General features: G+C 46.4%; 2 protein-coding genes across 4 annotated transcripts; one reads left to right on the forward strand and one right to left on the reverse strand.

Moving 5' to 3' along the window:
- Positions 1–6,617: 6,617 nt before the first annotated feature.
- Positions 6,618–90,644, reverse strand: IGHMBP2 (immunoglobulin mu DNA binding protein 2). 2 transcript variants are annotated; one of them, XR_012159304.1, is made up of 16 exons: positions 90,457–90,644; positions 85,785–85,954; positions 80,968–81,160; positions 79,887–79,984; positions 66,192–66,355; positions 64,507–64,707; positions 57,226–57,373; positions 51,629–51,803; positions 29,300–29,482; positions 22,177–22,295; positions 17,767–17,861; positions 17,127–17,250; positions 13,658–14,497; positions 12,100–12,284; positions 9,912–10,117; positions 7,115–7,203 (listed from the first exon to the last, which is right to left on the reverse strand). XR_012159304.1 is itself a non-coding variant. In XM_073347032.1 (15 exons), the coding sequence occupies exons 1-15, from the start codon at positions 90,534–90,536 to the stop codon at positions 7,012–7,014; spliced, it is 2,967 nt and encodes a 988-aa protein (XP_073203133.1). In that variant the 5' UTR covers positions 90,537–90,640; the 3' UTR covers positions 6,618–7,011. The 2 variants fall into 2 exon arrangements, 1 of the variants encoding a protein (XP_073203133.1); XM_073347032.1 differs by lacking the exon at positions 9,912–10,117 and having other exon boundaries at positions 6,618–7,203; positions 90,457–90,640.
- MRPL21 (mitochondrial ribosomal protein L21) lies at positions 90,465–117,104 on the forward strand. Of its 2 annotated transcripts, XM_073347034.1 has the most exons (7): positions 90,596–90,708; positions 95,510–95,570; positions 102,845–102,930; positions 106,510–106,673; positions 108,885–108,937; positions 115,277–115,380; positions 116,683–116,827. In XM_073347034.1, the coding sequence occupies exons 1-7, from the start codon at positions 90,639–90,641 to the stop codon at positions 116,745–116,747; spliced, it is 603 nt and encodes a 200-aa protein (XP_073203135.1). In that variant the 5' UTR covers positions 90,596–90,638; the 3' UTR covers positions 116,748–116,827. The 2 variants fall into 2 exon arrangements, with proteins under 2 accessions (XP_073203134.1, XP_073203135.1); XM_073347033.1 differs by lacking the exon at positions 115,277–115,380 and having other exon boundaries at positions 90,465–90,708; positions 116,683–117,104.
- The last annotated feature ends 6,469 nt before the right edge of the window (positions 117,105–123,573 follow it).

Genomic DNA, 123,573 nt, shown 5'->3' on the forward strand with positions numbered 1-123,573 from the left:
GCGGGCACTGGAGATGGGGGTGGGGAGTAAAGGGCCATTGACCCTCCCCCCAACTTTTTAAATAGGGGATTGTGCTCCTTCACTTCTTAAACAGAGGGGCCATGAACTCATCAGGGGCACAATGAAGGAAGCCCAGCCACCTCCCCCATTGGCTTAGGACTGGAGTTGGCTGGTGTAATAGCAGAGCCCCTACCTTGCTGGCTTGACAGAGGGGTGATGAGCCCACGCTCCAGGTCGCAACCTCACTCACTCAAATTTGACCCAGTCGCCCCTCTGTCATGATCGGGCCAAGCTTGGAGTTCCCTGTTTTGCAGGCCACTGACAGAACGCACAGCTCATCTATTATCCACAATTCATGCAGCACTCCCAACTGGGAAACAAGGAATCAGACCATCAGTCTCCCAGGGCAGAACAAAGCCCTAACCGTGAGGCCACTGGGCCAAAACATGCACCCTCTCTAGCCCTAGGAGGGAGAGCTGTGGAGCAGGAAATGAATGTGGGTCGCTTGCATGGCAGTACAGGGAAACTGCTCACTTAAATGACGTTAATATCTGGGACATGCAGGGCCAAGCAACAGCCAGTGATGGTACTTGGTGGGCTTCCTTTTAGCCCCCAAAAAGCTTGTTTTTCTTTATTAAATATGACCACTTACACAACCTGCAACTGAGGTCTGGGGTCAGTGGCCTCCCCTTGCTTTAACAACCACACGTGTGTAATGCGGTGGTCCCTTTGCTTAACAATTTATCCACCACATCAAAACTTTTTGCCAGCCAAAGAAACAAAGCCCTCCAATCTAGGAAATGGGAATGCCCCATCTCTGTTCTAGCAGAGCGCCGATGAATTTACATTGAGCACATGGTCTGAAAGGCTATTCTCCATGTATACAGCATGGATTTGAGACTGTAAGCCCTTCAAGGCAGGATTTGTCTCCTGCTGTGTGTTTGTATGATGCCTAGCTCAATATGGCCCTGATCAGTTGGGCTTCTAGGTGCTGCCATAATACAAATAATAATAACAACGAATTATCATTGTATGAGTGACTCTCAGCAGTGCAATGAGGCTGAGCCGTTCTCTTTAGCGTGGCTATTGTGAGAAACCTATTGCACGCAATTGCGCTGTGTTCTGAAAGGATCATTCTAAGATGAGACGTCAACTCGCACGACAAATCAAAGAACCCTGGAGAGAGCAAGAGCGGAGTAGCATTCTCCTCCCGACATGCACCCGCAGCATGTGCCTCTCCCCTCTCTGCAAGATGGAATGGGCCAACCCAGCGGCTGCGCACATCAGATCCCAACCGGTGGAGCCACTCATTGAATTAACTCACTGGGAGGAGGCCTCTGTTCCTGCAGCCAAAGGCTTTGAGTTCTCCCCCCCACTTCTGGACGCACTGGCTTAATAGGCAGCTGGGTGGCCGCGCACCACTGCACCCTTCCTGCAGCTCGCTCTCCAGTAATTTTCTGAGGTTAGCGCAAGCCACAAACCTGAGGCAGCCTCCGGCTCCAATGAGCACCCCTTGCATACGAACGACAGCGCCAACACACACCTTGGATATTTTTTATGGGAGTCTGTATAAACGGGCCCCACAGGCAGTGCAGGCAACACGTAGCAAGCCTGGCTGCTCGCTCAGCCCTGCGTAACTGTGAGAAGACATTTCCCTCCCTGGGACACAGGAACAAGCACGATTTTATTACTGTAGCACCTGCTTTCTGGATTATTATCCAGATTGAGGCCCAGCTCCACGGTTACTCCAGATTTACAGAGGCTGGCCCCAAATGATTTGAAACAGCCGAGACTAAAACAGGATCAATTCAAACCATTTGGAAAACCCATGCGCCAGCCCGAAGGCTGTCAGGAACAAACTGGTCTAGAGAGGACTAATTCGAGGGCTGTTAGGGCCCGTGCTGCTGCTCCAAATCCCAGCGCTCAGCTGCGCTGTTCCCCTCGCCTCCTGAAAGTGGGACGGCACTGAAGGGAGCAGGGTGCTGAGTGCAATCGGCACGGTCACATTTTAAACTCCGTCCTTGCCAACAAGGGCAGCAGCCTGTGACCTGAACACAGTAGAGTGGGTTGAGGATCCCATCTGCTGCCCACTCCAGAGCTGCCACGCTCCAGGTAAAACATTTCACCAAATCTCACCCCAGGCAAATAGAATTTGCATCATCCGCTATTTTTCCGAGTCTCTATATATCTGCAAAAAGAAAAGGAGGACTTGTGGCACCTTAGAGACTAACCAATTTATTTGAGCGTAAGCTTTATTTATTTATTAAAAAATATTTGTTATTAAATTTATTAAAATAAATTGGTTAGTTTCTAAGGTGCCACAAGTCCTCCTTTTCTTTTTGCGGATACAGATTAACAGGGCGGCTACTCTGAAACCTGTCAGTACATATTTGCAGAGATTCATACATTTCAAGGCCCAAATAGACCATTAGCACCACGCAGTCTGGCCCACTGCCTCGCACCGGCCATAGATTTTCACCCAGCAGTTGCTGCCTTGAGCCTAGTAGTTTGTGACTGAGTTAGAGCTTATCTTTCAGGCAGATGTTTTTTGAAAGGGGAAATTCCTTTCCAAGGGTTCCTGTCCACCTGCCAGGGCTCCTTCCCTAGGCTCAGTGGAAGTGTCGGGAGCAATTCTGCTGTCCATCACATGCACCAAGTGCATGTGACACCATTGCCACATGGGAAATCATTTGTGTTTCAATGCCTTTCTCTCCGAGTAATATCCAGTTCCGGATGTTTTATTTCCCCTCTGATTCCTTGTTGTCAGCTTTTAAGCTCTATTTTGGCATCTTTCAATACAAATGTTTCTCCCGGGCGGGACGAGGAAGGGGGGCTTCAGTGCAGAAGGATCACTAGTCAGGTTGCAGAAAACTCACCTGAAAGATCTGGTGGTGCAGCAAATTTTGCTCAAAGTTTGGCTCACTGGAAAGTGGGCTCACCTGCTGGTGGGCCTGGTGCACGTTCTGGTGAACTCTAGCACTTAATAGAGCAGTGCTTTATCAACACTACCTAATTAGCAATCACAATGGCCTCGTGAGGCAGGTGGGTGTTATTGTCCCCATTTCACAGATGAGGACACTGAGGCAGAAAGGTTGATTAAAGCCACAGAGAGCGTCAATGTCAGAGCCGAGATCAGAACGCAGGAGTCCCTTGTTCTCAGCTCCATGCCTCATCCGCTAGACCACACTGCCTCTTGCACTGTTGACTTATCTTGCCTTATAGCCAGAAGCCACACTAGCAGCTGTTGATGACTGGGAGTGGCCCTAATGCCCATTACAGTAGCCAAGCCAGCACACAGCAGCAAATTGGTCATGGCAGCTGGTCTCAGGGCTTCCAAAGGCCAGTCACAAGGATACTGGCTAGAAACTTCAAAAGAAAAGTGAAATTAGCCTTGCTGTTTCCAGATGCCTGAAATGGAGCGGGCCTTCCCAGGCCCCAAAGGCGGCAATGGCTAGGCTTGTTTGGACACTTTATGGAATCTAGACACCCAGGTCATTTCTAGAGATACAGACTTGGCCCAGGTCTCCAATCCTTAGCCCACCTCCAAGTTCTCACTGAACTTCTAGCAGATTCATGAGTGCTCTCTGATGCGAGACTCTGTTCGTGCTGCCCTCCCCCGTGACTCAGAGAGAGCCACCCTTCGGCTGGGTTTGCTTCTGAATGTTGTTCCTGATAACGGGCTACGATTTCATGCTGCTTCACCCAGAGCTTATGCAGGCACATCACGGGGGCAGCAAGAAGTTCAATATTTCTGGGGGAGAAGGGATGACTCCGTATTAGGACAAAGAGGATATTAGTTTCTACTCTCTGGTTGCATCTGGGTAGTTGCTTACTATTATAATGTTTATATTATTGCACGGTTTACTAGTGTTTTGGAGAGGAATGGTCAACATGGATGGCCTCCTAATTCACCTTTGGGCCCCCTAGCCACCATTGTCAGCATTCATGAGCACTAGGAATGCTCTGAAGTGGCTGCATACAGGAGAAGTGCTGGGTCTCTCTGTACATAGATGGTATTTAAATCCCAGGCACTATGCAGAAATTGGTGCTTAAGGAAACGGTCTCCGTTAACCTGAAATATTCCTCCTCACGTTCAAAGTGACCTGTGCCCAAATTGGTTTTCTTCTTCCTCTGAAGTAGCATCATCCTGTCTGCATACATGAGGTGCACTTTCATAGAAAAATGGCTTCTCCACTGGAGTCCCATTCTCCCATGTCCCGAGTAACCTCAGCTTCTATTGCAGTGGTTCTCAAATTTTTTTTTTCGCGGACCAATTGAAAATTGCCGAGGATCTCGGTGGACCACTTAATGATCTTTCCAAAAGTTGTTTGTACCATTAGCTAAGTATTGTAAAGCGCTTTGGATAAAAGCACTATATAAAAAAAATCTTAATAATAATTAACATTTTTTGTTTACAAATAAAAGCACACAACTCATTTTAATATCAAGAGTCTTGCCTTTCTAACGTGAGGGATGTGCCCTCTCTTCCCCGCCATGGCAGCCCCTGAGCTGGGGCTGGGAAGGGGGAGGGGGGGTCTCTCCCTCTCTCCCCCGCCGCAGCAGCCCCTGAGCTGAGGCTGGAAAGGAGGGGGGTCTCTCTCTGGCAGCCACAGCCCTGGAGCTGGGAATAGTTGCCTCTTTCTCTGGCCGCTGCAGCCCTGCATGTCCCAAGTTCCCCACACCCCCTCTGCTCACCCCACTGCCCCCTCCCACCGACCCCCATTCCCTCCAAGGCCACCACCTCACCTTACATGTGCGTCTTCTCCAGGGTCCAGGCACCTAATTCGTGGAGCCACACCTGCGCAGCTCCACAAATTAGGTGGGTGGCCCTTCATTCTCTCGTGTGCGGCTGCTCAGGTGCGCACCTTTGAGGGAACTATCCGCAGACCATCTGAATGAAGCTCCGCGGACCACAGTTTGAGAACCTCTGTTCTATTGACTCCACTGGGGATGGCAGGTGTTCACCACTTCGTTGAATAAAGCCCTGGGTGAAGATTCCCCTGCTGCCTCCCTGAAGCAAACAGGAGGCAGCTTAGGTAAGATGGTAACATTGCTTTACTTGATGGAGTATAAACAAACCCAATAGCCTTCCTGTCCACTGGGAGAGAGCCTGGAAACCTAGGAATTGTTTTCAGGTGGGAAGACGATTTCTCATAGCCCTTAGGAACACGGAGATTTTATCAACCAAAAACCCTTCCAAAAAATTCTTCAGCCCCAAAAGACCACATTGTAGAGAGCTGGTTTGAAGGGAAGGAAGATAGGAGCCTGGTGGTGGAATAGGACCAGAGTGAAGCTTGGTTGGATGACCTTAGCTAAGCATTTCCAGTGGTGGCTGCTGTTTGCATTTTAATGCTGAACCTTACATTTTGAAAATTAAGGTTTTTCCATCTTTTTTTCAAATTCACTGTTTTTGGGGTTAACTGCAACATTCTTTTAAGGCACTTTCTGAAGAGATATGGGGTATGTCTGATCAACCCTCGCTCTGGCAGCACACACACTTTGCCTGGGGGAGGTTTGAGAGTTTGGCACCGGCCTGGCTTCACATTACACCTCCTTCTTGGCATGGCCTATGGCTTCCTGCCTCCTCTCCTTCTGGACTGTGTGTCTCAGATTTGGTGCATTCAGAAGGTGAAGAAATGTTTGTTTCTGATTCTCCTTGCTCCAAGTTTTTGGAGATTCTCCATTTCCTACAGCCTTTAAAACAAGGTGGCCACAGAACCCTATGTGTTCCCTGCTGAAGTTTAATTAAGAAACCCTGGCTTCTCAGATGTAACTGACCCCAATCTTTACTCTTTGGGGGCAAAATCCCCCCAACCCAGAAGGCCTGCACAAAGCTTTTTGCATCATTAAGCCATGTTGACAGGGCTTGAGAAGTGTTCAGGCCTTGTGCTGATTTTCTGCCCAAAGGTGAATTTCACCCTTAGTGCCCAAAGCGGTCCCTCCCCACTTCTGAAGTACAAAGAGATATGGGGAAAGAAAGTGCAGATATTTAATGAGGTTTCCTTCAAGGCAGATATTTCTCTAACCGTCATTCTGTCCTCCAAATACACCAGATATAACCCAAATCTTAAACAGGGTCAATATCTACTGCACACTAGTACAGAAGTGAGCCAAGGGGTAGGAGCTGCTGTGCTTCCTAGATACAGCCCACACCAAGCATTTTGGGGGCACCGTGTCCGCTCAGTCATAGAAGTGGTCTGTCAAGTTGCCATTGGCTCACTCAACCTCCACCTTGTGGTCAAGGTTTTAGAATATGCCTGATCATATTCCAATTCATTTAAAATGTTTAGTAGACGGGCACATGTGGCAGCTAAAATGTTTACCATTCAGAGATGGAAGACTCTTGTCCTGTCTGCCTTTTCACACTGGTTAGCACAAAAGACCCGGTTGAGTGACCTGGAAAATTTCATTTCATTCTGACTCAAAAATCTTGTTTGTTCTTCAGTACACAAGTGAGATTTCTGGGCTGGAGAAACTGAATTGGTTATACGATTTTTATTCTGTTGTTTCCTTAATGCATAGTCACCTGAGGCTAAGTTGTTCCCACCCCACTGGTTATGAGGTTCTCATATCATAACCCATGGACATTTAACTTCTTATTAGAGTACCACAATGAAATGTCACATTGACAGCTTACTGCTTACGGGGTTTTATACCATTCTTTATTGTAATTCCGTGCATCCTCTCCGTATACATTACCATGAGCCAAACAAAGCAAATCACCTTCCCTCCTCCCCTACCCCACCCTTACCAGCAGTGCATTTTAGATTGGTCTTGACTGATATTTATTTTGCAGCACATCATACAGTCACAGAGCAGCTCTAAGCTTTACACACTTCCAAACGAAAAGGTCCTTTTTCTGTCTTCAGCACAGTAAGAACTCAAGTTACAAAGGCCATAGACTTAAGATCTCCATTGGCTTTTCACATCCCTGTGTGTTCAACTGGAATATCAGTCCCAAAAGGGAAACATGATGGAATTCAGACTCTACTGAAAGCAAATCCCTCATTTTTATTTGTCTTTCTTTTTGCTCTTTCTCTGGCTGGTCAATTCATTAAGTTTTTTATCCAGGCGCCTCTGGAGATGAGCTCTTTTTGCTGGGTCCAGTGACTTGTCTTTTGATCCACTCCCAGCATAGAGAATTCCTTCTCTGCTAATTCTCTGCCGAGCTTGTGCTTTGGCTTTCTCCCCACACCCATGAACCTGTAGGAGACAAAACAATAATTTTGGTGGCAGACCTGGAACTGCCCTAAGATGTTACCCAGAAGATGCCTTATGAATGAGTGGCATTGTTAGAATCTGAAGTTCCTCATGCAGACTTCTAAGCTTGAGCATACTTCACAGTCCATAAAAATGTCCACTGGTTATTTATAGCTCTTTTAATTCAGAAACAAAATACACAAGTCATTTGCCCGATAGAATACACACAGTAATTAAATCATCCCTTTAGACAGCTTAAGTATTTCCTTCACAAAGTCTAAACATTTTGGGAGATCATTGCTCCATCATCTGAGTCACCGGATTTTTTAAACTTCTCTTATACCATCTGGTGAAATATTAACTCTGTTTTCTAACCTGCGGTGTTAATGTCCGCTATTTCTTTTCGCTCTCATTGAGGGAACGCATCTAAAATAGGTCTTATCAAGCAGGTATTGCACTTAAAGTCAGAAAAGTGACTTTGGGGGGAAAAAAAGGCACCTTTTATTCAAATATCTGCCCCTTCTGTGTGCTTGGGCCTATTTACACTGGGGAAATTTTCTAACTGGTTTTAAAATCAGGTCAGCTAAACCAGTTTCAAAACTGGACAGAACTGTAGTGAAGACTCTGCTTAAGGTGGCCTGATTCACTCAACTCTTTTTAAGATCATTACTGGTTCTGTAAGACAGGGTCAGGCCACCTTAAATCACTTAAAACCAGGCTGAAACTAATCTAATCGGGTTAGTTCAACCTATTTTAAAACCAATTTGACATTTTCCCAGTGTAGACAGACCCTTAGAGTCATATTACCTGATTCTTTTACTGACATGACAAACATTTTTGCTATTTAGCACTACAGGGCCAGGTGGTAAACTCTTTAGGGCAAGGACTATCTTTTTATTCAGTGTTTGTAGACCGCCTGGCACAGTGGAGTCACGGTCCATGACTGAGGCACTCCTAGGAACTCCAATAATATAAATAATAAATGTTAAGGAATAAAGAACTGGATTCTGATCTGCCATATGCAACTGCCACTTAAATTACTGCCATCTAAATTCTTACTCTGGAGTCTTTGTAACCACGGCTTACATGGCCAGAGAGAGAGAACACAGCTGGGTTTTCAGATGCCAGCAACAGCTTGCAGTGCTGACAGTTACAAAAATCTTCACTTAGATGATGTATATCATCTAAAGATCACCGAGGGAGATTAAATATGGAATTGCACAAAGTCATTTTAATCGGCATTTTGGGACCTTTGGGGCCCTATCTGGTACCGTTTGAAATCAGTGGGAGTTTTGTCACTGACTTTGGCCCCAGTTCAGCCAGGTACTTAAGCATGTACCTAAACTATTGAATAATATCAAGCCTATTCAGCAAAATTCTTAAACAGCACATATTAAATCCCATTAAATGGGATTTAACAAGGGCTTTGCTGAATAGGAATGGACTTACACGTGTTTAAGATAGGCATACTCTTAAGTGCTTTGTTGAATTGGGGTCTTTATTAGGAAAAAAATTGGACCCTTTATAAACACTGTTCAGTCCCCACATGCACATCAATCCCAACAGGAGCTAAGAGGTTTGGTTTGATGTTAATGGCAAGCCTGGCCCCTTATTAGATCAGACTAAAGTCTGACCTGCTGAACCCAAATAAACAAGCAACAAAAAGGTAGTGAAGCAGATTTTATCCTTACAATTAATTCCCATTTAATTCTTCATTACAATTCATCAAAGAAAGGATCTCAATTAGATTCTGCATGAAATGAAATTCTGTCCAAACTAGATTCTGAATTAACATAAATACAAATATTCTTTGCCATAGAAATATATCTTGTTTTTTCAGTGGAATAATCTACACTGACAGTTTACAGAACCAGCTAGGTTCTTAGAAGTACAGAGGATACTCTGCTGGGTGATGTAACGGCCTGTGTTATGCAGGTCAGACTAGATGGTCATAACAGTCCCTTATCCATTCTGGCCTTAAAGTCTATGAATATCTGACAGGGTGGCACAGGCAGTTCATATGTACTCGCTTTTCATCTCTGCAGAGCTGAGTGCAGATTCTGGGCGTGGCATGTATGACAAATCAATTTGGTGGTATCCTCATATTTCCTGGTGGAAACTGGATCAAACTGCCATCCAATCTGGCCCAGCAGGAAACCTGCTCAGGAGAAGTCCAGTCTAGGAATACGGAGACTCGGGTGCATTGGAAGAGTAGCATGGAGGAAGTTTACAGAGAGACTGGCTTGGTAACTTGTTCAGCCAAACATGTGGACACAACTTTTTGAATCAGAAATCAAAATCTCCAAACAAGGAGAAGCTTCCTCAGATCTACTTACTGAAAGGGAGGAACTGATTAGGTGTATGAGAACAGGGAAGTTTAGAACCAGTGACCATGAGCTACTTGAGTTTACTCAATTCTGAACCCTAACTACCTGTGTGACTTACATGTATGGCCCTGGCCTCCAGTTCCAAAGGTTCTGGGTTCATATCCCAGCTATGCCCTGGCAGCAATGGGTAAATCTCTAGTTCCTTTAATTTCAAGACTATCCTGAGTTGTTATAATTAACAACAACAAAAATTCTGAAGGGATATTAAACCTCATGCTTCAGTGCTTAAGCATTGATATTAATATAGGTAGAGGGTTTTAAGGAGCATCTTCTACATCAAGATGCCATGGACAGCAAGAACACTGAGGGCTTGTCTACACTTACCGGGGTATCAATGCGCAGCAATCGATGCATCGGCAGTTGATTTAGCGGGTCTAGTGAAGACGCCTGTCAGCATCGTGTAGTGTGGACCCCGCGGTAAGTAGATCTAAGTACGTTGACTTCAGCTACGTTATTCACGTAGCTGAAGTTGTGTAACTTAGATTGATCTCCCCCCAGAGCGTAGACAAGGCCTGAGTGTTAATTGTGAGCTGAAGAGGAAAGAAAGGTTTTGAGGTGAGATCTGCAGAAAGGAAGTGACTCAGACTCAGTGGGAGGGAAAGGACTCCAAAGAGCTGCATTATTTCAGCGCTAACCCATTGTTACACTGCCTACCCTCAGATCTGGGTTTAAGTGCTCTCTAACGGCATAGTCTAGTAACTGAATCCAAGGACATGCACAATTGTACACCCTGTTCACTTCTTACATATAAAAATAGTAAAACCAGAGATCGGGGAAAAAGTGTTTTCCCATGCTTGGAAACAAAACACATGCTGGACCTGAACCTTGACAGCAAGTAAAACCTCTCTCAAGTATCTGCTGGAGAAAAAGGTGAAAGGAGATTTTTTTTTACCATCAACAGAAAACAATTCAAACCAGTCCAAACAGCTAAGGCACAAAACAAAGCCCTGGGTAAAAAACCAACAGGAGCAAATGCTCCATTTTCTCATCTCTCTGGGGGCTAACCATAACCTCGCTTCTCTTTCTCACTCACATTCCAGCAGGGTGAGCGTTGGTTGCATTAGGGTTATTACCAGTATTGCAGTAGTGGTTAGGTTCCCCAGCGGAGACCGGGGCTCCAGGGTGTTAGATACTGTCCTACCTACACCAGAGGTGGGCAAACTGCAGCCCGTGGGCCACATGTGGCCCATGGGACCGTCCTGCCTGGCCCCTAAGCTCCCCACTGGGGAGGCAAGCCCGCAGCCCCTCCCCCGCAGCCTCAGCTCGCCGCCCCGCCAGCACTCTGGGCGGTGGGGCTGCGCGCTCACGCAGGGTAGCGCGTCTGGCTCTGGCCAAGCAGTGCGGCTCCAGACATGCTACTCTGAGCGGCATGGTAAGGGGGCAGGGAGCGGGGGGGTTGGATATGGGGCAGGAGGTCCCAGGGGGGCAGTCAGGGGACAGGGAGCGCTTGGATAGGGCAGAGTTTCGGGTGGGACAGGGGAGGGGGAACAGAGGGGATTGGATAGGGGGTGGGGTCCTGGAGGGCCTGTCCGGGGGAGGGGCGTGGATAGGGGTTGGGGCAGTCAGGGGGCAGGGAGCTGGGAGGGTTGGATGGGGGGGGGGTCCCGGGGGGCGGTAAGGGGCAGGGTTCCTGGGAGGGGGCAGTCAGGGGACAAGGAGAAGGGGGGTTGGATGGGTTGGGGGTTCTGAGGGGGGCAGACATTGGGCGGGAAATGGGAGGGGTCGGATGGGGGTGGGGGCCAGGCTGTTTGGGGAGGAACAGCTTTCCCTACCTGGCCCTCCATACAATTTTGCACCCTGATGTGGCCCTTGGGCCAAAACGTATGCCCACCCCGACCTACACAGTCCCAAGGATGGGAGACAGAAGTGCTATTATCTCCATTTTACAGATGGGGATCTGAAGCCAAGAGAATTTAAGGGTTGATCCTGCTGAGCACTCTGGTCTCAGTCCAGCAAAGCCCGTAAGCACATGCCTAAATGCTTTGCTTTATTGGGGCCAGAGTGCTCAGCAGCTCTGCAGGATCAAGCCCGAATTGACTTGGGAATGAAATCCACCTTTTCAGATCCCCAATCCAGTGCCAAGATCATCCTTTCTTTTTTTTCTATTTCTATTTTCTAGAAATGTGAATGTCAGAGATCAGTAAGAGAGAAGCAGCTACCACCAGGAGGACTTTGTAGCCTGTGTACGGCTAACAAAACCTGTACGCTCTTTGCATTCACTTTTTACAAATGCTCCTGATGTAGAGGGTTTCCTCCGGAACGAAAAGGTGCTCAGATCCAGGAGCAGAGCCCTCATTTTAAACTTCTCTGAGAAGCCAAGAGCAAGGCTAAGGAAATCGGCCTCAGAATGTTCAGTTGGGAAAGTCACTTCCACGATCCCAGCTAGTAAAAATTCATCTTGGGTCAAGCTTGGCCAAGAGACCAAGCAGACGGCCAGCTCCTGGCACGGCTCAGCCCCCTGCATTCACCCAGCCCCTCGGGGCTGTTGGAGGCGGACACACACAGCTCATACCTCCGGGACGTGATGGCGGAGGCAGTAGTGCTGGTGGCAATGCAGGCAGAGCTGTCCCAAGGTGGTAATGCTGGCCTGACACCTGGGGAAACCACATATACTGTCAGCTTTCACTGCAGCAGAAATCAGGGCATCGATATCTTCCTCAGCTGGGCTGTCCGCTCCGGTTTTAACCACAGTCTTTCCTAGAAGTCCAGGGAAAAACCCAACTGGTTACCTGAACATAAGCAAATGAACTCAACAGACAATGGGCTACGTTCCTTGCTGGTGTTATGCAGCTCTATAGATTCCAGAGAGGTTCGCCCATTTGCGCCAGCAGAGGATTTGGCCCCAAAACGCCGCCAACCAGACTTGATCAGCGAGAACAGTTGCGGAGAGCCAGATACGACAGTGAGATGTACCAAATGGCATAGGCCACTGACACACATGCATAGTAGTGGAGATCTAACAGTAGGTAGCAGACATCTCAGATTGTAACCCGTTCCGATTGTTCCCATACTCTGTTTTTCTTCACCACCCTGGTGTTTATCTGCCTTCCGCTGACTGGGCATTGTTAGGACACTCACTGGTAATGCTGAAACAGATTGTTGCGGGCTCCTTGTGCTAGAGGAGCTTGGCCATTGGTTTAAAGACTCATGTGACCTTAAGCCTCAAACACTTCTAGCTCCTTCTCGTCATCCCCGACACGCCAGCGTTTGCCCCATGTGTCTCTCGTCATCCCCGACACGCCAGCGTTTGCCCCATGTGTCAATAAGCCTATTTCTAAGCAGGTGAGTGCCGCTCCCAAACCATTCTACACAACAAACAGATCCAGGCCCCAGCCTGTGATCGTCTAGGAGCTATTTCTTTGGAGATGAGCATCAGTGACCTTTCTGAAAGTCAAGTCAGATACTCTATGGATGCATACAAAGCTCACCCCCTGAGGGGAAACGCAGGGAATTAATGAGAGCCCTGCACGCCCTCCATTTAAGGATGGTCAATAATTCTACTGAATCCCCCATCTCATGGCAACTGTCCAAGACTACGTCTCTCTGGGGATAGAATACCCCTGGCTAGCGGGTCAGCTGACTCGGGGCTCGCTGGGTTCAGGCTCCGGGGCTGAAAAATTGCCGTGTAGACATTCGATGTCTACACAGCCCAAGCCCCCTGAGCCAGCTGACCCAGGCCAACCCTGGCCGTGCCACGGTGCTTTTCTCCCCATGTAGGCCAAAGTGGGCACTATTCAGAAAGGGCCTGTTCTATCCCTGAGCAGAGGCAGAGAAACAGGCTGTAGCTGGGAGTACTTTACTAAAGCAGTGCAATGTTCAGAGGTCTGACATAGCTACAGTCTTAGGCTGGGATTTTCAAAGCAGCCTAAGGGAGTTAGGCACCCACTGAATTTCAGCGAGAGCTGGGCAGCTTAATTTTCTTCGGCTCTTCTGAGAAGAGCCCAGGGAGCAGTGACAATGGGAAGCCTCCAGTGTGATTGGCTTTTGCTATGGAAATAGTGAATCTTCCTAAAGGCGGGGAAAGCGTTAAAGCGGAAAAGCCCTGGAAATCCCCGGAAGGAGGGGCCTACCTTTGGCTTCATTTTTGTGTTTCCTTCCAGCTATTTCCTTCAAATTGGTGCTCAGCGCCTGATTCTTTCTGACCCTCTCTTCCTGTTTGGCTTTTTCCCGTTGCATTCTCTCCAGGTGCAGCGTTTTCAGATCCACTTTCCCAGAGCTTATGCTGTTTCCTCCCTTCTTGACAAGGGCTAGCGCCTCTTTTGCAGGGCTTTGAGATTCGGCAGGCAAGGTTTGCTCACTGCCACCCGCATTCACTGGAGAGGAGCTGATGGTGGTGGTTCTCTTGCTGATGCTGATGTACCTCTCTCCCCCCTCCCCGGTGCTTACATGCTGCAACCCATATTCTTCGGCCATTTGGTGCACCAGCATCCTGTCGTGCGAGTTTAAGGATGAAGGGAAATCCAACTGCATCTCGCTGCTCTCCAGAAACTCCACCATCATGGCTCTGAACTTGCCTGAATTGTCTTTCATCTCTGGTCTTTCCACCCTAGCCTCCTTCACACTCTGCAAGGGACCTGCTGCTGGCTTGCGTGTGGATGGTTTCACTGGATTTGATTTGAATTTCCGGCCTTCAGATGGAGGTTTCAGAGCAGAGGTTGTGCTGGTTTTAGGCCCTGCCCCTTGCTCGCCATGACCCTGAGAGTTCTCGTGAGAGTAATTTTCTGGCACGATGTCGTCGAGGTACTCAAAGGCTGTCCGCACTTCCCCATGCTCACTCAGATAATCCACCAGCCGTTTCAGAAAGGCCTGGCTGCTGACGGTTCGTGAGTCACAGATGACTGCCACATGGCGGCGTGCCCGAGTCACGGCCACGTTTATCCTCCGGTCTTCAGCGAGAAAACCCACCTCGCCTACAAAACACAAAACCCCTTGGGCCATCAGAAACAACAGCATGGGTGGTTGGCCACGCAAACAGCAATGTTTCCATACTAAAGGCCAGATCCCTCAGCTGGTGTAAATCAGCACAGATCATTGGAACTCCAGGGGTTTACTCCAGCTGTGGATTTGGCCCAAGATATTGTACTGGCTGCAGAGTGAGATAGTAGGGAGCACAGGATCTAGTGGCCTGACCATGGGGCTGGGAGGCAACAACTCCGGAGTTCCAGTCCTGGAAACTGAGTCCCTCTATGGCCTCGGACCTGTCATTCAACCTCTGCCTCAGTTTCACCATCTGCTAAATGGAACTAACAATCCTTATATAGCGAACAGGTGACAGAGAACAGATAAATGCATACAAGAGCTACTGTCTGAATGGATTATAATCAGGGCTCAGGAAAGCAACAGCAGGAAATGCCTGAAATAGAAGGGGAAGCTGCATATTAGGATTATGACACACGGGCAGAAATCAGCCTTCACGGCACCTGCCCACCCACCGTCTGTCTCCAGCTATCGATACTAGTCTCACTTTCTCAAGCAGAGAAATATACCAATCCCAAGCTACACCCTCTCCCCCATACCCACACACACGAAGGGTTAAAAATAACAAACACGTAGGAGATTATCCCCAGTCTATTTCTGCTCTCTGGCTATTTTCTCAAGGAGCAGTAATAATAGATAGCAAATGCCAGAATGACTCAGCTCAGCTAGTGAGAAGGCCAGTGTGGGCGGCTCCCAAGTCTCCTGCTTCGATGGATAAATCGGAGACAACTGGAAAAATAAACGTTACGCAGATCAAGGTGACAAGCTTCATTCTGAGCACCTGAGGATCACGATACAGAACGAATCAAGCCACATTGGATTTTAATAGCTAATTGCGTGTGACCACGTCTCTGTGCTCCATGACCTGGCGTTTTGGTTGCTGGTCTTCCCTGGGCAGAGGCTGCCAGCAGTGTCAAAATGTGGGGTTTCTGTGATGTACACACCTTGGGAAATAGGACTTGGGCTCCTGTCCTTAGTGAAGTGCTGTCACCCACTGTGACGCCTCTGCTCAGATGCCAACTAGATGACAAAAGGGGCAGACTGTGATGGGGAGTCTGGGGATGTAGCCACCTATACTGAATTCATTCTGGGTAAGTCACCGAGAGCCATCACATGGCAGTGAGTCCCTGATTACTAATGGCTTTCAGTCATCAGCCTGTTCTAATCCACTGACGCCCCCTCTTCTCCGTCAATCTCTTCTCAATTCACACTTCTTCCATGAATCCTTCCCAACTCCTTCTCTCACTCTTCAAACCCTGCACCCCTCCCTTTCCCTAACCACTGTTCAATGTCTTGTCTGTAACTGTCTTAGACCGTAAGCCCTTTGGGTCTCGCTCTGTGTCTGAAAGGTGTGATGCACACAGGGGTGTAAGTAATTTAAGGGAGGGGCTGGGGTCCTGAGCTGGGGGGAGCCTCATGCGGAAGGGGTGGGGCGGGGCATCAGGCAGAAGGGGCGGGGCCTTTAAATCCCCAGGCCATTTAAATCACCACTGCTACCCCAGGGCTCTGGCAGCGATTTAAAGGGCTAGGGGCTCTGGCGCTGCTGGGAGCCCAAGGCCCTTTTAAATTGCCGGCCTAGGGAAGCTGCCCCCTGCGGTACGGTCAGCTGTGTACCGGCTCCTGACGGTACACTGTACTGTACCGTACCGGCTTACTTTCACCTCTGGATGCACATTTATGGTGCTATAGAAATTATTCTGAATGATAATCCTTATGGTTCAGGTAGCGCAAGATGTGTTGCAATGGGCCCCAATTACATGGGGCAGATTGAGTCTAAGAAGAACTACAGGGTTAGAAGGAACCGCAAGGGTCGTCTAGTCTAACCCCTGCCACGCTGCAGGATTTGTTGTGTCTAAACCATCCAAGACAGATGGCTACCCAGTCTCTTTGTGAAAACCTCCAGTGAAGAAGACTTCCAGCTTCAGGTGATTAGCCTCATTTCAGCTATTATCTTCCGCTGTATTCACTGATAGGAAAGACTCCAATTTTCTGCCCTAGATTTTCTCTGAAAACAAACAGTGTTATGCATTATTTACAATAGCAGATTCGGGTTGCTCTTTCTCTAAGGGAGGAAGCCTGCAAAAAACAGGGTTCCCCAGGAACTCAGTGTTCTGTGGGGAATGCCTGGGGCTTGCATCCAAGTAGGAAGCCAGTGATGTGAGTGCAGGACTGCCAACCCAAAGGATTCAAAAATGGTGAGTCAAGCCATTCTCCTCACTTTTTGAGGATGTATGGATCATGAGATTTTAAAAATAATACATGTTGAGTTCTTATTTACTTTCTGCTGTGTGAGCCCTTGGGGTTCATAGTTTCAAGCTTTTCTCTGCAATAATGAGGGCTACAAAGTTACTTGTTTTAAAAAAAGAGAGCTGTGATTCTCAGGTAATCACATGGCTCTAAAAGCCAGGACTTCAGAAAAAAAACACCAGCTCTCAAGAGGCTTGCAATAAAAAACTCACGAGAATTGGTAACACAGAATTTTGCATTGTTAAATGATTCCCATTTCCTTATGTGATCAAGCTTCCTCTTCCCCCAAAATATTGTCCAGCACGGAACACGTACCCTTCCGATTGGATCTCACAAAGGAGAGCACGACAGCCTCCTTCTCCCGTCCCTGGAAGCCATCTACAGATTTAATTTCCAGCTCTGGATATCGGTGACAAAGATGCTCTCTTAGCATGTCCACCTGAAAAACAAGGACATGCACATATTAAGGACAAGGTAAATGCAAGATAAGAAGGATGAAAACAATATCTCCCCCGCCTGGAAGGTGCCCACCTTCCTCCATATTCATGCATGCCTGAACTTGCATATCCTAAGGGGGAGGACTATTACCCAAGGGACTGGTCATGGGACTGTTAGTGAAGAACCACCTTAGTTCCAGTCCCATCTCTGACACTGATTCCCTCTGTGGCCTTGGAATAGTCACTTAATCCTGCTGGGCCAGATCCCTAGTTGGTAAAAATTGGTTCAGCTCCCCTGAAGTGAGACCCATTTACACAAGCAGAGGGCTGGCCCTCTGTTTCAGCATCCTCATCTGCAACATGAGGATACTAGGGAGAGTTAGGTAGGATTGGTTATTGAGCTCTGAACCTTTAACATACTAAGTACTATTCTAAAATACCAACGAATCTGGATTTGTTCTGGTGTATTCATTCTACACTCAGCTTGAAAAGCTGTGTAGGGGGTACTGTGCGCTCACCTGGAGGTTGTAAGGAGCAATGACAGCAATGTCTCTTGCTTTAACACCAGCTTCCACCAAAGCCTGGACGTGCAAGCCAACAAGATGCACTTCCCCTAGAGAAAAAACAAACCCAGCAGTAAATCAAGAACAGGCGATTTCACTCCAGGGAACGTTGACAGGTAAAGCCAAAAGGTGATGGCTACTCAACTGCTCACTTCTGCTGCAGTGATTAAGAAAAGCTACATTTTCCAAACTAACTCAACTGCATCCTTAAAGGCACCCTCTGGACTTTGGACATTTTCCATAAAGTCAGATTTATATATCATGGCACCAGCGTGGACAGAAAGCTCCAGGGTTCAGTGAAAATGTCAGAGACAGGACAGGGCTTGTTAATAGTAACCCCTGCACCAGTGCTTAAAAAAGCACTGTCAGACAGAGGATCAGTGACAGTCTTAATGGATTCCATCCCACGATCTCCTTGGATGGAGCTTATTGCTATATACTGCTGGAAAGCTAGGACTCCCCAGTTTCGTGTCCATTTATTTCTAGCTCTCCCAGATCATAAGATATCTAGCCATTTAAATATATGATCACAGCATTCTGATTATCAGGCTTCTTCCCATCCTCCCATTTCAATTCAGATATGATTTCAGTTGTCAGTACTTTATCTTGTCTAGAAGCAGGGCCCTGTGTATTACACAGCAATGGAATTTGCTGCAGAATCTACCCTCTCTCACACTGTGATCTAGAATCTAAACTTTTAATTAGAAAGTTTCTATCTCCCATGGTTGTGAAGACAACCTTGAAAATGCCATCCAAGTGTAAGAGATGCAATGTTATTTTCCTGAGGCTGCAGAGAGCCTGACTCAGTAGCTCTGAGAAGAAAAAATCACCTCATTCAGCTCAATGAGTGTTAACTCTGAATCCTGAAGAAGGTGATGTAGATGTGAACATTGTTAACTATTTCCCCATTAATCATTTTAGCAATAGCCAGCTAATGTGCCTATCCCACAATACCTCCCACCCCTTCCTCAGTGCTAAAACTTACAAACCTAACAAACCGAGGGTCATGCTCAACTGCCAAAACTTCCAGCTTTCCCCCAACACACACACACACCAAACCCTTGGCAACTTCTATAGTTCAATTACTCTTTGTCAATACCAACATCAGTTGCCTATTGAAAACTATAAATATGGGGACAGCAAAAAATAAATTGAATTTAACATGAAAAGAAATACCCTGGGGGCTGCTGGACTGGCGGTTACCTATGGTTGTATTTAATATTTTTTAAAAATCAAATTTTTTGTTTAAAGGTAATGGCCATTGAATTTCCAGTCTGCCACACCAGAATGTGGCAGAGTCCAGGGATCTTATTGCAGAATTTAGGTCCAGTTTGTCACAGAGTACACAGGGTTCTGTCTAGAAGCTTGGAATCTTGGCTTTCAATGGTCCAAAGCACTGGTCTAGCTCTAGAAGTTCATGGGAGACGGTATTAATACCTGATCCTTCAAACACTTATTATGCCAATGCTTAACTTTTTGCAAGTGAGTAGCCAAGCACGTAAGTTTGCAGAATCAGAGCTTTAATTGCTAAAACTAGGTTCTTTGAGGTGATGCGTGGCCCAGTGGTTAGGGCAACAAGCCTGGGACCTAGGAGGATGAGGTTCCATTCCTTCTTCTGCCACAGACTTCCTGCATGACTTTGAGCAAGCCACTCAGTCTCTTGGTTCCCCATCTATGAAGTAGGGAGAATAGCACTGCCTACCTCACAGGGGAGTTGTGAGGAGAAATAAAGATTGTGAGGCACTCAGATACTGTGGTAACGGGGGTCATAAAAGTACCTCATCGAGAAAGATAGGTTTCAATTGAAAGAAGGTTAAAAAGGCCGAGCTGGAAAAGACTGCGATGTTCTCTTAAGGTCTGACTTGCCAGAGCAGTATTCAGACCCAGGAAACTAAAGCGTGACACTTGGAACTTTCAATGTCATGCACATTCCAAGCACAGGATTTGGGCTAGTGAGCAGAGAAAAAAAAATTAATCCCTGAAATGGGCAGCCTAGTTGTCAAGCAAGCTGCATTGCCATGTGGCAGATAGATACTTGGTGAACAAGGAAAAAATCCAGGCTATTGTAGAGGTGACGGCGTGTGGGGCAGGGAGTCCACAGCATCGCTGGCCCAGAGAAGCCAAAAGTTTTGGGTACGCTTGGTTATTATTTGGGAACCTCAGTCAAGGATCAGGGATCTGTTGCGCCAGGCACGATATACCACTGCACAGACAACTAACAAAGAAGACAGTCCCTGCCCCAGAGAGCTTGAAATCTAGGCAAGGATGTGCTATCATACTAGCAGCCATCATATAGGGGTTGGGGGAGAGGGCTTTTACTTCTGGTCTCAGACGATTACAGTGTTCAAGCATCACCATGATACACTGTGTAAATGGCTGGTATGAGGAAGTCAGAGCTGCTCGCTTTTCTGCTCTCCTTCCTAACATTTATGTACGATGTACACTAATCAAAATAAGCCAATCTTTCAAAAACACAGGACTAAGTGAGCCCCATCAGATACAGGAAAGACATGAAATTCACTGCTTTATGTAATGCCAAGGGATAACATTTCATCATTATTGCCCAACTGATTTGTCAACATAAAACGCTGTCCCCAGTGCTCTGGTCTTTCTCCCTGTTTGGAATCTCATTATATTAATATAGTGGAACCGCTACTGTCCCATTTAACTGTAGAGGTTTATGTACCTAATGTGTTACAATAAAGATCTGACAACGTGATACTCCAAGGCAATTAAAGCAACAACCCCGTAGACTACTGTACAGCACAAACCAAATGGGAGTTCAGCGTGGAGGGTGATACTCCGTGCTGAAAACTCACAGCTCTGCCCACCATTTCCTGGCTGGTGTGACAATCTGTGTGGTATTTAAACCCCCATTATCTGATCCAAGGCGATTCAGTCTGTTTTCTTCCAGCCTTCTCCACCTCTAACGAGCAGCAGCTGGTGTGGCTATGGTCCTAGTCCATTGTGTCGTCACCCAGAAACCCCAATGCATGCAGCACATGCCAAGTGTCATGCTCTAGGCCAGCAGAGCAGGGGGCTAGGCCCATTCTTCCTGTTTCCAGACTCCTGGCCGACTGATCCATGGAGTTACAAGAGACATTGATTTGTCCCTTCTGAGAGGAGGGCAGGAGCTGCACTTACAGAAGCGGCTCCAGCAGGAGAGGAGAAGTGGTTCCAAATCATAATAAGCTCTCTGGGGCAGGGACTGGCTATTCATTGTGGGTATGTACAGTGCCTAGCAGGATGGGGCCCTCAGGACTCCTGAGTCCTGGTTGGATCTGGACTAAAGCAGAGGAGAGAAGAAATGGATTCAGAGGACTCAGCTCTCACTCTGGGTGTGCGGTTGGGTCTGGGGTAAAGAGATGAAGAGGAAGGGGAGAGATGGTCACAGATGGGAAAGGAGGTATCAGACAGCACTGGAAAGGAATTGATGCAGGCCTTAACTCCAGAGGACAAGGGCTGTACACAACCGATTCGCCTAGGAAACAGTCACTGCCATGCACTTAAGGAAATGAATCTCATAATGATGGGAAGAGTGGGTAATAAACGGTGTGACCCATTTGATTAGGCTCCACTCCCTGAATTGGTAACCAAGTAATAAAGAGGTTTGTCACTGTCTATGAAAGCTCATGCTGATATCACTGTTCCTGCTGCCCTCTCTCCATGGCAGGGTGCCACCCCCCTGGCATTTTACGTCCAAAAGGGAGAGGGAGCTGACAGGAGGCATTTATCCTTTTAAAGTAAGGCTGTTAATGGCATGAAGGTGGCTGCTGCTCTCAGTCCCAGCACACGGGGCAGCCCAAGAACGTCAAGTTCCACTGCGCTCTGCGGCCCAAAACCTGACCCCTGCACAGCAAAACTCTTGGGTGGGGAGGATGCAGGAGCTCATGGGGAGGGGCAATTATCCCTGTGCCCCACTGAGCCCAGCTCTGTAGGGGTCCGTAGGTAGCTCTTTGGGATGTGGCAGGGCTGGTTGATCAGCCACTATAAATATCCTTCAGCAGCCCCTGGCATTCCTTCCATCTGACGTACTACATCTTATTGCTTTGCTCTTTCCAGCATTTTAAAGAAACAGGACTAACCCCATCCACAGGAGACACCACCACATAGTTCCTGGCAGTCCTTGCCAGCTGACCCGTCTCTGTATCCCTGTAAAAGCCAGTATCTTGTTTTTCAATATCATCCACTCAGTAACCCTCCAACTTCCGCTGATAGAAAGTTATCCGGTGTTATCTGAACTCTCCTCCGAACTGTGCTATGACTTAGCGGGTGAATGGACAGCATGGCTGCAAGCTAAAGGGCTGGGAATCTGGGACAATCTACTCCTGTCAGCAAATCTTTCATCCTGTGAAGCAACAGTACCTTGATTCCCTTTAGACTGTTCATCTTCCACTTCAAGCTCAAATAAGCCACAGCCAGCTGTATCTATAAGCAGCAATGGAATCCTAGTCTCTTCTGTAGAAGCAACTCCCGGCAGGTCCCTAACGGGTTATGTGGAAAAGAGTGAATTAACAACACTGAAGTAACACTGCAGCATCAGACAGCCGATCAAACATTCTGCCTCCCGCCTCCGCCCCTGACACGGCGAATAAAGAGACTCTTGTCTCAAGGGTAAGACAGAGAAACCATTATATAGCACCCGCTACAGGCAAGGTTATAGACCAACAGAGGCATCCACTCTGGAGGGGAAGTTCAAACAGGTCTGTATGTCACACGGTGCACAAGAACGCTCACAGGACTGGAAGTCAGGAGCTCCTGCATTCTCATCTCAGCTCGGCTGTATGGCCTTGCACAAGTCCCTTCACCTCTCTACTTCATTTTCCCCACCTATGTTATATAATGCCTCCCTGATCCCCTTCTCCACTCCTCAACGTTCTGGGCATGCTGCACTTGTAATGACATGGCTCTAATTGCCGTGTATTGCATCACTTTAAGAGTGCGACGAATGCTGCAGCTCCGGGATCACCCTATGTAACCCATTGGGTGTGTTACATGTCCTGGACAGCGCCTGTTTCACAGAGGACATGGGTCTGCTCTAGCTTTCAGCTTGAGAGCCTGGCTCTTCAGCTAGTGCAAAGGCTCGTACCTTTAGCTCTTGTGTCCCCACGTTCAGCCCCTGGTATTGACCAAGATGATGGTCATTGCAATGCACTGCAAGACAGACTTGTGACCACGCCATATATCAATTTCCAAGATGGTGGCAGTTCAACAGTGGCAGAACTGTGTGTCTGAAAAACTGATCTGAACACTGGTCAGAGGGACTACGTCGTAACAGCCCCTTAAACGCCTCTCCCCAGCCACCCAATGGGAGGGGTGATGGGCACCACTGGGCAGTTGCTTCTTCCCAAAGCCCGGACTAGCCAGCCAGCCCTAAAAACTTTGTGATTATGTAAAAACCACACACTACTTTTTTATGAACTGCAATCATTTCTAATACAAACCAAAGTAGAGAGCATGGGAGTTAGTATTTCACTCTACTAGCATCAGACAGTAAAGCTACAGAAATAGGTTTTTTCCGCAGCAGCTTTTAGCACCGTAAGGAGGAAGAGACTTTAAAAGTGTTCTAAGACGTAGCAATTTGACTGCTGTGATGTCAGTCGAGTCAGAACGCACCAGCCAGGTAACTAGCCAGGGATTCTGGTTTCATGTCATTTCTGCATCCGAAGAAGCTACATCAACAAGTTACATTTTATCCCCCAAGAGAGTTGTTCCTTGAATTCACAGTCTGCGAATGGACCAAGAGATGGAAGGGCTGGAGTAGAAAACCAGCAGAATGCTGGACAGCTCCAAGGCAAGTACACTTGCAAGTCCAAAGGCTCTGATCCTACAGTACAATCCTATCATCACTGAGATGTCACAGGAACAAAGCCAAGGTCGCTATTATTACAGCAGCACCGAGAGGCCCCAGCCCCGTTTGGCAGTTCAGCGCGCTAAGAGGGGTACACGCACATAGCAGGAGACAGTCCCTGCCCCAAACAGCTTACAAGCCAAATAGACAAGAGACACAAAAGGTGGGAGAAAGGAAGGGTTATCTCCATTTTACAGATAGGGAACTAGGACAGAGGATGAAATCCTGGCCCCACTGCAGTCTGTGGGCCAGGATTTCACCTAGAGAAATGAAGTGGCTTTCTAAAGTAACCAGGGAAACCCATAGCAGAACCAGGAACTGATCCCAAGTTTCCTGAGTTGCAAGACAGGGCCTTAACCACAGTCCCAAACACTTGAACGATTTTCCAGCTCGGTAAGTTTGCCCGTCTGCATTTGCATTCCACTGGTTTGCTTTGCTTTCAATGGGCTCTCTTTGGATATTACTCACTTCATCAACAACAAAAGAACTCTCCTCTCTGGACTGACACTCATTCATCTTCTAGCTAGAGACGTCCCCAGGGTAGCACGTGCGCATACATAAATGAACACCGATACAACAGACTCCTGTACACCCCTATGAAAATTCTAGCCAATGTTTCCACTTGCCTTGCAAGAAGCAGCACAAAGACAAACAGCAGCCTCACGGACAATCATTTAAAGCTCAGGGCTGCCCCTCACAGGACTGGTCTAGTGCCCACTTGAAGGGATCACGTAGGGTGTTTAGGGGCCCTGGGAGAGTGCCGAGCTGGATTTACCAGTCACAGCATGCTGGACCCTGCCAAGACACTCCATTGCTGCTTTTAGACCTAGAGGAAGATTTCTTCCCCCCCAGCCATGGAGGTTCCCTTCCCAATGCACAGCTGCTCGGGCTTCATGCTGCAGTCCAGCATTTGGATTTTAATAAAAATGTGACTCATCCCCCATATTTACAGTTAATTCCTGTAATTACCATCCATGTTTTCCACAGATCCAGTTCTGAGCAGCAGCAAACCAGTTTCTCACTGAAGTATTTCTTCCCCTTTGGTCTGCAGGACAGATTTATCCCCCTTTTCTTGATGCAAACCCTAAGCAGCTTCCCATCCCTTTAACATCTGTCCTGCTATTCTTCACGCTGGTAGCCTGCTTACCTACACACTGAAGGATTTGTCTAGAACCCAGACATGGTGAGTCTCCTCCATACAGACAATCCTGTTGACACGGATTCTTTGACAACTCCTAGAGGCCAAAGAATGTACTTGCAGCACGTCTCATTATAAGGAACAATCTTAATCTGGAAACTTCATTTCAGAGGAATAATTAGCTGCATACGTCTTTTGGGGGAGAGAAACAACGTGCTCCTTTGGGAGAGGAAAGCATTCAGCAGAACAGGGTGTTACCCTGGAAAAATTTCTGGTGCTTATTTAAACGCTAACCCCTTAGACACAAGGGGAAAGGTTAACCCACTGGCTATTGCAAAGCAACCTGAAATGCAGCCATGTGTTATTGTTTTAGGGAGAGAATCCTGCAGTCAGTATCACAGCCGGGATAGTCACTGCAGTCAAATGCTGGATGGAATCTCAGTTCTGGTGCAATACATATAATGCTTTACTGCCTCCTGCACTTCCTTTGAAAGAAACATTTCCCAACTTCTTGTTTGTTTACTGACTAGTTAGCTGGACACAATAACCACAGGTGTCAGGTGCCTCTCAGGCACAGCCAGTGTGGCCAACTCTTGTGATTTTGTCATGGGGGACTCACAATGTTTGGTGTTTCACTTAAAATGCCCACCCTTGGATTCTTGTAATTAGGGGAGAATCGGATCTTTCATTTAAAAAAAAAAGTTTCTAAGCCCTTGTGGTTGCAGAGAAAATCTTGAAAACATGACCAAAGGGCACCCTAAAGACTCAGAAACCAGGCAGCTAATAAAAGGAACCCAAGATGTACGTCTTGTTTAAATCTCAGGATTTTAAGCCACTCTCAGGATTTCTTAGAGACTGGCTCATGATTATTGAATGCTGAGGGTTGGCGATACTGCACTATGGCCTCACAGATTTAACAGTGAGATAGGGGGGTTTCTTATAGCCCAGTGCTCCAGCTTCATAAGTGTGCTGTCACCTGCTGGTAGTGTCTGAAAGGAAGTTTGGAAAGAAGAGTTTGGTCCTTAAGAAATACTAGGACCATGAAGGGATGTTGAAGGCAAAGTGTATCCTTTTGATATAGCACAACCCCATTTTACTGAAAACCCCCATTAACTGAAATCTGGCTAGGTGTCTCATGGGGCTTTACTGTCATTATTCATGTTCATTATTTCTATTGCAGTAGCATCTAAGAACCCCAAGCAGGGTTCAGGCCCCCAGCCGCATGATAGACACTATACAGAAAAGCAACACGAAGAGCTGCCCCAGACAGCTCACAAACTAGGATTCTGACAGTATGCAACAGGTGAATAAACAGACAAACATGGAAGGGGAGAACAAGGCGTGTTTGCGTAAGTTAGTATTCCTGCATAAGATGCCAATCAGCATCAGAATCAAAGTCAACTTTACAGGGGCTGCACTCCAACTGGCAGGGTCCCTTTAAATAATCTGGCATTGTTTTCACCGGAGCTTATGGTCCAGATCTCAGAGGCTGGACCTACCAAGCTCCCCCTTTGATAAGAGACCCTACATATCCAAAGGTTTTAGCTGCCTCCACCAAGACCTTCCCACAGAGAGGGCTGCATTGGGCACTGCTTCTCCCAGGACAGCATCCTTTCCACTTCTTCAATGACCCAAGTGGCTGAAGTGTCAATCTTGCCCAGAAGGCTACTTCCATTTACTATCCTCTGAGTAAGAACGGCTTCCCGCAATCTGCTTGGAATGTTCTTTTCTGGAGCGTTCACACATGGCTGCTGGCCCTACCATTTATGCTGTGCTTGAAGAAGTAGGTGATAGTTAATTATTGCAGCATAAATGTTGCAGGATTCCTTCTGCTTTCCTGTTTTGCTGCAATGCCTGACTCATAGCAGCAGGCTCTTCTCAGATTCATGCATGCTGGCCAAGAAACAGTCACAGCTGGAGTCTGTTAGCCTTATCTGTTATCTGCTGCCTAATGTACATATTTGATATGCTCACAAATCGCTTTATCAATGCAAAATTGGACTCGGACAGATCAGTGCCAGCATGCAAAACTGAGGAGCTTGTGGGATCTGAGAATCACCTTTGCAAGCAGTCTCCAAAATGCATGTCAAATCCCCAGCCAGAAGAACCAGGTGAAGAGTGAGGGTTGTAAAGATATCAAGCATTTAAGGGGAGGAGGAAACATTTTTAATTTTCTTGGTTTCTGACTTTTGTAAATTACCATTTTAAAAAATTCAGTCAAATTTACACTTTGAAAAAAGCATTAGATACGGAAATACAGAGTAAGGCTCCCTAACAACCTAAACTCTACCCTGAGGGCACAGCTAAGGTTATTAAGGAAATACAGACTTCTCTCTGGGCAAAGCTAAGTTTTTTATGGAACCGTAGCTCGTTATCTCCATACTTTCAAATGCTTAGCGCTTCTATGGAAGGGCACCCCCTACAGCAGTGGTTTTCAAACTGCGGGTCACGACCCACTACTGGGTCGCGGAATGTAAGGCACTGGGTCGCGGCACCTCTGGTCAGCACTGCTGACTGCGCCGTTAAAAGTCCCGTCGGCGGTGCTGCCTGGCTAGGCAGGCTAGTCTCTACCTGTTCCGACACCGCGCTGCGCCCTGGAAGCGTCCAGCAGCAGGTCCGGCTCCCAGGTGGTGGTGGGGGAGGGAGGGGGGAGGGAACAGACGGACGGACAATGGGGCTCTGTGTGCTGCCCCCGACCGGAGCACCGGCTCCACACTCCCATTGGCCAGTTCCCGGCCAATGGGAGCTAGGGTGGTGGTGCCTGCAGGTGAGAGCCACGCGGAGCTGCTTGCTCACCTCTGCCTAGGAGCCAGACTTGCTGCTGGCCACTTCCGGGACGAAGCACGGTCCGTGGTGCCAGGACAGGCAGGAAGCCTGCCTCTGCACCCTGGCTGTGCTGCTGACCAGGAGCCGCTGGAGGTAAGCCCATGCCCCAACCCTGTGCCTCAATCCCCTGCCCCAGCCCTGAGCACCCCCTCAGACCCAGAGCCCCTTCCTGCACCCCAAACCCCTCAGCCCTGGCCCCACCGCAGAGCCTGCACCGTCAGCCCTGAGTCCTGACCCCCTACCCTACCACAAACCCTTCACAATTTTCTTCAACTGGGTCACCAGAAAAAAAGTTTGAAAACCACTGCCCTACAGAACGTCAGTACAGGGCAGATTTTCAAAAGCATTCAGCCTTGGCCTAACTCCGCTCCCATTGAAGCCAAATCTCACCCTACACATCTATCACAAGTATCATTTTATCATAGGAGTTGGCATTTAAACACCAGATACCTTGGTGGTAGGGTCAGGAACCCTGACAGCCAGGAACATCTTCGATCCTGTACACTTTGGTGTTTCATATATGGCTGCAGACGTTTTAAACCCCTTTCAGCAGCTCCTTTTGAAGTCAGTGGGTGCTGCTATGGGTGTAACAGTTTTTAAAATCAGGATACTTATTTAGGTGCCTAAATACTGATTTCAGAGCCTAATTTTGGTTACCCATTTTTAAAATCTTGGCCAGTGTTTCTCGCTCAAAGGCGTTTTTGACAATATGTTGAGCAACCCCCTCCCTCCAAGTCAACTCAAGATGTTTCAAGAGGGGGACACACTTCCCCTTGAGCCTCCATATCTCGCAAACCTCTTGTCTTATTTGGTTCCAAGAGCCCAGAAATTTCTACCCTCGCACAGAATCCGATATATGAAACAGCAGGTAGGGTGGTGCGAATTTGACAAAGCTCGGTGAGTGGATAATGAGGGCAAGATCAGAGTTTTGAGGGTTAGGTTCCCCTCCAGCCGCACATATATGGGTTCTAGCATCTCACCAGGATAAACCCAACCAGTCTGTAAAAAGGGTTCCAGTATCCCTCTCACCCCAAACCTGCCAGGACTTCATTAATCTGATCCTCATTTACTAGCACCTGGGCACAGTAAAATGAAAAGGCAGCAAACCAGAGTCAGAATACATGAGAATGCTGCAGACATGATTAAAGTGTCCTACAGTGTTACTTTCAAATATCAGTAGGCAGAAACTTCCAAAAGTCACTTCCCAGGGATGCTGTCATCAGTATCAGGACTAAAATATACCTACTTGTAGACAAGTCATTTGGCATAGGCCACCAATAGCCATCAGATAATCACAGATTCATAAACAGAGCTGGATTTGAAAACCCACTTACAGAGTGCTACAGATGTTATAGCTAAGTCAATATTTAGCTCTCTGTTCTGGGGAGTTCTTCTTGGAGAGGCAGCAGATCAGGCCTTCCTGTATAACAAGTCACAGGAGGATTTTTTAAAAACCAAAACAGAGCATAACCCTGTGGGTTTCTATTCTGTAAGCTGCACAAGGGAAAACAAAATCAATGTTTGCTAAATGAAATCAGAACAAAATGGGTAAGAAATAGCAAAAGGATATCGCAGACAGACAGAAAATTGTTAATGGCTGATAAATATTAACTGACAACGTCCATTCCTCACTGAAACCTGGTTAAGAAAAAAAAAAGAGCCAAGTCACTTACTTCAGTAAATGATGCGCCACGGAAGGGTGAGCCGAGAGTCGGCCACAGTACATTTCGGTGGAGGCCCACTGCATTATGGCCTGATGCATTCGGTATTGCACAGTCAGCATCTTCACTATGCTCTCGCCAAATTTCTGAATCAGACGCTCCATTAAGGTGAGAGAAAGACCCTTTGCTGCAGCCCTGCACCAGGAGAACAATTAACAAGACAAACTCAACAGGCAAGGAGAATAAGTCCATTAAGGAGGTTGTTTAAAGATTGTTAAAGGGGTGCCATCAACTTAGTCATCACATTTCTGTCTGACTTTCAAAAATTATTATTAGATTAGGAGCCATGATCTCCATTAGAGCCTCTGAAACCCAGAGCCCCAGTCCCGAACACCAACCATAGATCATACTATCTCTGTATATACTTGTTTTATAACCAGCCATGGCTTCCACTATGCGGATTGTTTTTTCTAACTGTTCATTTTAAATTCTCTTACACAAAGCGTAACTCTACAGGGTTCTACAACTACTATCTATGTCTGCCTCTCTGCTGCAATGCATTCTGACCTTGCAGCACGCTGTCAGAAAAGATCTAGAGCCACCATACTTAGACTGCAAACTCTTGGATGCAGGGACTAGCTTTTTGCCCTGTGCTTGTACAGCGCCTAGCACAATGGGGTTCTGGCCCATGACAGGGTCTTCCAGATGCTACAATAACACTACTAAATAAACAAACAAACAAACAACGATAGTGGATAACTCAGTAAAGCCACTGCCCCGGCTGTTTAAACACACAAGGAGTGTGCAATTAACAAAGGGACAGAAGATCATTCAGAAAATATTTCATTAAATGAAACAATAATACATTTGTTTATTATTTTTGTATTCTTTTGTATTACTGTCTGGTCACCTCATGTTAGAAACATGGCAAGATTTACATAAAATGAGAGACTGCAGATTAATTACAACTGCAGAGGAGAAGACTCAGGAAGCACTTCCTTGATGAGGAAAGGGTCTACAGTGAAATATGACCAGACTCTCCTTCTTGCCCTGTCACATATTACAATATCAGGAGAAGCCCCTTGAAATTAGACGGGCCATATATCTAGAGCAAGACGAAGAAACTACTTCTTTACATCATCAATGGTTAACATGTGGAACTCCCTGCCACGGGAGGGCGAAGATAAATACAGTGGCTGGATTTTAAAAAGGACTCACTCATTTTATTACCATGATCAACATTTGCAGCCACAGACGGAAAGGGAAAGTTTGGCAGGGGAAGGAAGGAAGAAATGTTCTGTTATATGGATGTGACGCAGCAGGGAGGGGGGAGTGTTGACCTCGGAATGTGCCCTGGGGATGGGAGGCCTGAGAGCCTGTAACCTGAGCCAGGAGGGGGAGGGGCAGGTAACACCTCTGCCCAGGAATGTGAACAGAGGCTGCAGGAGAGAGCCTGCTGGGGGGGGTTAGTTTTCAGTTTGGGGCTGGGTGGAGGAATGCAGGGAACCCCAGGGCTGGGGTCTAAGCTCCCTGCTCCCCCAGAAGGACTTGACTGAGGGGTCCTGGTTGTACCCACAACCTCTGTTTTGGACTGTGTTCCTGTTGTCCAATAAACCTGTTTTACTGGCTGGCTGAGAGTCTCAGTGAATCCCAGGAAGAGGGGTGCAGGGCCTGGACTCCCCCACACTCCGTGACAACTGGTGGCAGTGGTGGGATGTACTGCACCCCGTGAACAGTGCTTCCTGCAGTAAGTGACTGGGGAACAGTAAAAAGAAGAGGGATTGACGGGGACCAGGCGTGCTGAAGATTCAGAGAGAGACAGTTTCAGGGGGTGGTTAACCCCTGGGAGTGTGTGACCACAGAGAAGGACTTTTGCAGTAACAGGGTCCCCCGGGGGATTGCAGCAAGCGGTCCCAGGGGTGGAGGAGTCTGCAGCTCGACCCTGGCAAAGAGGTGGTGACCTCAAGAAGGACTGGCACATGAGGGTTTTTTTCCTGGAAACCGTAGAAAGCTGCCCGGCCTGCAAGTGGCCAGCAGGGAGATGTACGCTAAATGCCTTAAGAGTGACCTGGTGGAGCTGTGCAGGCAGAGGGGGCTGCGCATTGGGAGGTCCACCAAGGAACAGCTGATTACCCAGTTGGAGGAGAGGGATCGCTTGGATGACCCGATCCCTGTCCCTGAGGGAAGCCGCCCGGTGGATGCAGCGTGGGCCCTGGGGCCTGACCGGGCTGGGAGGGGTCAGACTGCTGCCGAGGACATTCCGAGACCCTTCCTACCTATGTCTGGGGGAGGGGTTGGGGGAAGCCCAGCGAATACCGAGGGCACCCTGACCCCGGCAGCCAGCAGGGGATCCTCCCGGCGGAGCTCCCCATCCCTGGAGCAGATGTGGCTGGAATGGGAGAGGGAGATGAAAATGAGGGAGCTGGAGGATCATGAAAAACAACGTCAATATGAACGTCAGGAGAAGGAGAAACAAAGACAGCATGAACTGGAGCTGGCCAGGCTGAGGAGCAGTGGGGCCCCGGCTGCGGTGAGTGAGGGGGGACCCAAGACTGCAAGGAGCTTTGATAAGTGCTTCCTGGCCCAGCGTAAGGAGAGGGAGGACATAGATAGCTTCCTGACGGCCTTTGAGAATGCCTCCGAGATGCACAGGGTAGACCCTGCAGACAGGCTCCAGTTCCTCACCCCCTTACTGGACCCCAAAGCCATGGAGGTGTATAGCCGAATGACAGGGGCAGAGGCAGGGGACTATGAACTGTTCAAACAGGCCCTGCTCCGTGAGTTTGGGCTGACCCCCGAGATGTACCGGAGAAGGTTCCGGAGTCAGCGTAAAAAGCCTGAGGTCACATACCTACAACCGGTCAACCGGATGCAGGGATATGCCCGCAAGTGGACAGCTGGTGCCCAAGCTAAAGAGGACCTGCTTGACCTAATCGTACTGGAGCAACTGAATGAACAGTGCCCTTCCAACCTGAGGCTGTGGTTGGTGGACAAAAAGCTAAAGAACCCCCAGCACGCAGGACAGCTGGCCGACGAGTTTGTGAACAGTCGGTCAGGGGGCAGCAGGGAGGAGTCCCAAAAGAACAGGCCCCCCCGATGCAGAGAGAGAGAGTCACCATGGGACCTCCCAGCGGGGAAATACGGAGAACCCCCTCCAAAGGGGAACGCCTGGCGTCGGGCCCCTCCGACCCGCTCGAGGGGACCAACGTGACCTGAGCTGCTATCCCTGTGGCCAGAGAGGCCACGTACAGACCCAGTGCCCCAGGCTCAGGGACAGACTAAGCAGACCCAACCTACCTAGGGTTAACTGGGTAGGGACCGAGCGGGACGATGGGAAGACGGCCCAGGCAAGGAGGGCTGCCAGCTTACCAGCTGCTTGGGAGGGAAGAGTACCCCAGGCCAACTCTGCCAGAGGGCTGGATGCTCTGGACTCAGGGTACTCGGTTTACAGGGTGGGTGCGGGGCTGTCCCTCCGGAGAGAGTGCCTTGTTCCCCTGGAGGTGGATGGGAGGAAGGTCAATGGATACTGGGATACGGGCGCAGAGGTGACACTGGCCCAGCCTGAGATGGTGGCCTCAGATCGGGTTGTGCCCAACACCTACCTGACCCTGAGGGGGGTGGGCGGGACCCCATTTAAGGTGCCCGTGGCAAGGGTACACCTGAAATGGGGGGCCAAGGAGGGCCCCAAGGATGTGGGGGTGCAACACCATTTGCCCACTGAGGTTTTAAAGTGGGGGGAGACCTAGAGGACTGGCCAAGCAAGCCCCAGACCGCCCTGGTTGTGACCCGTAGCCAGAGCCGGCAAGGGGCACTGCGCCCTGACCTTGGGGAGAGTACCACACCGGAGGTGCAGGACCCTACCCGGGTGGGGAGGGAGCGCCGAGGGGCACGGCTCAGAGAGGCTGTGGTCTCAGACCCGGCCAATGAGAGGGAACCGGGCCCCATCCCTTCCCCAGCCGCTGAGTCCCAGGCCGAGTTGAGAAAGATCCCTCCTTGTGGAAGCTCAGGGACTTGGCCGACCTCAGTGTGGTACGGACCATGACGAGAGGTTGCCAGGAGAGGTTCCTGTGGGAGAGGGCGTTCCTGTACCGAGAATGGGCTCCCACAAGGGAAGCAGAGTCCTGTGGGATCAGGAGGCAGTTGGTGGTCCCCCAGAAGTATCGCCGCAAGCTACTGTACCTGGCCCATGACATCCCCCTCTCAGGGCACCAGGGAATCTGGCGCACCCGGCAGAGGTTGCTACAGAACTTTTACTGGCCCGGGGTCTTTACCACGGTCCGCAGCATTGCCGATCCTGTGACTCCTGTCAGAGGGTGGGGAAGGCCCGGGACAAGGGGAAAGCACCTTTGAGACCTTTGCCCATCATAGAGGAGCCTTTCCAGAAGGTGGCCATGGACATCGTGGGGCCTCTGAGCAAGACGACCCGGTCGGGGAAGAAATACATTCTGGTGGTGGTAGATTTCACCACCTGCTACCCTGAGGCAGTGCCCTTAGCTTCCACTGAAGCAGACATCGTGGAGGATGCGCTCCTGACCATTTTCAGCCGAGTGGGGTTCCCCAAGGAAGTCTTGACAGACCAAGGGTCCAACTTCATGTCGGCCCTGCTCTGGTGCTTGTGGGAGAAATGTGGGGTCCGGCACAACTGGGCCTCAGCTTATCACCCCCAGTCCAATGGGCTGGTGGAGAGGTTCAATGGGACGCTAAAGATGATGCTGAAAACCTTTATGAACCAGCACCCGCAGGACTGGGACAAGTACTTACCTCACCTGCTGTTCGCGTACAGGAAGGTGCCCCAGGAGTCTACCGGATTTTCGCCTTTCGAACTGTTATATGGCAAGAGGGTGAGGGGCCCCCTGGACCTGATGAGAGACGAGTGGGAGGGGAAGGCCACTCCCGATGGAGAGTCAGTGGTGGAGTATGTCCTGATCTTCTGAGGGAGACTGGCTGAACTCATGGGCCTGGCCAGGGAGAATCTGGCCAAAGCCCAGAAAAAGCAGAAGGTCTGGTATGACTGCACGGCGCAGGCCCATGCCTACGCCACCGGGGATCAGGTGATGGTTCTCATCCCCGTGAGAAAGAAAAAACTACAGGCCGCCTGGGAGGGCCCTTTCAAGGTTGTCAAGCAGCTCAATGAGGTAAACTGTGTGGTGGAACTGTCTAACCGGGCGCACCAGCGCTGGGTGTACCATGTGAATATGGTGAAGCCATATTATGCCAGGGGGAATGTGGTGTTGGCCGTGTGTGGACATTGGGAGGAGCAGGGAGATGACCCTTTAGTGGATCTATTCCCTGGGACCAGAGCTGGTTTCCCCCTGGAAACAATTCCCCTCTCGGATCAGCTAACCCCTGCCCAGCAAGCTGAGGTCAGGGGGGTGCTGCATCCGTACCGACAGCTGTTTTCCAACCAGCCTGGACGCACTAATCTGACTGTCCACCGGGTGCAGACAGGGTCGCACCCGCCGATAAGATGCTCCCCCTTCCGAGTCACAGGGAAAACTGCTCAGGACCTGGAAAGAGAGGTCCGGGACATACTGGCTTTGGGGGTGATCCAGCCGTCTGCCAGCCCTTGGGCCTCACCGGTGGCGCTGGTCCCCAAAAAGGACGGGTCGGTCTGGTTCTGTGTGGACTATCGGAAGCTCAATGCCATCACTGTATCTGATGCCTACCCCATGCCCAGGCCTGATGAGCTCCTAGACAAGCTGGGAGGAGCTCGGTACCTTACCACCATGGACCTTACAAAGGGCTACTGGCAAGTGTCGCTGGATGCAGATGCCCGGCTGAAATCGGCCTTTATCACCCCTCTGGGGCTCTATGAGTTCCTGACCCTGCCTTTCGGCCTCAAGGGAGCGCCGGCCACCTTCCAGCGCCTGGTGGACCAGCTACTGAGGGGGAGGGAGAGTTTTGCCGTGGCATATATTGATGACATCTGTGTCTTTAGCCAGACTTGGGAGGACCATGTGTCCCAGGTTAGACAAGTGCTGGACCGACTCCAGGGGGCTGGGCTGACTGTAAAAGCGGAGAAGTGCTAGGTGGGGATGGCTGAAGTATCTTACCTGGGCCATCGGGTGGGGAGCGGCCACCTAAAGCCGGAACCAGCCGATGTGGAGATGATCAGAGACTGGCCCGCTCCCTACACCAAAAAGCAGGTCCAAGCCTTTATTGGGATGGCAGGATACTACTGAAGATTTGTGCCCCACTTTAGCGCCATAGCCACCCCCATCACTGAGCTATGCAAGAAGGGGAAGCCAGACAAGGTGGTCTGGACCGAGCAGTGCCAGGAGGCTTTCCGGGCGCTGAAGGAGGCTCTGGTCAGTGGCCCAGTTCTGGCAAACCCAGACTTTGACAAGCCCTTTGTGGTGTTCACCGACACCTCAGACACAGGACTGGGGGTGGTGTTAATGCAAGAGGATGAAAAGGGGGAGAGACACCCCATCGTGTACCTGAGCAAGAAGTTGCTACCCCGGGAGCAACACTACGCGGCCATCGAGAAGGAGTGCCTGGTCATGGTGTGGGCCCTCAAGAAACTAGAGCCCTATCTCTTCGGGCGACACTTTACTGTGTACACCGACCACTGTCCCCTGACCTGGCTGCACCAGATGAAAGAAGCCAACGCCAAGCTCCTGGGTGGAGCCTGCTCCTGCAGGATTATGACATGGACGTGGTCCACGTGAAGGGAAGTGCCAACATGATAGCGGATGCGCTGTCCCGGAGAGGGGGCCCTGAACTTCCCCAGGTCACTGGTCACAGTGACCCCACTCAGTTCGGTCTCGAAGGGGGGAGAGATGTGACAATGTGACACAGCACAGATCGGGGAGTGTTGACCTGGGAATCTGCCCTGGGGATGGGAGACCTGAGAGCCTGTAACCTGAGCCGGGAGGGGGAGGTAACACCTCTGCCCAGGAATGTGAACAGAGGCTGTAGGAGAGAGCCCACTGAGGGGGTTTAGTTTTCAGTTTGGTGCTGGGTGGTGGAACGCAGGGAACCCCAGGGCTGGGGTGTAAGCTCCCTGCTCCCCCAGAAGAACTTGACTGAGGGGTCCTGGTTGTACCCACAACTTCTGTTTTGGACTGTGCTCCTGTTGTCCAATAAACCTTCTGTTTTACTGGCTGGCTGAGAGTCTCAGTGAATCCCAGGAAGAGGGGTGCAGGGCCTGGACTCCCCCACACTCTGTGACAATGACACACACTGACTGCTGGCAGGACCCAGGAGAATATTCCACCTCACACTACAGTATCATACAATTGACACTTCTTTGCTACAGCTGACAGAGAGCTCAGACAAAAGGGATGATATGCATTGCCCTGCAATTCCACCACTGGGTCTTTCAGAGTTTGTAGGACCAAACCCACAACACAGCTCAGCTCCCTCCAACAGTAGAGACAACCTCCTCAGTCTCCTTCAATGGGATGGCTTCAGGGCTTGCCCACTCCTTCTGACACATGTATCACCTACAGAAGTTTTTTTCATTGCTCTGAATTCCATAAACCAGAACGCTGTGATGGAGAGTAAATGTGGGTATGGAAAAAGAAAAGGAGTACTTGTGGCACCTTAGAGACTAACCAATTTATTTGAGCATGAGCTTTCGTGAGCTACAGCTCACTTCATCATATGGAAGTCACGCATTTCACCCATCTAAGGTAAATGGTGAGTGAACACACACCTAGACAGACCCTTCTGGCCAGGTAGTAATTTTATTACCAAACCTGTGTAAATAACCAGCAAAGAAAAAGCAAAAGTTTTGGTACTCAGGATAAGTAAAGTCAAAACTGTGGCATGAACAATGCAATCAATGGACTGGGGCTCTGTGGTCAGGTGTTGATTTAGGAACAAACGGAACAACTAAACCAGAATGATCTTCCCTTCCAGGAGCAGAAATGAATGGGGAAGTAACTCACAGCTTGATCCCTCATCTTCCTCTCTGCCCTGCTGCAGTCCTGAAAATTGTTAGCTCAGCCCTGAGGCAAGCAGGAGGAGAATCAGTGATGACTGAACAATAAACAACAAAGAAAACCTAGGGCGAGTGAGGTATGGAAAGTAGAATCAAGTTGGATAGACTCTGATCTGGGTAGACTCCACTATTGATTGTTTTGGGCCTAGCAACAGTAGGGCCAATTAACTCTTAGTGAGAAGTAAAAGGCATAATTATCACCTGGGAGAACAGAGATAATCCCCTCCGGCCACATGCAGGGGTCATTTGAATCAAGTCGTTTGTTTACAGAGTGTTGGGTTTAATTTTGATCTATGTTCGAGCTTGGCTACACTGGGACATTTACTGAAATAGCTATTGCAGGATAATTATTTCAGCATAAGCCCCCATGTGGATACTCTTATTTTGGAATGAGAGCGTCCAGAATAACTGTTCTGTAATAATTATTCCAGAACAGCTAATCTGGTCAACTTCCTACTGGAGACAATCCCTTACACACAATCATTTTAGTGCTGATGAAAGGGGCTGGTTTTAGAGCCCAGGAGTCTGAAGGGCCTGATTCTGATTGATAAGAAGGCCTTTTTGCCTTGCTCTGGCAGGATTAAGGAGTTGTAGTATCAATCAGAAAAAGGCCCTGGAGTCTGCTATTTATTCACATAACAAGTCTGGCATTAGGAAACTAAGCTTTTCTACTCTGCTGAGCCAATCTACCCCAATCTTACCATGGCAGGGCCACCTCCAGGGGTGAGAGGATGCTGTGTTCCATTCACATTCAGTCCTTGTGGTTTCTAATCACACTATCAACAAAGGCAGTCATCAGTGCTAACTGTGATGTGGATACCAGACCACTAGAAACTGGACTGAGACCAACTTGCTTCACACAGGCCGCCAGAGAGCAATCCCCTTTTGCTTACTGTACTTACTATCTTGATTCTCATTACCAACACCCTGGGCCTGCCAGCCCTCTGAATATCTGCCACTGTTAATGAAAAACAAGCCACTTATTGAGACGTGGACTCTAGTTCTATGTTAGGGAAGCAGCTGGCTGCATTAGCCACGTCAGGCAAATCAAGTCGCACTGGTTCAGGAGATTTGGCACTCGGCTCCAGACGAATAATGTAAAACTATCTCTTGGTACATCACTGACAGGTTCAACTGCATGTAACAAGTTAACAGATTAAAGTCTTTCCAAACAAAGAGGCTCTTTTACCGTCACTCAGTTGAAAAATTCTTTACAAATCTAATAAGTGAACCAAGGATCATGTTTAAAGATGACCCCATGGAGTATTTGCAATAAAACCTCTCTTTTTAATACCAGGCAAGAAATGTTCTAAGGGATTTCTTTTAATGGCATCTCATAAAACATAGGCGAAGTAACAGAACATGCCCTCTCCTCTGAAATACAACCCCTATACAGGTTTCAGAGTAACAGCCGTGTTAGTCTGTATTCGCAAAAAGAAAAGGAGTACTTGTGGCACTTAGAGACTTAGAGACTAACTTAGAGACTAACCAATTTATTTGAGCAGATATTCACAACACTGTTTCCAGGGTCCTGTGTATCCACTAGGGGGCCAGAACCGGGCTGCAGGGGCAGAACTGCAGGGTGGGCTGAAGAAATTCAAGTTTGTGAAAATGAGTCTGTAGCCCTGGGGTGTAGCTGTAGCCAATACAGCTGGTCTGTGTGCATCTGGGGTGTGTATGCTGTGTATGTCTGTGTCGAGGGAAGGGGGTGTATTAATGAGGAGGATAAATTTAGAAATCTTTCAGCTGTTAATAACGTTTGCTATTATTTCACCATCCAATTAGTCTCTCCAGTTGTTGAGTCCCACTCCAAAAAAGTCATGAAACAAGGGGTGCCAAGGCAGGTAGCCCCACAATGGCCATCAGAAGGTTACACAGAGCCCACAGCAAATGCTAGGGATGGAGTGGGGAGTCAAAAGGAGGCGACCTAGCCAAGCTCAGGGCTGACCAGGAAGGAGAGCAGAGCTCTGCTTCGGATGTGAGAGAAGCCTAGTTGCCACTCAGAGACTGAGCTAGCTTACTGGCTGGACAAGCCTCCTGCTAGACGGGACAACCCGCCTCTGGGGAATCGGCGGAAACAAGGACTGTTTGAAGACAAGCCTTGAATAGAAGGGCAGGGTCCCACCAAAGGTTCATCAGACCACCCTGTTCTGAGCTGTGGTATTTTGTCCTTGGTTTTCTTTGAACCTTAATACGCTGAAAGGGGCTGTACTGAAGTGTGATTTGGCCACGGGGCTAAAGCATCGCTACCTTGGATGCCTGCGGCTGCATGAGTCATGCCCTGATGGGCCATGCAGGGATGCTGCTGAAGTAAATCCAGGCATACATGGAGTTAAAGTTATAAGTATCAGTTACTTAAGACAAAAAGTCTTTAGGGGAAAAAGGTAGTTCTCTCAAAACACACATAGAAAGTCAAAGTTAAGGTCACACTTAAAAACTAGGAAGTCAGAAAACGCACAGCTAAAGTCACCCAACCCAACGGAACTCATCGTGTGCCCTGTCAAATTGCACTCATCATACTTTGCATATAAAGAGAGACATTACGATGCAAGACTTGCAGAATTTGCAGAATTCACTTGCAGAATTTCCCTGCCAAATCAAGGTTGGGATTAAAACACGCTGAGCACCTGTTCTATGAAAATTGGGCCCCATTAAGATGTCTCAAGCTCAGCATTGAAATACTGAGGGACACAAAACCACTTTATTATCTTGGTCTCGGTCTTTTGACTTCTCAGTGGATCATATTTAATGTGGAAGTCCCTGAGAACATGGATGTCCTATGAGGAATAGTGCCGTACACTGTCCATAACAGAGTCACTTTACTGAAAGCAATCTCATTTTAAATTGCATCTTGAATCAGATCACCACTAATTCATCAATACCCGTCTATTAGCCACATATCATGTCCCTGTGAAGGGATTTAATCAAGGAACTAAACGCAACAGGGGACAGTTCAAAATGTTTTAGACGAGATGGGTTTTAGATTGATGTGTTTGGCTAATGCAGGCTGTGTTGGGCCTCCAATGCACTTTTCTGGGAGCCTTACTTCCGATGCCTTTCAAAAGATATTTGCTGCAGCTCAGTTGGTCACTGATCCTTCTCTGGATGGCTGGTACTAGATTTAGAGGGCTACAGACTGGAGTCTTTCCAGAATGTGGCACTCTTCTTGACTGAAGATGAAATGATTTCTTACTAGGAACAGTCCCTTAGTAAAAAACTGGGATTTGCAACCATATGCTCCCCTGCTTGCAGTTTTCAAAGCACACATAACGGAGGATCAGGAGGTGAATACAGCACTTGAGAAGTGCCAGAACACAAGCACTGGAAGTACCTAAAGAATCACAAGACACCTGTTTGACTCCTAAAAAAAGTTCCAGCATGTTTCCAGCACTGCTGAGTGAGGAAGCTTCCTCCAACCCAGTTTCCCCACGGCGAAGCTGGTGTAAAACACAGCAAAGCTACAGTCTGGATAGTGACACAAATAATCCAGTCACTATCCAGAACAGATTGGTTGGAAGGTTGTTTAGAAAAGTAATGCCGTCCTGCTGTTAGAACACTATTTGGGGAGGAAAGCGATACAACATGCAAGCCAAGTGGCCTAGAGGATGACAGGCACACACTCTGTTAGGTCCAGTTTTTGAGAGGTACATAAAAACTGTGTCCGCCCCGCCCACCCCCGGGCATTTTTACTTACTTTTATTTTCCTCACTCTGTTAAATGTCTCTTTGTATCATCCCTTCATTTTTAAATTGATTTTTCAGACTATCCATGCCTTGAATTGCACTTAGAAGCCAATCAGGAGCCAGGGAAGTCTTTGGAGCACACGTGCATGGCAAGCACTGTCAGGGCAACTTTTGATTTGCCTCCAAAGGTGCCCCACGGAGAGGGCATCACAGCAATTGAATGGGGAGGGCACAAAAGCAGGGATAACTAACAAGATCAGAGAGTAATATTGGTGATATTGCTCCGTTGCAAGGAACACTGATGAGGGGGAAAAGGAGCTTCTGCGGATCCAGTCCTTAGCTGTTGGAGGTGCCATCGTGAGGTTAAGACACAGAAGTAAGGCCCCAACTGCTTATACTATTCCTGTAACTGAAGAGCCAATTATACTGTTTGGAGGAGGAAGACTATTGAGCCAAATTTCAGCTGTGAAGCCCTGATGCTTACAGTCTGGGCCTATTCAACTGTCCCCTGCCAGTTCAGTTGTTTAAATTATCCTTCATTTCCTGACCTGACTTGGCGGGTGATTTTTCAGGCACTGCCCAATGTGTACTCTAGCCCATCCCAGAAGAGGGTGATGGGATATAACCTGTACAATCCTCAGGTGTCCTGTTCTGCTGGACGACGGCATTTTGTGAATGGCAGAGGCCAATGAGAATGGTCCATTCTCCACTCCAAAGAGGCCACCGCTGCCTGCTGCTGCTCTTTTGCAGGCAAGCCCTCGTCAGCTAGCACAAAGAAAGAAGTTCTTTAAATGAACGATTAGTATCTTTCATAGCCAAGGAGGGCTGCCGTGGCCTACCCAAGAGTGTGACTCCACCCCCAGCTGCCCAGCCATATTCTGGGCTGGCCATAAAAGGGATCGTTAGTACTTCCAGGATTTAATAAGGTTATTGAATTAAATTTATATTTTAAAAAATGACACTACTTTGGGACTCATGAAAGGATGGAGCTATGACTTCCTCTCTTCAATCTTGTACTATTATCTGTAAAACCAAGTACCATTAAAAGCTTTTAGCCAATAAATTTTCATTCTCTGGCTATTTTTGTACAGATGGTCTTGTCACTAAGACACAGCACAGGGAGTCAAGAGATCTGGGTTTGATTCCTCGTTCAGCACTTGACTCTCACTGTGCAAGCCTGAGCTTGTCACTTAACCTCTCTGGGCCTTAGCTTCCCCATCTCGTAACAGCACTTGCATACACAAAGATGGCTTAACTCACATTTGTCTGTAAAATGCTTTGGCATTCTTTGCACATCGACAGCAATATCCATGCAACAGGATTAGATCTCTCACGGTATCATCGGTTTCATGCATTTGGCATTTTGTTTTATGTTGTGCGGTATCATTAAGAGATTTCTGAAACGGCTATGAAGATAGGCATGCTATTTACTGTACTGTAATGATTCCCTCCCCCACAGTCATTTTCCTTTTAAATCACTGCAGGAATAAGCTGTACAACTGCAATAAAACATGTGGTGCAGCTTATTGTTGGGATCTGTAGTGGCTAGCCACAGAAAGTTAAGGCCCAATATTTGGTATTCAGTGATTAAATGGAAGTAAATTTGTTTGGATGCCACATGCAAATACATCATATACCTGAGCAGGAAGACTGCTGCTGCAACACTATGATGATTTCAAGGCAGCTCTGTGGCAGAAAGATGCAGATTGATTTATGACAAATGATTAGAAGAGCTAAATATGCTAAGTTTATCTGAGCAACACCAGCAGGAAGGGATATGATAATTATCTGCAAATATTTGAAGAGCATAATGAGGAGTAATGGACTGGTATGAAACGAAAAAGCAAATGTTTAGGATGAATACCAGGAAGCGTCTTGACAATGAGATGCATTATGGCACGCATCCAAAGTCCAAAAAGGTCAATGGGATGCTTTTTACATTGACTTCAGTGGGCTTTGGAGCAGGCCCGAAATTGGGAAATAGTCTCATAGGAAGTTGTAGGAATCACAGTGTTTCGGACGCATAGGACTAGATTGTTTCTCAAGGACATAACCCTTCAGGGACAGTGCACTGTTGTGTAAACCCAGAAGCAGCAGAGGGAAGGAACAGTGACTCTGAGAGTCATATTCCCCCTCCATACTCCCCCAGGATAGTAATTTGCTGGGCTATCCCTGCTGCAGCAAATTACTACCTATCTCTAAACCAACTAAGCTCTACTCTCTGGCATGTTGTGGGGGGTAGAGGAAACCCTCTACCCATTTCCCACCCACTTGCTCCTTTGCACCCAGAGCCAAGGTCCAGGTAGCCCATGCCACGGTATAAGAAAGGGGTCTCACCTCCCACACTTTTGTGCAGCCAGAGTCAAAAACCTAGCCCTTAAATTTCAACTGGAGAAAGCACTAGAATATGTACTGTATAGTCTGCCCGGGCAATTGCCCCTGTGTGCTATATAGTGTTCCAGGGAGGAAATGGTCCCTGATAAGCAATGGAGACACAGCTGGAACACAAGCTGTGTAGAAGCCCGTTTGTTTGTGTCTGCAGCTGTAGAGGGTTTCATTTAATAAAGGCTGCCTGCTTAAGTAGGGCTGATTCCATACATCATGACAACAGTCTTTGATATAATCTGATGTCCTTCTGTGGAGCTCTTAGGTATGAACACCATACAATCAACACTCCCAGTACTGAGGTTTATTTGTACTGCTAAAGGGGGCAGTGTCGCAAGGCATACCGTGGGTCATGATGCTTACATATTTTATTAAGCCTACATTTCTGCTCACATATGACAATTAAAACCTGTGCTTTGTAAATCTGATCCTACTGGTAACCCCACTGTGCAAGGTTCTGTACTGCTGTAATGTTCTTCCCGTGGCTACAACTAATGGGCCACTCCGGTCAAGGCAAAGTCCACCATTCCACCATCTTGAGAATCAGCATTCCGCTCAAGTCTTGGCATTGTTTGCAAAGCAGTTGAATCCACAGGCTGCTAGACACCATTTCAATTTGCTAAAATGAGATGTGGAAGTGATGCAAAGAAATCTTGTGGTAACAAAAATACTAAATTAGTGTTGTCTGTTTTTACTGGAGATATACTTGTGTAATGCTGAATATTTCTTTTAAATGCCTTCTAAATCTTTTCCGTTACAGATTAAAAAAAAACCCCAAAACCCTTTGTCAGCATTTGTTTGTAAAGGATAAAGACGTGAGTAGAGTCCAGTAGCTATATTGGATTAGCTGACAGAGACTGGATTGATAACCCTCCTAGTTAAATGCAACAGCTAATACATTTGGAGCACAATTATATCATTTTGAAGCCTGATGAAAAGAAGCTATTTAAAACATCTGATTTATTTTTCGAAGCACCCACTAGACAAAATAATTAGTTCTTTCCCTTTGTAAATCTGATCCTCCAAGTGGGCTGAAGTCAATGGGACTCCTTGCCTCAGTAGCTGTACTCCTGGGTGCCAGCTCAAGCTCACAGTTGGTATCCTGTCTGAAAAGCTCGGGGGTTACTGATCTACAGAGTACTGAAGATGCCTTGAACAATGGTTTTAATACAGTAAACTCCTTGGAGCATAATTTACTGGTAATTTGAGAGATGTAAATCTGTTAACAATATTGATTTAGAGACACATTCTCTCTGTTCTGTTTTATTTTAAATCTATTAAACCTAAAGAGGGACACTGGGTACCACAGCATCCAAATAGTGCTAAAGCTTCTAATTCAGAAGACTTGGATATCGGTCCACAAGAAGCTGTTATAACAACAGATTTTACTGCAGAGCTGTTTACGAGGATGCCATTAAGGTTGAAAACTAGATATTTGGCTTCCACCCATCCCTTCCCTTTCTTATTCTTGCAGAGTCCAATTATTTGTACTGTAAGAGCTTTAAAAAAATGCATGAAGATGCTACAAAACTCCCTTAAAATAAAAGTCAACAGCTTGGCACTTGGAGACTTTGCAACAACTAATTAGCAAAATAGCGCAACTGAGGGAGTGGGGGAAAATTAAACATCGTAACATGTAAACACAGGGCCAGGAAGGGGAAAATGGTGAAAATTATGAGGGATTCATTGCAAAGTTAAACAAAAACTCAAAGCAGAGGGAGAGACACATTAAAGACATCCAGGCAAGGGAGCAAATTTCCAAGAGCATTTGCAAATAGCTGGAGTCTTGATGAAGTAGAAAGACATCTCCTGTCAGATAACCAGAGCTAGAGAAGGCTCTTGGCACCGGCAGTCATGAGACAGAGGAAGTCAGTATTACTGGAGCTCAGGGATCAGAGAGGGGCAGCTGAGAGACTCAAGGTCTAAGGGACAGGTGGGAGCAAAGTGAACAGCACAGATACAAAATTTGGGGAATACGCCCAAACTAATGCACTCATCACACAAAAGGCAGTTCAGCTTTATCTTGTCACTGTCAAATAGCCTTATTACTTTTTCGTGTAACCCAGCCCTAGGGAAGGTGTGAGACAGGGAGTAGGAGGGTGGGTCTATGAGAGGATCCTCACCTTTGGTGAGCTGCAATATGAAAACTTTGGAGGACCACTCATCCATTGGGTGAGGCAGTGTTGCCGAGTGGCTAGGGCACTGGGCTGACCGCCTGGAGACTTGAGTTCTAATCTTGGTTCTGCCTGCTGTGTTGGAACTGAAATGAGTGCATGAGAAATAGTGCAGTTATATACAGCACGGTACCCGCATGCCATGGGTGCAGGGTGAAATGTGAAGCTGAAGCACCTGTAAACACCCCAAGCTGGCTAAGTATCTTGTTACAGTTGCACGCCTTGAAAGATGTCAGTAGTTTTCAAGATTTTCAGCTGGTGTAAATCAGCATAGTTCCACTGAAGTCAAAGGCGCTATAGCAACTTACACCAGCTGAGGATCTGACCAATTCATTCAGAGCGCAATGTGCTTGGTAATGTCTTCTCTGTATGTTGATAATTTGGCCCAAATTATTTAAACAAGTGACGGTGTTTGAAAATTTCCTAAAGATGCAGCTCTGTCCAGTAAAACAACCTCCACTATTCAGGATGCTTCGTAGTCTGATCTGAATTCTGATGTCCATAAAAAGTGCTTCATACAACTAAAACCAAGATATTTAAACGCGTTGAAGTTTTTTCAGACAGGTTTTAACACTAATGCATAGCACTTATGCAGCACTCAATATTTGACAGAAAACTGGAAGGCCCAGATTGCAAACCCGTCCTCTCACTCGTAAGCAGTTGCTCACACAAGCAGTACCACTGAAGTCAGTGGGACTATGAAGTCATGTAACTGCTCGTGGCTGGGAGTGAGGAGCTCATTATCTGGCCCTAAACAATTAATCCTTCTAATACTTCTCTAATGTACTTAAGCATCCTTATCCTCATTTTACATAGGGGGAAACTGAGGCACAGAGGCATGCAACTGCTTGGCCAACAAGCTCACAAAAGCAAGACAACAGCAAAAGCTGAGACTAGAATTCCAAGGTTCCAGCCAGGCTTCCCAGTTACTCACTAACTTCTTTTGCCAATAGCTGACTACAAGGCTAGTGCTGGGAGATCTGCTAGTTTGTCTGAGATTTGGATGTGCTGCATAACAGCCTCTCAAGATTTATGTTCAAATCAGAACCTATTGCTCCAAGATGATGTGTTGTTTTAACCTTATTTATAATGATCTCTTAGCAGCCTGCTTTGAGTTGTTCTATCCTCTGGACGTCTATAATAGGAGGTTTTTGCTATTCTGAAATTTAAGTCAGGTTATAGATATGTATTTTGCTTCTTTTGGCTGCCATGTTATGGAATTAGCTCCCTTACTCAGGTTGTGATGCAACAAGTGCCTAGACCTTTCATGTTTTTAAAAAGGTGCAGTGACTCAAGACACTTTTTGAAATTACAGGGACAGATCCTCAGCAGGTGTAAACTGTCATAACTCGCTTGGAGCCATGGCGATTTACACCAGCTGCGGATCTCCTCTGCAATGTAATTGTTCTTAAAGCACATGCTGTACGTATTGTCATTTTATAATTGCAGCTGTGTGCATGATAACTCGCATTGCTTCCTCTTAGTAGGCATACGATTGCATTAATATTTTAAATAAATAAGCGTGGAACCACAATGACAGAATTTAATAAGGAAAAAGAACGCATGAACTAATAAGAGAGTGCCTAAATCCATCACACAAAGCCAGATACTTTAATCAGCAGTATGGAGAGATAGGCCAAGCAAACCCTTTGACAGGGTCAATAAAAATCATGATTTATAAAAAATAAATTAAATCAAATCTTTTATATACATTATGATTATTTTCAAAAATTAAATGAATTGTTCATTTAAATCAGACTTTTTATTTATATGTTGTTTGTTCTCTATTTTCTTACCATTTTATAGGCTTAAATTTCTGAAGTGTTTTGGGGTTTTTTTGTACTTGTTTCTTTAATTTGTTTCCCAACTGTTAGCAGAATTTCAGATTTTACATAGGGATTTTTTTTTTCCTGCTAAGACGTCTCACACTGAAAATGCTCATGTAAATCCAGGTCCTCATTAACGGTGAGAATACCACAACACAAAACCGAGAAGCAAAGAGCCTGTACTATATTTGTAACCAACTCCTCTTTCCAATACACTAAAAGTTCCACAAGTCACAATAGCTGAAATGCTTCAACCAAGCTATGCCCCTTCTTCAGGGTGTGAAATCTGTGGGACTTGTACTCCTAGCTGCTTTTGAAAATCCAACCTTCAGTGCCGAAATGTGAACTGAGAAACCCAATGCTAGGTTCCTATTTTTGAAAACGTTGGCGCCTGTTTGTATCAAGACAGTCACAATAGCTTTGTTAAAATGTATCAAAAATCTAAATAACTTTCTTTGTTAACACTGTTGTTTGGAAGTGACAAAGATTTATGCCACTAATAAGATTTTAATAAAAATACAATGGTAGGCAAACATTTATGCACTTGTTTAACTTAATTTAAGCACGATTCCCTAGAAGCCTTCATTTTCGATCTTTTGCTCTTTACCTATAGTAGTTTTGTAAAATTCAAACATACCTACCAGTTAGCAGCATTGAAAGTAACCACCATGAACATTTAATTAATTATAAATTGAAACACAAATTTGCTATCGCATAAATTAATGGCAGAGGGAGTTAGGCGCCTAACCGACTTTGGTGCTTTTGTAAACCCCACTAAGCACCTGTCTCCATCCTTAGGTACTTAAATACTTTTGAAAATCTGGTACTTAACCTCTCAGTTCCCATCTGTAAAATAGGGATACTAATTCCTCTCTCCCATCCTCTAGTCTTCTTTGTCTATTTAGAGTGTAAGCTCTATGAGTCAGACACTGTCTATTACTAGGTATATGTACAGAACCTAGTACCGGGGCCCTGATTTTAGATGGGTTCTCTAGGTGCTACTCTAATACAAATAATTAACATTAAAAGTGTAGATATTTCTAGATACAAAATTAGCTCCCTCGCAAATGTTTCGGTATATGGTAGGCCATTCATCCATCTAGCTGGCAATATATAGTGAAAAGACTCATAGCTATCGCTTGCATAAAACCAAATTAAGGTTCACTTGTTAAGATCAGCAAACATAACAATGCACAATGTAGGAAGCAATATGCAGGAAATCAATATTGGGAAAGGATATTAAAAGGACAATTTATGCTAGTGATTTATGGCTCTCAGGGAAGAGATCCACAAATTAGACCTAATTTTCAATAAACCAGCAGTAATTCATAACAAATATTCAACCCAACTAAAAAAGCCAAGCAATAAATTAAATCCTTCAGAACCTAAACTTTGATTGATGGAAAGATGCAGGCAAGTATCCATTACAGACAGTGGAAAGGAAAAGTTTGATCCTCTGATGGAGCCCGATGGGGGTCTGGACAGCATCAACTCATTTCACAGTGTATTCCCATGATTTCTCTTATTAGTACCTGTCCCTAATCCAACACCCACAGAAGTCAACTGAAAGACTCCAATTGACTATATAGGTCTTTAGATCAATCCCATTCAACTGCTGATTAAGGCCCCATTCCCTCAATCACTTAAGCAGATGCTTAATTTTAAGCACAATGGGACTATTCATATGCTAACAGTGAGGCATGTGCTTGAGTGCTTTGCTGAATAGAAACAGACTTAAGTTAAAGGTGCATAACTTTAAACATGTTTCAGAGGAACAGCCGTGTTAGTCTGTATTCGCAAAAAGAAAAGGAGTACTTGTGGCACCTTAGAGACTAACCAATTTATTTGAGCATGAGCTTTCGTGAGCTACAGCTCACTTCATCAGATGTTTACCGTGGAAACTGCAGCAGACTTTATATACACACAGAAATCATGAAACAATACCTCCTCCCACCCCACTGTCCTGCTGGTAATAGCTTATCTAAAGTGATCAACAGGTGGGCCATTTCCAGCACAAATCCAGGTTTTCTCACCCTCCACCCCCCCACACAAATTCACTCTCCTGCTGGTGCTAGCCCATCCAAAGTGACAACTCTTTACATAATCAAGTCGGGCTATTTCCTGCATAGATCAAGGTTTTCTCACATCCCCCCCACCCCCATACACACACAAACTCACTCTCCTGCTGGTAATAGCTCATCTAAACTGACCATTCTCCAGGTTTAAATCCAAGTTAAACCAGAACATCTGGGGGGGGGGGGGGTAGGAAAAAACAAGAGGAAACAGGCTACCTTGCATAATGACTTAGCCACTCCCAGTCTCTATTTAAGCCTAAATTAATAGTATCCAATTTGCAAATGAATTCCAATTCAGCAGTTTCTCGCTGGAGTCTGGATTTGAAGTTTTTTTGTTTTAAGATAGCGACCTTCATGTCTGTGATTGCGTGACCAGAGAGATTGAAGTGTTCTCCGACTGGTTTATGAATGTTATAATTCTTGACATCTGATTTGTGTCCATTTATTCTTTTACGTAGAGACTGTCCAGTTTGACCAATGTACATGGCAGAGGGGCATTGCCGGCACATGATGGCATAGATCACATTGGTGGATGTGCAGGTGAACGAGCCTCTGATAGTGTGGCTGATGTTATTAGGCCCTGTGATGGTGTCCCCTGAATAGATATGTGGGCACAATTGGCAACGGGCTTTGTTGCAAGGATAAGTTCCTGGGTTAGTGGTTCTGTTGTGTGGTATGTGGTTGTTGGTGAGTATTTGCTTCAGGTTGCGGGGCTGTCTGTAGGCAAGGACTGGCCTGTCTCCCAAGACTTGTGAGAGTGTTGGGTCATCCTTTAGGATAGGTTGTAGATCCTTAATAATGCGTTGGAGGGGTTTTAGTTGGGGGCTGAAGGTGACGGCTAGTGGCGTTCTGTTATTTTCTTTGTTAGGCCTGTCCTGTAGTAGGTAACTTCTGGGAACTCTTCTGGCTCTATCAATCTGTTTCTTTACTTCTGCAGGTGGGTATTGTAGTTGTAAGAAAGCTTGACAGAGATCTTGTAGGTGTTTGTCTCTGTCTGAGGGGTTGGAGCAAATGCGGTTGTATCGCAGAGCTTGGCTTTAAACATGAGTGTTTTGCTTACCTGGGGACTTGATGCACATGAAATATGGGGCATGCCATCATTATAAACCCAAGAAAGCCACATCCATTTTCCGTTCCTTTCATTCTCCTAACCACACCTTCCACTAAAATGTATCTAGCTGCTGTCGGTGGTTCTCTTTCCCCTAAAAGGCCTCTAGTTCTTCCTCTATTGCTCGCTATGCCAGCTCCACATTTCAGTTAGCTAATTTGTAACGACACTCTACAGAGATCCTCCTCTTTCGTCCATGATCTCTTTCTCGTTCCTATATCAGACTGATTTGCTCTTCATTCTTTCTTTTGCTTTCAAGATCTCAAACGCTTGTATGTATTATATTAAACCCCAGGTATATGCAATGAACGGACACATTATCGTCACATAAATGTCTGGAAATTCAACGTAAAAGCTGCCAAAGCAACTATCTTCCCCTTTGCATATACCACATGCATTAAAATGGGGTCCTCTGAACATATGTTCACCCAGCTCCAAATGAAGTCTATACATATCACATGAAGTCAAATTTATCTGATTCCTAGGATTTGCATTTACTGGTAACTCAAACAATAATCCTCACATAAACTTTTCCTTACAAGCCTGGCTGTTTCTAGTTTCCTGCAGGATCTCCATGTCATGGCCCCTAGTTCTGACCAGAGATCCAGGACTACATCTTGGTGGAATTACCAAACTGCACCTGCCACAATGAATCAACAGAATGTACTCAGCAGCTTAATGCACCGTTCAAACGCCTTCCAAGAGGTTAATTCAACAGAAGAGCACTGCATCCCTAAGCAAGGTCACAGATCCTGCCGCCATCTTACAAGTCCTTTATTACTTGGCTCTATAGTATTCACACATCACCACAAGAAGCTCCATATACGTGCATCTAGGATAATACAAAAGGCGTAATGCCCTTGTATTACATTATTTGGTCACCAGCATGTAAAATTACATGGTGTTGTCTCATCATGTAATGAAAGAGCGTGCTGCAATGTATACACATTAATCTTTAACAAGGGACCATAGTTAAAGTTGCTGTAAGGGAACTATGAATGTGTATTAAATTCAGCCAGTGTAACATACACACCTAACAGCTCGTTCTAATGAAGTGCTGTCCACCATGAATCTTTGGGACGTTTATCAATGTCTGCCAGAATAATTAATGGGAGATCCTAAAGCTGTGAAATGCTGCTTACTTGTCAGATATGATTGTGGGAGGCAGCTGTTTGTGATCCCCAGCCAGGATACACTTTCTGGCCTTCAGCAGAGGTATCCAGCAGCTTGCTTCTAGTGCCTGAGCACATTCATCTATCACCACCAGATCAAAGTGATTTTCAGGAAGTAACTTCAGTGGACCATCAGAGGAAGCACCTAATCAACGGAGAAATCAAAAGAGAATTAACACATCTTGGAAGGAGAGAATAAGAGCACAAACAAACCTCTTAAAAAAATCCCTTACAAATTAATTGCTGTTAAAGGCAGGTAACAAAGATGCTGGTTCTCTGCAGAAATTCACAATTTCAAATCTGCAGGCCATGGGGGGGGGGGGGGGGGAAGGGACTTGCTATTTGCCAGTTTCTGGCTGCAACTACAGTTTTTGCTTTGGCATTCACACCCATGCCCTCTTGAGCATCTTAAAAACAACAATAAAACCAGATAATTAAAACCACAGAACGATATGCTCCACTATCTCACCAAAGCAGAGCAAAAGCACTCACTTTTCTTCTGCCCTCTTCATCAAACAACCAAAGCTAGAAGGGAAATAGATTTGAGAGTTGCCTTTAATGATGTACTATGGGAAAGAATTTCTGACCTTAAACTGAACAGGCTTTGTCTAACCTACCTGTCTTCTCAAGAATATATTGTAGCATAGATAGGAAAACCAATTCTATCAACAATGCTGCACAAACACACCACGAATGTTCTAAGGTGTAACAGAGCAGATAAAATTATTTGGGGCAGGGACTGTCTTTTCATTAAGTGTCTAGCACAACAGGGCTCCAACCCTTAAAATCAGGGTCTCTAGACATAACCGCAATTGAAATATTAAATTAAATTTACATTTCTATTGCGCAGAGCTCTAGATTTGAGAGGCACTGAAAATGTTGGTGAAATAATTCATGAAAGTGGGTGAAAAGGGGGTGAGGAAGAGAGATAAAATGTAGGAACCTGTTGTATGTTTATTATTCAGAGCAATTTCATCAAGGGAAAGATTGGTTTCTAAAACATCTTGTACTAGGGCTGAGGAATGCAGCTCAGGTTAGAGATGATTTAGTTCTTCTTTTATAAACCACAGTCCGTGTACAGTTTTGGATTAGATTGGACACACCTGACACAAGCTACAGTTTGTCAGCCTAAGTGCAATCTCTTTTTATTAGGCAAAACTTTTTCAGAATATACTTACCCACTATAGTTACATGGGATGTATAATTTGCACCTGGCATGTGATATATTGCCACGCTCCAAGCCCCCTCCAAAAAAGATATATGTAACGAAAGACTACAATTGTGTGGGTAGAGAGGGGCTATACCATTCTAGCTATACAGCGTGACTCTAATGTATTGATCTCCACTTAACTAAAGGTCAGGTATGTCTCCCAGGGTTGCAGTAATTAAGCTCTCCTCCTGCTGAGCTTAGCAGCAGAGAGATGCAGAGAGGTCTGGCTTGTGTGAATAAATCCTGCTAACTGGATGGTTCTGAGTAAGCCAGCAGGCTTTCTATAACTGGGGAAACCAGAATTATCTGAACTTCCAGTTTTACCCATGCTGTGACTATCCCAGCTTTGTAAAATCAAGACTGCATTGGGTCGTTGGTTTTTTTTTTTTTTTTTTTGATGTAATTTATTGACTTGTTTTGTAAAGGACTTTTGACAAAGCCGAGTTATTTAGACTTCAAAACTAGCTAGCAAGCCAGCAGGGGTCCATGAGTTTGCAGGGAGAACCCCAGCTGAGATGGCAGAGTGAGAGTACCACTATCATTGAAAGACAGAGGTCAAGCCCCACTTCTTTCACACAGTTACAACTAGAACTGAGGGACTACTTCCCTACAAATAATTTATTTCAAGGATTTCATAGGGCATTTTCCTATTCGTGAATTGTCCATGGCCATCCTGTGAAACTCTTCAATATATTTGTTATTTGAAATTATTCATACTTTTCTTCAAATAGGTTTCAGAGGAACAGCCGTGTTAGTCTGTATTCGCAAAAAGAAAAGGAGGACTTGTGGCACCTTAGAGACTAACCAATTTATTTGAGCATGAGCTTTCGTGAAAGCTCATGCTCAAATAAATTGGTTAGTCTCTAAGGTGCCACAAGTCCTCCTTTTCTTTCTTCAAATAGTTATCGATCAAATAATTGCAGGTTGCATTTCTTGATGCCTTGGGCCCTGATCCAGCAAAGCACTTAAGTATGTGCTTAACTTTTATGTGAGTAGTCCCGTTGATGTCAATGGAACTGCTTATGTGCTTAAAAATAAGCATATACATAAGTGGTTGGCAGGATCAGTACCTATGTTACTTCCCTGAGTCACATGGTATTGTTTCTGTTCCCTAATTGGGTGACTAAACAAACGCTGCATACATTGTGTCAAGTACAAATGAATATTCCATTCCGATTTCTCACTCTGTTGGTCAGTTACATAAAACATCCCATCAGAAATCAGAAACATGTGACCTATGGACCTGACTAGGACAGTGAAAAAATTTCAAACAACAAGTGTCACTCATTGAAAATAGAATTCATAGTTCATACTGCGTTGGCTGTTTAACCACCATGTGAAGTGCACATTTTACAAGCAAAAGCAGTCTGAAAGTCACTTTTGGTGACTATTCAAGTTGAAAATTCACTTCTCAGGAGTATTCATATTACTGAAGTTGGAATGTTTGTGGAAAGTGAACACAAAAGGGTCACACATAGAAGTGAAAACAGATTTGTATTTAACAAAATAATTACGTGAGAATTTTCCCAGCCCTGCACCGCTATTTGCTCACCTCAGCTTTCAATACTGTCTCTCTCTGTTTCTGCCTCTGACCTATCACTGTTACCGAGCTCATTCCAGTCCATGCTAAGCCTCGCAGAGCAGGGCACCTTTGTCTTTTATAGCTCTGTCAAGTGCCCTGTGCGCTTACAATGCTATATAAACAATACATTTTACAAGCAGTTGGTCCGTAAAACGAGTTAGGCCACTTCACAAGGTTTTGGTTGTTTATAAACATTTTTTTTAAAACGATGGAGGTATTCATGTTTGCAACTAGGTCTTGAAACATCCGCAAATGTTATTTTTCACAGAATAGTTTATTATCTTTACATGGCAGCGTTAACTGCTTTGTTATATAAAGCTGTGATCACAGTGGCCATACATTATTATTTATTCTATGTATTACTGTAGCACCGAGACCCCAAATGAGATCATGCCTCCACTGTGCTAGGCCCTGTACAAACAGGTAGTAAGGGACAGTCCCTGCCCCAAAGAGCTTATGTGCTAAATAATAAATATAGTCGAAGTGTGTGTGTGTAGGAAGGTTCAGTGCTAGTTTGTTTTATCAACATTAAATAGAACACAAAGGAAGATAACACAAAGAAATTACATCGGGATTCTCCACCTCTGGGTCACAATCCCAACAGATGTTAGGGAATTGCAACCACCCTGTCATTCTTATATTGCTCAGTGGTAAGCAGGTAATGGACAGAAGGGAGGAGGGTCTCCATAGGGGAAAAGGCTGAGAACCAATGAAATAGATTAAAATTGAAAAGGCAGAGAAAAGGAGTTCTAAGACTCCTATCCATCCCGGGTACACATGGACATTACAGACCATATAGTCCCACCACATGGAGTGATATTAAATTACATATAGTTTGGCTATTTAAGTCAGGGGTGGGCAAATTTTTTGGCCCGAGGGCCACATCAGGGAACACAAATCGTATGGCGGGCCATGAATGCTCACAAAATTGGGATTGGGGTGTGGGAGGGGATGAGGGCTTTGGTTGGGGGTGTGGGCTCTGGGGTGGGGCTGGGGATGAGAGGTTTGGGGTGCAGGATGGTGCTCCAGGCTGGGATCAAGGAGTTTGGAGAGTGGGAGGGGGATCAGGGCTAGGCAGGGGGTTGGGGCATGGAAAGAGGCTGGGGGGGTGCAGGCTCCGAGTGGCGCTTACCTCAAGCAGCTCCCGGAAGCAGTGGCATGTCCCTTCTCCGGCTCCTACATGGAGGTGCCGCCAAGCGGCTCTGTATGCTGCCCCATCTGCAGGCACCACCCCTGCAGCTCCCATTGGAGTGCCAGAGGAGGCCACTAGAGTGCGTAGGAGCCGGAGCACGGTCATGCTGTGGCTTCCGGGAGCTGCATGGTGCGGCCCCTGATCCTGCTCCCCAGCGGGAGCTTGCAGGCTGGCTTAGGGCTGTAGTTTGCCCCCCCCGATCTAAGCGTATGGTGACTCTGCAATCAAAGGTATGGTTGCACTACATGTAGACATACAAGCGAGCTTTACTCTAGCTCAGTAATACTCAGAACTCAGTGGTTCCGGAGCCAAATTAGCAATCAACCTAACTTCCCTCTAAGCTGCGCAGCCATGCAGCAGGCTAGCAAAGGCCGTGCAGGCAGGGAGAGGTGCCCCTCTCCCAGCCTGGCCCAGCCTAGCCCAGCTGGAGCTGCCGTGGCTGGGGAGAGGCTCCTCTCACCCCGGCCCCAAGCTGCTGCAGCAAGAGAGGGCTGGGAGAAGTCCTCTCTCCCGGCCGCAGCCTGTACCCCAAACCCCTCATCCATCGCCCCACCCCAGAGCCCACACCCCCAGCCAGAGCCTTCAACCCCCACACTCCAACCCTTTGCCCTAGCCCTGAGCCCCCTCCTGCACCCTGAACCCCTCATCCCCAGCCCCACCCCAGAACCTTCATCCACAGCTGTAGTCCTCACCCCCTGCACCCCAACCCTCTGCCCCAGCCCTGAGCCCATTCCCACACCCCTCATCCGCAGCCCCACCCCAGAACCCGCATCCCCAGCCAGAACCCTCACTGCCCCGCACCCCAATCCTCAGCCCCAGCCCTGAGCTCCCTTCCACACTCCCAACCCCTCGGCCCCACCCCTGCCACACATCACCTCCATATTGGTCCACAAAGGAAAATTCATTCTGCACATGGACGTAAAAAATTAGAGGGAACGCTGGAATCAACATTACCCACAAGAGCCAGAGTAGTGTGAATTCATTGTTTCATATGCTATTTTTACATACATATATATATATTATTTTCACAACAAACGACTGATCAAATATTCTACAATTGGTTAATAACATAGTAAAAGCATACTGATTGGTTAATAATTAAATCACATAGTGTTTTACTATCCTGCAGCTCTTTTTAGTGCCTGAGCCTTGTGGCTTCTGGAGCCTCAGTCTGAGTATCACTGCTCTAGCTAGTGCAAATAACAATAGCAGTGAAGTCAGAGAGGCATGGGCTTCAGCATGGGTTGGTACAAGCCCACACGAGACCTTGGATACTTCCTCGGGTGGCTAGCCCATGCTTTACTGCTATTGGTACTTGCACCAGTTGGATTAAAGCTAGTGTGGGCATGTCTACACACAATCATACCTTTGACTGCAGTATAGATATACCCTAAGTAATTTTAACAGCAAAGTAGATGACCAGACAGAAGTATTTTGCGTATTGCTTTTACTATTACAGAATCACTCTTAGCTACTTGAGCCTCTGATGAAGCTCTGAAGCTCTGTTGAAACAACCTTATTTGTAATCATAACTAATTTGACCTAACATTTCTAAAGGCAAAAGAGGAAACAGTATGTCTAACCTGTATTTGTTGCAAGAACAACATTAGCCCGGGTAAGGATTTCAGTCACAGCAGTTTCTTCTCGCTCCTTCAGCTCCTTTCTCAGTGCCTTAATCTCATTTCGGAAATGGCTTCTCTCTCTCTTGTCCTGGGTCTTTTTGGTTTTTGTCTGCACAATGGAAATCAAAACCAGATGAAAAAGACAGCCTATAGTCCAATGGACTACTAGAGGAAATTTGTAGTAGCCCATTTAACAATGAAAGCAGCAGAATCTCTGGTATAAGCGCAATTTACCGAATTTCATTCAACCGAACTTCATTAAAAAAACAAACAAGATTGCTCTATAGGCTTATGACTCCAACCCTAAAACCCTTATTCCCATGGTTATCATGTGACTAAGGTTTGCAGGATACACTCTAGAATTTTAAAACATGATCCACAGCCTAATCTTGATCTGTCCTAAATAATCTCGATTACTCATTTCTGTAGCCATTACTCCTTTCCCAGCACAAGGAGGAGGCAGGGGAGGAACTGAGTAACACTCTGAGTAACATCAGAGTAACACTCTGTTCTCTGCTTTGCTCATGGGAAGCTGTAACTAGGAGTTTGCCCCTTACTCAGGACAGACTGGAAAGTTCCAATGTATCCTCCACACAGTAAGGCTAAATGAGTTGTTTGCACTCATCTAGTCTAATCAGCAGCTTTACACTTTTTAACAACTGCCTTTACACTTTTATAAATGATTTAGAATATATATATTTTTAATAGAGAGGGGTTTTTTTAGTTGCACCTATTTAAAAATTAAACCAGAGGTTTCTAAAACATCCATGGTTGATCTCTGGTGGTTGTGGTGCATTGGCAAAGCCACCTCCCATTGCAATTCATCTTGGAAGGGCACCAACCTCTCACAGCAATGATGCGCTCCCAAACGGAAAACAACTTTGGAAGGTTTTATCTCCTTGCTGGTCAAAACTTATTAGAAAGCTGGAAAGGCTACAAAAACTCCACTCACTCAAACTGCAGCAGTAAGCTGTTTGCTGTGGAAGGGAGTGGGTGAAACGCAAACTTGGCTTTGATTATAGATACTATGCTGACTGGTGCCATAGATGGCTAAGACAGACAGATACCAATTACATCTCTTGCAAAACAGCAGGAAGCAGAGGGGAAATGGGAAAATATATGGCCTCAGTAGATCGATGTTTACATTTTGCTCTGCAGAAGGATCCTATGTGACTAAAACAGTTAGTAAAAGGAATAAGTGGATTAACTGTATCCTGAAATCTGCTGCTGCCATTAGCACGTGTAGAGCAAATTGGATCTGAGCACAGAAAGCAGCCAGGGGAGCCAGCTGCAGTGTGACGGGGCCAAGGCAATGGAGTAAGTGTGGTGGAAGGGCCCGGAGGAACCCTTTGGAGTACACAGCATACAGTAATAGAGTTCTGTTTGCTGCTCTTTGCTATTATCTTTGTCTTCATCTCCTGCACATAAAATCAGTGCAGCTATGCGTTACCATCAAAGTTATTTATTGCCGAGTGACCAATCAAGATCAGGGCCCCATTGTGCCAGGCATGGTACAAATGGAGGTACAGACAGTCCCCATCCTGACGAGCTTGCAGTCTAAAGAGACAAGGCAGACAAAGGGACAGAACACACCAACAGAGTGATGATTTGCAAATGGCATGTTAATTCCATGATTTTTTTTGGAGGGAATGGGGGTTTTATTGGAAGGGGATTAGCTAAATGGAGAGACAAAGGTTGAAGGGGACAAGACAAGGGAGAGAAAAGTTAGGGGTGAAAGTAAAAGGATAAGAAGGGCAGATGGAGTGAGGCTGAGGTGAAAAGACTGGGGGTGGGGGAGCAAGAAAGCATCTGGAATATCACCTACACAGCCTCAATACGGTATCCTGTATTTTCAACAAACATCCCTGTTGGGCCACTCTCAGTATTTTCCCTTCAGATTTCCTCCCAAGAGGCCAAGACTAGCCAGCTGTGACACATGGGGAGGGGCAAGACATCTACCTCAGCTTCCATATCAGCTCCAAAGTAGAGCAATTTGAACACTGTCCAATATCATGCTGCTCTTAACATGATGACTCAGTCTGGGGTAGGGGGGAAAGGAGAACATAAATCTGGAGCATCGTTCTTCAGAGAGAGAAACTCTGGGGAAATTAAAGTACAGATGGTTTCATTGCCATGGGATCCAATCAGTGGGCCTTAAAATATCTTCTTGCTAATTCTGCATTTTGAGAATTAAGCATACACCCAGGGCTGAGCCCCGGCACCTCTAGCAGTTCATAGCCCCAGCACTCTGGGCTTGCCACATCAGTTATGAAAGTAAAAAAACTGCTTGAGCCCTGGAACCTCTTTCATTACAAATAAAGCATCACATAAACCCCTTTAAAGTCCTCCCTTCAGCATTCATTTTGGAACACAGTTCATCAACCACATCCATGCCCACAAGAGGAAGCAGAAAGGGAAACCCTAGTAGCCATTTCCCCCCTAGTTTCCATTCTGCTATAGGGAAACAGGAGAGTCAAGGGGCTTGTCCGTCAAAATTTCCCATTTCCTCAACGTACCCCAAGGAAGCAAAGTTGAGGGGAAAAATTACCTGAAAATTGGAAAGGTGTGAAATGACTTAAAACATAATCAAAATCTACGGCTTACAGATGTGAAAACAACCTAAGACTCTGTTAAAGCAGATGCTAAGTAACTGCTGGAAACCCCATTCATTTTACAGGGCAGACCCCTGGCTGTGCATACCTATCCATCTATCCATGGAACAAAGTCCTTTCCTGCCCCAATGTCAACCTGCAGGAACCTGAATGAAAGAGCTGCCAGGAGACCTGTCTACCAAGTGAGGTTCCTTCCTAGCTCTCAGCTGCTTCTACTGCAAATATGCTCAAAAGCGGCAACAGAAATGCAAGATGATGAATAGCCTCAATTGAAAAACTTAAGTAAAGCTGCTGCCGTAGAAATAGCTGCAGATGAAGGATTATGGATCCAGAAGCCACAGTCAATCTGCACCATCTATATAGTAGAAATGTGTTGCCTTGTCTCCAGCCTTGCAAAGAAAGTCTGAAGTCTTCTGCTTTAGAGCAAAACCTTCCAGCTTTGCTGGCAAAAGTCAGCATTTTATTGGGGAGGGGGAGGAAGGAGAGCAGTGGTACAAAAAATGGCCTTGGAGGCTTTCACTGCACGGTTGTGCATTTTAGCTTCTACTGGAGATGTTAAAAGGAGTCATGATCTTAGGGAATGCAGAGAACACAGAGGAAGGGAAGGACTGATTAGTCATGTGGGAGCTAGATAACAGATTTTGGCAGATACGACACAATTTTTGTTGTGCTGGGATATGAGGATACCTCAAGTGTTTCACTGTGTGAGAAGGGAACATCTTCCAGCACAGTGTGTTGAGATTGTAAAGCCATCCTGTGCCATGTCATCATTGGGGGGAAAACAGTAATCTGCACTGAAATGTTTTATGCCAATTAAAATAGTGCCACATTCTAAATTAAGCTAAAAATAATTACATTAAAATCATAATGGGAGGATGTATCAGGGCAACCCGAACTATCATTCTGAAGCTATTTACTGATGTGACTGTCTCTGCCTTTTCAGTGTAAAAGGCAGCACTGGAGAAAGGTGCCAGACTGACTGTCTGGGAGGCTGCAGTGGCTAGCCACAGAGCAGAGGCAATACAGCACATTCTTCTCTGCCGCAATGGCTCAATCACCACCCGGATGGACCAGCTCTAGCCATAAAGGCCCACTCCAGTCAATGGAGCAGCTCCCACTGACTCTGAATCAGGCTTTAAGGCGGGTATTCAGCCTTCTCCACCTGCACTCAATCCATGGCCTTTCTGCTGAGTCTGTCAACAAGGCTGATGACTGTGCCGATGTGGACACCTGTCCAATGGGAACTGTGCTGAAACCACCTAACCCTTCCACCGAGACCACACTAACCAGCACTGCTGGCACTTCACAAAGATAAACGGAACGGCAGCCACTGGCCACCAGTTCTAGTCTTGGATTGTATTTGAACCACCAACCTAGACGTGAACAATTAAGTATTCCACTACCAACCCTCTGGACTATTCATACCGCTAATTATGTCTTCTCTCTTTTCGGAAGTATTCAAATGATAAAATGACATGGAATAACTCAGTTCTGAGAGCGGGCTGTAGCTTTTAAAAGTGCATAACGTGCAACTAAATAGACCACAGTTGTGACGTGCCAGGAGACAACCACAACCACTGACAATTGGCAGAAGGGAGGGTTTGCTAGCCATTTTATGAGGACCTTGCTTTGATGTGTTTCACTTATTAGCAGGACAAAGATCTCATCAACACAAGGACACTCAATACCCACATGGACTTGGTCCATGATCCAATACCATTACAACATGCTGCCACACGAGAATCCCATTCACTCACTCCTTGGACCAACAGGGCTTAGCAGTGGCATGCTGAGACTAGGAAAGTATGCTGCGCAGGTCCTCTGTGGTCAGTATGGTGATTTGTGTCGATGAGCCGTAGCTGGAGCCTCAACCAGCCCTACACGGCCAGGAAGAAAGAGGACATTGTGCCACTGAGTGGGAATCGGGCAAAAGTGGGGAAATCCTGAAAGGCCCCCCTGCCCACCAAAAAGTAATAAGAATATTTCTCTCTTATACAGAGCTTAGATCTCACACCTCTTTGCCCGGGATGAGGAATGGGTGTCCTTAGCCCACTTTCCAAACGTGGAAACACACTCAGGAAAGGGGAAATGACATTCCCAATGTCGCACAGCACAGTCAACGATAGAACCCAGGGCTCTCAGACCACTGCCCTGTCCCCTGGACCCCACTGTCTCCTTATTCCCACAGGAGAGAAGAAATCAGGCTCTAATTATGAATTTATTCTCGCATGAGAAATCTAAGGAACACTGTGAAAACAGCTCGTATCAGGGTCTCAGTGTTTGAAAGACTGAAATGGATTCATTAATACTAAGTGTTCTTTTGGCATACAAAGCACAGCAGTCATGAAGAACAGCCTTATGGAAAGGGCAGCTAAAGATTTTTTCTTTTAAACCTGTAGTAAACAGATTACACAGACAGTTTTCCACAGTGCGTTACTTTTAACTCTTCACTGCTTCAGAATGATCTACAACTGCTGAGCAAAGGGAAACCTCCAGCCTCTCTGAATCCTGTACACTCCTTCACTTGAATGACCCTCATCATAGATCCAAAGTCATCACCAGGTCTCACTTTTATGGATGTAGGATACTTACATCTGAAATGCAGGATTAGAAGCAAGACAAAAACCAAGGATAGGGTGAGCCCATTACTCAGTGGGGGGGGGCGGGGGGAACAATAATGGAAAATGTGGAAATGACAGAAGTGTTAAATGACTTTTTTTGTTTTGGTCTTCACCAAAAAGGTTAGTAGCGACTGGACATCAAACATAGTGAAAGCCAGTGAAAATGAGGTAAGATCAGAGGCTAAAATAGGGAAAGAACAAGTTCAAAACTACTTAGACAAGTTAGATGTCTTCAAGTCACCAGGGCCTGATGAAATATATCCCAGAATACTCAAGGAGCTGACTGAGGAGATATCTGAGTCATTAGCAATTATCTTCAAAAAGTCATGGAAGATAGGAGAGATTCCAAAGGACTGGAAAAGGGCAAATATAGTGCCCATCTATAAAAAGGGAAATAAGGACAACCCAGGGAATTACAGACCAGTCAACCGGGAAAGATAATGGAGCAAATAATTAAGCAATCAATTTGCAAACACTAGAAGATAATAAGGTGATAAGTAACAGTCAGAATGGATTTGTCAAGAACAAATCATGTCAAAACAACCTAACAGCTTTCTTTGACAGGGTAACAAGCCTTGTAGATGAGGGGACGCAGTAGATGTGGTATACCTTGACTTTAGTAAGGCTTTTGATACTGTCTCACATGATGTGAAACTATCTAGGGAAATACAATCTAGATGGAGCTACTAAAAAGTGAGTGCATAACTGGTTGCAAAAATGTTCCCAGAGAGTAGTTATCAGTGGTTCACAGTCAAGCTGGAAAGGCATATCGAGTGGGGTCAGTTCTGGGTCCAGTTCTCATCAATATCTTCATGAATAATTTAGAAAATAGCATAGAGACTACACTTACAAATTTGCAGACGATATCAATCTGGGAGAGGTTGCAAGTGCTTTGGAGGATAGGATTAAAATTCACAATGATTTGGACAAACTGGAGAAATGGTCTGAAGTACAGAAGATGAAATTCAATAAGGACAAATGCAAAGTACTCCACTTCGGAAGCAACAATCAGCTGCACACATACAAAATGGGAAATGACTGCTAGGAAGGAGTACTACAGAAAGGGATCTGAGAATAATAGCTGATCATACGCTAAATATGAGTCAACAGAGTAACACTGTTGCAAAAAAAGCAAACATCATTCTGGGATGTATTAGCAGGAGTATTGGAAGCAAGACACAAGAAGTAATTCTTCCGCTATACTCTGCACTGATTAGATCCCAATTGGAGTATTGTGTCCAGTTCTGGGTGCCACATTTCAGGAAAGATGTGGACAAATTGGAGAAAGGCCAGAGAAGAGCAACAAAAATGATTAAAGGTCTAGAAAACATGACCTATGAGGGAAGATTGAAAAAAATGGGTTTGCTTAGTCTGGAGAAGAGAAGACTGAGAGGGGACATGGTAACAGTTTTCAAGTACATAAAAGGTTGTTACAAGGGGGAGGGGGGAAAATCATTCTCCTTAACATCTAAGGATAACACAAGAAGCAATGGGCTTAAATTGCAGCAAGGGAGGTTTAGGCTGGACATTAGGAAAAACTTCTGAACTGTCAGGGTAGTTAAGCAGTGAAATAAATTGCCTAGGGAGGTTGTGGAATCTCTATCTTTGAAGATTTTTAAGAGCAGGTTAGACAAACACCTGTCAGGGATGGTCTAGATAATATTTAGTCCTTTCAGGAGTGCAGGGACTGGACTAGATGACCTCTCAAGGTCCCTTCCAGTCCTACGCTTCTATGATTATTCAAAGTAACATTTTAAGATTCCTGCACTACAATGCATTTGTAATAAATTTTGGATTTGTTTCCTACATTTAATCTCAACAAAATGAGGGGTCTGATGCTGTATTATAGGTAATAGCTGCCCGTAGTGAGTGCATTGAAAATAGGAAGAAATCATAATCGAGCTGTAAGAGTGACATTTTGGTGCATATTAACATCAACCCAGAGCACTGTCTGCAATATAAATATTATCTAGAGAGTAAGTCTGTTGACAGTGGAATGAGACACATACGAATGCCTGGTCAATATCCTTCCTGATATCTGCCACTATCTGGGCATTATCGCCGCGTGCCAAGACCGCATCCAAGGAATGATGCTGGATGGTCTCCAGCAGACGAGCAGGGTGACCAAGACGCAGTATCTTCTCCTTATAGCCAGCCAGTCTTTCCACCAGATTATCCACTGCAATATTTGAGGGAGCGCAACACAGGACCTTGGAGGCAAAAGAAAGTGCTAATTAACTACAAACGCTGAGCTGCTGAGGATTGCAAAGCCTCTGATTAACTAACGATAGTCTCACCAGTGCAGGCAAGAGGGAAGAGGAGATTGGTGAATGTAGCTAAGAGGAAAGGCAACAGTTTAAATCTCTGTAGCTTCAAAATACAGCTGGAAATACACGTGTACACAACACAAAACAGTGCAAGATTTTAAATAATTACCTACAGTCTATGTCTCAAGACTTCACTTAGGCCTTGTGTACACCTGGGATTTGCCCCAGTTCCAGCCATCCACATAGCTGTATGTTTGCAACCGATAGCATAGTTCAGGCGAAGCTGCTACTTGCACCAGAAGAACTTATCCTGGTTTCAGCCAAGGGCTAGAATTGGGGGAAATCTCTGATGTTGACAAGGCCCTCGATTCCAAAGTAGAGACACCCTGTATGCTCAAACAATGCAAATGACAACATGTAAATGCACAATCTATAGCTACAGCACTAGCATTAGAATTATGGACTGGTTGGCTCAAGCAGATAGGGCCCTTTTCTCTCAGGTGTCAAAGCCTGGGCTCTCTGAAGACAATTAATGGCTGCTCAATATGCTTCCCCGCCTCCCCCCGCCCACAGGTGCCATGCAAGTGACTTAACATTCTCAAGAGAACCCCACAGTAGGACAAGAGCTGGCTTCCTGGCCCCTAACAGATATGTATTGTTGCAAAAAAAAAAAAAAAATGAAATGACATTTCATAAGGATTCAGAACTAGCATGTTTTATAAAATTTACAGCAGTGTATATTTAGTGAGACAATATGGAAAGCCACCCCCATTTCACACAGCCCACAAATGTGACATTTCACCAGCTGGAGGGGAAGGGTGGTCCTGTGGTTGGACACTGAACTGGAAATCAAAAAAGATGTGGGATCAATTCCCACCTCTGCCACTGATTTCCTGTGTGGCGTTGGGAACGCCTCAATCTCCCTATGCCTCACGTCTCCATGTGCAGCATGAGGAAAACAACACTTCCCTACTTCCTATGGGTGGGCGAGAATAAACTATTCACGTTTGTGGGGTAGTCATACTACGCTGACTGCAGTCATTGGGGCAGAGACTTTCTTAGGCTATTTGCACATTCAGCACCTAGCACAATGGGGCCCCAGTCTTAGTTGGGAACTCTGGGTACGACTGTAAGATAAAGAATACAAATCCAGGCAATCCTGGTGCATTAGATCCAAGGTTTACAGTTTGGTTCCATGGCTCTCAGCACCCCCACTATACAAATTGTTCCAGCACTGGTGCATACGCACACACATTTTTCTTTTTACTATCAACTCCCCCGACTAATGGGGCTTGTACGTGAGTCAACACGGAAGCTGCAGTGAAATGTAGCAGGGATGGGCCGCAATAAAGAATTCCACAGCTCAACGTGCCTGATTAGTTAGCAAAATAAGCATATCCCTAGCGATTCTGGCAGCTCTCACTCACTTTCAGGCCTTGCTGCACAGCTTGAAGTATTAGCTCGACCACGGTAGTGGTTTTGCCAGTTCCGGGTGGTCCATGGATGATGGCAAGTTCTTTCTGTGCCAGCGAGAAGGAAACAGCCTCCCTCTGGGAGACATCCAGCGATTCGTTATAGAATTTTAAAGGCTCTGTGGAAACAGCAAGAGGATCATTCAGATGTCAGCTACACATTGGGCACTTGCAAAAGAGTGAATACACAAGTACAAATAAAGTATGCTCTTGGTAGCTGGCGTGAATCAGTCTGACAATGAGAATAACATTTCTAGCGAGCGAGGCAAGCTGTTTAACACCCTGGGGACTAACACTCGAAACTTGGATTTCTTTCAAAAATGACAGGTTACATGCGTTTTCCTGATCTTCCTTGCTTTGTTATCTTGGGCATGCTTCAGAGGGAGTGTGTATTATTTTTCCAGATAGAGTCTTATCAAAACACTGCTGCACTGGATAGCATTTAAAGGAGCAGTCTCCTTAAGGGAAAACCAAAGGGTTTTTGTTGTTGTTGTTGTTATTAAAGGGACCAGAAATGTTTTGGTAACGTTAAAAATTCAGTTGGAGAAAATTCAGAGATGTTTTTTAATTTAATCATTCCTCTGCTGGTTATGAATCCACACACAAGAGCATTGTATTAGCAACCAGGAGAAGCAGAAAAATTACACTGGCTGTAAACAAAAGTAAAACAGACCAGCCTAGTTTCACTGCATAACCCCAAGCAAACAGCATAATGGTGAAAAAGAAAATTAGATTTTCAAATCTCTTTCAGTTCTCATTATCTAAGATGTTGCTAGCAACACAGGAAAAGGAAAACTCATATGTGACTTTCATCTTGACTGTGCTCTTAATTTCAAAATATGGGATTCTTCTCTTATTTCTACAAGCAGTTTATTGCTCTTTATACCTCTTAGATTTCTCTGAGTTAGAGCCAAATTTATTCTCATCCCACATAATCCTGCTGTTAATCTCCCTTATTACTGCAAATTAATTACCACAGAAAAGCTAACTCATGAGACTGAAGTTTACACACACAAAAATGATGGGTGAAAACCCACATAAGGCAGGCTCCTGGCACCATCTTTTGCCTGGTGTCATTCATTAATTTCACTTAGGGCCTGATGCAAAGCCCAGTGAAATCAGTGGGAGACTTTCTATTGAAAGTGACTTTCCATCTTCAATGGACTTTCGATCAGGCCCTGGCACACTGGCAGGTTGAATGATGTTCTTCCCTTTGGTACACACTTTGCCACCTCGGGCGCCCACCTTTAAAACTCCTGGGCACAGGTTAACAACACCGGGGGCCCAAAAGGCTTCAAGGGTGAGGGGAAGAAAATGGTGTCTTGTTCTTGGGTCTTATTCTGCCTTTTTTTTTTTTTTTTTTGAGGGTAGAGCCTGTTACAGTAACTCGCAGAACAACATTAGGTCTCTGTGGGATAGGGAAAAAGCAGCTCCCAAATGAGAGGCATGTTCCCACAAAGAGGAACAGTTGGTAAGTAGGAGTCACTTTTTTTTTTTTTTTTTAGTTTGGCAAACAGGAACAGGTGTTTTCAATTGCATGTTGGCAAAAGGTGCTCTATGGAGCAGGTGCATCAGGAGGAGTGACAGTGTCAGATTCTTCCCCCCCACCAGTGTGCTTATTTAGAGGGGCCGTCGCTCACAAGGGCAAGGTGGTCCAGTCCCCAAGCCCATTCAGTCCTCAGCCTCACTCTACGACCACTAAAAAGAGGTAAACGTTGAGAATATTTTGTGTGCACCAAGACCACCAGTTGATTTCACTATGGTCACCAAACAGCCCATCAGTCACTGGCATGGGGTGGAGGAACGGCGCATTAAGCCAGGACAGAAAGGGGTTTCATGGTCTCGCCTGCAGACAGGGCTTGAGGTCTGGGCCACTCCACAACACCTGCCGGAAGTGCCAAGCCTAGAGGGGAGCATTCTCCAGCTGGACAGAAGATCCAGGAGGGCCAAGAAGAGAGACTGGAGGAGGCAGAGGGAGGAGCCCTTTTGTAGATCTGGAAGGAACTTGATCCCAAAGGCCAGAAAACTACAGGCTGCCCAGAAGACAAAAGGGAGGAACAGTGGTGGACCTACCCTGAGTGGCAGGGAGTTCGGGCTACAGATGCTCAGCCATCTGGCAAGTGGAAGAAGAGCCTGTGGAGCAGGTTTCCCCTGAGAGTCAAATTTGAAAACCTCTCCAGGTCTCTCTGAGGTTATAACCAGTCTGCGAAATGGAATGGGCAGGTGGTGGGTTTTGTCTCTGTAGAACAGACCCCAGCTCATTCCCAGCTTAGCCTGGACTTTTTGTTGATTCTTCAGACTGTTAGTTTGATTAAAGAGTTTTTCATCTCTAGCCCCACTCAGAGGGAAAATCCTCCTTTCTAGCTCCTGCCATGGCCAGCTGGCCTTCTCCTAACACAACACTTGCCTCTGCTGACCAAGTTGCTGCTTTCCGGCTGCTGCTGTGGCCTCTTTGTTGCTCTTATTCCTCTTCTCCATACAAAATTTAGGCTCAGAATATCTGCTGTGAAATGCACAGAGCTCAGCGGATCTGCTTCAATCTACGAGCAGACTGTTGTTCTTAAGAGCTACTCAGAATTATTTTTTTAATTAAGAATTTCCAGGTATAGCCTGAAATCAGGCCTGGTAGCATACTTAGGCCCTCACGTACATAGGAGAAATGAATACATGTATGTCAGGCCTCTCTTCCAATCAGTGCTCTGCTTGCAAATTTTAATCCTAACGAATAGAATGTGCAAGGGCCTGTTCACACACCCAGCACCCCTGGGCTTGGTGGCTGTGAGTCACACAGATGAGACGCTGGAATCTTATCGCTGTTGCAGCCCTGGTTTGGGACAAGCCAAAACCCTTTTCAGTGTCAGAGCGATGAGGAAGCCGTTTGTCGGGAGAGTTACACGAGGAGCCTGTGAAGTGGGATGGTATCCCTCTAGTACAGAGGTGGGCAAACTACGGCCCGCAGGCCACATCCGGCCCACGGGACTGCCCTGCCCGGCCCTTGAGCTCCCGGCTGGGGAGGCTAGCTGCCGGCCCCTCCTCTGCTGTCCCCCCTTCCCCGCAGCCTCAGCTCACCGTGCCACCAGAGCTCTGGGCGGCGGGGCTGTGAGCTCCTGCCGGCCAGTGTGGCTACAAGAGCCGCTGGCCCGCCCCGGTGCTCTAGACTGTGTGGTGGCATGGCTGGCTCCAGCCGGGCGGCACGCCTGCCAGTCCTGGTGCTCTAAGCAGCATGGTAAAGGGGTGAGGAGCAGGGGGGGGGTTGGATAAGGGGCACAGGGTCCCGGGGGGCAGTCAGGGGACAGGGAGTGGTTGGATAGGCGTGGGAGTCCCGGAGGGCCTGTCAGGGAGCGGGGGTGTGGATAGAGGTCAGGGCAGTCAGGGGACAGGGAGCAGGGCGGGTTGGATAGAGGGTGGGGTCCCGGGGGGCGGTTAGGAGCGGGGGGCCCCGGGGGGGGGCAGTCAGGGGACAAGGGGCAGGCGGGTTGGATGGGTCGAGGGTTTTGAGGGGGGCAGTCATGGGGCGGGAAGTGGGAGGGGGTGGATAGGAACTGGTGGCACAGCCTTCCCTACCCGGCCCTCCATACAGTTTCAGAACCCCGATGTGGCCCTCAGGCCAAAAAGTTTGCCCACCCCTCTCTAGCATGTGATTACCCAGATCTCTTCGAACTCTAAGGGCCAGGTTGCAAACTCTTTGCAGTGATGAAGTCATCCCACTTTAGTCAGTGGAAGTACTCCTGTACCTGCTCACCAGTGTAAGGAATTCAATTTTCAACGTCCAGAGGCTTCTCAAACTTGAGGGGTTCATTGACATATACTCATAGCTGTAGAGACATTAAAGAGACTCACACCCATGTACTGGTAGAAGAACAGATCCCATTCAGCTTCTCCATTATAACCTGACAGCACCTAAATGACTTTAAAAAAGGGGTCATGGGGGGCTTAACCCGGAACAAGATGCTCTCCTCTCTGTTACTAATGTGTGCTTAGACAGGGCATGTCACAACTGGACACATACCAAAGATGGGATGGGTTCTTGCATGGGGCAACAGCTTCCTACTCCAAAGTGTGCTTTGCAGTCCTCCCTGACTCCTTCACAAACACTACAGATTAGCAGTGCGGTGACTATGTAAATCCAGAGTGCATTAGAGAGGTATGGCATATTTGGGATTCGTCAGGTGAATGAGTGCAACAACAGTCCCGTGTAAATGGAGAATTACCCCACAAGAACATTAGAAAAAGTTCTGCAGTAAATCTTCAGCGGTTCTGTCATACTTCTGCCGATGGCTCAGCTTCTGCCCTTAATCACTACGGCCTTTTTAAACAAGTTCTTTAAACCATGTACTCTTAGAGCAATAAAACTGAACTGGGATTTCAGCAGCACCTTTTCTTGCTCGAGATATCCACAAGCTCTTCCCAGAGCAACGTGGGTAGCAAAACAACCGCACAGTCAAATGCAGCAGCCACTCTGTCCTCAGCATTGGCTCACAATCAGACCAGGTCAGCAAAACAGATTCTTTTGTGACACGCCTTTGATCAAGACAGCATCAGGATCCTGGGTGACCCACCTACTCTTCCCACTTTCTCCTGGACAGCAGAGAAAAGCAACAGATTCTGCTACCCTCTCTGCTGTGCAACTGCATAGTTAGGCCTATAACATGGAATGCTTCACAAAAGAAATTTACAAAAAGAAAAGGAGGACTTGTGGCACCTTAGAGACTAACACATTTATTTGAGCATAAGCTTTCCTGAGCTACAGCTCACTTCATCGGATTTGTTAGTCTCTAAGGTGCCACAAGTCCTCCTTTTCTTTTTGCAGATACAGACTAACACGGCTGTTACTCTGAAAGAAGTTTAGGGATTCACATCCTTGGATCGCTCATTCGAGGTGGCTGCCCTAGCTGCATACAGCTAATAGCACAATGCTGACCCCTGGTGGATAATAGTATAATTTATCGCCTTGCACATTGAAGAACTCCAAAACCCTACTAGTTTCCGCATATACACGCAGGAATCGCTCCAAACACACTGAAACGCAGCCACCTCTGGGGTGTAATTGAGCAGCTGTTTAACAGCTGGAATTAAGTGTGGGATTTATTTAGAATGCTCTAAATGGTTTGGGCCACAGCTGCACAAGGGATGGCACACAACAGTTGTGATCAAGCTGTTCTAAAAGGGAGAGAGATCCTGGCAGGGCATTCTCCATGAGACTCTGGAGCTTGCTGCCTATTTGGTTTGACAAGACAAGGACTTCTTAAAGTTCAGAGCCTGCCATTAGGAATATCTATTCTCACCGGCTTCCCTGGGAGCAGCAGAATTAGGGATTTGCAGTAACTGTTCTGAAGAAGGGTTTTATTCTTTGCAATAGACTTATTTCATCTGGGCATATTATGTCCAAAAGCTGCTTGTTATATTACCCTAGATTACTGCATGAGCCATTACATTTGTAGCCTCTCTGAAAGATCTTGTGTTTGTGTTAAAGATATTTATTCTTGGTTGCAGTTTCAATCATTTTACAATGCTGTAGGCTTGGACAGGCACGATTATAAGTAAATAACTAAAAATTAAATAATAAATAACGCTCAGTAGTTTAGGATGGGAAGTGGATACTGCTGTATCCAGCTGTAACTGCAGTCTGTTTTAGAGATGAATGTAATTAGTCACCCTGGAATTTGCCATAGACATAGGGTCTACCATGCCTAGGCCCCAACTAAATTCACGGTCTATTTTGGTTAATATCACGGTCATGGGATTTTAAAAATTGACAATGTCATGATTTCAGCTATTTAAATGTGAAATTTCATGGTGTTGTAATTGTAGGGGTCCTGACCCAAAAAGAAGTTGGGGGTGGGTCACAAGGTTATTGTCGGGGTGGGTCACAGTACTGCTACCCTTACTTCTGTGCAGCTGCTGCCGGCTGCGCTGCCTTCAGAGCTGGGCAGCTGGAGAGCGGCGGCTGCTGGCTGGGAGCTGAGCTCTGAAGGTAGAGCTGCCGCCAGTGGCAGGCCATAAGAATGGCCTGGTATAGTATTGCCACCCTGACTTCTGTGCTGCTGCCTGCAGAGCTGGGCCCTCAGTCAGCAGCCGCTGCTCTCTGGCCGCCCAGCTCTGACGGCAGCGCAGAAGTCAGGGTGGCGATACAATACCATGCCATCCTTACTTCTGTGCTGCTGCTGGCGGGGAGCTGCCTTCAGAGCTGGGCGCCCGGCCAACAGCCGCCGTTCTCTGGCCACCCAGCTCTGAAGGCAGCGCAGAAATAAGGGTGGCAATACTGCGACCCCCCCTAAAATAACCTTGTGACTCCCTTTTGTGTCAGGCTCCCCAATTTGAGAAGCACTAGTCTCCCACATGAAATCTGTTTAGTATAGGATAAAAGCACACCAAAAAACAGATTTCACAGGGGGAGACCAGATTTCAAGGTCTGTGATGCATATTTCATGGCCGTGAATTTGGTAGGGCCCTGTGACAGGGTGCTGGGCAAGGAGTGCTTAATCAGACCCCTGCCACGCCCACTCCAGTTAAGGGGAGTAGATTGAAGCTGGCTGAATAGGCCTGTGCCTGCCTGGCAAATAGCAACAGCTGCCAGCCTAATTAGAAAGGGGCTATAAAAGGGCTGGGAAGAAGGAAGCTGGAGGGAGAGTGGGGAAGAAGGAAGCTGAGGGGAGAGGAAGGGAAGAGAGAAAGGGAGTGGCTCTGGGCTGCTGCTTGTAAAGCCTGGCTGAAGCAAATCTATATATAAATAGCAAGGCAGTGATGGGAAAGAGCTATAAATAAAGTGCACTGGTGATTGCTTCCACCTGATAGACCCTGACTGATTTGTGCGGGCAGAAGCAAGAGGGGCCCAGCTGCGCCTCACTAAGGCCCTAACCATGGCTATGCTTCAGAAAAGTGCCATGGGATCTTAAAACAACCTCAAATCATCAGAATTTCAGCTTTCCATCTCATGGGAGAGGCAGCACCTCCTACAGCCCAGTGTTCCTTAATACCATGCTGGTGCGTGCAAAGAAGCACCTTCTAAATCACCAGCATCACTTCTTTCAGCATAGAATTGCTCCTCAGAGCTTTCCCCTCCCAGTATTGGGCCCTCCTCAGCTTGCGAGCTCTCAGTAGGTCACAGCCAGAGGTGGTAGAAATGCCAGCCCAGCATCAAACAACAACAGCAGTAAGACAGCAGAGGTAGAAATGCAAGTTATAAGACCACTGATGCAAGCCTCGTGTGTCCAAAGTTCAAGGGAGAGGCCCAAAGAAACTCAAAAATGAAAGGAAGTTAGCACAAGGTCTCAGTAGCTGGAATTCTGGTGGGAGACATCCCTGCGCCTTGTTGCTACTGAACTGGAGCTCATTCAACTACTGGTGTCTGGGATTTTCTAGCGACACTGGGACTGAGAGAAGGGACGCACGCAGACTACTGTCAACAACTCTGTAAATCACTGAGAGTCCGGGTGGAATTGCTTAAAATTGTTGCTATGACCACTATGTGCCGAGTGATTGTTTCTTTATGCGGTGCAACATCACAAACTGTAGTTGGGTGCTGACTGTTTTTAATTACTTTAAGGCCATGTCTACACTAGCTTCTTCTTCTTCGGCTATCCCTTGATGCGAGGATGACATCTGCCAAAAGGGTTTATTGGTGAGTTTTTAAGTGGCTGAGGAGCCCAATTCTTGCCATGCTGATTTTCCTACAGATGTGACACGTATAATATTCGAGAAGGGGACAAATCGTTGTGCGGGAACTACAGAGGTACTGCCCTCCTCTCTATCGCAGGGAAAATTCTTGCCTGGATCCTACCAAACCGCCTCCTCCCCTTACCGAGGAACTCCTCCACGAATCACAGTGTGGCTTCAGGCTATCCCGAGGCACAACCGACATGATCTTCGTGGCAGGACAGATTCAGGAGAAGTGCAGAGAGCAACACCAGGAACCGTTCATGGCATTCATCAACCTAACCAAGGCCTTTGACTCTATCAATTGTGATGCCCTATGGAAGGTGCTGTGTAGGTTTGGCGGTCCACAGAAATTCATTTCCATCATCAGACTACTCCATGATGGGATGACTGCCACCATTTTGTGCAATGGCTCAGAGACCAAACCATTCACCATTTGCACCAGCGTCGAGCAGGGCTGTGTCACTGCTCCAACACTCTTCTCCATTTACCTTGCCATGATCCTGATTCTCATTCACGACCGCCTTCCTGACGGAATCGGGATTGAGTACCGTATGGATGGCCAACTCCTCAATCTTCGATGTCTCCAAACAAAATCTAAGATCACGAGAATTGGCATCACTGACCTTCAGTATGCAGATGACTGTGTCATTCTTGCACACACAGAGGCCAACCTGCAAAGCACCCTAAATCTTTTTGCAGATGTCTATCACTGCCTGGGTCTTTCTTTCAACATCAGGAAAAGCAAGGTACTCTACCAGCCCTCACCTGCACAAACTACTCTTCGTATTCCACAAACCACCATCAGTGGAGAACCCCTGGAAAATGTGGACCATTTTCCATACCACATTGACACAGAAATTGAATACAGGATCCAGCACATCTTTTGGAAGACTACTCAAACAAGTCTTTAATGAGAGGGATCTACAAACAGGTACGAAGATCTTGGTTTACAAGGCAGTTGTCATCCCCACCCTTCTCTATAGGTGTGAGACCTGGGTAACCTAGAGACGACAGCTTAAGCAGCTGGAGTGGTTCCGGCAGCGCTGCCTCAGGAGGATTCTCTGGATCAGCTGGGAAGACCGACGCACCAACATCAGCGTTCTCGCTGCAGCCAACATCAGCAGCGTAGAAGCGCAGGTCATGAAATACCAACTCCGCTGGGCTGGCCACTGTGTACGTATGCCTGACACTCGCCTCCCAAAGCAAGTACTCTTCTCTCAGTTAAGTCAGCTAAGAAGGGGTCATGGAGGGCAGCAGAAGTGTTTCAAAGACGTACTGAAAGTACATCTTAAAAAGGGAGGCATCAACCCAACAAACTGGGAGGACTTGGTGCGGAACAGAACACTTTGACCCCACACCATACACCAAGCCACAGCTCACTTTGAGGAGAACAGACGTGCTCATGGGACGGAGAAGTGACAAAGGAGGAAAGAAAGGGCACAACACTCCAGCCAACCACTATGTCTCCTCCAACACTGTCTACACTAGCACTTATGTTAACAAAATTTTTGTTGCCCAGGGGTGTGAAAAACACACACCCGAGCGACATAACTTTTGCCAGCATAAGCGCTTGTGCACCACTTATATAGATCCTTCGGCCACAGTATTTGGCAGTTTACACATTGGTTCTCAAAATAACAAAAGCTGTTAAGACCACATTGTAAATCATAGTACATTTCATTAGAAAATAACTGAAACCCATTGACCAGTTTGAGCAGCACAAAAGAGTGTCTCAAGCTATTACAATTCTATTTCTTTGTGCTCTGGTAGAACTTCAAAAGAAAACCAGCCTCACTAATCCTTTCCAAAATGGAAGAGATTTCTTCTCCAGGCCAAGAGGCTATATGCCAGGAATCAGTCCCGTAAAGAAATCTACAAGGAAAGCACACAGTGGCTTGAGGACTCTGCCTAGCTGCTGACATACGTCCAGCAACAAGAAATTACTATCCCCCTTCTGACTCTGTCTCTTAATATTGCTTGTGAACATCATTTCACATTCACATTGAGATGCTGCAGCATGTGTATTTTTAGGGTATTATATAGCTTCTTAGGCTTTATACCTCCCATCCCCACTTACAGCTCTGTCATGAATGAAACCCTGCTCTATGTGTTTGTTATTTATCATCTTGGTCCTTAGGACCTCCTGTTCTCTGACCTCCTTGCAGCTCAATTCTTCCCCGTTCTGTCTATTCAAAGTTCTGTGGTCAAAAATCATGTTCCTCTCCTGCCATTCTGACCCCATCTCCTCTCTTCTTGAATCCCTTCCTTGGATTCCATTCTTCGTCCCCACCATTAAGTGCAAGTTATTCTTCCTATTTGCACAACTCTCCTCTACCTACATTTTTTTCTACACCTCTCTCGCTCCCTACACACTTCTGTCATGCACTTGACATCTACTCCCGAGTTAGACCAAATTTTCAGCCTCAGCATTATTACATGAAGCATCTTTGATGCATCTATCCCTGTAGATAATTGCATCTTGTGATTCACAAAAGATGTACTCTTGGTCCTTGAAGGAGATGTTCTGCTATGTCAGTAAAGGGCCATGAAATGATTTAACATTTTTCCACTTGTGTCAGAAAGCACAATTGTGAGACACAGAATTCTCTCTATATACATTTCCTTGCTGTTTGTAGAATCTTATCCCTGTCTAAACTAAAAAGCATCACTCGGAAACTGCATGGGGCCTTGTTGATCTAGTGATCAGAGATGACAGGACAGGAGTTTCGTCAGCGTTTATATTTAAGTCTACAAAGTTCTGAACCGTCTTTCCCCATGAAAAAGAGAGAGAATTCTAAGGCTATAGGAGCAAGTCTTGTATACCTTCCAGCTTCACTTTCTCTTTGGGCCTGATTCAAAGCCTACTAAAACTGATGAGAGTCTTTCTGGTGATTGCAATGAGCTTTGGATCAGACCATTTATTTGTTCATTTCCACGTCACTGCCTCCTGACATGCTCATTTCCTCCTCCACACGGATTTAAGTCTAGATGGCATGTTATCAAGCTCAGCCTCAATTGTGAGTGTCATTTGCATAATCAGCCTTGCTCTGCGCTGCTCCTCCTCCTCTGTAAAGATGATGTCTAGTCTCCTTCCACAGACACTGACAAACAAGATTTGTGTTTTTCCTGCTTAGGCCAAAACAAATGTTTTAAGACGTATATTTGGCATCGATCGCAGAGCTCCACAGATCTAGCCAGTGAGGGTAACCCACAATATAAAGACAGTGACTGTGCAGCTACATTGGGAGTCACTGCACTGGCTGCGGGCTCTCAATATAAAGAAGTAGGATCCGGGATTCAGTAGGTGGCGCTCTTCACCAAGTTGCTCCTGAACCAATGCATGAAACCAGTGTTAGAAGACACTGCTGCTGAAGTCCCCTTCTTTCAGGTCATGATAGAGCAGGGGTAGGCAGACTTTTTGGCCCTAGGGCCACATCTGGGTGGGGAAATTATATGCAGGGCCATGAATGTAGGGCTGGGGCAGGAGGTTGGGGTGCAGGGTGTGGCAGGGAGCTCAGGGCAGGGGATTGGGGGCTCAGGGCAGGGGGTAGAGGTGCAGGAGAGGTGTGGCAGGGGGTTAAGGTGCTCAGGGCACGGGGTTGGAGTGCGGGGTACAGGCTCCAGCTTGGCAACGCTTACCTCGAGCGGCTCCAGGGTCGCAGCGGCCTGCAGCGGGGCTAAGGCAGGCTAACTGCCTACCTTGGCCCTGTACTGCTCCTGGAAGTGGCCAACATGTCCGGCAGTGGCTCCTAGGGGTGGGGCAGGCAGCTCCGCCACACGCTGCCCTCGCCTGTGGGTACCACCCCCAAAGCTGCCATTGGCCGCGGTTCCCCATTCCCGGTCAATGGGAGTTGCGGGGGTCGGTGCCTGCAGGCAAGGGCAGCGTATGGAGCTCTCTGTCCCCCTTCCCCCAGGGGCCGCAGGGACATGGTGCCGTCCGCTTCCAGGAGCGGCGCAGGGCCAGGGCAGGCAGGCAGCCTGCCTTAGCCCCACTGCACCACAGGGCTGGCAATCCCGCAGGCCAGATTGAAAGCCCTGACAGGCCAGATCCGGCCCGCAGGCCATAGTTTGCTTTCCCCTGGGCTAGACGGCCTAATGATTATGGGGCTGACCCAGCTAGGTACTGGGCACCTTCATTCTTTGAGTCAATGGGAGCAGAGAATGCACAGCACCTTCCAGGCATTATATAAAGTAAGACCATTATTATTCAAAGCCAGGTCAGTGCAGCATCTTCCTCTTTAAGTAGAAAGTGTGTATACTGGAGATATAAATGGAAGACATGCTTTGCGTGTGACTGTGGTATGGTGTTTTAGAGTGATATGCCACAGCTGTCATATTACAACTCTGCTGATTAATGCAGCTAAATTTGCATATTAATCAATATACTCAATGACTGGGAGTAAAAAAAAAATCTGCAGAGTCTTTACTACACATCTGGGCAATTCATATATATATATATATATATATATATATATATATTTTTAATCAAATGAGGCCGTTCTGCCAACATGCAGGAAATGCAAAGTTAATGACTAGGGCCCTACCAAATTCACAGCCACGAAAAACACGACACGGACTGTGAAATCTGGTCTCCCCCCATGAAATCTGGTCTTTTGTGTGCTTTTACCCCATGCTATACAGATTTCACGGGGAAGACCAGTGTTTCTCAAATTGGGGGGGCCTGACCCAAAAGGGAGTTGCGGGGGTGGGGGGGTCACAAGGTTATTTTAGGGGGGGTCGTGATATTGCCACCTTTACTTCTACGCTGCCTTCAGAGGTGGGCAGCCAGAGAGCGGCGGCTGTTGGCCAGGTGCCCAGCTCTGAAGGCAGTGCACCGTCAACAGCAGCACAGAAGAAAGTTTGGCAATACCGTATCATGCCACCCTTACTTCTGCGCTGCTGTCTTCAGTGCTGGGCGACCGGAGAGTGATAGCTGCCGACTGAGGGCCCAGCTCTGCAGACAGCAACACAGAAGGAAGGGTGGCAATACTATACCAGGCCATCCTTACTTCTGTGCTGCTCCTGGCAGTGGCTCTGCCTTCAGAGCTGGGCTCCCAGCCAGCAGCCACCGCTCTCCAGCTGCCCAGCTCTGAAGGCAGCGCGGCCACCAACAGCAGTGCAGAAGTAAGGGTAGCAGTACCATAACTCCCCCTAAAATAACCTTGAGACACTCCCTACCCAACAACTCCTTTTTTGGGTCAGGACCCCTACAATTACAACACTGTGAAATTTCAGATATAAATAGCTAAAATCATGAAATTTACAATTTTTAAAATCCTTTTACCATGAAATTGACCAAAATAGACGTGAATTTGGTAGGGCCCTATTAATGACGCATCCAAACAAGGATGAAATGAATGCACTTATTTAATATAAAAATCTGACATACATCAGAGTCCCTGAATATCCAAAAGGCAAAGAGGAAGGCATAAGGGGATGGTTCAGTTTAAGCACAGTATTTGGAATACATAGCTGCATGACTCACATTAATGTTATTCTTCATTCCCAGTATATTATGCCAGAAATCTAGTCCAAGGCAAAGTTAAAAAGTACGAATGAGAGTCGGTGTGAAAGGGGGAAATGTGAGCTCCCATGTAATGCTCATGTACAAAGAAGCTAAGTAATCAAGATGAAAGAAAACATAGCTGCAGGCACAGAGCACAAGGAAGTTGTGGCATAAAGGACAACAAACAGGACCTCCGCCAGTGTGTAGAAGGAGGGGCAACAGGGACAGCATAATTCTCAATCAATGAGCTAGGGCAGGGATTCACTGGGCAGTGTATAACAGGTCATGAACGATGAGTTTTTGTGAACAGGATCCTGGACTGGGACTAAGGAGAAATTGATTCTCCTGGCTCAGCCCCAGACTTCCTGTGTGACCTTGGGCAAATTTCTTAATCTGATCTGCGGGGCAGAGGACTTCAATCTCCAGAACTATCACCTTCCACCAGCATTACATCCACTTTCAGAAAGAGAAATAAGAGTTCTTACTTGTTTCACCGGGAGCACTTGGATCAGAGGAAAAGAAGAGGACATCGATAAGATTGCATGCTGGACCCGAGTGATACTGTGTTAGTGTGTTTAAAGCTCTGTCAAAGAAGAGAATATAAAGGTTGAAAATTTGAAGGGGACTCCTTCAGAAGCTCCTGATCATCCAGAAACCCTGGTAAGCAACACTAACATTCCCTCCCTCACAGGGCCCTCTTAGTGTCTAACCATCTAGACATGGACCCAAGCCACAAAGTTCAAATCTGAAGTGGGACTTTCCCAAGGGTGTTCAGGCCTGAGGGCTTAGTCTGGGCCCCTCTCCACTAACAATTGGCTCCTCAATTTGGTTTTCAAGCGAGAAGCTGTCCTTCTGGGCCTTCGCGCCTCCCACTAGCCACACAGAGACCCGGCATGTGAATAAACTTCCCATTCTAAAAAGGGCAACTGTCATGAATTGTAGTGCAGGCAGGTGTCAGAGCACCTAGGCCTGCATTAAGATTAACAGGGTACAGCTTCAGTGGCTGGAGTATTACACATACAAGTCCCATGAACAATGGGGACCGTGCAACTAATACCTCAGTGGTGCTCGCTGAAGCAGTACCTCACGAGGTATAGCCCAGTATTATTTTGCACGGTGTCTCTCACAGAAGCTGCATCTGAAAATGCTTTATAGAGATAAATAAGCTAACCACAGAGTCACACAACGACAGACAGAGAAAAATTATAAGGTACAGTGAGACGGAAAGGACGGGTTTTCAGAGGAGATCTAAAAACAAGATGGAGAGATAATAAGGTGGAAGGAGGCGGGGGGGAGGGGGGAGTTCCTGGCGGCAGAAGCTGTAGCAGAGAAGCTCTCCCTTGAGGAGAAGCGAGACTGTACAGAAGGACAGAGAGTGAACGTGGTAGTGGGAGGAGAGAGAGGAATCAGATCAGTGAGGTAAACTAAGGCAAGTCCCGGGGGGGGGGGGAGGGGGGGGGGGTTCCTAAAAAGGCAAAGCAGTTTTGAACTGGATCCTGAACTGAATGAGCCGCCAGGGGAGTTGTCTGAGGGTGTGAGTGATATGGAAGGTGGGTAGCAACTTACTTTTTCAGCCTCTTGTAGGTGACATCATTGGCTAGCTTCAGCAGGCGGTAGGAATTCTCTTGGCCCAAGCTCAACAGGCCATCTCGAGACTCCTCAAAGGCAATGGTAACCGATTTGGGGGTTATGCGGGTCACAATTCCTGTGGAAAGTGGATCACCCTGACCAGCAGATTCATAAAGACCCACAATGTCACCTGCAAAAACAAGCCATGGCAGAGAACAAAACTCAGTGCACAACAGGCCTAATGCTGTTCACAAGCCAACACAGATGAGGCCTCAAGAGGAGCCCCCGTGAGGAGATAGTGAGCCAGTCCTCCAGCTGGTGTAAATCAGCATAGCCTGTTGAAATCAGAGGACTCCTGCCAATCTACACCCACGAGGATCTAGCACTTTTGTTCACCACCAGGTTTAAACTTGTATCAAACTCCAAGGAAAGGACTTCTCCTTCTCTTAGATGACAGAGGGCCACTCCTTAAAGCACGGGTGGGCAAACTTTTTGGCCCGAGGGCCACATCTGGATGGGGAAATTGTATGCAGGGCCATGAATGTAGGGCTGGGGCAGGGGGTTGTGGTGCGGGGGTGCGGGGTGTGGGAGGGGGTGCGGTGTGTAGGAAGGGGCTCAGGGCAGGGGGTTGGGGTGCAGGAAGGGGAGCGGAGTGCAGGAGGGGGCTCAGGGCAGAGGATTGGGGTGCAGGAGGGGAGTGGCAGGGGGCTCAAGGCAGGGGGTTAGGGGGCGAGGTGCAGGAGGGGTTCAGGGTGCAGGCTCTGGCCCAGCACTGCTTACCTCGAGCGGCTCCAGGGTGGCAGTAGCATGCAGCGGACCTAAGGCATGTTCCCTGCCTGCCCTGGCCACGCGCTGCTCTCGGAAGTGCTGTTCCCACGCGCTGCTCCTGGGGGTGGGCAGGCGGCTCTGCCGCACGCCGCCCTCACCTGCAGGTACCACTCCTGAAGCTGCCATTGGCCGCGGTTCCCCATTCCCGGCCAATGGGAGTTGCGCGGGGTGGTGCTTGCAGGTGAGGGCAGAGCATGGAGCGCTCTGCCCACATCCCCCAGGGGTTGCAGGGACGTGGTGCCAGCCGCTTCCAGGAGCGGTGCGGGGCCAGAGCAGGCAGGGAGCCTGCCTTAGCCCCGCTGCGCCATGGGGCTGGCAATCCCATGGGCCAGACTGAAAGCTCTGACAGGCCGCATCCAGCCTGCAAGCCATAGTTTGCCCACCCCGCCTTAAAGCAACAACCCAGCCACATACCCCTTCCCTTTCACCTCCTCTTTCATTCCCCCTCCTAAAATATTGATTCATTATGGGATACATTCTGCCCTGCACAATGAGAAGTGTTCAGACACTAGTAATCCCCAAACCAACTGCGCTGGACTTCATCTCCTGCGCTGGACTTCATCTTCTGTGCCATAGACCAGCAGCAAAGTGCTAGCCAGGACTCAGGGAAATGATGTGCATTTACAAGGCTCCGGGGGGTGGGGGGGAGGGCTTTTCTGAAAGCTCTTGTTTCTCTGAACTTCAGACAGTTTATTGCAGACAGCCTTTTTCTTTACAATGCCTGAGAGGACATGACATTGTGCTCCTTCCAAATTACTGCTCTGCTGTATGTCAGCTGTTAGGGCTAAAAAACGAATGAGCGAGACCTGACATTTAGATGGAATCGTAGTTCATTTTAGCTTAGAGATGGGCCTCTGCTGATCAAGCTACTTGGTTTAATTATGAAATGGTGGTTTAGCGAGATGGATGTCTGCCAAGAAAGCAACTTAGCTGCAACTACTAGGTCGAGTCCATCTAAAATTATATTTTTGAATCATGAGCTACAAGAAGTTCTAGTTAATAAGACCTATTAAATCTTACTTTAAAATGATTCCATACTTATAATTTACCACTGCAACTGTGTCATTCCTCTTTGAATAGTATTGATATATGCCATTTTTTGCCCCTGTGGCAAGACACAGATTTATGCCAAGTCGTTTTAATTTCAAAGGTTCCTCTGTGGGTTGGAGTCAGGCTGAAATAAAAATTTTTAATTAAACTCTAAAGTCCGTCTTTGAAATAATACTAAAAAAGCAGGGTTGTAATCAGAAGAAGGTCTGTGCTCCCATGTTTAGTCAACAGATCTGCTTCCTCTGGAGTAGACCATGCCATGGAGGTACAGCCCTGCTCCCCTCATGTGCTGGTCCTGCACTGTGGGTCAGTACAGTGGAATTGAAAGGCCAGTACACACTGTCCCTCCATCCTCAGAGGAGAAGGAGGAATCAGTCCTTGTGCTCAGGGACAGCAATTCTGCAAGAGGAGGGGAGAAGGTACCTTGAGCGCTACATCTTCCCCAGGTGCACATGGGGCACCCAGTCACAATCTGGTTTCAGAGGAACAGCCGTGTTAGTCTGTATTCGCAAAAAGAAAAGGAGTACTTGTGGCACCTTAGAGACTTGGTTAGTCTCTAAGGTGCCACAAGTACTCCTTTTCTTGTCACAATCTGGTTATTCAGATTCATAGATTGCACAGCCAGAAGAGACAGCTGGGATTATCTAATCTGACCTCTTTTATAACACAGGCCATAGGACTTCCCCAAAATAATTCCTAGAAGATCTCTTTTAGAACATCATCCAATCTTGATTTTAAAATTGCCAGTGATAGAGAATCCACCACAATCCTTGGTAAATTGTTCCAGTGGTTGATAACTCTCACTGTTAAAAATTTACACCGTATTTCTAGTCTGAAATTTGTCTAGCTTCAACTTCCAGCCATCTGGGTGTTCAAGTCGCATCTAATTATTTCACAAACAAATCCAAGTTTTTACAGGTGTTAGCACATAAAGCCGATTATGGGAGAACAAACTGGATTCTAGCCTTCCTCGTGCAGCACCAACAAAATCACCAGCTAAACTCTGACTGCCCTTGTAGCTTCTTTTGTACTGACAGTGATGTACAGTGAGAGATGGATAGAAAGAAAGAACAGAGTCTGATTTGCTGATCCCAGGCTGAGCTGGGAAGGTAAAATTCATCTTTTGAATTGCAAGATGAACAAATTTGATCTAGAAGGCAATGGGCTAAAGATCTCATACTTCTAAAGCACCTTTTATTCCGAAGGAGATCAAAGTGTTCCACAAACTTAAATTAACAACAAATGATACACTTCTCCCACCTCTGAAAAGCAGCCACCACAGGGGAGAAATGAAGCAACCTTATACAATAATTCAGGACAAGAAGAGAGCAATCCATGTTCCAGTTAGAACAAAGGGACAGTTTTAGTAAGCAGAATGTAATTACCTGAACTGGGCGTTTGGCCAGAACAACAGTGGCAACTGCTTTTTTGAAGGAAGCTGTGAGATTTTTAACAAAAGAGATCAGGGCCTCTTTTTCATATTTTATCTAATCCTCCCAACCCTATATGGGGGCACTGATTCAGGAGATGGGTCTCTTCCTTCTGATTCACCAGCACCACTTCCTGCTGCACCCTAAGTGTTCCTACAAGGTCTCCCATCTGAGCACTGAACTGGCTCAACCCCGCTTAGGGATCTGATCAGCAGAAGGTGGCATGGCTGCAGGCGGAGAATAATATCCACCTTTTGTAACTGGAGACATAACTCTGAGTTACAGATAGGGTTGCCAAACCTCCCGGATTGTCCTGGAGTCTCCGGGAATTAAAAGAGTAATCTTTAATCAAAGATTATGTCATGTGATGAAACCTCCAGGAATATGTCCAACCAAACTTGCCAACCCTAGTTACAGACAGCACTGGGCATTTATTTTACACCACTGAGTAATGCAGCACAGGCAAACCTCTACCAGATGGTGATTACATACCAAAGGTGGCCTTTTATAGACAGAATAATTCCATATTACAACTGAGGCCCATAATATTATACCCATCCATATGGCACTGCCCATATGAGCGACACTTAAAATCTCCCAGTGACCATATGACCTTCTTGGCTTAGACATAAAGGGACAGATTTGCAAAGGCATTTAGGCACTTAAGATATAGATAGATTCTTAGTGAGATTTTACATGAGTGCCTAAATGGGTTAGGTGTCTAACTCACTTAGGCACTTCTCACTGGGAACCTATCTGCATCTTTAGGTGCCTAAATACCTTTACAAATTTGACTCAAAGAGGATGAGTTCAAGAGAGTTTTTGCAATGGGACAAATTTTAAAATGAGAGCATCTCCCAGCCCAGCACTGTCTATGTTCCCTATGCTCTTACGGACAAGATGTACGTTTTTATAAATGTGGTTTCTCCTGCTGTTTTATCCTGCAATGATGTCATAACCCCCGGATTATGACAAGACAGAACCTTTGCACCAGAAAACACTCTGTGTCAACAATTCAGCAAAATGACACAAGAGATAGGGAAGCATAATTACCATTGTACAAGACACTGGTGAGACCTCATCTGGAATACTGTGTGCAGTTCTGGTCTCCCATGTCACTTGCTGGTTTGAACTAGAGTAAGTGGTGAATTCTCTGTAACTTGAAGTCTCTAAATCAAGATGTGAAGGTTTCAGTAACTCTGCCAAAGGTTATGGGAATATTGCAGGAGTGAGTGGGAGAGGTTCTGTGTGGCCTGCAACATGCAAGAGGTCAGCCTAGATGATCATGATGGTCCTTTCTGGCCTTGAAGTCTAGGAGTCTATAATGGATTGGGAAGAAGCAAGGCCCTTTTTCTATAGATTCAACATATAGTGATTAGGTGTTTCTCCTCTTTTAGCCTCAATTGTTCAGCCTTTTCAAAAATATTAATAATACAAAGGATATTACAAAAATACATTATTAACCTTTCATCTTACATCCTTATCAGCAATAGAAATGTTGCATACCAGGCCCAAAGCTGTTACAGGGCAGCTCCGCCTCTGGATCATATTTTCTAGGCTGAAACGTTACAAGTAGCCGTCCGTACAGCCCAGTTCTTTGACTTGCTACCTGCAGTTTGAGCAAGCAGACCCCTCTGCGCTGGAGTTCTTTCAGGAAGATGCTTTCCCGCCATGCCCTGGAAAACACACACACAGGCACTGCGATGCTTTGCAAGGAGATAGTACCAATTCAAACTTTCAAATACTAAAAGAGTAGACCAGGAGAGAGATGGGTGGAGAAAGAGACCTCAGCAAAAAAAATACAGTAAAGGGCTGGTATAGACACAGTTTTTGTACCAATTTAACTATATTGGTTTAATATAGCTTACTTCTGGAAATATGCCTACCAGCACATGCACCTTTATACCAGTATTACAGCCTCAACACTCGGGGGTTGCAACAATTTGACTATGTCAGTACAAATCAGTACAGAAACCTGCGTGTAGCACAACCTTTGGAATCAGCTGTGTGGGATTGAGGGGGAGGACTGGCAAGCAAGCTTTAGAAGACTCACAAAACTGAAGTTAAGGTTGTACAGAATAAAGGCTAAATTGTGTCTTTAAGCATAGGAGTGTCGTATAAACTGCATTGCCTCAGGAGTTACCCTAGAGGGCAATGAGCCTCAGGCCTTGTCAACATTAGAAAGAATTAACTGGTATAGCTATACACATGAAGCGCATCTGTGCCGCTGTAGGGCTTACGTGTAGACACCCCCTCTGCTGACAGGAGGGGTTCTCCTGTCAGCACAGGAAATCCATATCCCCTAGAGGCTACAGCTAGGCCAACAGAAGAATTTTTTCATCGACCTAGTGCTGGATTTCTCACACCCCTGTGAGACATAGTAAAGCCTACCTGATTTTCTAGTTTAGACCAGGCTTAAGGGTATGTCTCCCATTAAAATGCTACAGTGGCACAGCTGTGGATTTTTCACACCTAGTGTAGACCAGCCCTAGGACTTTTGCCAGCATAGCTATGTCAGTTAAGGGGTAATTTCCGCCCCCACACTCCTACAGACATAGTTATACCAGAAAAACCTTTAAGTGTAGACAGGCCTCAGTCATCCTCAGAGGCACATTCCCCTCCAGCTCCCCTCTTGTCCTGTGAGAGGAGCGCAGTGGGTTAGTATGTGTTTGTATATACACACAAACTGTACCACTTTAACTATACCACTACAGTTAAAGCAGTATAGTCCTCCTAGTCCAGATGGTTAGAGCAGTATAAAGATGCCTTGTACCAGCACAGTTTATTCCCATAAGAGAAGGAGAATCAGCTACACTGCTATAAGGCATCTTTATACTGGTCTAACTGCACCCATAATCACTGTTGTGATTTAACTATTTCAGGAGATAAAAATCCACACTTCTAACCAAAATAATTAAATTGGTACAAAAACTATGTGTAGACCAGGCCTAAGGGTATGTCTACACTACAGCCTACATCAGCATAACTTATATCGCTCAGGGATGTGAATAAACCACCCCCCACCGACATAAGTTACATCGACGTAAGTGCTTGTCTGCACCGTGCTATGTTGGCAGGAGAGCTTCTCCCCCAACATAGCTCTTCTGCCATTCGCTAAGGTGGTTTTATTCGTCTTCACCAGACTGCTTGCCTATACGCACAACATATGATTATACCCCCTGTGCCAACTCAGGTGTGCAGCACCCATTTATTTCGTCACACCTGGTCTCAACATCTGGTAGCCCACAGACAAATGGAAGAGGGGTTCTTTACTCCTCCTTACTTCCCTATGTGAACCTATAATCCAAGTCACAATCTACCCTTTAGCAATTACAAAACCTCAGAGCATTTTATTTAAAAACAAAAAGCCGAGATATTTTAAATTAAAGGGAAAAAATAACTGGAAAGTATTTAAATACAAAGCTAAGTATGCTAAACCACCTTAAGTACACCCCTGTATACCACCAGCCTGTTCCTAATATAATGAGAGCTTCCAGATATTCTAAAAACCAAAAGATGCTCTCTTTTTTTTTTTGGTGGAAAACACATCCTGACTGGTTATTTTGTACAATTCAAATCATCTTGTGGTATTTGGGCATCTTAGTTTTATACCTGTGGACATCTTAAACTCCACGTAAGCACACAAATCAGATTAGCATTTATAGTACAGGGTATGTTACCAAACTATTTTGAGACTCTGTTGGTGTTCATGGACATATCAGCCCCAATCCTGCAAACGCACCCTAAATTTTATTTGCATGAGCAGCCGTATGGAAATGAATGGGACTACTCACAGTAGTAAACTTAACGAAGAGCCCTTGTGGCACCTTAGAGACTAACAAATTTATTTGGGCATAAGCTTTCGCGGGCTAAAACCCACTTCATCAGATGCAACATACAGACTAACACAGCTACCCCTCTGAAAGTAGTAAACTTGAGTACGTGCATAAACTTTTGCAGAACTGGGGGCATAATCCATGAGACACACAGTTCCAGTCTTTCTAATGTTTACTTACTTTTTTTAAAGTTCAATGAAAGTTCTTTGGAGTTTTTTTCCCCTCTTAAAAAACAGCTATGTCTTTACATCCTCAACTCCACTTTGGGGATGGGAACCAAGTTATTATGTACCCTTGTCTTATATTTAGATTGTAATGCCTTTGGGGCGGGGACTATCTTTTTGTCCTGTGTTTGTACCTCACCTAGCACAATGGGGCCCTGGTCCATGACTGGGGCTCCTAAGCAGTATCGCAATACAAATAAATAGTAATGACTACTACCAAATCAAGGCTAAGGCCTGCAACTGCAAATGCTTATACATGAGTCATCGCACTGAGGTCAGTGGGATGACACACACAGCTAGACAGTCGCAGGATCATAGCCCAAACCAACAGTTTCTACATTACGTTTGTAACTCACACAAACAGGTCCTGTGGGCATGCACTGGCCCTTTCTGTGTAAAAAGTTTTTAAAAACAAAAAGTAAGGTATAAACATTGATTTCAACTAGATGACACACACCTACATGTTTACAGGATCACGGCCTAAAAAAATAATTTGTATATTTTGAAATTTGTATACATGCAGACTTGCATCCTTTTGTCCTGATTATTATTTGTATTACCATAGTGCCTAGGAGCCTTCCACATGGACCATTGTGCTAGGTTCTGTACAAACACAGAACAAAAAGATTGCCCCAAGGCAATAACAATCTAAGTATAAGATAAAAGATGGATACAAACAGAGACAGATGGGGAGAGGGGTAGCAGGAAACAGCGACACTGCACTAGTCAGCATGATAGGTGGTGGTCTCTGCAGACCACCAGCCTAACCACTGTCAAGATTTTAGCAGGCCTCCTTACAAAAGACAGTCCTGAGGAGGGATTTGAAGGTGGATAATGAAGTAGCTTTGAGGATGGGAGAAAGCATGAAGGTGCTTGTTTGAAAACTTAAGAAGTGGGTAAAGGAGGCTTGCATCATGGACCGACTGGAGGTGAAAGTCAACAGTGCAATAGCAAACAAGAGATGATAAGCAGGGTGGGGACTGACCATGAAGGGCCTTGAAATTTAAGGCAAGCAGTTTATGATTGAGGTGATAATGACTGTTACGTTAATGTAAAGGTCTTGCTCATTGCACTGTTTGTTTTCATTAAATCAATTAAAAGACATTGCTAAAATAAAGAAATTAAAGTTCACTCCTTCCTCTGAGTCTTTCAGCATGTTTTGTTTTTCCTCTGACTGCATGGGAGGTAATTTCTACATTAGAGAAATTTAAGGAGAAATTCGCATCAGGCTAAGTTTCCTTAAATTCCCAGATGTAGACAAGCCCCCAGATTGCTGTCCTTGGAGATCTTTATTGGTGTGTCTACAAAGCAACAAGCCCCTAGTATTTAACATAATTATTTAATTACATACAAACAACCCACAAGCAAACAAAACTCTGCTAAAAGAAAACTAATTAAGTTGCAAAGTCAAGCATTCAAAAGTTTACGACATTCTTTTAATTTTCTTTTCTTTTTTAAAAAAATTATTAAATCATATTTTATAATGGGAAGTGTTGGGCAACCTTAATATAGGGGCTAATACCAGCCACTCATGTCTACACCCCTCTGAGTGGCAAGCACAGAATTCCATTATAATAGGGTCAGTGCTGGGATCCACAAGAGTCTGGGGGTGCTGCAGGCAGAGTTGCAGGACCAGGAGGTCATGAGACTGGGGGTTGGGGGGAGCATCTACTGTCCCAAGTAGCTAATAAGGTGGGTGGGGGAGGGTAATGTCGGATTGTGGGGCTATAAGGTTACAAGGGAGGGGTCCCCAGAGAGGATGGTGGAGTTTCCTGGATCTCACAGGGATTGGGAGGCCCCAAAAGGAGGAGGTGGGGTTCTTTATACGGGATGATGGTGGGGGGGGGGTCTCCATAGGGGACCGTGGGGGCCCCTAGATTTCATTGGGGTGGGGGTCACTCACACTAGGGGATATCAGAGGTTCCTGGGGCTCCATAAGGGTCGGGTGGGGAGTCCTGGATCTCATCGGGGATGGTGAGGGTTGCTGGCTCCCCGCAAGGGTCGTTACAGGGGACGCTGGGGGTCTCCATAAGGGACGGGGGTTCCGGGGTCCCCGTGAGGCTGGGGGACGCCGTGTCTCCGGCGGGGCGGGGCGGGGCGGGACCCCAGCCCCGGTACCTGGTCTCCTGGATCTCGGCCTCTCTCTCCTCCTGCAGCAGCTCCAGCTGCCGGGACACGAAGTCCGGCACCGCCGCCATGGGGGGCGCGGGCCCGGGGCCTCCTGCAGCCGCCGCTGCGTTCCCGGCCGGCCCGGTGCGCCCTCACTCCGGCTCCCCCGGCTTCCGGCTCCGGCGGGCGGGATGATGGCGGCGGCGGCGGCCTGCGGGCGGCTCCTGGGCCCGGGGCGGCAGCGGGCGGGCCCCGCGGCAGGTGAGACCCGGCGGCGGCGGCGGCGGCGGCGGGGGGGCCGCTGGGGTTTTGCTCCCCGCCCCGCGCTGCGGTTAACGCGGGGTCGGCTGCACCCCAGCGCCGGGCCCCTGCCCTGGTGTCGGATTGTGCCGGGCCCCGGTGTGCTGGGCGCGCTGCAAGGCCAGGAGGGAAAGTCCGTCGCTGGCAGGGCTGTTTCGGGGCGTTTTCTTCTCTGGGCACCTGTGACAGCCCCGCCGCCCGCCGGCCCGCCGGCCGGCCGGCCGCTCTGTCCCGCTCGCTGTCCGGTCACCCCAGTCCCTGCCCCGCGGAGCTCGCAGCCTGAGTGCGGGTGTCCGCCGTGCAGGGACGGGCACTCGCCCGGGCCGGCTCAGGGGCGAGCGGGTTGCCCTGTGTGGGGCGGGGATGGACGTCCCCGCTCTCCTCCCCACACACACACACACGGGCGCGTATTTTGGGGGAGTTCTGGGGCCTGTGTCACCCGGGACCGAGATCAGACTAGATGGTCCCAATGGTCCCTTCTGGCTTTGGCGTCAGTGAAGGGTCAGATTGGCAGTGGCTGCTGCCGTTGGGTTGTGTTACCCGCACCCCCCCCCCCCACGGTTTCTTTCCAGTGTGTGGGTGCGATTAACTTGCCGGGATTATCTGGGTGTATCTCAATCATTTCCCTGCCATTGTGGGGGCCTCAGGCACTGGTGCACCCCCTTCTCTCTTGTTCTCTGCCTGTGGCACATAATAGTTTAGCCTCCTGTAGGCTGTAATACTTTGGTCTAATTGAATCAGTTGGGTTTGGTGTGTGCGTATTGGGTGGTATTGGTGGCCTGTGATGTACAGACTGTCTGGTGGTCCCTTTTGGCCTTTAACTGTGTCACAGCTGGCCAGGCTTCAAACAAGTTAGGACTTGTCTACATTGGAAAGTTGTAACATGTTAACCATTCCGGTATAGTTAAGACTCTCTTAGCATGAATGCAGTTGTATCCCTATGCTGGTGCTTTATAGCAGCATAGCTATTCCCATACAGGAAGGGGAATAAGCTATATCAATGTAAGATCCCTTTATGCTAGTTTAATTGTGTCCACACTGGGGAGTGTACTTGTATAACTTTAATTTAAAAAAAATCCCTAACTGAAATAATTGCGCCAGTACAAAAACTTGATAGCTACAAGTTTGAAAAAGGAAATGGTGTTGATGTAATAGACTTCTATAAAGTATTTGACTTTGTACCACATGGCATTAAGAAACAAGAATGGTACAAAATCAACATAGTACATGTTAAATGGATTAAAAACTGGCTAATTTACAGGTACTTGTAAACAGGGAATCATCAGGCGTGGGTGTGTTTCTTGTGAGGTCCTGGAGGGATGGGTTCTTATCCCTACACTATTTAACATTTTTACCAGTGACCTGGAAAAAAAAAAACACCATAAAATCATCACTGATATAATTTGCAGATGACACAGAGATTGGGGAAGTGGTTAATAATGAAGATGAGGGTCACTAATTCAGAGCAATCTGAATCACTTGGTAAGCTGGGCTCAAACAAACAGTGTGCATTTTAATACAGCCATATGTAAAGTCATCCATCTAGGAACAAAGATTGAAAGCCATACTTATACGATGGGGAACTCTGTCCTGGGAAGCTGTGACTCTGAAAAGAATGGATAATCAGCTGAACAGATGCATATATTAGTTGTCACACCCTGGTGAAATCTGCAGACTAGCTCGATATTGGCACCATTTCCTGATTCTTAAACCTGCTGCCTAAGGCAGTCACATATTGCCCATATACGTTACTCGTAGGTGGACCACATAGCACTTGGGTCCTGCCATAGGCAATTGTGTATGACAGACACAGCACCTCTGCCAGAATCACTAGTACTCAGGGCTTGAAAAAGTGAGTGGCAAGCTTGGGTGGGTGAAAGAGGAGATCTATACCATCAATTTCTAAAAAACTTATGATTTCATCAAAAATAAAGGGTGTCCAGCCCTAATTACCTTCCAATTATAGACCAATGCCAGTTGTTTTCCTGAGTCTGCAGGCAGACAGCTTGAGTGCCCCTTGATGCTTAGCCTTGGCTAACAGCACCAGAGTAAAATTAACAAAGATTCTCGTTGGGTTTTTTTATTTGCTATTCAGAACCCTGTAGGCCTGAGTGATATATTCAAGAATTATGTCAGTTTCATGCTGCTGGTGCTCCCAAAAACTATGTAGTGCAGCAGAGGCAAGCACCAGAGATTTTTGCAGGGGAACAAGACATAAAGAGAGTCTGGTGAGGAGTAAAGTAGCAGTGACCATCCTCACAGCAGCCAACAGGAAATGGCACTTCACATTTCTGAGACATCTACTAGCTAGAGTTTGTCATAAAATATGGAGCCCTTAAGCAAAATTCAGGGACAGCAGTCTGGTAGCAGTCCCATCAAATGGGAGAGGTTGAGCTGAATGTGTAGATGTGGCCAGTAGCAGGATGCTTGTGAAAGCACTTTGAGATCTACTAATGCAAAACACTATACGAAGAGCTAAGTGTGATTATCTGAATAAGCTGCCTGCCTCATGAGCTTTAAATCCAGACCTACATTTGATTTGTGCTACCAGTTGGTTATAATAATAATCAAAAGCAGAGCGCATAGTCTAGAATCATTATGTTTATTTGGTTGTAACGGGCCCTTTCCAGACATATGTATTTATTGCACTGTGGAGGGTGAAGGAAGGAGGCAACGCAACTTCCAACATTCCTCAAAAGCAGCTGCTTAAAGGAGCTGTGCAAACACTTTCTTTTAACTAAGCAAACAACTTCAGAGACAGCTTCTTTTTCGTTCAATTGCTGTCTTTCTTATTTACTAGCCCAGTTTTCCAGGGTTAGGCCCTCCCTGTTAATTAGCAATTGTGCAGGTCTAGTTCCTTTCCAAAGAAAATATCTCCAATGTTGTGACTGCAAAAAGGAAATTAAAATAATTGCCCATCAGAAAGCAACCCTTCTGTTAGGGGATTTTCATTAATCTCTCTGGATATTTGGTCACATTAATGATAATCCTCCATTCCACTCTTCCTTTGCCATTTCAGTTGCTCATTGTCAAGAGCAGGGGTGGGCAAACATTTTGGCCTGAGGGCCACATCTGGGAATAGAAATTGTATGGCAGGCCATGAATACTCACAAAATTGGGGTTGCAATGCAGGAGGGGTTGAGGGCTCTGGTTGGGGGTGTGGGATCTGGGATAGGACCAGAAATGAGAAGTTCAGGGTGGGGGTGGTGAGGGCTCTGGCTGGGGGTGTAGGCTCTGGGGTGGGCCTGGGGATGAGGAGTTTGGGGTGTAGGAGGGCTCTCTGGAATGGGACCAAGGGGTTCAGAGGGCAGGCTGGGGCAGGGGTTGGGGTGCAGGCATCAGCTGGGGGTCCGGGCTCTGGGGTAGGGCTGGGGATGAGGGGTTTGGGGTGCAGGAGGGTGCTCCAGGCTGGGATCAAGAGGCTCAGAGGGCAGGAGGGAGATCAGGGGTTTGGGGCATGGTGGGTGGTGAGGGGGTACAGGCTCCGGGCAGCACTTACCTCAAGCAGCTCCCGGAAGCAGCGGCATGTCCCTTCTCTGGCTCCTACCTGGAGGCATGGCCAGGTGGTTCTGCACACTGCCCCGTCCACAGGCACCGCCCCTGCAGCTCCCATTGGTTATGGTTCCTGGCCAATGAGAGATGCGGGAGTAGTGTGTAGAGCGAAGCCCCCTGGTTGCTCCTACATGTAGGAGCCGGAATGGGGCCATGCTGCTGCTTCTGGGAGCCACGTGGAGCGGCACCCGACCCTGCTCCCCGGCTGGAGTGCTGGAGCGGGGCAAGCCCCAGACTCTGCTCTCCAGTGGAAGCTCAAGGGCTGGATTAAAATGGCTGGCGGGCCGGAACCAGCCCACAGGCCGTAGTTTACCCACCCCTGGTCTAGAGAGTTAGATGTAAATAGAGAGCCCTGATTTAGCCATTTAAAACAATCTTTGTGTTCAAGTTTTCTGTGTTTTTTAATCTCTCCAATTGATGCTGTTTTACAGCCCGCTTGTCTGTGAGAAGAGAGGTGGTACTTGGAGTCAGGGAAAGCCAAGGCATATGCATGTACAAACCAAGGTCCCCCACTCTAGAAAGGTTTCTTTAAGCCCTCTGCACTCTCACTAGTTCCCTATGTTTCACTTGTCACTGAAGTGACTGTTTGGAGAATGAATGGCCAGGGAGTTACTGGAGTTATCTGCAGTTCTCTCTCTCCCTTCCTTTGCATGCATGGAAATGAGGGTGTGGGGAAGCTTGGTGAGGCTTAATGAAGGTTGCAAAGAGTCACCTTGTTTTGTCCTACACATTTTCTATAACTTGTCACAGCCTTAAAAGGGTGAGAGGCTTCTAGGCAGGGAAGGATATACTTAACCGTATCCATTAAAGAAATAGTTCAGCACTGGAAGGATGCAACACAGCTATGTATAGACTCCTGGAACACTCCCCTGTCTTGGTGACAAAAGAGATGTTATGCACAAATACAACAATATTACGTTGTTGCAATCCACATTTGGAATCTTCTAGCTGACACTCTCACTGACTGTACGTATTCCGTGTATGCTGTAGAAGAGTGATCCTGTCTCTGTTCTGCTCCCTTGGGATATGGTGCATTAGGGAGGAGTTCTTGATTTATTACGTACTGTGTCTTGTTTCTGTCTCCTGCATTGTGGTGCTTTTCCCAGCAGTGCTGAAATTGGCATGGCTCATACTTACTCATTAAATTACCCGGGACTGATGAATGTTACTGCTTATTTTTAATTCTCTCTCTCTCCTCTCTTATTATTAGCGTCTCTGTTATGGTCTACAGTTCGAAGCGAGCGATGTCAAAGCACTTCACTACAGCAAGGGTAATGTCAACGTGTTGCTCTGCTTCCGTCTGAAATACTGACCCTGCCTTCCCCTGCTCCCCATTATTGTCTCCCTCTCCCTTTCAGTGACCCGGTATAGATAGAGGTACCTGCAACTGCCTGAGCAAGTCAGGGTACAGTTTCAGTCAGTGCCGCTCCTTGCTTTAGCCAGAAGGGGTCACTAAAGAAATAGAAAATTACTCTGTGCTGGGTCCTGAAATATATGACCTAGTAATTATTCTCTGTCTCTGATTTCTGCAGTCTAAAGAGCAAGATGAGGCACTCCCTTCCCTTTGTCTTGAGTGCTTGAGGGAGAGGGTTTTTACTCTGTCCCTGCATCACAGAATATGGCACAGCCATTAAGCCATGGAGCTAGCCCAAAAAGGCATGGTTCTTTAGAAGTTTTTGATAACATTTGGTTTGTGTTTCTGTTAAATGTAGGCGCTTTAAAGAGCACTAATGGACATTGCCAAGTAGATTGAACATAACTCCCATGCTATTCATTTTAGCCTGATTTACTAGTGTCTAGCGTTTCCCTTGAATTTGAAAATGCTTGTTGTAATTTTCACATCACTTGATAACTATGGAAACTATTGCAGGGCAGTATTGACCAGAGCTCTCAGGAAATTCTTTGCTCCTTTTTTATATCAGAGACCATTTTATGGTAGTCGGACAGTTCCTGGCTATTTTAAGTTTCAGAAGCCAATGCCTTTCTGGCCAGCCCATCTGAGACACATTACCTGCTCAAAAGAGAAGATAATACTGAATCAAAGACTATTTTCCGCAAATGTCTTTGCAGTGTCATTGGTTCTTACTTATTAAAATATTTATTCCTTATTAGGTATGGGGCATTTTAACTGTTGGTCTCTTTGAATTAAAACATCCTGCAACTGTTAGGATCCCCTTAGACACTGGAATATGCAGAATTGTTCTTGATGGCAACTATTACTTAGAGTTAGAGTATTTGCAGGGGAAGGTATTTCTGCTCCATGGTGGGGCTTGCGTAGCAAAACACACAGTTGCTGTGTGGAGTGAGAGTGGAATTCAGGTTCTGTTCCCACTGCCACAGTGTGATTTTGTGTAGTTCACATAATCTCTCTATGCCAGTTTCCCCTTCTGCAAAGAGGGTACGCTTCAGTGCTTACCTTCTTTGGTAAAGTGCTTTGAGAGCTCTGGATAAAAAGCATTGTATGTGTGCAAAGTATTGTCCTTTAGAATAATCGTGCTTTTCCCTCCATCGTTCTATGGAACAAATGAAAACCTTTCATAGAAAGTCATGAAGCAGAGGTGTTAGCTGTTGCCACAACCCTTCCAAAATGGCACAACTTGTATGAGAGATCATAAGAGGTTCCTGACTCCGGCAAAGGTTACTCAGATAATTTTTCCACCTAAAATCACACTTCTTAGATTTTAAAGCCAGAAGGGATCATTGTGATCATTTAGTCTGACTTCCATTTTATAGCATATAGGCATTTTCTATGTACCTTTTCATCTTCTAATTAAAACTGTTGAAATATTTGAGCAGGGTTTTAATTGGTGCTCGTCTCTGAAGTTTATAGCAAATAGGTATTTTCACTAGTGATGTCCTAGTTCCTTGTCTGTCATCCCTTCTTTGGACAAGCAAACCGGCCAATGTAGTTGACATACAATTAGTTGAACAGAGCTTTTCAGGTAACAAGGGATTCTTTTCAGTGTTGGGGCAAAGAATCCCACACAGTGACAGTCTTGATTGAAGCAGAGGGAATCCACTCAGATTGCTGACAGGAAAACACTGATGGATGCTGGCTTAAATATCCCTGCTAGCTTCCATTCATCAGTGTTGTGGCAGCAGCAGAGGATTTGCTGCCACTCATTGCATCCCCAGGACACTCTGAAACCTGTCACTTAATTAGAGCTGTCATTGTGTTAGCAATTTTGACATTTCCAGTAGTTAAGGTAGCAACACCTAAGAGTAGAAACTAAATCAGCCTCCTGGGAAGGCCTGTTCAGCACAGAAATTAGCAGCCACGTGCTTGGGCAGTTTGAGCTCTGATGACAGTTCTTTTGAATTGTGGATGTCAGTGCTGAGTGCCCTTAGGGAAAGTCAATCTATGGTACCCAGTGTCATCCAAGTATAATGCTCTGTTCTTCTTGTTAGCCGGATTCTCAAGGAGATTCCTCAGGAAAGAATGTCTAGCACAGGGGAGGGAAAACTACAGCCCGTGGGCCGGATCTGACCCATCAGGGCTTTCATTCCAGCTCGTGGGATTACCAGCCCTGTGACTCAGCAGGGCTAAGGCAGGCTCCCTACCTGCCCTGGCCCCGCTCTGCTCTGAGAAGCGTCCAGCACCACTTCCCTGCGGCCTCTGGGGGAGGGGGGCAGGCAGAGGGCTCCATGCGCTGCCCTCACCTGCAGGCACCGCCCCCCTCAGCTTCCATTGACCAGGAATGGGGAACCGAGGCCAATGGGAGCTTTGGGGGTGGTACCCACAGGCGAGGGCAGCGCACAGCGGAGCCGCCTGCCCCACCCCACCCCCAGGAGCCACTGCCAGACATGCTGGCCACTTCCAGGAGCAGTGCAGGGCCAGGGCAGGCAGGGAGCCTGCCTTAGCCCCGCTGTGCGCCGCTGCCACCCCGGAGCTGCTCAGGGTAAGCGGCAGTGGGCTGAAGCGAGCACCCCAAACCTCTCCTGCACCCCAACCTCCTGCCCTGAGCCCCCTGCCACACTCAGAACCCCCCCAACCCCCTGCCACACCCTGCACTCATCCTGCACCCCAACTGCCTGCCCTGGGCCCCCTCCTGCACCCCAACCCCTTGTCCTGGGCCTCTTCCTGCACACCGCACTCCCTCCTGCACCCCATCCCCCTGCCCCAGCCCTACATTCATGGCCCTGCATACAATTTCCCCACCCAGATGTGGCCCTCGAGCAAAAAAGTTTGCCCACCCCTGGTCTAGCATGTAGAAACCCTTCTCTTGGTGCAGTCAGGAGGTACATCAGGAAGTAAAGGAATTTGGATCACAGCTATAAGAGGCACAGAAAAAATGTTGAGGATATACGTTGGAACGTTTAACAAAATTTGCTGGATTTCATTCCGTAGACCAAGTCTGTATAAAGTACAAAACTAATAACAAACCACAGCTTCTTGGCTGCGTATATGAAGCACTGCTGTGCCAGCTGTCACTAAGAACTCCTGACCCCTTTGTATTCCCCCCAAAATGGTAACCATGGTCTGTGAGCTGGATCTGTTAGCCAGTTGGATCCGGTCATTCAGAGAACACGCGTTATGTCTGCACAGCAAAAAGAACCCCTCATTTGGCCGTGCCAACCGCCTCAGGCTTGCAGGGCTCAGGCTGCCGGGCTGTTTCATTGCTGTGTAGACTTCCAGGCTCGGGCTGGAGTCTAAACTCTGGGACCCTCGCACCCCACAGAGTCCAAGGTCTACACAACAATGAAACTTCCCCACAGTCTGAGCCCTAGTCAAGTAGAATCATAGAATCATAGAATATCAGGGTTGGAAGGGACCTCAGGAGGTCATCTAGTCGAGCAGGACCGATCCCCGACTAAATCATCCCAGCCAGGGCTTTGTCAAGCCTGACCTTAAAAACTTCTAGGGAAGGAGATTCCACCACCTCCCTAGGTAACACATTCCAGTGTTTCACCACTCTCGTAGTGAAAAAGTTTTTCCTAATATCCAACCTAAATCTCCCCCACTGCAACTTGAGACCATTACTCCTTGTTCTGTCATCTGCTACCACTGAGAACAGTCTAGAGCCATACTCTTTGGAACCCCCTTTCAGGTAGTTGAAAGCAGCCATCAAATCCCTCCTCATTCTTCTCTTCTGAAGACTAAACATCCCCAGTTCCCTCAGCCTCTCCACATAAGTCATGTGTTCCAGTCCCCTAATCATTTTTGTTGCCCTCCGCTGGACGTTTTCCAATTTTTCCACATCCTTCTTGTAGTGTGGGGCCCAAAACTGGACACAGTACTCCAGATGAGGCCTCACCAATGTCGAATAGAGGGGAACGATCACGTCCCTCGATCTGCTGGCAATGCCCCTACTTATACATCCCAAAATGCCATTGGCCTTCTTGGTAACAAGGGCACACTGTTGACTCATATCCAACTTCTCGTCCACTGTAACCCCTAGGTCCTTTTCTGCAGAACTGCTGCCAAGCCATTCAGTCCCTAGTCTATAGCGGTACATTGGATTCTTCCGTCCTAAGTGCAGAACTCTGCTCTTGTCCTTGTTGAACCTCATCAGATTTCTTTTGGCCCAATCCTCCAATTTGTCTAGGTCCTTCTGTATCCTATCCCTACCCTCCAGCGTATCTACCACTCCTCCCAGTTTAGTGTCATCTGCAAACTTGCTGAGGGTGCAATCCACACCATCCTCCAGATCATTTATGAAGATATTGAACAAAACCGGCCACAGGACCGACCCCTGGGGCACTCCACTTGATACTAGCTGCCAACTAGACATGGAGCCATTGATCACTACCCGTTGAGCCCGACAGTCTAGCCAGCTTTCTATCCACCTTATAGTCCATTCATCCAGTCCATACTTCTTTAACGCTGTGGGAGACCATGTCAAAAGCTTAGCTAAAGTCAAGGAACAACACGTCCACTGCTTTTCCTTCATCCACAGTAAAGGATATAGTAAAGGAGTAGTAAAGGCGAGTCACGGGTGTCTAGTTGCTGTGTAGACAGACCCACAAGTCAGTTTACCCCAAAACCCAAAGCAAATTGGAAAGTAACAAACAAGCTCAGTGGTACTTACTCAAGATAGTTAGTCCAAAGCAGACTGCGAAGAGTTACAAAAGGATCTCACAAAACTGAGTGACTGGGGAACAACATGGCAGATGCACATTGGAAAACATAATCCCAAACATACATACAAACTGATGGGGTCTAAATTAGCTGTTACCACTGAAGAAAGATTTTGGAATCGTGAATAGTTCTCTGAAAACATCCACTTAATGTGCAGCAGCAATCAAAAAAGCTAACAATGTTAGGAACCATTAGGAAAGGGATAGATAAGACAGAAAATATCAAAATGCCACTATATAAATCCATGGTACACCCACACCTTGAATACTGTGTGCAGTTCTGGTCACCGTATCTCAAAAAAGATACATTGTAATTGGAAAAGGTACAGAGAAAATCAGCAAAAATGATTAAAATGATATGGAACAGCTTCCACATGAGGAGAGATTAAACAGACTAGGACTTTTCAGCTTGGATATGCAAGGGGTCTATAAAATCATGAATAGTGTGGAGAAAGTAAATAAGGAAGTGTTATTTACTCCTTCATATAGCACAAGAACCAGAGGTTACCCAATGAAATTATTAGGCAGCAGGTTTAAAACAAACAAAAAGAAGTATTTCTTCACACAACGCATAGTCAGCCTGTGGAACTCGTTGTCAGGAGATGTTGTGAAGTCCAGAACTATAACGGGGTTCAAAAAAGAATTAGATCAGTTCATGGAGAATAGGTCCATCCTATTAGCCAAGATGGTCAGAGATGCATCCCAATACTCTGGGTGTCCCTAGCTTCTGATTGCCAGAAGCTGGAAATGGAGAACAGGGGATGGATCACTCAGTGATGGCCTGCTCTGTTGGTTCTCTCTGAAGCACGTGTCATTGGCCTTTGTCAGAAGACAGAATACCGGGCTAGATGGACCACTGGTATGACCCAGTAAGGCTATTCTTATGTTCACAAAGGGGCTTTTGGACTAAATAAAGTCTTTCAGCTCAAACGCTGTATTAAAGCAGAAATTTCCAAGAGGGATGTTAGCAGCTATCAGAGTCGTCATTCAAGATGTGCAGCTGGAAGCTTAAAAAAAGCAACTTTGTAATCTTGTATAGAGAGCCCAGCTGTGGTTCTCAAGGCCCTCACTAAACTACCAATTTAGCAGAGAAGAGCTTTTAAAAATAGTCTGCCTAAAGAGGGACAAGTAACATGCACGAGTGATTAATCTCCAGTCCCCTGAGGCTGATTTAGGGACATTATCTTAGACCTTCTTTTCCTTCTAAGGCTGCGTCTGTGCTGGGTTGTTTTCTGAAATACTCCCCACCTTTGTTAACACCAGTGCAGCAAACGGGGAGAGTAGACAACGTAGTGTAGACAATGTTTCAGGAAGCCACCAGCATTTAAAGCAGTCTAGGCCTGCTCCCACTGAAGTCAGTGGCAGTGGGGTGGGATCATGCCTCATGTCATCTACACAACATGGTGGTAAAAGCCACTGGTAGCCCCTGGCGCTTTATGTGCACCAGCATTCCCAGCTGTAGCTGCAATGGTGTCAACAATGGTGCGAAGTTAAAGCCTGGTGTAGCAAAGGCCGAAGGAGATTTTAAGCGAATCTCCAGCTCAACTTCAAACTGCTTATTCTTAAAGGTCATTTTTGCATATTTTGGCTTGTTGCATTATAATATTGAAGAAAAAACTTGTCCTCAACTTGTACTGTTTATACGGAGGTGGGGTGGGAGGAGGGGACGACAAATGAGCCATTCATCTCCTTTCTAGCAAAGCTCTCAGGGGTTCTCTGAACTTTGTTGTGTAGCTGAACGGCATTGAGTATGGGGGGTAGCAGCTGTTTCTCTTTGAGTACAGTGCCTTTTTATAATTTGCAAGACTAGCTCTGAAGCAAGACAAAGCGTTTTCAGCATGTGGTTAAACAATCTCTTCAAATGGGTTGCAATTTCAACACCTTTGAAAAGTGCCTGCTGGTGCCCTAATTGTCAGAATGCATCAATGTGTTTCATTACTGGGCCTGCTTTTAATATGGTCTTTCTTGAGGCAGCTGCTCAGTTGCTGTGATGGGAGTTTAACAAAGGGTTTGGGGAGATAGGAATGGGAATTTTACTCCATCAAAATCCCTCTTGCTATAGCAAGTTTTATCCTGACTCTTATGGAAAGAGGATATTTTTCTTGCTTCATCTAGTTAGACATCCCCTGATCATCACACAGAACACTGGAGTGGGGAGAATCAGTAACCAAAACTTCTTTAACTCGCTCAGGGGCTGATCCAAAGCCCATTGACTGGAAAGTTCCCCACTGACTTCAGTGGGCTTTGGATCAGGCCCTGAGTGCTGATGAGTGAGCTGTGTCAGGAAGAGAACCGTAACTCCTGAGGTTTTGCCTCCCTCTGCAGATGGCAGAGCAGCCCTGCTTTTCACTCTCCCGCCATGTAGGAATTTTATGTGCATATGCTATTGATTCTCGTCTTTGTTAATGGTTTGGGTCTCATGGTAATAAATATTTATAATAGCTGATTCGCACCTTATTTTTGACAGAATTATTGCCAAAACATCATTGTCCTCACCCCCATGGCCCGAAGTCAAACTACCAGATCCAACAGAAGAGGCAAAGTTCCATGCAGGTAAAGTTCTCCAGCTGCAGAGCCCGGCAGCACTGCTTCCATACTGTTGTTGGCCGTCTGAAAGACTGTAAGGCAGCACATCCTTGGTCTTCTGAGTGGGTTTTGGTTCTTCTCAGTCTTCTTCATGTTTTTCTCTCGTTCCACCCAGCATATTTTAGAGAAGGGAGCTGTTGCACTGTCTACTGGGGCCCTGGGATGCTGCATTTAATGTATGTAGCTCACTCAACAACGGAGGGACAAAATATCAATAAATAACTACATGGGTCATCAGCAACTTGAAAAAGAGCCTTCAGCTCCAGACCTCCTTTTCTGGATTGTTTTCATTCTGCTCTGTGCACAGCACACGCTGCTCCACTCGCTATTGCTCAGGTGACAAATTAATGTAATGAAGAAAAGTGTTTGTCCTGCAAGTACTGTTTGTTGACACAGTGAACCATAAATTTTTAATATCAATCCTGGGGGAAATAAGTATTGAACTGTTTGGTAAAATGTATCAAATCTGCCGTTGAGTCTGATTTGCACAGGGCTCTCTGCCTTTGAGCCATTGTAATTTCCAGGCTTCATAACTTCATAGATATTCATGGTTTTGTGTCATTCCATACGATGTGTCCAGGAGGCCTCTTTCCAAAGCTACTGGCTTGCCCCTCCAGAGCAAGCTCCGAATATTAGAGCTCTGACCTCAACTCACATCTATAAGAGTATTTGAGTTCTACCTGCCAATCTTTCCCTCACTCACTCTGTTGTGCCTGGAAATGGCCAGAGATATTTTATGTAAGATCACTCCCTGTACTGCAAAAATGCAGATGACTCTTAATGATAAAATGGCAGCATTTCGTTGATGTGAATTTCCTTTTTTAAGGATCTGATCATCAAACTGCAGTCGTTTCAGCTCGGATAAAATTATAGGCCAAAATTTTCAAATATAAAGGTCTGAAGTTAGGGTTCTGAATATAAGTAGTTTGAATTTCAAATTTACGGAGCACCTACAAATGTCATTGACTTCAATGGGAGATGCAAGTACTGTGTGTGACAGGGTGCCACCTGGAACTGGGGTATCATTGAGCCCTCTGACTAACTAGCTTGGGCTCCATCTCACACCTTGCTGTTGTGACAAGCTTTAGACCGCTCTGAGTCCAACACTCCCACCAGCATTCTCACAGGCAGGGACATACCCAGCTACAGTTGCATGCAAGCTTTGGCCAGCCACTGCATGAACCAACGATAGGGAGGCTGCCCCAAATAACCCCCACTTCCCCAGCCTAAGACCCCAGAGCAGTACCGTCCTGCCCTGGTCAAAACCCCAGCCAGTATGAACTTATTACTCAGTTCGTCTCTTCCTCAATGTGGAGAGGAATATGCATGCTTGTGGTAACCAAGCTGGGATTTTCCCCAGACACTTCAGTCAAAGGCACACTGGTTTAGATTAAAACATAGAACAAGTTTATTAACTACAAAAAGATAGATTTTAAGTGATTATAAGTGATAGCAAACAGAAAGATTGGATATGAATCAGCAATTTCTCACCCTGACTGATGATACAAGCAGGCTTGCAGCTTCTCAAGGCACAAGCTGCACTTGCTTTGTAGCTTGGGCTCCCCACCCCCGTTCCAAGTCCTTTTCTTTCAGAGCTTCTCTTGGGTGTTGAGTTGTGGGGGAGTGAAGAACAATAGATGGTGTCACTCCCTGCCTTGTATAGCCTTCCATATGGCAGGAACCCTTTGTTTCAAACTTGGTTCCCAGACCAGTTTGTGGAAAAATACAGGTATCCAAAATGGAGTCCAGAGTCATGTGGTCTAGTCACATGCCCTTGCAGCCATTACTTACAGGCTGTCTGGAGCCTTCTCAGGAAAGCTCACCAGGTGGGGGATAAGCTTCTCCTAAGGCCTGTTGTTTTTCCTAATGGCCCATTACCCTGAATAAGCCCTTCACAACCAGCTATCTAGGCTGGAAGCATTTTGCCTAGTGGGTGTCACCCAGGTTTAACCACATTTGAAATACAGATACATAGTCAGTATTTATAACTTCAGATACAAAAATGATACATGCACACAAATAGAATAATCATATTCAGCAAATCAAAACTTTTCCAGTGACGCCTTACATGACCCATCTTGTACAAAATGCAGCATAATTATGCCTTAATCATATCATAATAATATTACTATGACAAAGATGGGGTATAGTGTCACACTTTGCATTACTGTAAATCAGCCGACTTTTATTTAGGAGCCTAACTTAAAGCACATAGGTTTGAACATTTTGCCCACAAGGATATTGACCACAATGGAATAAGCTATTCACGATCTTGAGGCAGGAAAAACTTTTTCCCAACAATATCATGAAGTGCAGTTGAGGTCATAATGGAAAGGAGATGGGGATCACACTTCTGTCTCTGAAGCATCCAGTAGTAATAACTGTGAGTCAAAGGATACTAGACCACATGGACATTTGGTTTGTTCCTATGTGCAGTACTTTCTGACCATAACATAAGCTCTTTGCTTAATTGTAGTGGGAATGGCGCTGACTTCTGTCATTAAGGTTGCGTAATAGTTTCCATCTAGCTCCCTGTTTTCAGTTGCTCATAACTTTGGGTTTTTTGTGTGCCTTTTGGGGTAAAATATTACATGCTTCATCTCTTTCTGAAATGGGATTTTTGTTTAAATTCTGAGTAAAATTGGGTCAGTTATTTTTGAGCACAAGGAAGGGGGGAATATACTTTTCCTTATTATAAAAAATACTCATTTTCTGAACATCTTGAGAGCTGAAAGGCTTGAGGGTAGAAAGTTGAAATTTGACAGGGAAATAGCCCTCATTAGGAAGTGCCTTTGAGTGTTCCGATAAAGGCAGAGTTTGATTTGACTGAGTTATGACTTTTAAAAATGGTGGGCTTTGCTTGTGTGGAACATTTTGCATAGCTAAGGAATGCTGCAAGGCACATGCATGTATGGATAACTTCTCTGGGAAATGTACAGTAAGGGGCTGAGGAAGGGACCCTGCTTGCTTTGTGAAATACACAAGATCTCAAGCTTGGGCTTTTCAAGTACAGTGGAGCCACAATTTGCAGAGCCTGTGTACCTTACAAAGTACGCTGGAGCCCTTCTTCAGCCCCTGTGAATTTTGTAAGGTTTTCAGGAGTTACGGGGTGACTCCTGTACACTGCGGGATGCATCGAAGGCAGAGTGGAGCACTCTCTTATGGAACACCTTGGATCTGCAGGATAGGGCATTCCAGTGGTGTCTAAACAAACGTTTCAGACTTCAGCAATTCAATATAAGCTGCAGCAGTGTAAACTGTGTCTACATTAGGGGGTTGTATGGGTTCAGCCAGTCCAGCAGCTAACATCCAAGTGTAGACGAGACCTCAGTCTTTCAAGAAGGGAGATAAAGTCCATGCTTATGAAACGTCATCACTGTTCAGCCAATCCCGGACACTCTAAGTAGGACTGCTACTCAGGTAATGGTTTCTGTGGGAGGGTGGCAGGGACAAAATGTGTTGGTGTTGAACAGCTAGCCTTTTCTGCTGGTTTTTCTCACTGTGGCCTATCCCTGACGTACTCATTAACTCACCATTTGTTAACAGAGGTCGTGCAAAAAGTGAATGAGATGATTGCCACTGGGCGGTATGGAAGGCTCTTTGCTGTGGTTCACTTTGCCAGTAAGCAGTGGAAGGTAACCAGTGAAGATTTGATTTTAATGGAAAACGTGCTGCCGGCTGAATGTGGAGACCGAATCCGACTGGAGAAGGTAAAACCCTCCCGATGTTCAGGATTATGTACGTTAACTCGAGAACTCCTAGCCCGCCTTATGTCAGCGATTGTTTGTGACAGACATGAGACTAGTCCCCACCCATGCAGCCCACTGTGGCTTTGGTTCTTTCTCCAGGCTGCCTCAGCTAATGCAATTTGGGGGAAGGTATATCTATTTCATCCTTGGGAAAAGCTGTTGACCTCTATTTATTTATTGAAACAAGGGGTCACTGACCAAATGATCCAAGCCACCTACTTACTGTTCACGATGCCTGCTTCATTGTTTCATAAAACCCTAGCGGTCCCCCTACCTGACCAACAAGTCAAGAAAACTCCATTCACCCATATGGAAGGCAATAAAACTGACTCAGCAGGGTTAGTGGATGTTGTGGTATTTAAGATTGTGATGAGGGCTGGAAGAGGGAGCTGGCTGTTTATAAAAATAAATAAACAACAGATTATGGGAAACTGGTGTCCCATGCTCTCCCCTGCCACAGTAGCCCTCTGTAATGTTTAATATCATGGATGTGTTTCCACAGAAAATGTTTATACTGCTCAGCCCCACCAGTTCTGTGCTAACCACAAGGATGTGTTGTTATTCTTCGGGCTCATTAGCAGAAATGCCATGGATAGAGGCCAGCTTTCCCAACGTGGCATCATAAATGGGAAGAAGTTCCCTGAGAACTCAGAAATCAATTTCAGAGAAGTCCTGAATATTCCCCTTGGATCTGCAGAAGCTCCAGTTCTAACTGTAGCTACTTGCAAGGCCTTCACTGTTGCTGTGATTTTAATTACCCTCTTATTGACAATGTTAGCATGATTTACATCAGAGAGAGATGGACTGAATTGCTCTGCAGATTTCAGGCTCCTTCCCTCTGTGTGGGAAGACAGACAGTTTGCTTTACCCATTCGGTCCAAAGTTGTAAACATCTCTCTGTTAGACGTTTGCATTCCCAGACATGCTGCACAAGAAAAGTTTGTTGTTTTGGGATTGACAACACTAATCAGTTGACGCAGCAATCTGCCCAAAAGAGACTGTACATCCAAAAGTGATGGAAGAGTTGATTTCTCTCCTGAGCTTCCATGATGTTCATTGTATCTGTGGATGAGGAGGGCATGGAGGGGATAATTGTGGGCTCCTGATCAGATATTTCCAACATAATCCACTTCTAACACTTAAATGACCCCACAGAGACTCATTAATCCAAAGCTTGGTTGAAATACCATGAAGTGAGGCTACACTGGATTAATCTTTATTCATCATAGCCAAGCATTTATTTGCAGTGTAATAGGGTATGGAAGAGGCCACTTTTCTACAAGTTTGTTGCTTTAAAGCCCAGTATTGAGGCACTTTTTCTGGCAGCTGCCGGTTGAATCCTTGGGTGAGACAAGCGATTGCAAGAAGCAGCCTGCTGAGAGTGCACAGATCTGGGTCAGGGTGAAAAAAGTCAGGCATTTATGTTTACTCTTCTGGTAAATCCAGACCATAATCCTGTCAGATTTTTGCTAACAAATGTCTATCTGAACCAAAAATCAAAGCCCTCGTTATATGTGCAACCCTTTTAACTGCTGCAGTACAGTTAGTGGGGAAAAGAAATAGGCTGTAGAAACTCTGTGTTTTAAATACTTCCTAGTCTGCCCAAGTCTTGACTGTTCTCTTACTTAAGCAGGCAATTTAAATTCCCTGAACCAAAGGACTAGTACATGGCATGACTCTACCCTGGATATCTATTTGTTTGTTACCCATCTGAGTGTGCAGAGAGAAGAAGAATGAAAATGTTGCTATTTCCCTAAGGAGCGCATAGCAACTGCTATAAAACTCCAGTGATCATAGCAGCTATGTTCACAGGCCTTGGCATGAAGATCTTAGAAATTCAGGGTCTTTATTTTTTCTCTGCCTTTTCTTCCACTGTCTTACAAATGCAGATAGAATCAAAGGATTTAGGGGCTCTGATTAGTGTGCAGAGTGTTCGTAAAACATGCTCTGGTAGAAAAAAACCTAGCCCTTGCCTGGGAGAGTGTTTATTGAATGGGTCTGTTTCTTGGCTTGTTGCTCTCTTTCAGCAGCAGATTGAGGCTTGAAGCTCATAAAAATGCAAATTTTCCAACACCCAAGCCTCTAGGATACTTGTAAAGTTTTGATAATATTGTTTCTAATTACATTGCGACCACTGGCAAGTGACCCAAGTGCATAATTTAATCTCTCCAGGTTTTGCTGGTTGGTGCCGATGACTTCACACTAATTGGAAAGCCACTTCTGGGGTAAGAAAGACACACTTTATAATAACGTATCTTCAAGTCAGCTGACTGCCGAGTGAAATGTTTTCAAGATTCAGCCCTGCCAGGGCTGCGGGCATACAAGAAGTCTATGCAGCATATTGCAAGCAGTGCTGAGGGGGTTGTGCGTGTGTCACTTCTCTTAGCATTTGTGGGGAGTTAGGTGCACACATCAAAGGGATTAGGCCCCTAAGTCTGTGACTCTCATTTGATCCTAGAACTAAATCTGCTCTTCTAGTAACGTAGAGCAAAATAGTTAAGGGTTGAACACAGCTGTAACGTATTAATGGGATGAGGAAGTGAATCCAACTGCTGATGGGGACAGTGTGGAGGCATCTTACTCTTACATACACTTAAAGACTGTAAATCCTCTCATTGAGAGGAAGGGTGGTCTTGTGACGAGTACCCCCTATTCCTGGCTCTGTCTATCTCCCAGGTCAGTCACAAGACAAAATTCATCAACGTTTCTAACGTGCTTTGAGATCTTCAGATGGTAGAACTGTAAAGTATTATTATTGTTACTCATTGTACTAAAAATAGAAAACAGACTGATGATTACAGCAATTTTTTCACTTCAAATGTTTTAATGTAAAATCTGCTTGTGGGGCTTCTTAGGACAGAATGTGTTAAGCAGGGGAGGCAAATTCATTCTGTAGATCGGGCCAAATCACATTTTTAATTATGGTCCATGGGCTGGGAGATCAGACTATGTACATTCCTCAGCCCACAGCAGAACTCTCCCTGATGTCACAGGCTGATATGCACAAAGATCGAGGGTTGAAAGATGGGGAACTGTATATGGTAACCTCACTTTTTGTCATTATTTAAGTGCCTTATTGTCATATTCAGCATCACGTATTGGGTAAATGCACTTCCCTTTAGAGTTGAACTTCCTTCCTTCCTTCCTTCCTCATCCTCCTCCCTCTCCTGTCCTTGGCCAGATCTAGGCGAGAGTGTTTTGCTGGTATAGCTTTTCAGGAATATTATACCAGCAAAGCACTCCTAGTGTGGATGCAGCTTATACCAGCAAAACTGCGCTTGTGCTGGGATAGCTTATTCCAGTCCCCCCGGTGAAATAAAATATACCAGCAAAAGCATGGTTTTGCCAGTCTAAGCTGTATCCGTACTTGGGGTTTTTGCTGGCACAGCTATGCAGGGTCGCAAATCACACCACTGACCAACTCAGCTGTGCTGGCAAAAGCATGTAGCATAGACTTGGTCTTTGTGTGTCTCCTCTTTTCTGCTCTGTCTGTTTCCCTTCCTGCAGCTTCTCTCAGTTTCCATGCCTCCCCGCCAGCTTCGTTCCCACTCTCTGCCACGTCTCATCTGCTACAGTGTTCAGCAGCAAAATAGTTAGTGTTGATGTGTTGCATGACAATGTTAGGCTTTAGCATTAACACCGCCAGTGAAATGAACTGAGAGGAGAGGGAGCTCACACCTCTCAGAGCCTTTATTTCAGGCTGTGTTTATGCATAATCAGGAAGACAACGCTGCATTGATTCACATTCTGTTCTTGGCCGGCCAGTTTTCTTTGCAACCATATCCTCGTCTACCTTAGGGATTACTTGTAAAACATTTGCACAGTCACTATTGTCAGTTCAGCTGCAGAAGTGCTAGCAGCATTGGGAGCCCTACAGTAGACAGGGCTTCCGTGGCTGCCAGCATTTTAGACCTGAAACGCTGGGGCTCACGGGAGCCTTGTGTACTCTGGGCTCCCGACACTGCTACCAGCAGAGGAAGTGAACCAGCGTTGACATTTGTGGGGAATTTTTGCAAAAATACCAATAGGGCTAGAAACTTAATATCTTGCAATGAAAGCTCAGATTTTGCAGACTCTGAGTAAGTTGTGAGTCACCTCAAAAAGGCCATGTTTTTGGCACCACTTAAAGGAACGTTCCTCCAACAATGCAGATCTTTCTGCGCAGTGCCCTAAACTCTGCTAATTAATTGCCAGCATGACAGTACCCTGGCAAAGCTATATTTGTGCACTAGCCTTTGGGCACACACTGAAACACAGGGCTTCCCTGGAGATTTTGGGGAAGAGAAAAAGCCATCATTTGGTCTCTGTATGTGCCTCAAAAGTGGGGAGGCTTTGGCAGTGTGACTGACTGCAGACCAAACAGTTGCGTTTCAGTGTTAGGTTACACTGAGTTAAAAGTAGTGGAGGAGAGGAAATGTGTGTGAAATAGAAGTGTGGTGTGGTGTCCCATTAGGGTGACCAGATGTCCTGATTTTATAGGGACAGTCCTGATATTTGGGGCTTTGTCTGATATAGGCACCTATGACCCCCCCAAGCCCTGTCTTGATTTTTCACACTTGCTGTCTGGTCACCCTACATCCCATCCTCTCTTTTGGGGCTTTGGGGAAACTCTGACATATCTACAAGCTGCCCATTACTATGGTATGAGACAAAGGAAAACAGAACACCACCTATTAGAGATGGTAGTATTTGTACATAGTTCCCTACTCTCCCTAAGCCACAAGTGTTTTGGAGGATAGATAACAGCTTGGATTAATACAAAGACTTTTTGTTTTCCATTGGCTTAAAAATCAACACATAAGAGGACATCTGAGCCAGTGTCGGTGCAGTGCAGTCCATTTCAGCTGCATTCCTTGATCAGACTTGGAGGCAGGTAGGAACTTGTTCTGTTTTAGACAGATGGTCATTTTAATTTTCCTTAGAAATCAGATACCTCCCAACATGATACTCCTTTAACATCTTCAAACAAAACAAAAGGTGTCTCTCCTCCCACTCCCAGTAGCTCATACCAAGTGCTAAGTCTGTGGTCTGCCTTGTTCTTTGCAACCACTTATTGTCCAGTGTTTCTATGCAAAAGCAATATTAAGTTGTATGCAATTGTCATTTCCTTAGCTTTATAACTTGTACAGTATTGTACACCCCAAAGCTACAACAGGAAACCATTGTGACCCAGAAATCATAGCAGCGTTTTCACTGCTTTCCACTAAGGTGTTTATGCTCTGAACCATTGCAAAACACCCTAAGGCAATTTAGCCCTAAGTAAAGGGGACATGGCGTCCTTGGTGGTTCATGTGTTAGGCAAAGAGATCAGCTTACTCTAACCCTAGATGCTGTTGATCAGATTTCTTTCCATTAACGTAGCCAGCTATTTTACACAAGGCTTCCTCTTGTCTGCTTGCCCAGGTTGGCCAAGACTACAGACTCCTGGTTGCCAGATGGCACGGTGCCACACTGCCTCTTTCCCCCAAAAAAGCCATGTTGAGGTTCACCTGCCTCCTGTCAGGAGAGAGACTCCTGGGTGTGATATAAAGATTGTCATCAGTAAGCATCTTGATACTTACGGGATGTCCCCTGCATGGATTATATTCATTATTTAGTAACAATCACTTTCCCTCCAACTTGGATATAGGAAGTTATCGTATGAATTCCTCTTCCTTATTAGAAAAACCTAATCTGGAAATTCTGGCACCACTGAAGTCAGGGGGAGTTTACCATTCAATTCAGGGGGGCCAGGAGTTCACCTCTGTGATTGCATAAGGCTAACAGCTGAGAAGTTTAATAAACCGTTACTATTTATTAGTTATATTGCTCTAGCGCCAAGAGGCCTTGATTCAAGATTAGGACCTCATTTTGCGCTGCGCTGGACAGATGCCTATTGAGAGCGAGAGTCCCTTCCCTGAAGAGTTCAGTCTCTCAGACATTCAGCCCTAATGACTGATTCAACAGAGGGCAAAATTCACACTGTAGTCAGACACACAGCTTGGGTCAGATAGCTTTGAAACTTGACTTGCAGACAGAAGTTGCTTCTTGGCACCTGGGCATGCTTAAGAATAGCATTTTGGAAGGTCTGCTTGTATGTGTGTTGCTGTTGCTCAGTACACATGCCTGTAGGACAGTGTGTATCCAGCACCTAGAGAAGGGAGTTCTCTACATGGGTTTGTATAGCTATTTCCCTAGTGTAACACCTCTGGCTGAACACAAGTAAGGCCCATGAGAGCTAGGACACCTGGCCCGCCAGTAACCAAAGGCTCATTTCTGGACCAGCTTTCCCTGCACCACCACTCTATTTTTCATACTTCTGGTAGCTTGTAGCCCATTACTGCACTACTTAAAATCTTGACGACTATTTGCTTAAAATAGCCCACAGATTTTAGTGTTTGAATCACTCTGTCCCCACTGATCTTGCCTTCTGAGTGTCGATTATGTCCATGTGATTCCACAGCACAGCTGCTAGTGTTAGTGACTGGACTTGCGTACATGCACGGAGTCTAATCCTGCAGTCGTGAGGCAAGCGGGAGTCTAGCTTTCCCACTGGCTTCAGGCACAGGGTCAGGCAGAATAGCTCCCTAACAGGAAGACCTTTTTCACAAAATACCCCTGTACCCTGCTTTTCTTTGCCTTTGCTGGTTTCTTTTCTAGCATTGCTGGTCCGTGCACCTAGAGACCCTAACTGTGATTGGGGTGTCATTGTGCTAGCTGTGGAGTACATCCTTTCTCCGGGTCACGCTCTGCTCTGTAGCTCATTTAGATGTGGCCAGTAGCCATGTATATTAAACTGTATTTGTTCCCTGTGTCTGGTTGCAGAATATGCAGATAGGCTGATTTTTGGTGTGTGTTCCGCTAAGAATTCAATCTCTTATAGATATTGTATTCCCAAAGGGTATATGTTCATACTGACGGTGAATGTTTCAAAGCCTTTGGCCCTTTCATGATCTTATTGGAGGGTTGTTGTTTTTCCTTACATGCAGACTGAGTCATTTGTCAGGAAAGTGTTCTGTACGTGTCCTCCAGGGGAGAAGGGAGCACAATAATGAGCTTTTAATGTTGTTTGGGGTGTTGTGAAAAGGTGCATCCTCCACCCCTACCGTTCATTACAACCAGAACTTCCCAAAGCACAGGACTGGATTTCCTGTCCTAAAATGAGGCTGATTTGTTATGAGCGAGGGGCACAGTTGCTCAGGCAGGTAGCTCATTCTTCGGCGTGGACCTTAAATTGCCCTCCTTTCTGTCCGCCTCTCTAGATGGCAGTTAAAGATTCCAGGGCGCTCTTCCACAAGGGGATACCTCAGTGGTCTTGGCCAAGAGTTCTCCTCTCTTTAGCTTCCAGCATCCAAGGATGCGTGTGTGAGCTGTCGCTGAGTGCCGAATTCCATATGTGTTTGCACGCTGAGTCACTGCCCTTTTGAGAGAGAATGCCTTGCATGCCAGCTCATGTGAGATGGGAGCTTTTGGAACCATGCTGCTCTGAGTATCTTTCACAGGGAAAGGAGGATGGGATAGATTTTATCACTGAGTGATGCTGACTGTGGCAATAGGTTACAGAATCAAGACATTTAAGGCCATATTCTTCCCTTAATAATCTCTTGGCAAGCCTCCCACAAGTGTCTGTGAGAGATCCATTCTGGATCTAGGAGAGCATGAAGTCCTGAATTTATATCTGGACTTCTCCTCCAAATAAGATTGAAATCTCAGGAGTAAATAGACAAAGTGGACAAAGGGTGGGAGGAGAAAGAGAGGTGAAAGGACTCATGCAAGGTCACACAACCAGACAGCAGTGGTCTGTTAGCCGCATTATTGGACACAGGATCAAGTCCTGCTCCTCTTATCAGGTGAACAGTCCATTGTCTTCTCTAGGAATAGAATCATATAAGACTAGGGTTGGAAGAGACCTCAGGAGGTCATCTAGTCCAACCCCCTGCTCAAAGCAGGACCAACTCAATACTCAGGTGAGTCACACTAGAAGAATGTAACCTTCAGTCTATAAATCAAAATGCCAGTGCTTGCTGTCTCTGCTGCTTTGTAGAAAGGGGAACAGCTTTGGTCTTGACGAAGGAAGAGCTCTGTAGAAGAGCTGCCAACCAGTCTGAGCCCAGTATTGAAGGTTTGCTGTACTTTAAGCCAAGTGAGAAATACAGGATTTTTTTAAAAGCACGATGTGCATCAGGTTTCATTGCAGGCATTCACAGCACTGGGAATTTGGGATTGCCAGCTCTGAGTGTCGTTGCAGATTTCCACTGTTACTCTACCAGCATCAGACATTTCTAACTCCCTCCCAGTGAAGCAGAGAAGTACTGCCCTGCAGACTAGTGTGGCACTTACCTGATAAGACCTGCGTAGTCAATCCTGTGTTTCTTCAGTGCAAAGCCTGCAAGTGGGCACTGCTGAGATGGATTTACCCACTCAGCAGCTGGGGACCTTGCCGTTCCCACAGGACAGGGTTTTGTCAGAAAGGTGCATTACTTTGTGATAGTCTTCCAGGGAGTCTGCCCATTGATTAGAGAAGGCCGTCATTAGTTACGCTGTGTTTCTTTTTTTTTTCTTTCTTCATTTTTTTCATTTTTAAGGAAAGATCTTGTCCGTGTGGAAGCCACAGTTATCGAAAAAACAGAATCTTGGCCGAGAATTAATATGAGATTTTGGAAAAGGCACAATTATCAAAGGAAGAAAAGTAAGATGAAAAGAATATAGCACCGTCACTTCCCACTGCCTTCATGGCCCAGGGCCACAGGATCGGTACAGAATGCCCTCGCAGCTCAGAGCCCAGTGACATAGGCATAGCACACAATGTCCTTGCAGTTCAGAGTATGGACAAGGGCATGGTATGCAGTGCCCACAGGAGTGCCCAGATGGCACAGGGATGTGGGCTCAGTACCCAATACCCTCCCAGCTCAGTGCACAGGGACATGGTCCCACTACACAGTGCCCTTGGAGCTCAGAGCACGGACATGGGCATGGTACAGCGCGCACAGGAATACTCTGTTGACACACAGCACAGGGCTGTGGGCTCCATACACAATGCCCTCGTGTCTCACAGCACAGGGACACAGTTCCCAGAGGAGTGCCCTGATGGTTCACAACACAGCATCATGGGCAGGGGACACAAGTCCTGACCGTTCTGAGCAAAGTGACCTCATTTCCTTCCTCTGCTATCTGACACACATTGCCAAAAAGACCGTTTAAAATACTGCTTTCAACACATGGAAGTGTTGCTGTTCTCCTTCCCCAGCCTCTAATCTTGCATATTTATCCACAGATGTTAACAAGTCTAAACAGCATCTTGAACCAGGCCTTGATTACCATGTAAATGAGGCAGCTGTAAAGTTTCTTCCTGAATTATCAACAGGAAAAAACAGAGAGGTAGAAATATTGGGCAGAAGTGAAGCCTGTCACACTCTCACAGGAGCTCACCATTCGTGCTCGTACCTTCGCTCAGGCTCTGCCTATGCGAGACGGCTTTGCCAGTATACTTATACCTACGTAACGATACCAGCAAAACTGCACTTTTGCTGCTGTAGTCCACTCCAGCTCTCTCAAGTGACACAAGCTGTGCTGGTAAAAGCACAATTGTTTCGGTATAACTGTGTCTACATGTGGGACTTTTGCCGGCACCACCGTGTGGGTCATGGATCGCACCTTATCCCACCCTGCATCAACATAACTGTGTCAGCAAAAGCCGGCTAGTGTAGACATGGCCTTTGGTCCAGATTTTTAAAGGTATTTAGGCATTGCAGTGCTCAGCATCACAAAGCCTAACTGATTTAGGTGCCTAATTCTCATTTTTTTTATTGCTGATGGGATTTAGCTATCTAAATGCCTAAATCTCTTTTTGAAAATGATATTTAGGCTCCTAAATCAGTTCAGCATTGCAGCACTGTGAACAGCAGTATCTAAATACCTTTACAAAGCTGGACCTTAGTGTATAAGATACTTTAATGCATGATCTTATTTTTCTTCTTTCATTCTTTTTCAGTTATCGTGCAGCCACAGACGGTCCTCCGGATAAACACCATAGAAATTGCTCCCTGCTTGTCATGACGGATTGTTGGTCTAGTAGGGCTAGGTTTATTTTTACTGCTTTAGGAAGTATGGAAATAAAGAACTCTTGTCACTGGAAAGTCTTGGGCTTTTTATTATTGGCGATAATGGAAACCTATTTTTACTTTTTTAACAAACATTGTTTGTTGAAATACTATTTCAACTTTAATGATGTTTGTTTGTAACCAATTCCCTCTGAAATTCAGAATCCAAGGATCATTGACAAGATGTTTAATTCCACTCCAGTCTGTCTTTGCCTGAGCTCCAGCACTCTCACAAGCAGAAGACAGGCATCATGGAAAATATGAAAGCAAGTGGTCAGCTCAGCTTTTAAAATGGACGGAGATCTAGTGGTGTAAAAGAGAAAAGCCACGTAACTTCACAGCCTTGCAGCTTAGACCCTGATCCAGCAAAACATTTAAGTGTGTTAATAGCCCCATTAATTTCAATGGGACTGTTCCTGTGCATAGTTAGTCACATGCTTCAGTGCTTTGCTGGATGAGGTTTAGTGCACAAACATAAATGAACCCTACAATCAGGTCAATAGACATTGTGTGTAGCATGTGATTCCTCCCTCTCATGACACAATCACTACTGTTCCATTCTTTGGGAGCTCAAAACCAGAGTAGTATGATATGATCCTTGCAGTTCTACAGCTCCAGAGAATAATGTGGTGTGGTATGGTACATAACAAACATGGGGGCGACGGGAGAGATGAACCTGGTGACTACAGGACTTGGAATGCGCTTCAGGATGGGGCCAATTGGTGCAAATCTGTGTTAATGATTAGCGAGAGGGGATGCAGCTGAGGAGTTAATCCTCTTAAAGGTGAACCTGATTATTTCTAAAAAGCTGTTCAGAGTCCTAACCCATTAGCAGAAGTCATATAAATAGCCTTAGAAATGACAGATCTCTGCCGTATTTGAAAATGTTCTTTTGGCTGAGTTCAGGGTCCTTTAACAGCTGGTGGCACTAACATTTAAAGCAGAGAAGAGGGGCCTATAAGCTCTTTGGGACAGGGCCTCTCCTTTTGCTCTGTATATGTACAGTACAGTGGGGCCCCAGTCCCTAGGTTCATGATTGGGGCTCCTAGGCACTACTTCAGTACAAACAGTAATGTAAGGAAGTGTTGGCAGATGGCCTTTTGGCTAAGGCACTGAACGGACTCCAGAGATCTGGATTCAATTCCCAATTCTGCCACAGACGTACTGTGTGACATTGGGCAAGGTGTTTAATCTTTCTGTGCCTCAGTCCCCCTCAGTGTGGGGATTGTATTTCCTTTTCCCCACCTGTTGTCTGTGTAGATTGTAAGACCTTTGGAGCAGGGACTGACTTTGACTGTACTGTGTGTGTACAGCGCCCGGCACAGACGGAACCTAATCTCAGCTGGGATCTCTGGGCAGTTCTGGAATATAAACAGTAACAACAGGATAGAACTTTTTTTACCCCTCCTCATGTGAGATGTTTTTGGATTGTAAATTGAGGTTTTTTTCATGTCACTTTGTGGCTCTCGTGGTTCCCATCGCTCTTTGGGAATCCACAGATTGTGTTATTTACATAAACGCAAGCTGAAATAGCTTGCTTAGAAATCACAGGCTGTCCCCACTGTTTGTGCACTTCCTTTTAGCCTCTGTGCCACGTTTTCCTGCTGGTTGTAGGACTCCTCTCTGGATCAGACATGCACCCTCCAGCAATTGGAACTCAGCTGCAAACAGTTTGCCTGAACAATTCTAAGGCACTCAGACATAAGGAGCAGCATTCAGTGTGATGAGAGAGAGAGAGAGAACTGCTTTTCTTAGAAAGAAGAAAAGGAGTACTTGTGGCACCTTAGAGACTTACCAATTTATTTGAGCATAAGCTTTCGTGAGCTACAGCTCACTTCATCAGATGGATGAAGTGAGCTGTAGCTCACGAAAGCTTATGCTCAAATAAATTGGTTAGTCTCTAAGGTGCCACAAGTACTCCTTTTCTTTTTGCGAATACAGACTAACACAGCTGCTACTCTGAAACCTGCTTTTCTTAGATCTTTCAGCACATTGTCAGATTCCCTGCAGCTACTACGTAAAGTAAAAAATGGCCCTTTAAGGGTAATAACCCTTTCAAAGTGGCAGAGACTAAGCCCAAAGAAAGGGTGTTGAAGAGGGCCCAACATCTCATTTACAAATCCATCCGATTCTCTACCACCCTGTGCCATAATAACATTCATTATAAATATGCTTGGGTACTTGTGCTGTGAGCCTGTGAGAGCTAAGCAGGGTTGGGTCAAGGGAGAACTTGAATAGGAGCCTCCAAAGGATCACTAGGTGGTGCAGGAAACAGAATTAGGGTATCCACACTACAAAGACTGTACCAGTGTAGCTATGCCAGCATAGTCTCATCATGTGGATGCAGCCAACACCAATAGAAGGGGTTTTTCTGGTGGTGTTGGAACTCCACTTCCCTAAACAATGGTAGCTGCATTTGTCCATTGATATAGCTGTGTCTACACTGCGGGTTAGATTGGCATAGCTACATCAGTCCCAGCAGTTTTTGGTGTCTTTCGTAAACCCCCAGCTGCCAGAACCAAGAGACTGGATGAGAATCTCTTTTAATTTTTTTTTAAATTAAACTTCTAACTCTCTTGGTTGTAGAAAAAAGCTTGATAATGTGACGTGAGTGCAACCTAAAGGCTGAGAAACCAGAAAGCAAATAAAAAGAACCCACCTTTTATCATTTTTTTAAAAAAAACCCTCATACTTTTTAAGCCACTCTAGAGCTGGTCAGAAAACCACCAATGGAAAAGTTTTCTATTGGAAAACACATTTCTGTCAAAAGCAAAACACTTTGCAAAATTGTCAATTTTTCCAAAATTTCATTTTAGAGGGGAAAAAAGTTCCAACAATGTCAAAATGTCTCGCTTTGACATTTTCAGAATGAAACCTTTCAATTTTTCGTTTCAACATGACTTTTTATTTCTAATTTGTTTTATTTTGTATTATAAGATTTAAAAAAATCAAGGTGAAACATTTAGCTTTTATTTAGCCATTTGTTTTTTCATTTAGCCAAAATGAATTTCTTTTTACAGCAACTTTCACAATTTTCAGGTTTGGGTCCAAATAGGAACAGAAAACAAGTTTCAAAAAATCTCAAAATCCTCCACGAAACGGGATTTCCATTCTCCACCCAGCTCTATCAATATTATGATTTGGAGTGGGGCAGGGGAGGCTCACTCATGATTTGTGAATGCTTGAAGTTGGCAATACTGCAGGCGGCTTGCCGAAAGCTTGTCTATTAAATGTACAGGGAGACAAATGCTCCTTCTCCATCTTTGCTAGTACGATGGGAGAGACCCATGCTGTCTCTGAACTTGTTAGCGATTGTATGCAAAGAGCTGGATTAATGGCTGTGCAGGCCTTCATTTCCTGACTCAAATTGAAGTGTTGAACAAATCTCCTACCCTACCTTTTCGGTCACCGTTCTGGAGAACTAAAGGGAAACCACTTAGCCAGGCAGTAATGAAGTGTTCGCTGTGCTGCGGAGCAGCTTGCAGCGTTGTGCAAGAGATCAATGAATTCTTGGCCCGATTAAACATCAGCGTTATGATGAATTCGTCAATCACCCTCAAGAGCATGAACTATGGCACTTTAATTTGTTTGTGTGGGTTTTTCAGCCAGATACGAATGTTTTGGGGATTTTTAATGTTTTATTAAGTAGAAGGGCTAATATTGTTCCCTTTGTTCTCCAAATGTCACCCACTGGTAATGTTTGCTTGTCTGTTAAGTGTGCCATTTGGTGATGCTTATCCCCAAAACAACAGATTCATCAAAATGAAGGATGGAAAAAGGCTTATCAAATTTGTCCCCCAAGGTGCCCAGTGCAGAATTGCTCCCTGCAGCATAATCTACGGTGCTCTGTCCTGTTACATTTTTATCTGTTCCCTTGGCAAATTAATCCGCACTCTAGAATAAGCCTTACTGCTAAGAAATTGCTCTTGATGCTCAGCCTACATGTTGAGGACTCATTAGTGTGGTATAGTGTAATGAAGCACTATATACTTGCTAAGTGTTATCATCCTATCCTGTCCTACTTTTTTAGAGACTGGCGTAGGATTGTACGAAACCCAGGGCTTGGCTACGCTTGCGAGTTGGAGTGCATTAGAGGAGCCCCGGGCGCCCTAGTTCGCTACCCGTCCGCACTGGCAAGGCAGGTAGAGTGCTGTCACTCCGCGGCTACGGTACTGCTGGTACTCCGCCTCGGCGAGTGGAATAACGCTTGGTGCACCCCTGCTGGAGCACCGCAGCGCCAGTGTGGAGGCTCTGGTCTGTTCGTGCGCTCCGATCGGCATCCGGAAGTGTCCCACGATGCCTGTTCTCGCTATTCTGCTCATCACTTTGAACTCTACTGCCCTGCCCTCAGATGACCAACCGTCAGACCTGCCCTTTAAATTCTCTGGGAATTTTGAAAATCCCCTTCCTGTTTGCTCGGCCAGGCGTGGAGTGCTCTCAGCGAATCTTTCCAGGGGTCCGTGCCTCCACACGCCAGGCAATCCCCAGAATGGAGCAATGGTGAGGTGCTGGACCCATCAGTGTTTGGGGGGAGGAAGCTGTACAGTCCCAGCTGCGCTGCAGCTGTAGAAATTACAATACCTTTGGGCAGATATCAAGAGACATGATGGAAAGGGGCCATGACCGGGACGCACTGCAGTGCAGGGTTAAAGTGAAGGAGCTGCGGAATGCCTACCAAAAAGCCCGTGAGGCAAACCACTGCTCCGGTGCTGCCCCCGCGACCTGCAGTTTCTACAAAGAGCTGGACGCAATACTTGGGGGCGACCCCACCTACACCCTGAGTACCACTATGGACACTTCAGAGCCCAGTTCAACAAGGCAGGAGGAGGAGCAAAGCAGGAGTGAGGGTGCTGAGGCGGAGGAAGACACCCCAGAATCCCTAGATGCATGCAGCCAGGAGCTGTTCTCAAGGAAGGAAGCCAGTCGCGGGGCCCGGTGCTTGGGGAAGGACAAACACCAGAGGAGGTTCCCAGTAAGCGGCTTTTATTTTGGGAAGGAAGTTATTTGGTGCGGGCTCTTGGGGTGAGGAGGGTTAGGGCTGAATGAATGCCTAGATGCGGAATAGGGCATTGATGTGCTCTCTCACATTGCGGTAATCGGCCTCAGTGATCTCTTCAAAGGTCTCATGCAGAACTTGGGCAATGCGCTTGTGCAGGTTTCTCAGGAGAGCCACTGTGCTCCTTGTCCCAGTAAGGCTAACATGTCCGCGCCACTGTGCTGTGAGGGGCGGGGGGACCATTGCTGCATACGGGCAAGCTGCATATGGGCTAGGGCGGAAGCCGCATTGCAGTAGAAGGCCCTCCCTTGCTTCCCAGGTCATCCTCGGCAGCAAAATATCTTCCAGGACGAACTCCTGTGGAAAATGTGGGGATAGTGTTCAGTACAGGGGCCCCCTGCCGCTGTTGGCTCTCCCCAAGGCACAGAAACCCAGAGGACAGTACAGCCATGAAACAATCAGTTACACTTGACCCTGTGCTTACTCACCATTTTGGGGCTCCTGTGGGTTGTGTGTGCTCACTTTGGGACGGGCAAATTATGCTATTGTGTAGACTGTGCTTGCCCTTAAGTACGGGAGAATCATTGCTCTGTCTGGTGTGAACAATGCTGCCTCTGTTAAGTGTGGCATTTTGCCTTTACAGATGCAACCTTAGAGACTAACCAATTTATTTGATCATAAGCTTTCGTGAGTTACAGCTCACTTCATCGGATGCATACCGTGGAAAATACAGAAGATGGTTTTTATACACACAGACCATGAAAAAATGGGTGTTTATCACTACAAAAGGTTTTCTCTCCCCCCACCCCACTCTCCTGCTGGTAATAGCTTATCTAAAGTGATCACTCTCCTTACAATGTGTATGATAATCAAGGTGGGCCATTTCCAGCACAAATCCAGGTTTTCTCCCCCCCCCCCCCAAACCCCCCACTCTCCTGTTGGTAATAGCTTAGATAAGATAAGTAAGATAAGATTAGATAGGTAAGCATAGATAAGCTATTACCAACAGAAGAGTGGGGTTGGGGGGGGGGGGAGGGAAGAGAAAACCTGGATCTGTGCTGGAAATGGCCCACCTTGATTATCATACACATTGTAAGGAGAGTGATCACTTTAGATAAGCTATTACCAGCAGGAGAGTGGGGTGGGGAGAGAGAAAACCTTTTGTAGTGATAAACACCCATTTTTTCATGGTCTGTGTGTATAAAAACATCTTCTGTATTTTCCGCAGTATGCATCCGATGAAGTGAGCTGTAACTCACGAAAGCTTATGCTCAAATAAATTGGTTAGTCTCTAAGGTGCCACAAGTACTCCTTTTCTTTTTGAGAATACAAACTAACACGGCTGTTACTCTGAAAGATGCAACCTTGAGATCTCAGCCGTCCATGTTATTACCAGCCGAAAGACTCCAAAGAATCAGAAAGCGGTCACGTAGAAGCAAGGAAGACATGTTGCATGAAGTAATTCAGCATTCAAGTAATGAAAATCAACAAGTGCAGGAGTGGTGGGACAGTGAAAGGAGGATCCGCCACCAGAATGAGGAGTGGCGGCACAAAAGTGTGCTGCTCTGGCAGAAAAGCACAGATTGGCTGATAACCATAATGGAGTGCCAAGCGGACTCTATCCAAATGCTCGTAGCCATGCAGGTGGACCACTACTGCACCTGCCCCCCCCCCCCCACAGCCCTTGTCCCGAAACTCTTTCCCTTGTTCCCCCATGTCACCTCCAACCCACTTTCCCCAACATCCAGGTTCTTACCGCCACCAGCTGCCTCCAACACTTGTAGCT

The sequence above is a fragment of the Lepidochelys kempii genome, chromosome 6 (assembly GCF_965140265.1).
Source record: "Lepidochelys kempii isolate rLepKem1 chromosome 6, rLepKem1.hap2, whole genome shotgun sequence".
Lineage (NCBI taxonomy): Eukaryota > Metazoa > Chordata > Testudines > Cheloniidae > Lepidochelys > Lepidochelys kempii.

What these genes read in the sequence shown, in the direction of transcription:
- IGHMBP2 (XM_073347032.1), bottom strand. Translation starts at nt 90,536, where the DNA reads ATGGCGGCGGTGCCGGACTTCGTGTCCCGGCAGCTGGAGCTGCTGCAG. An exon ending in GCCGAGATCCAGGAGACCAG is followed by an intron (nt 85,955 to 90,456) that starts GTACCGGGGCTG and finishes TGTGTTTTCCAG; the next exon opens with GGCATGGCGGGAAAGCATCT. An exon ending in AGGATATTGACCAGGCATTC is followed by an intron (nt 57,374 to 64,506) that starts GTATGTGTCTCA and finishes TCCATTGTGCAG; the next exon opens with ACAAAAACCAAAAAGACCCA.
- MRPL21 (XM_073347033.1), top strand. Translation starts at nt 90,639, where the DNA reads ATGATGGCGGCGGCGGCGGCCTGCGGGCGGCTCCTGGGCCCGGGGCGG. An exon ending in AGCACTTCACTACAGCAAGG is followed by an intron (nt 95,571 to 102,844) that starts GTAATGTCAACG and finishes TATTTTTGACAG; the next exon opens with AATTATTGCCAAAACATCAT. An exon ending in AGAGGCAAAGTTCCATGCAG is followed by an intron (nt 102,931 to 106,509) that starts GTAAAGTTCTCC and finishes ATTTGTTAACAG; the next exon opens with AGGTCGTGCAAAAAGTGAAT.